The sequence below is a fragment of the Eptesicus fuscus genome, chromosome 6 (genome assembly GCF_027574615.1).
Source record: "Eptesicus fuscus isolate TK198812 chromosome 6, DD_ASM_mEF_20220401, whole genome shotgun sequence".
NCBI lineage: Eukaryota > Metazoa > Chordata > Mammalia > Chiroptera > Vespertilionidae > Eptesicus > Eptesicus fuscus.
Window position 1 is genome coordinate 35,560,707 of NC_072478.1, and position 144,179 is coordinate 35,704,885.

Here is a 144,179-nt window from a genome sequence, read left to right on the forward strand (position 1 = left end):
ATCAAAGTATGATGGCTAAAAATCATTTTAAATAATTATTTGCCATGATGAAAAGAATTTAAATGTTTGATATTTTTCCCCCCTAAAAAGTACATACAATTTTCTGGATGCATCATTATACCCGTAAGACCCTAATAATAAGAGCAGTATATTGACTCATGCAAATGAGAAGTCCGTAGGTAATCCTGGCTTTGGAAGAAGCTTCTACTGGCATTTCAAACACTGTCTTGCCTCTTGAGATATTGACTTCTTCTTTGAGTTCCATGTGGCAGCTTTGCACTCAGGCACAAATAACTATATCACCCACAGATTCCCATCCTCACACTACACTGCACAGAGTAAGAGAGGTCTCTTCTGGTGAGCTAGTGTGGACGAGGAAAGAAGTTTCTCTTTCTCAGGAGACCAAGCTCAGTACAGTTGCCTGGTCATCTCTCAATCAGTGTCTGGGAATAGGTAGAATGAGTGGGTCCACACCTGAATTCACTTCATTTAAAACTACATGGCTCAGAACAGGAAGGCACTGTTGCCCTTTAAGAAACTTGGGTAAATTTCACAAACAAAGGGAAGTGCAAGAGTGAACAGCAAATTAAGTGTCTACTATATCAATCACAGCTATATAGATTATTTCATATTAACAATTGTTATGCTTCCTCACTTTTCAGAGAAAACAACCAAGATGAAAAGACAATTCTGTAGTCTTCAATTCAATGAACAAAAGGAACAATGTAACGTGCTTTTGACTTGAATAATGTAAGTCCCGGGTTCCAGGTTGATGAATCCACACCCCCTGCCTTTTAATATCATTGGGAGAACAGAGAAGGCAGGGATGGTCCCATGACATATCAGAGACCAGCTTAGGTAGTATTAAGAACAAAGGATGTATTTGAGCCCTTTAGGAGAACTTTGTGAAAATCCTGCTAGAAAATTAAACTGTGCAGAAACTAAATCGTTGTTTGGGGTAGGACATTGTACTAAATTCATATCAATCACATATAAACAGCCTATCCAACAAATCAATATATTTATTTAATTATTTGTTGGAGATTACTTATTTTATTGGACCCATTGACTTTCCACAGGATCACTGTCAATATTCTTTGGTGACTATCATCCATTCAAGACAGAAACATCCTTACTTTTCCTTTCCTTAGTCAGTCAACAATTGATTCTGTCTGTAGATTGCTCTTTTCTGTCTCCCCTTTATCTCTAATGCTATTTCTTTACCCTGAACCCCATTTCTCTTATGGACACTGTAAGGGTTTCCTGACCAGTCCTCCTGGCCCTATCTTTGACCTCTTCTAATTTCCCTTCTAAAACACCACCAGAGTCATCTTTGTAAAATGATATTCTTGTCCCCAAGACTTTCTATTGTTTTGCAAGGTGAAGCTCTTTCGGATGATATACAATCTCTCCAGGCTCATTTCTCACCAATGCTTACTGTCACTTTTTTGGCGATTTCATGCAATGCTATTGTACATACCATGAATATTCTAATATATTATTTTAGTATTCATTAATTTAAGGTATATGTCACAGTGTGTATTCCTAGTTATTAGGATATGCACATCTTCACCTTTATGAGATTTTTCCAAGTTGTATACAAAGTGGTTGTACTGACTGTACTCCTACCAGAAGTATTATTTAAGACCTCCTGTTGACTACAACCTTAACAGAATTTACCATTGTTTGACTTTTTACATTTTATAAATCTAGTGGCTATCTCTGTTTAGATGAAAGCAATTCAAAAGAATCCAAATTTGAAGGCTTAGACTATTGTTGATTGTGATAATAAAGCAAGAGGTATGTACATTTAAACTAGTGCTTCTCTACTTTAAGGTACCTACAAATTACTTTGGCTTCTTGGTGCAATGCAGAATCTGACTCACTAGGTCAGGAGAAGGGCTCCAGATCTTGTATTTCTAATACAATTCCAGACCGAGACCAATTAGGCAAGGTATTAGACCAAAGATAGGGTGGTATGTCTCCTAACTCAATAGAGATACCATATCAATGATAATCTTTAATTTTATCTCATTTAAGATAGTCTTAAATTGGAAGAAATATTCTTTCAAAATCCATTTCCCTTCATCTCCACTCTTAATCTGAGTCACTCTTACTATCTTTTTGAGATTGTTGTAATAATAGCCTCCAAAATGTTTTTGTTTTGCCTCTTGCCTTGTTACTTCTTATTCATCCTCCACACTTAAGCACTAAAATAAATCCTTCAAAAACTATTATCAGCTGCTTAAATTTTCAGTAAATAAAATACAAATTGTCTCTGGGGCCTGTATAAACTGACCTAGCCTCTGTGACCTCCTCCCACACCCACACACACTCAGTAGCTAGACCTAGCGAATTCATTTCAAATGGCCTTCCTTTCAAGCCTTTGTTCATGCTAGTCCTTTTGCTTAAACCCTCTCCCCCCCCCCCCCTCACCCCCCGGGCTCTCCCCATTCATCCTTTAGGATTTAGATTTACATTACTTCCTCTTAGACTTCCCTCAACCCTGGATTAGTCAGATGCATCATATTTCCTTTTAGTATTTACTACTCGTTGTTACTTAACTGTCTTTCCAGCTCAGCTGTTAGCTTGGTGAGAACAGGAGCCGTTTATCTTTCTCTTTGCCTGTGGCCAGTGCCTGGCACATTGGCTGGCACCTAGTAGACACTTCAATCAACTTTCGTTCTAAATTCATCATTAACATACGAAGTATGATGTCACTTTTCTAGAACACATTATATCTTTCTTTTGTCAATAGATTCCTTCCATTAAAAGTATATGGGGGAGAGATCAACCAAAGGACTTGTATGCATGCATATAAGCCTAACCAATGGACACAGACAACAGGGGGGTGAGGGCATGAGTGGGGGGAATTCAGGGGGTAATGGGAGAATAAGGACACATATGTAATACCTTAATCAATAAAGAAATTTAAAAAAAGGTATATAGCATGATTGGCCAGACCACAGCTTTCAACTTGGTAATAATTTATCTGGAAACCTTGATATAAGTTATAACTTAATTATAATTTGATATTCATTCAGCCAATAAATAATTAAGTACTAGTTAGTTTGTAATGAATGAATTAATAAATGCTAGGTTCGAGGGGAAATAAATACTGGAAGAAAGATTGAAGACTGAACAAATAATGGAGATTAAAGTCACATAAACAAATAATAGCCATGAAATCGGTATAAAAATAAAAAAGTATAAACAAGGCACTAAAGCAGGAAAGAGATACATATGATCCAGCTTCTGTAGTTGAGTTGAGAAAAGTTTTTCCAAGGAAGCTAGTGTCATAGAGGATAAGTAAAAATTTGCCAGATGGGAAGTCATTTTCAGCAAAAGAAATAGTGAGCAAAAGCATGCTTGAGAGAGAACTATGTACACAGATGTTATATAATCGTAGAAGCTGATGCTGGGAAGGTAGATGAGACTTCAGAGTAAGGGCCTGCTGTCCAGGGTATGCACAGCTCAGTAGAAATAAGAACATGTAAAAGACATTGTGAGCAGCAGAACGGCATAATCAAAGGAACACGCAAGACCGTAAGCAGGGAGATCAGTGAATAGTGCAAGCAAAGAGTAAGAGGGAAAGCAGTGCAATGGGAAAGGAGGAAAATGATAAAATAGTGTCAAGGGTAGGACTTGGGGGGCAATAGTAGTAGTCATCTCTGGCTGAGTGAGATTCTTGATTGGGAAGGTCACTAAAACAAAAACAAGTCATCTAAACTAGGATTGATAGAAAGTAATACTTACCAAAGTGGGGGACAAGAAAAATGGTCAAGCAATGAGTCTTAAAATGATTAGTCCTGGCCGCATTCTAATTCAAATGAATAATTTTATATTTTACATAGTCCATAGCTTACTTTAAAACTTCTTCTCACAAATATCCTAACAGAGATACACGCTTAGAGAAACTCATAAGTTTCAGTGAAAGCAAAAAAAAAAAAAAAAAAAAAAAGTAGAAACACTGTCTACTGAGGCCCAGAAAGAAAAAAAATCTACTCAGGGTAAATTTTATTGGTAAATTACAAAAGTGAAAAGTGGTGGGAATTGATAAGGGAACATGGTTGGATTCACAGGGACAATCAAAAGGCATTTAAGAAACAGATATAGAATCATTCTGGTAGGTATTCCACAAGTATCTTTCAGGTTTTCAACACCAATCACATTGAAGAGCTACACCCAATGATTTAATAAGTTGATTGTACTCCAAGTGCATATCAACTTAAGTGAACTGAAGAATTGGATCTACTAGTTAGGATTTATTCCAAAATATTGTTTTCCCATTGCTTTAATTCCCACTGTTCAACTTTCCTGGGTAATTAATATTGTGAGCTTTCCTTTTTCTTAACTCCCATCCATAATGTAACTTTCAAATAATTTAAATATTTGGGATACTTAATAATAAGCAGTCTGTTCTTTTTATTTTAATCTTTATTGATTTGAGAGAAAGCAACATTTGTTGCCCCACCCACTCATGTATTTATTAGTTGACCCTTGACTCTTGACCCTTGTATGTGCCTGGACCGGGCATTGAACTGGCAACCTCGGGGCATTAAGACAACGCTCCAACCCAGCTACCCAGCCAGGGAAAGCACTCTGTTCTTAATTTGAAAAATGTTGAGTTGAACATTTTGCATGATAATTTTTTTTAATCAAGTTAAATTTTTCTATTAATGAGTTAGTGAATTTCAGAGAGAAAAATAAGATGTATACACTATATAGCCTCTCCATTCTTACAAATATTAGATATAAATAAAAATAATCATAAAATGAACTTGGACTTAAAGTTGCATATTCTTAGTGTTGCAACTGCTGTCAGTACCGGCTTCCCAGCTCTCTTCACACTTTTAGTATAAGAAACCTGCCATTTTCACTAGGAACATTAAAGCTCAAGTAACACAACAATTAAAGTTTTGATTTTGTAGTTCAACTTTAAAGTTTCACACTACCCTCACCTCATCACTTCTCTACATCCTTCACCTTGAAAGAGCACAAACCTGGGGATTGTTAAAAAGTAAAAATTAAATCTATAATGTTGTTTGAACTCAAAAAGTGTTGTAGTTTGTAAAGTTGACAAGGTTCTTTTACTTTTTAATGCTTCCCCAAGTGCTTGTCAATTATATAAAGTTGTGAGTAATGAATGGCATAAAACGCAGTTCCAAAGTCTTTAATTTTTATTTTTTAGGGACTATATTACATGTTAAAACATTACATACTAGAGTAAAACAAACAAAAAATATAGAACTACTTTTTCCCACTTACTAGTCCTTAGCGGGAACATTTGAGATCTTGCTCCCTAGCATGTCGTCAGTTTGGCTCAAATTAACCCTTATAAAAATAAAAAGTCCTTAGCTTTGCCTAGAATTTTGTACAGCCAATGTTAGCTCTTTTCAATGTTCTTACTAGTATCTTACTGTATGCATTTACTAGAGTGTTCCTGTATGATTTCTATCCACATCTACTTAGAGTATAGGAGAGGGAAGCACAAGCTGCCGATGCCTTTGTGGTTAGTAGAAATACCTTTCATCCCACTTATGAGAGAATTAAGGGGATGGATTAGTGAAAATTCCAGTTAACTAAGGGTTTAATTATGTACTTCCAAATAATGTACCCAGAATTCCCCTCCCTCATTTCCTCGAGATCTTCAAGTTAATCAAAAGGGGCTGATTTAGAGTTACAAGCTACTTCCCAAACTGCCTGGAACAAAACAACTTTTTCTATAATTTCTAAAAGTTAGAATAAAAAATAGTTTGGCTATCTCTTCAATAACTTCAACTATGTCAAATTGGCTTTCTTTTTCCCTGGAAGATTATGGTGTCAAAGCAGGAGAGTGAGATTCTTTGTAAGTGTAAATGTAAATGTATGGTGTTAATATAAGCTGATTTTATTAGTTCCTATTTAAATTGTTAGATAAAAGTGTAACAAAATTTGGATTTCAAATTTCCACCTGATAATATAAGACATCTTTTATTATGTTTTCAACTGATACTTATAATTTGCACACTATATATAAGTTGGGAGATTAAACACATTTTAAGACCTGGATGGGTGGCTCAGTTAGAGCACCATACTAGAAACCAAAAGGTTGCGGATTCAGTTCCCTGTCAGAGCACATGCCTAGGTTGTAGGTTTAATCCCAGGCCACGGTGGGGGTATGGGAGGCAACTAATCACTGTTTCTCTCACATCGATGTTTCTCTTTCCCTTCCTCTCTCTCTCTAAAATCAATAAAAACATATCCTAGGGTGAGGATTAGAGAAAAAAGTTTCAAATCATCTGTATGGAAATGTACACTATATAAAGAAAAAAGAATGTCAACTATAATTGAAAAAAATTTTAAATGGTAAAAAAAGAAGGAAGAAAGAAACAAAGACTTTTTTTTCTTCTGTCTTTACACAAGAAAACTTCAAAAATGTTTCTTTTTAAAAGATATTGAGCTGAATTTTGAATTGGGATTTTCAAAAGGAAAAATATGATCCTATGTTTTATGAGAAATCACCCTGGCAGGATAGCTCAGTTGGTTAGAGTATCCTCCCCATACACCAAGGTTGTGCGTTCAATCTTTAGTCAGGGCACATACCAGAATCAACCAATGAATGTATAAACAAGTGGAACAACAAATCAATGTTTCTCTCCCCATTTCTCTCTCTCTCTCTCAAATCAATCAATAAAAAGTATTTTATGCGAAATTACTTGTTTTAAGAAAAGATATTTTATGTGGCATATGAACCACAAGGTGGTGCTATAATTCCATGCCGGTACTAATATTTTAGAAGTTAATTGATAATTTTTCTTTTAAACTCTTGATTTTTTAAAAAAATATATTTTTTTATTGGTTTCAGAGAGGAAGGGAGAGGGAGAGAGAAAAACATCAATGATGAGAGAGAATCATTGATCTGCTGCCTCCTGCACACCCCACACTGGGGATGGAGCCCGGAACGCCCGCATGTGTTCTGACTGGGAACTGAACCATGACCTCCTGGTTCACAGGTTGACGCTCAACCACTGAGCAACACTGGCCAGGCTAAACTTGATTTTTATAATTTTCCTGTAATTGAAAATATAAAGCTAATTGGATTTGCCCTAGAAATATTTATTGAAACTCTTCTAATTGCAAGGTTTTATGCTAACTTCAAAAGCTCCTAATTTTAAAGTCTAATGACTATGCATATATTAGAATATTAAAAATGCTTTCTTAAAAGTTATTTCTACTTAGAATTTTAACTTTATGTTAATGTTAAATATGTGACAAATTTCAAATTACACACATAATATAAACAGATGGATAAATAATATACAATCAGATGAACTAAATAGTAATAAAAAAGTACTCTCTTTTTCCTCTCAAATAGAATCAATTTTCTTGAAGAATACCCAGGATGATTTTTGCATTTTTATTTATAAAGTTAAAAAATAATATTTTAGCCCGAGCTGGTTTGGCTCAGTTGATAGAGCGTCGGCCTGCGGACTGAAGGGTCCCAGGTTCGATTCCCATCAAGGGCATGTACCTTGGTTGCGGGCACATCCCGAGTAGGGGGTGTGCAGGAGGCAGCTGATCGATGTTACTCTCTCATCAATGTTTCTAACTCTCTATCCCTCTCCCTTCCTCTCTGTGAAAATCAATAAAATATATATTTAAAAAAAATAATAATAATATTTTATTTGGTAACCTAGAGTAAATTTATTTTTTCTCTTAACTTTATCTAAAACTTTTTCTCTCTCCAGAAAAATATATTACTTCCCATCACTTAAAAAAAACAAAAATACCTCACTGTGTATCTTGTAATACTGGATGGCCACCATCTGTGTCTGTGCTGCTGGTCTTAAAATGTGTTACAGAATAGAGCACTAAAATCCTCAACACATTTTTCACAGTTAATTTTCCGACCTGCTTCTAAATCCGAAAGAGAATCATGCCCTTACTTTCTCAATGGTAACTGAAAATGTGTTGCTGTTTTTTCACTGAGCATGAAATTGTTGTAGTTTTGTTTTATTTCATTTTCAATGAGCATTTTTAACTTTTCATTACAACATATTCATCAGTACAGATGGCAAAATGGTATGTACGACAGCCTCTTGGGTACAATATGCAAGTTCCAGTTGGAGTGTTTCCAACAGGATGTAAGCTATGGTCCTGAAGCCTGTACTTTTAAAAACATATTACTTAGCACACTGCCAACAAATGTCAACACAAAAATACAGTGCTGTAATGAGTTCACTCTGTAAAAGAAGTGTACTGGCACCTAAGTTTTCCTAGGAAAAGTAAAACAGAGTAAAAGCATATAATCATAGCACAAAAATATTTAAGTATTTATTCAATATTGCATGAAAAAGTTCATATACCAAATGGAATTAAAATTCTTAACAAAAATACTGCAGTATATTAAAATTTATAGGGAATTCTTAAAATATACAACATATACAGTAGCCAAAGTCCTGGAAAAGTTCATGTGGAAAAATTCATAGTGAATGATTTGAACCTTTCAGTAACTCTGCAGTTTCTTCAAACCTGAAAAACAATAAGTAATACATTAAGTAAATAAATAACATAATGAGGCATAGGTTTTAAGTTGCTAAAATTATGTGTTTAAGCTAAAATAAATTTCAACATTTCTCTTTTTTACAAATATAGTCACTGTTAATAAGTTAAGTATACTATGGCCAGAAGGGAGGAATAACAATTGAAGTCAATTATTTCTGGGAGCATAAGTTATTTCAGTACTTCTCAAATTTCAAGAAATATTATAGTTTTTAAAATAGTAGGCTACCTAATAACTTAAATACAATTTCATATTTCCTTTCAACTGCACTTTAGATACCAGTATCATTTTTAATATTACCTTAACAATAACTTTCTGAAAAACACTAGCAATACTTAATGCTTAAAATATCTCCAAACCACCCATCTACACATATCATTTAATATTTTGATAAATCAGTTATTAAAAATAGATAATCCTCTTGATTAACTATCAACCAAAAATATTCCCGAACTCTTTAATCTACAATTAATTCCATTAACAATGTTTTATATCACTTGTTGGAAACCAAAACAGTGACTCATCTCACAAACACATAACTGTAGGAGGATTTATTATCCACTTGAGTCCTGAAGGAAATTCCACACCTGATCGAGAGACCTTTAAGGTTTGAAACACATATGCACATTCTACATATACTGTAATCCAATACAATTCCCTATAGAGAAATGAATTTCTGTTGCCCCTTTCTGTTACTTACATTTTTTTCATCCTTTCCATTTTCTGGATTGTTGTTTCCTTTAATTTAAAAAGCAACAAATTTAGGCAATTTCTCAAAATAAACCATCATCAAAGATGGACCATGAACATATAAAACATAGACTAAAACATTGCATTAAGTACTGTTTACTTATCACAGAGAATTTTTATGAGAGATTAAGATTTGCACGGTCTCACTATTTTTCTTGCCAATGGCATCTACAACTAAATCTAATGCTTGCTTGTTCTCCTGACCCTCGAAAGGAAATCATCTAAGCAGTTGCCAGTTTTTCTTACCTCTGAAATATCTTTCAGACCACAGTAATTAAGAGTTGAGGTTCTGGGAGTTGAGTCTCTAGATAATGTTCTATAACAGGAAGACAGAGGAATACCTACTTTCTTCTCTTTGCTTTTGCTATCTGTGGAGAAATCAAATTTTCAGGTTATCTTTTCCTTTAAAAGTGGAGTCAAATATCTAAAAATTTTATTTATACGTGAAAGAAAAATAAATATCTATCCTATATAATAAAGAGGCAATATGCAAATTGACCATCACTCCAAGACACAAGATGGCCACTCCCATGTGGACACAAGATGGCCACCATAATATGGCCGGCAGGGGAGGGCAGTTGGGGGGGGGGGACCAGGCCTGCAGGGGAGGGCAGTTGAGGGCAACCAGGCCTGCAGGGGAGGGCAGTTGGGGGCAACCAGGCCTGCAGAGGAGGACAGTGGGGGGGACCCAGGCCTGCAGGGGAGGGAAGTTGGGGGGGACCATGCCTACATAGGAGTGCAGTTGAGTGGGGGGGGGCAGGCCTGCAGGGGAGGGTAGTTGGCGGCAACCAGGCCTGCATGGGAGGGCAGTTGGGGGTGACCAGGCCTGCAGGGGAGGACAGTTGGGGGGGACCAGGCCGGCAAGGGAGGGCAGTTAGGGGTGACCAAGCTGACAGGGGAGAGCAGTTAGGCGTCAATCAGGCTGGCAGGGGAGTGGTTAAGGGTGATCAGGCTGGCAGCCAGAAGCGGTTAAGGGCAACCAGGTGGCGAGTGGTTGGGAGCCAGCAGTCCTGGATTTTGAGAGGGAAGTCTGACTGCCCGTTTATTTGGGCTCGGGTCTAAATGGGCAGTCGGACATATCTCGAGCAGTCCTAGATTGGAGAGGGTGCAGGCTGGGCTGAGGGATACCCCTCCCCCGCCCTGTGCACGAATTTCGTGCACTGGGCCTCTAGTATATACATAAAAGGCTGATATGCAAAGTGTCCCCTTAGGAGTTCAATTGTTTGCTAAAACGTGCACTGACCACCATGGGGAAGCTCAGAACATGGAGGGCAACCCGCAGCAGAGGGGCACTGAGGGAGCAAGGGAAGTAGAAGGCAGGGAGGCGGGCAGAACCGCGTGGTGGCAGTGTGCAGGTGGTGAGGAAGGAGGAGTGGAGGTAGGGAGGCGGGGAACCTGATCGGCCTTGATCACCAGCCAGGCCTAGAGACCCTACCCGTGCATGCATTTCATGCACCAGACCTCTAGTTTTAATATAAAATGGTTACTGGTATGAAGATGAGCTTTTAATATTCGTCTAAGATAATGACCTACATATAAAGACCTAGATGTTAAAAATTGGCCAATAATAATTACAAAAGGCAATATTACCTTTGTCATGATAACAATCAATTGAATAATAGGCAAGTTAATTTATTTTTAAATATAAGCTACTAACTCATGGCAACTGAAAATCCTCCCTACAACTGAATAAATTACAGATCACCACAGATAAGACATGTTCCTGTCAAATCGATCAACAGGCTTAAGGACCATTTTGCTGCAAAAACAAGGCCAGAAAAAAAAAATTAAATAGTTTTATTATAAGCCTACACAGAGGACTGAAACAACTAAAAAGACGTTTAATTTCGTCTCTCACAGAGCCAGTGTCTTCTGACTACTTCTCTTGCCAATTTGCTCCATTCCTCTGCTTACTCATCAGCATGAATTTGGACAAAATGCCCAGCACAGGATCAACATTATTTGATACTAGAGGCCCAGCGCATGAAATCACGCGAGACCTAGACCTGCCCTGTGCGAGCCGCGGGCCCCACCTCGTCATGCGAGCTGTGAGTACCAGCCTGTGAGAGGTGTTCCATGCACCTCCTGGTGACCGGTTGTGGTCGTGACGCTGTTACGACCACAGGCCTTTTATGATATAGATATTACCCCTCGTGTTCTAATTCCAAATTTCCAAGGGAGACAAAATGATTTGGCTCAACACCTTTTGTATTGATATTCCTTTTGATCAGGTATCTATTCTTGATCCAGTTATTTGAACTCAAAGGTCAAGGTCACATGGCACAACTTTGAAGATTAGCTACATCCCACTTTTAGCAGGCTGTATGCTGTTTACAGGTTACTGACAAATGTATGCGCTCGGGTGGGGGGGTCCCTCAGCCCAGCCTGTGCCCTCTCACAGTCCAGGAGCCCCACCATTGATTGCCCCAAAGAGGTAGGCCCTGCCCACCCGGCCTGGGCTCTGTAATAGCTTGCCCCCTCAGAGAGAGGCCCCGCCACCTGCTGCAGCACTGTCACATGGTAGTCTGGGCCTCCTTCTTTGGGGCAATCATGGAGACTCCCAACTGATTGAACACCCTGCCAGCCGATGGCTTGGGCCTCCCTCTGCAGGGCGATCATGGGTCGATGGCCAGGCCCCTGACCAATCGCACCCACCTTGGGTGGCCTGGCACCAGTGGTTGTCATAGTGTTGTTGTCTGGAAGGTCATCCGGACGGTCGTTCTGCTGTTCAGTCGTTCAGTCAATATGCCTATTATGCTTTTATTATTATAGATAGCACTTAGCAATTAAAGGGGTAAAAAATCTCTAAAAGTTTGCAATTCTGTACACTAGAATTTATTCAACCACTATGTCACAAAAGATATGTTAAGCTTGCTTCTTTATCAATCCTTGGCTTCAGAAGTTTGTAAGTTATATTTTCTTTGTTCCTAAGAGCTTTGCAGTTTTTAAAATATAAGGCTTGGGAATATTAAAATTACCAGATACCTATGAAGATTATTTTTCTAAACTGTTAATCAAGAGACCTTTAAGTTTTGAAACACATATGCACATTCTATATATATACTATAATCCAATACAATGCTATACTACCAATACTACTACCATAAGAACTTACCAAGTTTCAGAATATTCCTGCTACTACCAGAAGCATAGTCTTCATTCATTTCATCATAGTAGACATAGTCATCATTCTGGAATAATATAGTTTAATATTTAGAATGAAATGAAAAGAAAAACATTCTTATTTTACATTATTACTGCTAAGTTTAAAATATAAAGATGACATGATAAATTTTTAAATATTTAAGTATTTTATTTATAAAGCAATATATAAATATTCCTAAGAATAAGAAATATTTTAAATGTTGGAATCAGATAGTAACCTTCTTGAATCTACTAACTTTACTTTTTAGGAAGGATAGACTAGGACCAAAAATTAAGATCCTGAGTAAACTAAGAAACAATTTCTCAGATTAGATGAGGCAATGGCAAATTTGGTGACTGTCTATAAAATTTACAATTTGATTGAAGTAAATGAGTAAGAAAAGGGAGTTCTAATTTTAATTGTTCCTCTCCTGCCAATTTTCTCCACCATGTAAAATAGGCCATTTGTACTATGATAGAATATGAAATAATTTCAAGCTTTTTAAAAACAAAAGCAAACATTATTTTACCTTATTTTAAATACTTCAAGTATTAATAGCTCTAAAAGCTCAAATGTTAGGTTTGTCAGATTATCTTATTTGATGTAGAGAAAAACAATAGCCATGACAATAGCAATAAAACAGGCATGTCTAAATAGGACTTCATTCCCACCAAACATTTTCCCATTACCCAAATATCCTCTTATTTAGCATTTCCAAAGGAATAAACACAATAATAAATAAAAACTTCACTGTATCTGAGATATCCTATAAATACTAAGGAAAGAAAATACCTTTTTGGACAAAAGCAATTCTGTTTCAAGAAGAGTGACACGACTTATTAGATTGGTCCAGGTTTTTTCATCTACCATCACTTTTCCTTTCATTTTTTCTTCCAAAGAATCTAATTTGCTCTCTATCTGAGTCAGTTTCTTAAGCTTTTCTTGGCATTCAGCAAGCAGAGTCTTTAGTGCAGTAAGCTCAGGATTAACTTTTATATCCTAAAATATTAAAAATAATATTACACAAATTGAAATTCCTTGAAAAGTGAACATCATATTCCCATTTCCATTGTGATACGTGTGTGTGTGTATGCATATAGATAGATAGATAGATATATAGATAGATATATAGATAGATAGATAGATTTCAGAAAGGGAGGAGAGGGAGAGAGAAACATCAATGATGAGAGAGAATCAATGACTGGCTGCCTCCTACTGGAGATCGAGCCCATAACCCAGGCATATGCCCTGACTGAGACTCAAACCTTGACCTCCTGGTTCATAGGCTGATGCTCAACCACTGAGTCATGCTGGCTGGACCCACTGTGTTATTTCTTTTTTTTTTTTTTTTTGGAGTCACACTTTATTCACTGGAGGGCTTAGAGAAAATGAATTCAAATTCTAAGCAAGGCTACAAGCAGAACTTCCCTTTTTTTTTTTTTTTTTAATTTCTTTATTGATTAAGGTGTCACATATTTGTCCTCATCCCCCCATTCCCATCCCACCCCTCTTCCCACGCATGCCCCAATCCCCTGTTGAACTTAACCGTTGGATAGGCTTATATGCATGCATACAGGTCCTTTGGTTGAACTCTCCCCCTCCCCCCACCCTCCCCCTACCCTCCCCTATCCTCCCTCTGAGGCCCGATAGTCCGATCGATGCCTCCTTGCTTCTGGTTCTGTTCTTGTTCATCAGTCTATGTTGTTCATCATTTCCTCTAGATGAACGAGATCAAATGTCACTAGATATATACTAATAAGAACTGAATGTGAGATGAGCAATAATATTTATGCTGACAGGCAAATGAATCAATCTGTAGCGAGCTTCCCCCTGGACCAACAGTTCTTTTGAGACCCAATTTCGATGTCCAGTACTTCCTTATGTGTACATGTCAACACTGACCCCTCAGCTCTGGATGGTGGACAAATGGTGGTAATGGAGGTCCGACTCCCTCTGGTTTGGTCTCGGCCAAACCCAGGGGCACGGCGTCACCTGGACTAAGGGGCACGTGGCCTCACCCATACCCAAGGGGCGCGTGGTCTCACCCGGGCCTGGGACCCAGCCTCACCCGGATGGATCCAGGGGCGCACGGCCTCACCCGGACCCAGGATCTGGCTTCACCCGTACACAGGGACGCTTGGCCTCTCGCAGACCCAGGGGCACGTGGCCTCACCCGGGCTTAGTTGCACAAGGCCTCATCTGGATCCAGGGACACATGGTCTCTCCCGGACCCAGGGACGCTTGGCCTCTCCCAGACCCAGGGCCACTTGGGCTCACCCGGGCCTAAGTGCACGAGGCCTCATCCGGATCCAGGGACGCATGGTCTCACCCGGACCCAGGGACGCTTGGCCTCTCCCAGACCCAGGGGCACGTGGCCTCACCCGGGCCTAGGTTCACGAGGCCTCACCCGGATCCAGGGACACATGGTCTCACCCAGACCCAGGAACGTTTGGCCACTCCCAGACCCAGGGCCACTTGGGCTCACCCGGGCCTAGGTAGACGAGGCCTCATCCGGATCCAGGGACACATGGTCTCACCCGGACCCAGGGACGCTTGGCCTCTCCCAGACCCAGGGCCACTTGGGCTCACCCGGGCCTAGGTGCACGAGGCCTCATCCGGATCCAGGGACGCATGGTCTTACCCGGACCCAGGGACGTTTGGCCTCTCCCAGACCCAGGGCCACTTGGGCTCACCAGGGCCTAGGTGCACGAGGCCTCACCCGGATCCAGGGACACATGGTCTCACCCGGACCCAGGGACGCTTGGCCTCTCCCCGACCCAGGGCCACTTGGGCTCACCCGGGCCTAGGTGCACGAGGCCTCACCCGGATCCAGGGACACATGGTCTCACCCAGACCCAGGAACGTTTGGCCACTCCCAGACCCAGGGCCACTTGGGCTCACCCGGGCCTAGGTGCACGAGGCCTCACCCAGATCCAGGGATGCATGGTCTCACCCGGACCCAGGGACGCTTGGCCTCTCCCAGACCCAGGGCCACTTGGGCTCACCCGGGCCTAGGTGCACGAGGCCTCACCCGGATCCTGGGACACATGGTTTCACCCGGACCCAGGGATGCTTGGCCTCTCCCAGACCCAGGGCCACTTGGGCTCACCCGGGCCTAGGTGCACGAGGCCTCACCCGGATCCTGGGACACATGGTCTCACCCGGACCCAGGGACGCTTGGCCTCTCCCCGACCCAGGGCCACTTGGGCTCACCCGGGCCTAGGTGCACGAGGCCTCACCCGGATCCTGGGACACATGGTCTCACCCGGACCCAGGGATGCTTGACCTCTCCCAGACCCAGGGCCACTTGGGCTCACCCGGGCCTAGGTGCACGAGGCCTCACCCGGATCCTGGGACACATGGTCTCACCTGGACCCAGGGATGCTTGGCCTCTCCCAGACCCAGGGCCACTTGGGCTCACCCGGGCCTAGGTGCACGAGGCCTCACCCGGATCCAGGGATACATGGTCTCACCCGGACCCAGGGACGCTTGGCCTCTCCCCGACCCAGGGCCACTTGGGCTCACCCGGGCCTAGGTGCACGAGGCCTCACCCAGATCCAGGGATGCATGGTCTCACCCGGACCCAGGGACGCTTGGCCTCTCCCAGACCCAGGGCCACTTGGGCTCACCCGGACCTAGGTGCACAAGGCCTCATCCGGATCCAGGGACACATGGTCTCACCCGGACCCAGGGACGCTTGGCCTCTCCCAGACCCAGGGCCACTTGGGCTCACCCAGGCCTAGGTGCATGAGGCCTCATCCGGATCCAGGGACGCATGGTCTCACCCGGACCCAGGGACGCTTGGCCTCTCCCCGACCCAGGGCCACTTGGGCTCACCCGGGCCTAGGTGCACGAGGCCTCACCCGGATCCAGGGACACATGGTCTCACCCGGACCCAGGGACGCTTGGCCTCTCCCAGACCCAGGGCCACTTGGGCTCACCCGGGCCTAGGTGCACGAGGCCTCACCCGGATCCAGGGACACATGGTCTCACCCAGACCCAGGAACGTTTGGCCACTCCCAGACCCAGGGCCACTTGGGCTCACCCGGGCCTAGGTGCACGAGGCCTCACCCAGATCCAGGGACGCATGGTCTCACCCGGACCCAGGGACGCTTGGCCTCTCCCAGACCCAGGGCCACTTGGGCTCACCCGGGCCTAGGTGCACGAGGCCTCACCCGGATCCTGGGACACATGGTCTCACCCGGACCCAGGGATGCTTGGCCTCTCCCAGACCCAGGGCCACTTGGGCTCACCCGGGCCTAGGTGCACGAGGCCTCACCCGGATCCTGGGACACATGGTCTCACCCGGACCCAGGGATGCTTGGCCTCTCCCCGACCCAGGGCCACTTGGGCTCACCCGGGCCTAGGTGCACGAGGCCTCACCCGGATCCAGGGACACATGGTCTCACCCGGACCCAGGGATGCTTGGCCTCTCCCAGACCCAGGGCCACTTGGGCTCACCCGGGCCTAGGTGCACGAGGCCTCACCCGGATCCTGGGACACATGGTCTCACCCAGACCCAGGGATGCTTGGCCTCTCCCCGACCCAGGGCCACTTGGGCTCACCCGGGCCTAGGTGCACGAGGCCTCACCCGGATCCAGGGACACATGGTCTCACCCGGACCCAGGGATGCTTGGCCTCTCCCAGACCCAGGGCCACTTGGGCTCACCCGGGCCTAGGTGCACGAGGCCTCACCCGGATCCAGGGACACATGGTCTCACCCGGACCCAGGGACGCTTGGCCTCTCCCCGACCCAGGGCCACTTGGGCTCACCCGGGCCTAGGTGCACGAGGCCTCACCCAGATCCTGGGACACATGGTCTCACCTGGACCTAGGGACGCTTGGCCTCTCCCAGACCCAGGGCCACTTGGGCTCACCCGGGCCTAGGTGCACGAGGCCTCATCCGGATCCAGGGACACATGGTCTCACCCGGACCCAGGGACGCTTGGCCTCTCCCAGACCCAGGGCCACTTGGGCTCACCCGGGCCTAGGTGCACGAGGCCTCATCCGGATCCAGGGACGCATGGTCTCGCCCGGACCCAGGGACGCTTGGCCTCTCCCAGACCCAGGGGCACGTGGCCTCACCCGGGCCTAGGTGCCCGAGGCCTCACCCGGATCCAGGGACACATGGTCTCACCCGGACCCAGGGACGCTTGGCCTCTCCCAGACCCAGGGCCACTTGGGCTCACCCGGGCCTAGATGCACGCGGCCTCACCCGGATCCAGGGACACATGGTCTCGCCTGGACCCAGGGGTGTGTGGGCTCTCCTAGACCCAGGGGCGCTTGGCCTCGCCCGGGCACGGGATCCAGCGTCATCCGGGTCCAGGGGCACTTGGCCTCACCCGGACCCGGAGTCCGGCCTCACCTGGACCCAGGGGCATGTGGCCTCAGCTAGACCCAGGGACGTGAGGCCTCACTTATATCCAGAGGCGTGTGACCACACCCGAGCCCAGAGGCGCGCAACCCCGCCCGCACCCGGGTCTCAGCGGGGCCCCGTCTTCCCGATCCCAATTCCTGCCGGTCAATCCCCCCTCAGCAATTCCCCTGGCCATCCTTCCGGAGCTCCAGTATGGCTGCTGCAGAACTCGTCGGGCGGCGGCTCGGCGAAGCTCCGGTGCACCCGGTGCATGGCGGTGGGCCAGTCTGGCGTCGCTGCGTCGGCCCTTGGGTCTGCATCGGTGGCCGGTCGCCGAGCATGCGCACCTGGCCGCTTCCGGGGCGTTGAGATTCTTGACGGACTCAGAGGTCAGCAAGCGCGGAGTCTCCCACCCCATGTCTCATAGGGGCTCGTCTGTCCGTGCTTGGCTGCCAGTGGAGCCATCCCCTCAGCCGGAGACCGCCGGGGGAACTGCGCCGAGCACGTTCCAGGCCTCTGTTGTATCGCCTGAGCCATAGTTCTTTTGTGTCGCCTGAGCTGTAGTTCTTAAAGTGTGGTCTTTGGGTCACCGGCATCAGCATCATCCCACATACCCCTCTTTTATTCTAGTTGTAGAGCATCTACTCAGCCAGCCCTATGGTGGTCTTGGATGGTGTCTGCTCTGCTCTCTTGTCGTAGTCTCAAAGTTGTTGTGGTAGGCAACAATCAGGCTTCCGCCCTATGCCTCCATCTTGGTCCTCCTTTGTATAGTTAAGTCTTGATTGTTGTTGGTGTCACTGGGGGGGCTCTCTTTGTCTATAAAGGAAGAGTTGCTGTGCAGGAGACACGTTTATGGGCCGGGTCTTGGTGCAGCAAAGCTTTGGCGCTCACTGAATATTCCCGTTGAATGTGTCCCTTATGCACGTGGTTGAATTCTGGTGTCATCTCCCACAGACCACTAGATGCCCTCGTTTCTGGGTCTCCAATGGGGTGTAGATCAGCTACTGCCTTAGGCACTCAGCAAGGATTACAGCAAAAACTGTAGTTTCTTCCTCCTGTCTGAGTGGCCCTGGAGCAGTCCGACTAGAACAGCAGATCATCTGGTCCGCTGCCAGAGGGCAGGCCACCCACATGCATAAGCCGTTGCTTGGGGCGCAGGTGTGCCTGCAAGACTTGCAGGGCAGGTCTTCAAAACGTGCGGGGCAGGTCCCAGGGCGGGGCGGGGTCTCAGGGCGCCAACAGGCCATGGTGCGGCGAGCCTCGATGGCTGTGAGTCTGGTCCTTCTGCCTTCCATGTATCTAAGTCCCCTCGTTCCGCACTCCAGCGCAGCAAACACTGATTGCTGGGCGCACCTCTGCAAGAGTCCCGCCTCTCCCCGCAGGCATCTGGGTCTCCCGGGGTTCGCCAGAAGATGGGTTTCAGGGTGATGGAGAGCTAATCTCCCTTAGGTTTGGAACAAAAGCCCCTTTCCCCCGCCACCAGCCAGACCCACGCACCTCCACACCTCATCCCCTCCGATTTCGCTGGGTGCGAGGCAACAGAACAGCCTTTAACCTCCGCCGCCATCTTTTTCAAACTTCTCAATTTGTACTTCTTAATCCCTTCATTTCAGTCAACTCTACTGAAGTCTAGCGCCGCCGGGAGGTGCACGGAAAGGGCGCCCGGGCCTCCGTCCGGTGCGCGGTGCGCGCGTCCCGCGGAACCAGGCGCGCGAGGGCCGCGCGGCTGGGACGGGCGCTGGGCAGCCGCCGAGCTCCAGGCACCGCCATCGCCGTGTTCCGGACGTCGCCGCCGCGGCGTCCCCCCAATTTATACTTCTTAATCCCTTGAATTCAGTCAACTCTACTGAAGTCTAGCGCCCCCGGGAGGTGCACGGAGAGGGCGCCCGGGCCTCCGTCCGGTGCGCGGTGCGCGCGTCCCGCGGAACCAGGCGCGCGAGGGCCGCGCGGCTGGGACGGGCGCTGGGCAGCCGCCGAGCTCCAGGCACCGCCATCGCCGTGTTCCGGACGTCGCCGCCGCGGCGTCCCCCCAATTTATACTTCTTAATCCCTTGAATTCAGTCAACTCTACTGAAGTCTAGCGCCGCCGGGAGGTGCACGGAGAGGGCGCCCAGGCCTCCGTCCGGTGTGCGGGGCGCGCGGCCCGCGGCACCAGGCGCGCGGGGGCTGCGCGGCGGGGACGGGTGCTGGGAGGCCGCCGGGCTCCGGGCGCCGCCGCTGCGGCGGCGTCCCCAGCGTCCCGGGCCGGGCAGCCTGCGGGGGCGGCGGAGTTGCGAAAGTGAGTGAGTTTCCCAGGGTTTCGCCCGGAATGGGGTTCAGTGCAATCGGAGCCGGTGCTCAGCGCACTCCGGAGCCTTTATCTCCTTCCTGCCAGTGAACTCCGGCCAGGTCATCAGCCGCCCCCTCCTCTCCGGTTCCATCCTCCCCGCAGGCGCGTGTGCTGGTGTCTCCGCCTGTTTCTCCATACCTCAGGCTTTTACGGCTTCCCCGACTGTCCCCGTGGCCTTCTCCTTCCCCCCAGCTGTGGGCATTTCAGTCCGCCAGCTCTCCTGTGGTTCTGGACGATGTCCGTTCTGACCTCTAGTTGTATTTTTGAAATTGTTGTGCCCGGCTGCAGGTTAGGTGTTTAACCTATGCCGCCATCTTGGTTTCTCCCCATTGTGTTATTTCAATAGTTACAATAGGCAATAGAGCTTGAGAGTTAAGACTGCTACCTGTGGAGGCAGACTACTTGGACAGTCTAACATGTATGACTTTGATGCTTCAATTTACTTATTTTTAAAAAATTCCCACTTCATATGGTTCTTGTGAGGATTAAATAAGTTACTTTTCATAAGACTCTTTTGAACAACAGTGGGTAGTACATTATAACTGTCACTAACAAGCTTCTTGTAACAACACTTAGCACCCAGCACAAAGCTAAGAGGAAATGACCAAGAAATGGCAGTGCATTGAAACTATTCAGTTTGCTATAAATGGGAAATAAGCCTAATGGCCATCTGGTAGTTTTATAAATGCCAACTGTATACAGATGTAGAGACATCACAAGACACAGAAGACAGAAAAAAGAGTTTTAGCAGAAGCAGTAGAGATTAGACACTATACTAGGATCTGTGGCAATACTGTAATAGAAAAGGTACTCTTAGAGAAAAGAGAAAAAGACACGACGGGCACAAAACGGAAAATGAAAAGGCAGTAGTGCACCAGTTTTTTCCATTCATCAATATAGGGGATAGGCGATAGAGAATCTTCATTGTACAAAGCAGTATATCTCTATATCTCATTAAACTAAATTCCTTGAAGAGACATACCATGTCTTTATCATCTCTGCATTACCCATAACACCTAAAAATAAGCAGTAAATAATATGCCAAGTTATATTCAGTAAGGCTTACTGATTCTTAAGTAATGGTAACAAGGATAATGTGCCGTAATTAATAATTCAAAAGGCCAGAGATATTCCAAAGTTTAGATGCTGAAGTAATCATGTACATCGGAATAAGAAATACTGGCATCTGCTAAAAACATCCCAAATTCTTACTTGTTGCTCAGACTCGATTTCAGGGACCTTTTCTTCAGGAGTCTTTATTTCCGTATCCTTTAAGTCACTCACAGCAAATGCTTCATTCACATCAGTCATTGCACTTAACGTACTGTCAGAATTGCTCACACCATCTTCATTGTAGAGGTGACGGATCACCACAGCTTTCTTCTGCCCAGAGAAAGCTATGTCAGAGCTGCTTCAATGTTTCCCTCACACAATTATTTTACACACACACACAGTCACTTTGCAAAAGAACATCTTATCTTCCCTTTAAGATTTATAAAAGTTTAAATTACCGCATATAATGTGGACATAAAACATTAATTAAGCTATTAATATTTTATGAGTGGTGATGAAATTGTGGTTATGATACTTTAAAGCATTCTTATATATTAGAATACTGAAGTATTTCTTCAACGATGTCAACATTTGTTTCAAACTGTTTCAGGTTTTGGGGAAAGATGGGAAAACTGGTTATAATAAAGATGAAACAAGATGAGCAAAGAGTTGGTAAATTGCTGAAACTGAGAATGAGTATGTTTGTAAGTATTTGAAAGTTACTTTAAAAACAATTTCATCATAAAATAGTTTACCACATAATTCACGTAAATAAGAACGGACTCTGTGAATAAGACTTGTCACATTTTTTTTTAATTAAACAAACCACAAAATATCAGACGTTTAGCTAATGATTCAAACTAAATAATGACAAAGGGAAAGTCCTAAGAGTAAGACTTATTCAGCCACAGGTGCTGAGCAGATAAGAACAGGGAAGATATCTATCAACAAAAAGAAGATATTCAGAACACTAACCCAAAACCAGAGTATAGGTTTAGGAACTATCAATCATTGGATACTTCACATTCCTGATAGAGAAATATGAGCACAGTTAAATGAAAGCACGTAACTTGTAACTAATGGCATGCTCTACTTAGGTTCCCATGTTGTTGTAGGAAGACTAAATACATAATTAGGAGTAACTATTCATGAGCACATAATATAACCTTCTTAAATCATTGCTATTCTATCTAGGAAACAAGTCAGAAATAGGAATTAGAAATATAAAGAGAAAGTTTGTTCCATTCTACACTTCTACCCTCTTAACTTTTGGAATATTCTCCAGATCACATGATATGCATTGCTAAAAAATTGTTATGGTATAATACCTAACTAGAATGTTTTAACCAGCTGCTAGCTAGAAAAAAAAAGTGAGCCTTGTACATTGGATTAGGTAGGTAGGTAGCTGTATTTTCTGACCTTTCCTGAAGTCATGAACCTGCCAGTGATATCAATGCCAACAGGTTCTGCAGATGACTTCTCGCTGCTTGAACCAGGTTCTGACTTAACAGAATTGACTTTCTTTCTTTGTAGTGATGGAGTCTAAAAAAAAAGTATTAAGATGTAAAAAGTTCTGTGTAATAACATGATGTACTAGTATATTTAAATTCTATTATCATTTAAATTTTATATATAAAATATGACTGTCAAATAAGTCTAAATTCCATATATTTTGAAAACTAAGAAGTGATGAAAATGTACTGTTTAAACTGTTAGTTTAGGACCAGTACCTCCAAGTTGCAAATGTGCAAATACAAGTGACTAGTATTTAAAGCAAACACCAGGTATTATAAGGTTACACAAATCTGTGAATAATGCAGTAATTATGCTAGGTACTAATTTGCTATCTAGAGTATTGATATTATACATTAAAATACTGGCCACTCAGCATAAGTTAAAATCTGTAAGAAAATTACCTTATCAAGACCACTCAACTCCTTGTGCTTTTTCATCACACAATTCAAAATATCACAGATAATTTGAATTTTCCATTCTGCAAATCCACATTGGAGAAACTGCTTTTTCGTCAGGATTGGTTTATAATTAAATTGATCACGAAGAAGCTATGAAGAGGGAATAGATCAACAAAATATTGGGAACAATCTCTTTAAAAAATCTAAAATAATAAATGTGGCCTTTTATTTAAAAGGTAGAAAGAGATTTATGACCAGGCAGCAGAGGTATCTAGGTAGAAACAGGAAGCTAGGGATGTACCAAAAATAGATGGCTGTCCAGAGAGATGGAAAAATATACCCAACTAATGGCCTGCATGATGCATGAAATTCGTGGACATTAAAAGGGAATTAATTAGAGGAAACATTTTAATATTGCTATTTACCCTTTCTCTAAAATAGAAGTATCAGAGATGAAAAGTTTAGTAAAATGTATATGAAAATCTTCCTCCTGTCAGAGTATGGGGCGCACCATGGGACCCAGAGTCAAGTCCCCGCCCACCCATGCACGCCTTGAAATCACGCAAGACCTAGACCCGGCCGGCCCCACCCCCAATGGGCAAGATCCAGACCCGGCTGGCCCCAGCCCTGTCAAGCCCCAGTGCCGGGCGGAGGGTGTAGCCTCAGGTCGCCTGTCAAGCCCCACTGGGTCGGGGGGTGCTCAGCCACATGTCCCCGGTCAAGCCCCGCAGGGTGAGGGGCACAGCCTCAGTTTCCCCGGTGCAACCTCAGGTCCCCAGGTCCAGCGCTGGGGTGGGGGGGCATGGCCTGAGGTTCCCCGGCCTGGCGCCAGGTGGGGGGCGGCTAAGCCTCAGGTTCCCCATCCCAGTGCCGGGAGGGGGGTGCAGCCTCAGGTCCCCCGTCAAGCCCCACCAGGTGGGGGAGCGCAGCCACAGGTCCCAGGTCAAGCCCCGCCAGGCGAGGGGCGCAGCCTCAGGTTCCCCGGCACAACCTTAGGTCCCCTGGCCAGGCACATGGGGCGGGGGGTGTGGCCTGAGGTCCCCCAGCCCAGCACCAGGGTGGGGGGGTGCGCCTTGAGGTCCCTCTTCAAGCCCGGCTGGGTCAGGGGCGTGGCCTGAGGTCCCCTGGCCTGGCACCGGGGCAAGGGGTGCGCTTTGAGGTCCCCCGTCAAGCACTGCCAGGCAGAGGGCACGGCCTGAGGCCCCCATCAAGCCCCGCCAGGCAGGGGGCACGGCCTGAGGTCCCCGCCCCGGCACCATGCAGCCTCAGGTCCCTGCTGATTGCTCGTTACGGCTCATTACAGGAACCCTGCCTCCACTGTGGGCGCAGCCATTTTGTGTTACAGGAACCCTGCCTCTGCTGTGGGCGCAGCCATCTTGTGTTACGGAACTCTGTCTCAGCTGTGGGCACAGCCATCTTGTGATGATGTGAGGGTCAATTTGCATATTACCTCTTTATTGTTTAGGATCATCCTAATAGGTACTAGAAATACTCCTTAGCTCACTCCATACCAGATAAGTCAGGAAACCATAGTTTTATGTGTTTATACTTCTTCCAGTATATGATTTTTTAGACAAGTCAGTAGGCCTCTGAGTTTCAATTTCTCATTTGTAAAATGAGAGCAATAGGCCAGACCAGTAATTTCCAAAACCTACTCTTGAACCCTAAGATTTCTTGGAAGTGCCTCTTAGGCTTCCACAGAAGTTTTCTGGGTGAAAGACAAATAAAGGAAAGATTAAACAGAGACTCTACACATGAAAGCTCCTATTTCATCAAGTGCAACTTACTACTTAAAAAAGAAAAATTTGATTTGATAAATGGGTTTTACCTATTCTAAAAAAGTTTAAAAAACTAGAGTACTTGAGCAAAAACTAATGATTATAAGTAGGGTTTTTAAAGAACCAAGTATGAGATTAAGTGCATAATACAAGTGTAAATACTAGGGTAGATATAAGACATGGTCCTAGACCACAAGGAACATAAAAACTCAGTCAAAGCTCTATAAATAACTAGATTAACTTATAATTCTATACACCACAAACTTTACTCAATAAAACCACATTTCTCTCTAACTTCTGCCAGCATACCAAATTTTACTAAAATTTGTTGTAAAAAATGACAAATGATACCAATGACAAATGTTTACCAGTTGTCATATTTAATAGAGTATGAAACATAAAGCAAACTTCAATTACATCTTCATTGCAATAGGGATTTCATTTAAATGTGGTAAATGCATATGAAAATACTGTCAACTATACATGCTGCATATATATTAAGAAATTATAAAAACATTAATCTGATAAAAACCACCGATGATTTCTAAAACAATCCTATATAATAAAAGCCTAGGTGGCATCACACCCTCGTGCAACATTGTCACAAGATGGCTGCGCGCACAGTGGAGGCGGGGCCCCATGGCTGCTTGGCGCTGTGAGGCCTGGGGGTCCCGTGGCTCTGCGCAGCATGGAGGAGGCTGGTCCCGGTGTCTCTGCCACCTCGCGCAGAGGAGGCGGGTCATGGCAGGGGAGGACAGTTGTGGGTGATCAGGCCAGCAGGAGAGGGCAGTTGGGGGAGATCAGACTGGCAAGGGGGGCAGTTGTGGGCGATGAGGCCGGCAGGGGGGGCAGTTGTGGGCAATCAGGCCAGCAGGGGAGGGCAGTTGTGGACGATCAGGCCGGCGGGGGCGGGGGGCAGTTGTGGGCAATCAGGCCGGCAGGGGAGCAGTTAGGCATTAATCAGGCTGGCAGGGGAACAGTTAGAGGGCGATCAGGCTGGCAGGCAGAAGCGGTTAGGGGCAATCAGGCAGGGAGGCAGGCAGGCAGGCGAGCAGTTAGGAGCCAGTGGTCCCGGATTGTGAGAGGGATGTCCTGTGGGATTGGGCCTAAACCAGCAGTTGGACATCCCCAAGGGGTCCCAGATTGGAGAGGGTGCAGGCCAGGTTGAGGGACACCCCGTTCCCCCCCCCCCCCCCATGCATGAATTTCGTGCACTGGGCCTCTAGTTATTTCATAAACTCAAACATACCTTATAGACGGTATCTATAAAGCGCAAGTCATTCTTTGCTATGAGTTCTACATTGGATTCCATCAGAAGTTCTGCTACATAAGGGGAATATGAGGTAAGAGAATAGCTGATGATGGGCAAAGATGCTGCTAAATCTCCCTTAACCAAACTGTTGGGGGAAAAAAGAAAAAGGTTTTTAATGAGCATAAATCCACAAAATTGGAAAATTGGGGCAATATAAGAATTATTGTCAATAATTTATAACAACACTATAGCCATAATAAAGTGATGCACAAGACCCTTCATATTCTATCTCCAACACTAAATTAGTCTAGCCAAATTATATTACTCATTTGCTCAAACAATTACAATAGCTCTTTAATACCAATAGAAAATCTAGTACATTTGGTCTTAATAAAACAAATGTACCATCTTACAGAGCTCAAGTACACTATATGCTCTTGCAAGCACTTGTTACCTTATCTCTTATGCTTTTTATCACAAACTGCAAAGGTAAAATATTATGATTTCTAAGTTATAGATGAGGAAAACAGGGTTGGGAAACTGTAACTAGTCTGATCAGTATCTTCCCTTGTATTAGGCCCCTTTGAAATCTGTACCTTATTAGTTTATGCTAATTCCTCCAGAAAGGTATCTCACTTTTCTCTGCCTCTTATTCATTCTCCATAAATCATTTGTCAGATACCAAGCTTTCCATGAAGTCATCCTCAACGCTCTGATCCATATTTCTCTTTCCCAGAATGATTCCCTGGCTATTCAGAATCTGATGCCTCATGCCTGTCTTGTACTCTTTTCTAATTGTCTACACATATGAATCTCATTTTCTACATGAGAAGTAGTTTCACAGATTTTCCCACAACAAAGCACAGGAGAGGCCAGTTCAATTACCCAGTTATATATGTTCAATTGAAGTAATAATGCACTTATGTAAAACATTTGTTTTCCACAAAATTCAAGATGTACATAAATCTCCCTATTCCCAACCCAATATTTTTAATAAGGCAGAGAGCAAGTATATGATGATAGCATTACAATTTGTTTTTCAAGATAAATATAAATTGTTTCTCTTTTATGTTTATGGATATAATATTTTACCCATGAGAAAACTGCTCTGGCAACCTTTTTTACCTATACGACAGTTTAAAAAAGACATACACAAAAAATGCTTTTGAACAGCAAAATCTGTCCCATTTTATGCATGTTATGAATAGAAGACAGCCAGATCTTCAGTTAACATCTCATATAAAACAACCTCAAAAATCTTGGTTATCTATGGTCTAAGAACTTTGATTAGAAACAGTAAGAAGAACAGGTATTATAAACTGGCACACCAAAACAAAAAACACCAAATCACAAGAAAAAATTTTAAAATGGGAAAAAAGTGGAAAGAACCAAAATATGTATATCTGTGGCTGTGTGTGTATGTGAGGGTGGTAATCTGAAACAGCAGCGAGTAGCATTACCTATCTCAATTGACCCTGCAGATACTACTATATTATGAAATAATCTAAAAATGATTGTTTTTAATGACATTCTTGGGTCAATAAGAAAATCAAATGTTTAAGCAGTGTATGCAGAAGAAAGGAACATAATCGGTATCTTTTTAAATTATTCCTATACAAAATGTCTTTTAAAATGTTGATGGTAGCCCTAGCTGGTTTGGCTCAATGGATGGAGTGTTGGCCTGTGGACTGAAGGGTCCCAGGTTCAATTCCTGTCAAGGGCACATGCCTGGGTTGGGAGCTTGATCCCCAGTAGGGGGTGTGCAGGAGGCAGCCAATCAATGATTCTCTCTCATCATTGATGTTTCTTTCCCTTCCTCTCTGAAATCAATAAAAATATATTAAAATAAAATTTAAAAAATGTTTATGGTTAAGGTAGTAAAAAGAAAACAGCTATTCAAACTGATTAAGCCCTGGCAAGACTAGACAGTAGAGATTTCCCTCTTTTGAATAACTAACCTATTGGTATATGCCAGTGATGGCGAACCTATGACACGCGTGTCAGCACTAAATATTTAGTTTTTGGTTTATTAAATATAATTATATATAACAATTATATATTTATGTTATTTAAACTATAAATATCGCAAAATAATGTTTTTTCCTCAAAGTGACACACTACCTGAGTTATGCTCAGTTTTTTGGCGAAGTTTGACACACCAAGCTCAAAAGGTTGCCCATCACTGGTATATGCTATGGAAGCATACTATGGAATACTTTCCGTTTCTCATACATAATACCTGTGACAAAAGTCAACTTTATCCTTGCTCTCCTTACTATCCTTTCATTTGCAGCCATCTCTTAGTGTTAACTCTCCCTAGTATACATTCAGAACTTCTATTTTTATATGTAAAGCCCATTACTCCAGAATTCTACTTAGTAGTTGGTTTAGCCAAGACTCACTCTACTACTTGACAATGTACCTAATCTGGATTTGTCCCTTGACACTCATTGAATAAATGTTTAAATAGCTTCTAATATGTGCCAGGCATCATTCTAGATAAGGGGATACTACACTGAACAAAACTAAGTATTAGCCCTGCCTGGTATAGCTCAGTGGGTAGGGCATTGTCCCATGCACCCAAAGGTTGCCTGTTCAATTAATAGACAGGGCACATGGCCACAATGCAAGTTCAATTCCCAGTAGGGAGTGTGCAGGAAGCACATTCTCAATGTTTCACTCTCACCTTGATGTTTCTCTCTAAATTTCAACAAAAAATCTTTTCCAAAAAAACAACAAAAACTAAGTACTTGATATCAACTTACATCCCAGAGGGGTAAATATCAATGACTATCCCAGGTAAGAATAGATGTATTAGGGGCTAGAAGGTGACAGGAATACCATATTAGATTGGCATGAATATCTACATTAATAAAAAAAATAAGATGCAAATTGACCTTGCCTTCGCGATGCCCACCAGCCAATCAGGAGTGAGTATGCAAGTTAACCCAACAGAGATGGTGGGTTAATTTGCATACGCAGGCGCCAAGTGGCCGGGGACCGAGTGGGATGCTTGAGTCATCGCCATGGCGACGACGCAGGCGTACTGCACTGTTCCAGCCACTCTGGGCCTCTGGGCAGCGTGGGAAGGTGGAAAGGCAGCTCCAGCCAGAGCGAAGGGGTGCCTGCAGCCAGGGGAAGGAAGGCCCATTCTTGCATGAATCTTTGTGCATCGTGCCTCTAGGAGAAGAAATGTATGTTGCTTTGCTACAACCTACAAAAGCAAGTCAGTCATATTGGGAAAGTGGAAACTAACACAAAATGTCCAATGTGGGGTCTGTTATATGAGTTAGCTTAATAATTCTCAGGCAAGGTATAAGTGGTCATAAGAAATCTATTAAGTAGAATCTTCCAAATCATAAAGAAATACTATCCAATTGGATGTGAGGGTGGTAAGTCATATAATAATGAATTCATTACATTTCTACGAGTTTAAAAGTTGTACAGAGACCATACCATATATGGACGTATATTTTGCTACTTCTTTTTTTATTTTCAAAAAAGAAATATATATATATATATATATATATATATATATATTTTAATATCTTTTTATTGATTTCAGAGAGGAACCAAATATGGATGTATATTTTGCTTTTTTACCAAAAAAAAAAATATATACACACACACACACACACACACACATACACATATACATACATATATATATATATGTTAAATATCTTTTTATTGATTTCAGAGAGGAAGGAAGAGGGAGAGAGAGATAGAAACATCAATGATGAGAGAGAACCATTGACTGGCTGCCTTCCGCACGCCCCCGACTGGGGATCGAGCCCACCGAGCCAAACCAGCTGGGGCTCAAAATATATTTTTATTGATTTCAGAGAGGAAAGGAGAGGGAGAGATAGAACATCAATGATGAGAGAGAATCATTGATCAGCTGCCTCCTGCACACCCCCCACTGGGGATTGAGCCCGCAACCCAGGCATATGCCCTTGACCAGAATCAAACCCACGACCCTTCAGTCCACAGGCCAACGCTCTATCCACTGAGCCAAGCCAGCTAGAGCTTTGTACTACTTCTAAAAGCTGATTTAAATCTCGAGTTGGACTTCTTAAAATTCATACTTAGAAATAAACTCCTGTAATTCCCTGCTTTCTAAAATATTTTAATCATTTCTAGGAAAATTTTTAAAGTGCCCAGATAAAATCGGTATCTTTATTTAGATACTCCCCCAAGTCAAATATTATATCAAATCATTACCAAAAAGACTACAAATATGCTTTATATCCTAGCTTACCCTACACAATCCACTTCTTGAGGATAATTTACCGAGCGAAGCACTTGTTCTAGGTTCCGTAAGCTTCTCTTCAAGTCGCCTGTTGCCATTATTTAACATTACATTCAGTTCCAGCTTTTGAAATAATCTAATATTTCACCTAAAAGTAAAAATTTATAAAACAATTAAGACTGCGTGTTTTTGAAGCTTCTCTAATTTATTTTGTTCACATATCCTATTTTGTTCACATCTCCATACTTACCTTTGCTTAGCTATTTCTCCCCTAACTTAACTTCCCTACTGGTCTACTATTGCCTAGTATTTACCTCATATTCCTGAATATAAGGTGTATTTTTTCCCCCCAATATTTTTCCTTATAAAAAAAGTTTGCTTTATATTCACGTTCTTGAAACGTGTCTCATATATGATACTCTCCCAGATTCTTTATTTTGAACAACAAAGTACCATTTGAGAAGACACATCAATCTGAAATAGTCTCCATCAAGGACTATTTTGGATAATTATGAAGGATACATTTTTAAAGAATCAGTCAAAAAAGGAGACAGAATTAGCACAGATTTAGTCATAATTCCTAGAGCTCTGACCTCACCCAGTTGCTAATAAGATGCTTTGGTTAAAAAATAAGTGATTAAAAACCATATATCCTCAACAGGGCAAATAGAACTACAGGGATTCCATGACAGAAGAGGTATCAACAAAATTTTGGAAGATGGAAATCAGACGGATGAGTAACAGCCAACCTAGCAGCACAGACCGGCCAATCACATCTGTCTATTTAGGAGAAAACCAACAGCAGCAACATAGGTTCAGAAATGAGGGGCCCCTTACAGTTCCGCAAGGGGTAGGGCCAAGGGGTGTTGAAATAAGGATGATTATACGAAAGTTTATATAAGGAGCTGCTAAATCCTAGCTTTTTACTTCCCCTCCTGTCTCTGACACATAACTTGTTCAACTGGGCAACTAGCTGTCTGTTCCCCTGGCTTTAACTGTCCTCTAGTTTGTTTCATATATATATGTTAATTCTGATACTTGAATTGAACAATTAAGTAAGTGGATGACAGAATAGTAGCAGCTATGTTCTCTCAATGCTGGAGTGAGAATTTACAGATAAGCAAGGGGAAGAGACAAGAATAAGCCATGCCTAATGGATTAATTAGAGACATCCGTATGAATTTATGTTTAGCTTAATATAGATACAGATAGTTGCATATTGAAATATTTATAGATATGTAGATATAGACAGCTTAGTATATACACATTGATTTCCGCTCTCTGCCAGCTGAAAGTGACTAAAAGCAACGACACCCCAGTAGCAAAGAGCACACATGGCATCCAGAGCTCGGTGTGTAATGCTCTTCTCCAATAAAAGGAACCAGGGCTCCCCGGAGAAAAGACCAATTGTAGAACTGGGGCAGGAAATATGCAAAATGAACCTGCAGCATTATGTAGTTCCAGAAAGTAAAAACTACACACAAAACAAACAAACCAATCCAACATTGATAGGGGTACCTCAAAAGGGCACAGGAGCCAAATGAAATAGCTCCCAATGGTCAAAGTTAACACAATTAGAACAATAAAATTAATAAATTAGTATGAAATTATTATCCAAGGTATAAAACAAAACAAAAAAATCAATCAGTATAATTCAATACATTAACAAATAAAGGAAAAATCTTATAATAATTTTAAGACATGCAAAACAGGCATTTGCTAAAATTCAACACCCATTTATTATATAATTCTTATGACATTAGAAATAGAACTGACTGCATTTGATAAAGATCATCTACAGAAATCTCTTGTAAACATCATACATCATAATAGTGAAATACTGAAAACTTTCTTCCTGAGATTGGGAATGAGGCAAGCTTATCTAGTCTCCTCATTTCTATTCAACATTGTACTAGAGGTGGTAGACAGTACAAACATGCAAGAGAAGTAAGTAAAATGTCACTATTCACAGACAACATAACTGTATATGAAAAAAAATAAAAATAAGTGAATTTAACAAGGTTGCTGGATAGGCCAATTGTATTTCCCAAATAATTAAGAGGTGTTTAAAAATTATATATCTATAAATAACTCATTATAGCCTCAATAAATAATCATAAACATGTGAATAAATCTGGAGAATATATGTAAGAAAGACATCAAAACCAATGAAAAACTCATAAAACTCTAGTGAGATATATTAAAGTAGCCCTAAATAGAAGAGATATACACCTTGATCAAGGATTGAAAGACTCAATATACTGTATATTGATCCATAGATTCAATGCATTCCCTCCCCCTCCCCCAAAAAAATCCCTGCAGTTTTTCATAGGTAGAAATTCACATGCTGAGTCTAAAATATATATAGAAATGCAAAAGATAAAGGACAACTATCAAGATAAAAATTGGAGGACTTAACGACTAGATATCAAGATTCAGTCTAAAGTTAAATTTGGAATAAGTGAAAAGATGTACAAATAGAAAAATGGAACAGAATACAGTCCAGAAACAGACCACTGACACTAAATTTATGACAAACTTGATGCTGAGTAGCCCTGGAGAAAGGATGGTCTTTATCCATAAATGATACTTTGTCAATTGAATATCCAGATGGAATAAATAAAACTTGAACCCCTGATGTAAAGGGTACCTCACATCCTTCACAAATTAATTTCAGGTTTGTTGAAGATCTAAATATAAAATATAAGACAACCAGATTTTCTGGAGATCACATAAGAGAATAATCTTTATGAACTTCGGGTACAGAAGAATTTCTTATCTTATGATTGATAAAATGAAACACATTAAAATTAGTAACTTCTGTTCATCAAAAGACACCTTTAAGAGAGTAGAAAGATAAGCCTTTGAGTGGGAGATGATGATGTCATATATGTAACCAACAAAAAGATTCATGTCTAGAGTATGTAAAGAAATTCCTACAAAATAATAAAAGAAAGATAACTCAATAGAAAAACGGGAAAGAGACCTGAACAGGAATTTGACAGAAGGGTAAACATGTGAAAAGACACTCAATCGAATTATTAGGAAATTACAAAGTAAATTTAAAAATCTGAAATCTACAGAATTCTGTGAAAGAGTGTATTAGTGTTAACTTGGCAATATTGGCTACTAGTAAAGGTGCTATACTTCAAAAAATATAGATAACAGAATATGTATTTATATATGTGTGTGCAGCAAAACACATGAAAAATATTTGACATTTTAAATAAAATGGTTCACTTTTTTAAAATCCCAAAGAAAATAATACCATGGGATTATATTTTTAAATGACTCACGTGGTAGGGCTTTTGTTAGATTCTCCAAAGAAAAGGTTATTCCCTAAGGAGGTCATAAAATAAATAAATATATTTTTATAAATAGTTAAGAACCTTTGCTAAAAAGAGATGAAAGAGATATAGTTTACCTAAACTATAAGTCTAGTCAACCACTAAGGCAAAGCACAATAACACACTTAAAAATATCTACTTGTAACTGTCCATGGACACTTCATAGAAGGAAAATAATAGATAACAACACCTTGAGCAATGAATCCTCTGGGAATGAAGCTTCTTTAAAGTGAAGCCATTGATATTAAAAACAAAACAGAACAATTCACAAATCAGGTGAAGTAGAGTTAGCATGATCTTTCCCCCAGTCAACCTCCCAGCAGTTGCCCAGGATACAAATCATCTCTCTACATACCTTCTCTCTAACTAGAGGCAATAAGGCTAACAATGTGCAAAATCCTAAATTTAGTAAACTTTCTAGTTTAAGCTCCTAGGCATCACATTCTGAACCTTTCCTCTATTTTAGGAGCACACTATCTTCCTGATCCAAATCTCCTCTCCTTTATCAATATGGTAAAGAACAGGTTATTGACTATATTTTTATACACTCATGCATTTTATCACTATTTTTCAGCCAATCAATTACTTCAACTAAGCATTTACATTTTTAGGCAGGAGGAATTTCAGGTCCTTTCAAATGGGAGATAACTAGAAAAGGAAGTAATCCTCAAATCACATTATACAAAATACTGGCCGAAAAGGCAAATCTTTTTTAACACCGTTTAGGATGATTGGGGGTCAACAGATATATGGAAGAAGAGAGATGACTTCTCAGAACATGACCAGCCTTTACTTTCCAGGAAAAGATGATGTGGGAACTAAGCTGGTAATTGTCATTGGCCATTATAGAAGGTCTGAGGTTAAGTTCCAGACATATCTATTTTTAACACAATTCTTCTTGCAGTACCTTTTCTCCTCAGACATTCTACAACTTTAATATAAATTGCATTTCTCCCCACAGACTTCCTTTAATCCTGTATATTCCATCTTTCTAGTACATGTAATTTCATTTAACACTTTATAGTATCTATTCCATCTTTCTTTTCTCTGTAGTTCTGGAACATACATCAATGTCTCATTATTATCAATGTCTCATTATTTCTACCTCTGGTAATGGAATTTCTGACCATAAAGTATGTCCCTGGAACACATCCTCTTCAGTACCAGCAGAATATATATTCTGAAGAAGAATAAGATACAAGTACAGCTTGGATCTGTAGGTGAAGAAGATAAGTGATAAAAACGAAATAAAAAAATAAAGGAATACAAAATGTGAAATTATAGAAAAAATTATAGTTACTGCTCTATATTTTCATGAAAGTCTTTACTACAAAATTAAAAATTAAGATATTAAAAGAAGTCGATCTCTAACTTATGCACATTTTAACATAATACTTTCAGAGATGAAAAATAACGTAACTTAAAAAAATAACATTTACACTTTATAACCCGTATCAAAGAAAAGTAAAAGAAGAAGATATTACTCAGCTTGTAGCATAGATTCAACCATTAAGATGGTCTCAATATTGCTTCCTTAGCTTCCTCCAGAGCTCTCTCCCCAAGTTAGATCTGCCCAACTGAACCCAATTTTCAATCTAGCTAGAGATCATGGCTGTTGGAGGTCATGCAAGGATGCCTGCCAATGGAATGCCATTAAACTCAGTGATTTTTTTTTAATCAAAATGAAGTAACTACACTGACTATAGCAATTATGCTTGATGACTTAAGTTTATGACATTGCTCATAATGCTAGATATTATCTAAAAACCGTGTATCAAAAATAGAGGAGTAGAATGAGGAAAAGTTACGTTTATAAAACTTTGCACAAAAGATATTGGGGAAATGCTGTTCTAAGAGATAGGGAAGAAAGGGCTGGGAAAGAAAACACTGAGGAAATGGGGGTGGGGGTGGAACAAAGGAAGTAAGGGACAAGTATAGACAGAGTTCAGTAGGACTGTCGTGCTCCTATATAAAACTGTTGAAAGGTTTGGACAACTTTAGAAAAACAGGTTCATACAGACCTAATTCCGGAATCAAAACGTCAAGATTGGTTTTGTTTTTTTCATAGTGAGGGAAAAATCAAGAGTCCCCTAGGAAAATGGAAAAATATTGAAACACCAGGGAGATGCAAGCAAGGAACTCACCCACTCCTTTCATCTCTCCCTTCTAGTCAATATTTCCGAGGAGCTGGGACGCCCCTCAGCTCTGAGGCTCCAATAGGAGGAATCAGTCTATCACTTCCCTACCGTAAATCACAGCCACGTCTCAGAGGGTGGGCTGCCACGGTTCTGCGTTGTCACGAAGGGACCTAAGCAGTTGGGTATATATAGGCAAGACACGTCTAGGGGCTCTCCCCACTCCACTAGATTTAAAAGTATGAAAACACGAAAGGACAGACCTGGTCATTCGCTCCCACCCGGGGCTTCGGTAAAGGCATCAAGAGAGGAGACCTCAGCCCAATCTAAGGTGCAGCCTCGCCAGCTCCTCGGTGCTCACCCAGCAGCCACGGAGCAAAGAAGCGGACTCCGTAAGGGAGGGGGGTTGGAGGTGGGGGGGGGGGGGGTCCTATGCAACCAGAGATAGCCCTGGAGCCCAGCCTCCAGCAACAAATGCCGGCGGCCGCACACCCGCGCCGGGGCGCGCTTCTCGCGCCGACCGTTTGTATCGGCAACAGCGGGTCAAAGCCCGCCACGCAGCGCGGCCGGACCTTCAGAGCTGCAGGCTTCCCACGCTCCACGATTCCTCGCTGCAGATTCCACACCACGTTCGTCCAGACCCCCGAGGACGCTGACTCTGCTGAGAGCCTTCTCCACAGCCAGTCCGATCCCAAACTGCAGAGGAGAAATTGGCCCCCAGTTTTGATGCCCAGAGTGGCTCGGGGGGGCGACGTGAGAAACGGGGAAACTGTAACGAATCGTAAACGACGGAGATAAAAATGCTTTTGCTTTCAGCCTCAGACCTCACACGTCACTTCCGGCAACAATAGGAAACGTCAAACCTCAGGCTGTCGGCAGCCCTCGCTGCTGCAGCTTGAGGTGCGCTCCCTTTGGAGGAAGCCGGTGCTTCTTTCTGGGATTCTCGCCGCCCTCACCCCCACCGGCGTGAGCCAGGAACGTCTGAGCCGGCTTCTCCATGGCCTGGGCACCAGTTCCCGGCTGAGCTCTTTTCTTTTTTGGCTGAAAGCCCCCGTCCAGAGGCCGATTCGTCGCGGCGGCGGTGGGGATCGCAGGTCGCTCAGGTACAAGCGTCAGCCTAGTATTTCAGAGCTCTTGCTTCTTTCCCCCCCACACCCCCACTTCTCTCCTCGGAAATGAAGATAACTGGTGCTCGCTAGTTAGTAGAAACTTGCCAACCAGCAAGACTTTGGGACCAATGACAGTGCAAAGCTTCTTGAGTGACAGCGGTGACGGCTTATTACAGTGAGGAATAAGGCGGTGTCAGCAGGCGGGAGTAGGTGTGTTCCTTGGGTTTTCTAGGCCATTAAGGTCAGCTCGGGACCCTACGTAGTGACCCAACTTCATTCTGAAATAAAGCCGAGAAGGGGCAATGATTATCTTCTAACCCAAGTGTTGCTTTTCAAGCAAAGTAGGTTTGGTGTCCGTTGTTACTTTTGTGGCTTTTTTTTTTTTTTTTTTTTTTGGTGCACAGTTTTAGGTTCTTTACATACTTTTCAGTAATAAGAATGCAAACACAGTTAAAGTCACGATAGATTGCCAGTTGCTTCAGTTATCAAACTTTGGTTATCAAGTTGAAAGAGTCTTCGTTTGTCCTCTATTGTTTGTTTCTCTGTAACTGGGCTTTAGTTTCTTATATGGTGGATGCTCAATTAAATATTGTTAATTGGATGACATAACATAAATGATTCCTAATCCTCAGCCATTTAAGGTTTTCGTTGTTTTATTTTTAGGTTCTGTTTATGTTTTGTTGAGGTTTGGTAATTTAGTAATTGAGTGTGCTTGTTTTAACAAGTGGAATTTAGATTTTAAAGGATCCCAGGTGTTTCTGTCTAAATCAGTATATCATGATGTTGACTACTGCAAGGTGGAGCTAATTTATGTTTTCCATTTCAGTTTTTCTTCTCCCTCTTTTAATGTTTGGCGTTTGGTGACCTTATTTCTGAGGTAGGAGCCCTCCCCTCCCCCCCACCTAAGAAAATGGTTTGCAAAATTGAGCAGAATGAAGAATACATTTTTTTCTACTTTTTCAGGTTGAGTAAGAAACTTCCCATTTTTATCCAGTTAACTTGACAGTTTGTCTGATTAGATACTTCATTAGTTATCCATTGCTGAGTAACAAATTGCCCCCAAATTTAGCTGCTTAAAATAACAAGGATTTATTATATCAAAGTTTCTGTGGGTCAGAAATTCATGAAAAGCTCAGCAGAGCACCTCTGACTCATGGTCTTTCATGCAGTTGTGGTCAAGCTGTAAATGGGGGCTGAGATGTCACCTGAAGATCCCTCTGAGGGGTAGAAGGATCCACTTCCTAGTGCATTCACCTTGTTATTGGCAGGCCTGCTTTTCCACCACATGGGTTTCCCCATAGGGCTGCCTCACAGTATAGCACCTGGCTTCCATCTAACCGAGAGTCCCAAAGACTCTCTCTATAGTCTTTTATAACCTAATCTCAGAAGTTTTTTCCCATCATCACTGCCATGTTGTTTGTTGGAAGTGAGTAAATAATCCAACCCAAAATCTATCTGGAGAGGATTACACAAGGGCTTAAGTCCCAGGATGCCAGGATCTTTGGGGGCCATCTTAGAGGCTGCCTAACAGATACCCTGCCTGATAAATTTTAGGAGTTAATAGATAGGAATAACTGAGTAGAAATGCGGTCAGACTGTAAAGAAATAAACAAACTTATACAAGCCTTATCTCTCTTGGAAAAATTTTTTTTCTCTCCCCCCCCCCCCCCACTAATTATTTGAAGAGAGGCTTATTATTTTGCTTGGGAAACTGCCTGAGGGATGATGTGTATCTGAGGAATGCTTGTTTTTTAAGGTCTCTGTGAGCAGAGCATATCACAGCTGGAGATTGTGTATTCCTTACTCATTGCCTTTTTATATGGTTGAAATTGTATCAAAGCAAACATGAGCAACGTTAGCTTTTAAGGAGGAAAGAAGTTAGGAAAGGGTAGAGGAAAGCCTTCTGGTGTGGAAAGAAGGCAGATCAGTGGCAGTCTTTATGGTGGTATGAGAACAAAAAGGGATGGGGGAGAGGCATGTCCTAGAGTGGAACTAACTGTATCTTGTATGTCTGTTTTTATGCACTATTCGGTGGCAGGTACCACCTTTTCCAGCATTACCTGGATGTACATGACCAGCACAGCTTTTGTCAATGAACCATATAAGTTTATCAGAAATTAAAGGTATAGACTTCAGGTTTTCTTGTGACACTGTTTTGGCTGTGACCCACTGTAAAAATGTCTATGCTTCTTCCAAGTTTGAAAGATGTTGTAAATCCTTATCTGTAAGTAAAGTATTACTCAAGTTTATCTCTTATCCCTCAGGGGCTTAATACCAGCCTGATTGTGTCAATTCTCAGATTGTAAATTTGGCTTTTAAATTGGGGCTCCCTATCAGGTTAACATACTTCATTTATAGTAGTTTGGGGCCCTTAGATGGCTGCAAAATTTTAAACAGATGCTTACAAAAGTAACACAGTTGATGTACTTTCTCCCATAAAATATCTTAAGGTAATAACTTCTAGATAAGCTAAAACATGAATTGTAATTTATTATGTATGATCAGTTTAATAGGGAATGTTTTGTGTGTTTGTTGTGTTTTGTATAAACTAAAACATTGAATTACCAAGAGATGACCTTTTTTAATCGTAGTACATTGAAATTAGTCATTCAGATTTATGATTTTATAGTTCATTGATTAGCCAACTTCTGTGTACACTATTTTTTTCTATATCTTGATTCAAATTTGGAAACAGACTAATGGTTGGCCTGTGATAATGCATCAAAATAATTAATATTGAAAGTCTGTGAAACATACATCTAACCCATGATACTTTTTCATTGAAGTATTTTACTTAAAATTTTAAAACAACTTTAATATCATACATCTACTTCTAAAAACTTATGTTCCCCATTTCTTTATTTTTTCTCATCATTTTGTTATTCTGACAAATTTATTGACATAGATTCTACACTAAAACTAAAATGTCCTGACTTAGTAAGATTACATCATATTTGGGGCAAATACTTTTGTGATATAGAGATGAGAAAAGATATTTGTGGTTTCAAATTTATGCAGCAGATTTAGGGAGTTTAGCTCTGTAATCAGCAATTTGCATATTCTTCAAGAATAGGTTGTACAGGATTTCATAAACTGATTGAAAGAAGGAGCGAGATTTTAGCAAGTGAATCATGCTTGGAGAACGAACCCCTATTGGCTCATGCTGAATAGTGATTTGTAGAAGTCATGAACATGGAAAAGAGAGATGGGAAGGGCAGATGCTAAATACACTCAAACACACATACATACATCTGTCTCCATCACCTCTTCATTTTACCTTCTAAAAGAATGTTTTCTCATTTCACTTTTATAGAATCATAGAATTTTATAGCTAAAAGAGACCTTAGGGATCATCAAGTTCAAAACCCTTGTATTACAGGTGAGGAAACTGAGACTGAAATTTAAGTGACTTGCTCAGTACCCACAACTAGGTAAAGAAGGAGCCTGAATCAGAACCATGTTTTATGTCGGAATCTTTATTATTAGATGTTTCTCAGCTCATTTCTGATTTTCCCCCTATTTGGGGCTTCCTTTGATATTTATTTTATTTTAATACATTGTTTGGTTTGTGTAAAAGTAATTCAGTAAGAGTTACAGTCTTTGTTTTGTTTTTAATTCCACAACTCTCATAGGAATGGCCATGGTGGTTGGTGGGCATGGAGTGTGGTATGTCCTGAGGAGGTGAGTTGGGATATGCAGCTGCTGATTATAATTGGGTTGAGTAAATAGTGCAGTTAAGTAAGAACCCGTGTAATTAAAAATAATGCTGGTGAGAAATATGATAAATTTATTTAAAAGTTAAAACAGACAGTGGAACATTTTTTGAAAAAGAAGCTGAAGAAATTAAATAGGCACACAGTTCTCAGCTTTTGGGTTACATTTAAATGACGCATCTTAATTTTTACATTTGTTTAGATGCCATTTGGTAACACTCATTATAGAATCAAATTAAAGAACAGGAAAAACCCTCCAGAAAACAAAGTAATATTGTAAATCTTTGTGAATTAAAACAAGTACAACTGGTATGCCTTTTAGGAACAAAAACTGCTCTTGCAGGACCAGATCTTTAAATTTAATGAGTGGGTTTTTTTTATGTGTTTAATGTACCCTGTGACCTCTTAGTCCTTAGCTATTTCCCTTTTCTCCTTAGAAAGACCTCCTTGTGGACGGACCCTTCCTTCATTTCTTTACAGTTGTTGCCTTTCAGTTTTAGAGGTGTGATTGGTTATCAGGTTTTTTTCTTTCCTTTCCTTTTTTTTTTTTTTTTTTTTAATTCTCTACTCAGACTTTTCTAAACTACCTTGGTGGTCTGTTCTTTTGGAAGTAGAGAAGTAAATGCTGGGCTGCCAAATTGATTCTAAATGTCTCATAGAAAATATTTTCTCACAGAATCTCCTGTGTTCCTATGCCATTGAGTAATACGAAAATATCACAGATTTTTAAAAACAAAAATATAGTTGTTACTTCTTTCTGCTAGAAAAAAAAGAAAATTGTCAAAAGGGTACAAATAAGTGAACGTTCCTGATCTTTAAATCTTAATATACATTGCATTTGAGAGATAACTCTTTTGGTACATACTTTAGATCTCTATCTCTGAGGCAGGCAATTTCTTATTTATAAATTCCACCATGTAGACACTTAAGAAATATCAAAGAAAACTAACCATTTATAATGAGTATTTAAATGAGATTTTTCATGTCAATTGCAAACCAGTAATTTAACATTGTTTGCTCAGGAAGAGAAGTAGGGAATGGTTTTGCTTCAAACAAAATTATTTAAAGCAGAATGCTTTTTTTAAGACCTTCAGCCTCCTTTATATTTTTCCCATCTGCCATTGTGTATTCTCTACCTGCATAGGGTATAAACTATTCTTTTATTACTTATAGTTGTCTCCACAGCATGTGCCATTTGAATGCTTAGTGTCATGGAATTACTAAAAGCCTTAGTTCTGTTAGCCTTTTCTTATAGAAGAGTGCTTTATTTGATGTCTAACTGTCACAAGGACATGTTTTGACTAAAGCTGCTTAATATTTTAAATATAGGCTTTCTATTAGATATTCCAACCACTATTAATAAATAATTTCTGTCTTATTCTTTTGTAGAAATACTCTGCCTTTTTGAAAAAAGGCAAGACATTACAAATGCAGTCAGTCCAAAACACCATCCCTTTTAGAAATACAGCCATCTTCTGAAAGTCAATAGAAAAGTATTATTGTTCTTAAAAACTAACTGATATGGTTGTTGGTAATTAATCTAATGTATACTGCCTTCTAGGTGGAAGTTCCTTTATGCTGTTTGCAACAAATTCATTTAGACTAAAACTTTTTTTAAAAAGAGAAAACTACATCCAAAATTGTGTAAAAAAAAATATAGGTATAGCTGTTTCTCAGATGTTTACATTAGAAAAAAAGAAAGTGAGGTAGGACCTACATACAGCTTTACCAATTAAAAGAGGCTTTTATATATGTTATGTTAGTTAAGGCTCATTAGCAACCCTATAAAATAGATAGGAGTGAATTCCCCTCTTTTATGAGAAATAGAAGCTCAGAAAGCTTGTTTAAAGTATTTACAGTCACACACTATATGGCATAATTGGAGCTCCAATTTTAAATTCACACTTCAGAGTAACAGTATCAAGAAAATTTCTACCCATTTCTCTGTCAGACATTAACATATCAATAGCGATTAAATATTATGTTAGTACTTAACACCAAAAACGGTATCTTTGTTATCACTGACCTTATTTGCTAAACTTTGTGTTTATATATCAATCTAAGCAAAGTTAGCTTCTACTTTATATATTCACTAGTTGTTATTTTCTTCTCCTATCAAAGGTAAATGGAATCTCTCCAAATTTCACAAATCCTAAATTAATGAAATTTAGAACCAGGATATGACTACTCGGGTAATTAAGTACAAAATAATCAAGTGTACTCTGAAATGGAAAAAACACAAAATAAGTGTTATCATTTAAAAGGGCGTGAGGGGTGGCTACAAAACTATCTCTTATTGTAAACTATCTACTGTGGGTAGGTTCTCTAAGTATCCATTGGGTAAGAATTATCCATTATTTTACTGATGAGGCAAATGAGGACCACAGACTACAGGCTCATCAGATTCTATGTTGGCGTTTGAACCAGACTTGTTTTCACATCAAAGCCTATGTGCTTTCCACAAGAACAGTAGTCTGAAAGAGAAGCACTGCTGGGAAAGAGAATGGAGCTAACAAGCAGTGACAGAGGTAAAAGATGCGAGCCAGTGATGAAGAAACAGATGGTAGATTGCCTTTGCCATCTGTGGGCTCTAACAACTCTGGGCATGTGGTTTGGTGGTTAAGAATAAAAGCTTTGGACATTCATAATCCATATTTAAGAAAGAGTTTCTTGGTAGCCCTAAGAGGGTGAAGGGGTGGGGGATCCCAAGTGGATTGGAATCATATTCCTATATAGCAGAGTTTCAGTGGATTCATATCATATTCCTATATAGCAGAGTTTCAGTGGATTCCTACTCTACTCAAACTCTCAAAATATGTCACATGTAAAGTAGATGATTTTATAACTATGTCTATTAGATTAAGATTAAATTTAACTTATTGAAGAGTCACTGGGTGAAATCAGGAAAAATAAACCAGGTGATTGTTGTGTAAGTATCTCTGCTGCACTTTAATAAGACAATAAAAAGTTGATCTATGGGTGTATGCATCTGCATAGGGTTGCCCTTGCTCTGGTCTGATAGCCATTATGTTGGGCCACTTGTAAATGCGAGTAGGAGAGGAGGGGAGTCTTTTCTCTAAGGTCATTCAATTTCTTTAGTGAAACCGCCTGCCTCTTCATTTTACCTAGGTAAGGAAAGGGGTTGAAATAGATGCATAAGCATTCTAGACACATGATGTATGTGTGTTGGTGGCTAAATTGTGGTCTATTGTTCCATGTGCACACATTTAATTCTCACAAAAAATTGTAAAGGGGGATTTTTTTTTTTCATTATTGTGTAAGTAAAGAAACAGTGGCCGAAACCGGTTTGGCTCAGTGGATAGAGCATCGGCCTGGGGACTCAAGGGTCCCAGGTTCGATTCCGGTCAAGGGCATGTACCTTGGTTGCAGGCACATCCCCAGTAGGGGGTGTGCAAGAGGCAGCTGATCGATGTTTCTAACTCTCTATCCCTTTCTCTTCCTCTCTGTAAAAAATCAATAAAAATATATTAAAAAAAAAAGAGAAAGAAACAGTGACCCAGAGATGTTAATCCTTTTTTTTTGTTCCCCATTTTGCTCTGAATTACTTCCATCTTTATTCTGTATTTTGGACCCCTAAAAGCCTCTTGAGGGTTCTGTAATGTACTTCTCTCCCTGCTCTTCCACACTTTTCTCCTCCTTCCTCTTCATGGGTTCATTAGTAAGCAATCCCCTTCCACTCTCATGTTACAGAAATCTGTTGAAATTTCATTTCCAATTAACATCCTGTTTTCCTTTCATAGGTTTAGTTTTTACAATTTTTATTCATTTTCTCTTATTTTAATAGAAGGGAAAGGTGATAATTATAAGTGCTCAATCTTTTTAAAAATATATATTTTATTGATTTTTTTACAGAGAGAAAGGGAGAGGGAGAGAGAGTTAGAAACGTCAATGAGAAACATTGATCACCTGCCTCCTGCACACCCCTACTGGGGATGTGTCTGCAACCAAGGTACATGCCCTTGAACGGAATCAAACCTGGGACCCTTCAGTCTGCAGGCCGACGCTCTATCCACTGAACCAAACCGGTTAGGGCTGTGCTCAATCTTATATCTTTTTAAATACATGTATTTTTATTGATTTTTTTTACAGAGATAAAGGGAGAGGCAGAGAGAGATAGAAACATCAATGATGAGAGAGAATCATTATCAGCTGCCTCCTGCACGTCCCCTACTGGGGATTGAGCCCACAACTCGGGCATGTGTCCTTGACCAGAATCAAACCCAGGAACCTTTAGTCCACAGACTGATGCTGTATCCACTGAGCCAAACCAGCTGGGGAATCAATCTTATATTTCTATCAAGACAAAAGTTGACCATAAAAGATTTTTTCAAAAGTGAGAACATTCTTTCTTCTATCTGCTGTCCAATTGATATTTTATGTCAGCCACTTTCAACTGTTTTCATCTCATGGCACACATAAACTACTAAAATTCTGCAGCATACCAAAAAATATATTTTTGCCGATCTGATAAAAAAAGAAAAAGGTATGATTTTCATTCATTCACACCAGACAACTACTGTTGTATTGGCTGTTGTCATTTTTTAAATTTGACAATCTAAGGGAAAAGAGGTCAGCACCCCTGACTGAATAGTCAGGTGTTGCATGTTTTAAAAATTCTTGTGGCACACCAGTTGAAAATCACTGCCTTATGTCATAAATCATGATCATGAGATGGTACCCTACCATTTATATTTATCTTAATTCTCGTTTAAAACCTATTTCTAAAACTGTGAATGAATTGAAATAATTTTAGAGCTCAGAATATTAAAATTAAGTTATGTAATACCAAAAGAGCTGTTTTAGAAGGAGAATTATCAATGATGTATAATAACCCTACATGTAACATGCCTAAAATATTGACAGGCACCACAGATCCTTTAGAGGTGATAGTGGCTATTCGCTCCATAATGGATCTTTAAGTAAGAAGCTGTATGCACTCTCCTTGGTAAATATTTTCCAAAGAAAAATGCTGGAATCAGTCCTAAAATCATGTTAATATCCATTTATGTTATCCTAGCTACTGGGCCATGGCACATAGGATTTTAGGAATTGAAAGTTAAATTTGAAGTGTAAGATATGATAGTACCAAATTATAAAATTTAAATAAATGAAAATAAAATACCCCTCTGTCATTTAGCTGATATGACACATTTATCCATAGCACCACTGAGTATTCAAGGTCACTTAATTATGGTTACCAATCCCTGTTCAATAGCCTTTAGTGCCAGGTTTTTGAATCTCCTGTCCACTCATAGAGTGCATTTGTGAGTAGTACAGAATTGAGCACGAATATTTGACCTTTAAACCAAGCAATATAAAATAGCTCTGAGACAGAGGGAGCATTGTTTGACCACTGTATTAAAGCAATCAAGATTAGTTAAATTGATAGCCATGTTTGCATAATTCCAGGAAAATATAAATTCCTGAATAATATTTATTTGCCTCTTTGGCCATTGCTTCATTTGATACTTTATCCAATTTAAAAGGGAGTTCCAGGTTTATTATATTTGGGTTAACCATGCTCAATGAAGAATTTAAACTTATTAAGAATATCTAAATCTTAGTTTATTAGTATCGATTTTATTGTCAGTTTGAAAAATAAGAAAATATATAAGTGTCCTAATTACCTTGATTTTTTTTTTCCTCGCCACATAGCTTAATTTGTCCTCTGAAAAGAAAATTTTCAAAATTTGATATCTTCTAGAGGATTTTTGTTAACATAATTTCTCCTCTGTAACCTAAGTAATTATGAAATTTTTTTGCTTATTTCTATCAGATAATAAATAATGAAATACTATTTCCACATTTAGAAATATCTTTGATTTCATTTTGAAGATCCTTATAATTGCATAGATCTGAAGATGATAAACTTTAACAAAATATATTCACATCTGGAAGAAAAATGCATGGGCCATCTAGAATAGTATTAATTTACAGTTCTCATTATTTGTAGATTTTGTATTAGTGAATTCGTCTACTCATTAAATATTTTTATCCCCAAATCAATTTTCTTGACACTTTTCCAGTCATTCTTGGACATTTGCAGAGCTGCAAAAATTTGCATCCATGGAGACACACATTTCCAGCTAAGTTTGAATAAGGCAACGAATGCTCTGCCTTCTTTAGTTCTCATGTTGTAAACAAATCATTTTTGTGGTTAATATAGTGCCACAGTTTTCCCATTTGTGCCGTTTGTTGATGATTTTGTGATTTAAAATGGCCCCCAAGTATAACGCTGAAGAGCTGTCTAGTGTTCCTAAGTTTAAGAAGGCTGTGATTGTGCTTTACAGAGAAAATACCAGTTAAATTAGCTTCTTTCAGAATTGGTGAATTCTGTGGTAGTAAATCAGTAGAAAGACACAAAACAAAATTATGTATTGATCAGCTGGTAAAAACGTCATGTCCAAAGGCTCGCAGGAACCTAACCCTGTATTTCTTCTAGGAGCAGTGGTTTATTATTTGCTAATTCCATGTTTGCAGTGATTTTACAGAACTATAAGAATTGACTGGGTTTTTTTTATCTTAACATGGAATAGACCAGTGGTCGGCAAACCGCGGCTCTCGAGCCACATGCGGCTCTTTGGCCCCTTGAGTGTGGCTCTTCCACAAAATACCATGGCCTGGGCGAGTCTATTTTGAAGAAGTGGCATTAGGAGAAGTTTAAGTTTAAAAACTTTGGCTCTCAAAAGAAATTTCAATCGTTGTACTGTTGATATTTGGCTCTGTTGACTAATGAGTTTGCCGACCACTGGAATAAACTAATTATCCTATATAATAAAACCCTAATATGCAAATCGACCAAACAGCTGAACCACTGGTAGCTGTGACGCACACTGACCCCAGGGGGCAGACGCTCAAAGCAGGAGCTGTCCCCTGGTGGTCAGTGTGCTCCCACAGGCCGGACTCACAGCTGGCGAGCACAGCCGCAGTGGCAGGAGTGAGGGGGCCTGGGAGCGGGCCTAAGCCAGCAGTCAGACATTCCCTGAGGGGTCCCAGACTGTGAGAGAGCGCAAGCCGGGCTGAGGGACCCCCATCCCCCAGTGCATGAAATTTCATGCATTGGGCCTCTAGTGTTCTTAGAAGAGTAAGTATTGTTTTCAAAAAATAAATATCTCTGTTTTGAATGAACAAATAATCAGCAGTGATTTCATCACAAAATCCATATTTATACCAAAGTATTTATTTCAAATACAAAAACTTCTTTTTGTGTTTAATTTTTATTTAGTTTGAAACTCTTAGCCTACTCAGTGATTCCACTATGCAGCTTAATTTTTTGATCAAGTAATTGACACAAATGACAAATTTTAAGAGTTTGAAATCATGCAAGAACTCAGGATGAAACTATCATATTTTCTCTCTCTTTTAGAGCCAAATGTTGAAGCTTACTCATGATAACATAGGACCTGTTTCATGCCATTTCTATTGACACCACCATAAGGCATGCTGAAGTTTAAAAACATTTTGTGAAACATAAGGCAGGATTTTATTTTTTTAGGTTTTGGTTGTTGTTTTTTAAAATGTAGTCATTGATGTAAAAGAATTGCTTTTATGAAGGGAACAAATAACCATGTCTAAAATATCAGATAGGGGATGAAGAATTATGTAAATAAACCTTACCATGCTATGCAAGTGTCAACATGAACAAATGAGCTTATTTGGTGTACAGAACATGAGGGCAATTAAGCATCATTAAATATATTTTACCAAAGTACTAATCATTTTTACTTTGTGAAAATATTATTTTGTCAAAACAAAGTGATAACATCTTAGTGGTTATTAGCTGTGGAATGAAACTTTACATGCATTATCTCATCTAATACAACAGCCTTTTAGGCTATAAGTGTTATTTTCCACATTATATATGAAGAAACTAAAGTTTAGAATAATCAAGTAAATTTCCCAAAGTCCTGTAAGTAATAACCAGTGGAGTGAGGATTTAAACTCCTCTGTTGGACTTCAGAGTCCACAACACCGCTCCCTCCATGACTTGCTTCACAACGTCTGCAAAGGATATCATGTCTTTTTGAGAGTTTTATGACTTTTCTGACAGTTCCATTCACATTGCACATCCCTGTCACCCTGAGGAAGATTGGGAGTGGGGTGGAACACTATAAACACCCTTTCCTTTCTCTATCGGATAAACTTATATTAATCTTCCTCAAATGGTTTATTGTACTGTGTTCTTGCCCAGTATCAACAACTGCTTTAAAAGAAAAAATGGAGTCCCAAAAGGGCAATTTGCAGTATTATTTAACAGTAGGAGAATAGAAAATGCCGTTTTCTTTGTCTGAATTATGTGTACATGAGCCTAAAACTTCCCCTCTCCCCATCAAGTTGTTTTTTTTGTGTGTTTTTTTTTTTACTTTTTATTTAAGAACCAGCTGCTGGCTTTACCTCTTTCTACCTGCCGGATGCTTTCTGAATCACATTCAGCGCTCAATTTTAGTGATTCCCATTAAAGTCCAGAGCCTAGGGAAATCACCCTGAGTCTGTGTTTCCTAGCAACATCCCTGAGAGTAACAACAGCTGCTTAACCATATGCCACTGGAAAGATGCTGTAGGGGAAATACACAGAAATTGATACTAAATGCCTTAAACCTTGAGACTCCAAATAACCATAGTTACCGTGTTTGATTTTTTACCTTTAGTTGTGCTAACGTAAAGAGACAAATAAGTTTAAGTATCTAAAATTTACATTTTATTACAGGCTACTTGAGCTTTAGCAATCAATGTGATTTCTATATATTTTCTTGCTAAGGTTAACGCAGAAATAGCCGTGACGAAAAGAATACCTTTCTTTATAATGTTCTCAAAATGTTAAATATGTATCAAAATTAAATTATCCATTGGGCAAACTTAAAATTCCTTACAAATTTATGTTGATATTCTGTATTTTTCTGTGTTACTTTATTTTTGTTTTGTCTTTTCCAGGATGTCATAATTAAAGTCATATTACATATGACTCTTCAGATCAGTTTCTTTCACTTAGTTATATGCATTTAAGTTTCATGCATGTCATTTTATGGCTTGCTAGCTCATTTCTTTTTTTGTACTAAATATTCCATTGGATGTACCATAGTTTATCCATTCACCTACTGAAGGACATCTTGGTTCCTTACAAGTTTTGGTAATTATGACTAGAGCTGCTATAAACATTCATGTGCAGGTTTTTGTGTGGATATAAGCTTTCAGCTTATTTGGTTAAATACCAAGGAGCATGAATGCTGGATTATATGGTAAAAGCATGTTTAGTTTTCTAAGAAACAACCATATTATTTTCTACAGTGACTGTGCCATTTTGCATTCCCACATACTTGCAAGCATTTGGTGTTGTCAGTATTTTGGATTTCATTCTAGTAGATGTGTAGTAGTAGTTATCTCATTGTTGTTTTGATTTGTGATTGCCTAATAACATGTGATGTTGAGCCTCTTTTCATATGTGTATTTGCTATCTGTATATCTTTTTTTGATAAGGTGTCTCTTGAGATATTTTGCGCATTTTAAGTGGGTTGTTTTTTTTTTATTGTTGACTTTTAAGAGTTCTTTGTATATTTTGGATACCAGTCCTTTATCAGATAAGTGTTTTTGCAAAGATTTTCTCCAAGTCTGTGGCTTGTCTTTTTTATCTTAAGATTCTACAATAAAAATAAGAATGTAATTACTAGAGCTTAATCATGAATAGAGGAACTACTACAATTCCTGTGCTTTGTGTTGTAGGAGGAAAGATTATTTTTTGTGGTTTCTTTGCAAAAACAAATTTCCCCACATTTTAAAATCATTAATATGTTTCTTCTCTGTCTACCCCCATCTCTTAATAACTTAAGCTCCTGTAAGTCTAAGCAGTTCACTGTAAGGAGGAAGAGTGAAAAATTATGCTGGACTCTTTTTTTGTTTTCATCATTAAGTGATCTGTTATAATGGCTGTTATCCAAATAATAGCCAGTAATTCAGTAAATGTACATCTGGATCATGTCTTTATAGATATTGAAAAAAATAATATATTTGACATATTTTGAAATCCTCTCATTTTTCAAATTGTTCCTGATAATTTTCAGAAGTTCTGGCCACCCATGGATTTTGTTTCTTGGTTTTGTTTTTGTTACCTTTGTTAGTCCTTATTGTAAACAGCTAATTAAAACAAACCCATATTTTAAGGTCTGGTTATGCTATGAAATTTAGTTTAATGATTTTATACAAAAATCAGTTTTTGCCCTAATAGGTTTGGCTCAGTGGATGGAGTGTCCGCCTGTGGACTGAAGGATCCCAGGGTCGATTCCGGTCAAGGGCATGTACCTTGATTGTGGCACATCCCCAGTAGGGGGTGTGCAGGAAGCAGCTGATCGATGTTTCTCTCTCATCGATGTTTCTAGCTCTCTATCCCTCTCTCTTCCTCTCTGTAAAAAATCAATAAAATGTTTGTTTGTTTGTTTAAATCAATTTTCAAACTTTGAAATATGCACACATATTAGTAATCAACTTATTTTAAAGCTAAGATCAAATGTAAAGTCCGGGTCATTAATTTTCTAAATGTTTATATATGATGAAGTCCAGTATTTGCAACAGATAAATGTGGAACTGCTCTGGTTGGAGGTCAGTGGGTGGAGTGGAGGAGACGAGCACACGCTTGTCTGCCTTTTCCCAGTTATCTCTGAGGAATCCATAGGCCTATATGGAGAAGAACTGGAAAATTAGTCTACATTATTATTTTTCTTAAAGCAACAACAAAACCAAATAGTCATTATTGAGCTATTTATCATGGAGTTCTAGGTGTCTAATTTATAAGGTTTCTGAATTAGACTTCAGGGCCTATGTTACATTTTATTACAGTCTACAACATAAATGTAGACTGGCAAGAATTAAACTAAAAGCCTGTTTCACAGCTGTTATGCATCTGGGAGTTTGGTTAAAAGGGGCTAGCTTAGCTTAGCCTGAGTTGTGATAAAAAGCAGGGTCTAGAGGCCTTTTAACTCAAGTCCTGTGCTCTGATCAGAGCTCTATTTAATACTGGCCCATAAGTCCACATAATTATAATTTGTAAGAGTCTTTAGGATACCAGTAACTTTTAAATCTCACCATGTGAAAAATTATTATGTCACCTGTGGACTTTAAAAGTAGTTAGCAAACTGGGATAAAGGTGATAATCAAACCAAATATTTCTGAAACTTTCTCTGTCCAAGTTTTCTACGTATGATGTACCAGCTATTCTTTGTAATATATTACTTCTTAATATGCTTTCATGAGGAATGTTAATTCTGATAAATGAATGCTTCATGTCAGAGTTGTTGTACCATTGGGAAACGCAGGTTCCCTTTTTAATGTAACCTTTTTACATTTTGGCTTTCTCCCAGGCTTGCAGATGGGTCAGGGGCTGTGGAGAGTGGCCAGAAACCAGCAGCTACAGCAGGAAGGCTACAGTGAACAAGGCTACCTCAGCAGAGAGCAGACCAGGAGGATGGCTGCCAGCAGCATTTCTAACAGCAGTCATCGTAAACAAGTCCAAGGAGGCATTGATATATATCATCTCTTGAAGGCAAGGAAATCTAAAGAACAGGAAGGATTCATTAATTTGGAAATGTTGCCTCCTGAGCTAAGCTTTACCATCTTGTCCTACCTGAATGCAACCGACCTCTGCTTAGCTTCATGTGTTTGGCAGGACCTCGCTAATGATGAACTTCTGTGGCAAGGGTAAGTTCAACTCAGATATCTCCAAACATAATCACCTTAACTGTTCTTTTTATGCTAGTTATATTTGTATTATGAAATGTTTCTTTCAACCGGAGTTGTTCTTTATTAAAACCTGGAAAATCAAGATAGAGTTATCATCACAGTCAAATTTGATATTAGGAAAAGAAGGGCAGTATAAAAGAAAATGAGTTACAGATATAGAAGAGAGGTTACCAATCAAGATGCATCAGTTTATTTTAAGTCAAAAATTGTCAGTTTATTCTAAAAATACAGGTTGTTAAGTGAGAATTTATAATCCAAAATTAAGTGTTCACACCCCTGGTGTAGTTTGTGCTTCCCTTATAAAGAACAAGTATACTTAAAAATCAATAAATATTCTTCAAATCTTATTGTTTCCATTAGTATGGCTGTGTTTGTTTACTCATATATTTCTTTTTGTCAGAGGTGCTTGTTAGCATAAACTTTAACTGATGAATATTTCATCTACTTTTAATTTTTTTCTAACCACCATGTAATCAATGAAGTAGGAAAATATTAGAAAGCAAAGAGATCATCTACCTGTTGAACTGAATGTAGATTATAGAAATTTTAACAGCTATTATACCAGTTTAAATTTAAGCTATAAATCTAAGAATGTTTGGTGGAATAGAATCTACTCTATGGAAGCTACATTAATCCTTAAAAAGTGCATATACTAGAGTTGTGAAAATATTATCAAACATAGGAGAATCATTGGTTTTTCTAGCATTCTTTACCAAAATTTGTTTCATTATTTTTAAAAGGGACTTCATAATGATATAAAACATATCTAAAAACAAGTCTTTATGAGACTTGAATTTCTAAATGAAAATCTAATTGAGAGAATTAATAAATTATCTAAATAGCTCATCTTTAGTTAGAATGTATTACCAACAATGACATTCCTCACACAGGCTTCCAGATGCAACAGAATTACAGTACTAATTATATAGATAATTTCTTAACCTCTAAATAGATATAAATCATCAGTATCATCTTGTCGTTCTCTCATTGTCTTATCATAGTGAAGGTACTATGGAAGTGAGTAAAAATTATATTGATTAGTAATGTTTAAAATAAATTATGTTTATTAATTTTAATGATTTGTTATAAGAGGAAATAAAAGTACTTTAAAACTTGATCATTTTATTTATAATCTCTTTTCTACATTTTAGTACTCCCAGCAAACTTATGTTCTTATCTTTGAAAAAAAGTTTATAACTAAGCTCATCTGAATGAACTCAACCAGAAAGTAGTTTTCATTTGTGATTTAAATCTGGATTGTTCATTTTTTAAAGAAATGCTTCCTTTTTTTTTTTTTACCACATAATTATGCCTATTTTTATGATGCATGAATTTTTTTTCTTAGTGATAAATTGCTTCTATTTTAAATTAAAGGCTGGCTTAGTTTTTATTTTAACTTTGGATGTGCTGAATACTTACTAATATTGGGAGGTTCTGTAGTTTAGTAATAAATGTCAAAATCTATGGGAATAGATTAAAGAGGCTACTAAAATATTGATAATTTCCTAAGCAAGTTACTAAACTTATTTAAACTGTTTTAAAATCATTTATTTTATAAAAATAATGCAAGGATATAATTAACTATTAAGAAGATAGTCTCATATTAAATTAGGTATTTTACCCACTATCTTCACAATTTTTGGTGTTATAGGCTGAGATAGTAGCTTTTTCTTGTTTTTCTGTACATTGTGTATGTGTGTGAAAAGAAGGACGTTTGAGCCCAAAATCGATAATGAATATTAGAAAGTGAAACTACTTTAATGTTTATCTCTACAAGTAGATTTTGTTGTTGATGATGATGATTTTTTAATTGAATTTATTGGGGCAACATTGGTTAATAAAACTATATAGGTTACAGTTATATAATTCTATAATGCATCATCTGTATGTTGTATACAAGTAGGTGTTTTTGAACACACAAAAATCAGATCATTTTGAGATATTTATTAAAAAATATATCAAAATGTAATTTCAATATTCTCCATGTCTCTGGAATAATGTGTTTATATTGTATGATCTGTGGTATATAGTCAGAATTTCTGGCAATGTAATAAGATAAAACCTTAGCTTTCAAATAACCAGTAGTTAATGGCTCTGTACAGAGTTGGACACAACTATCCCAATCTGCATAAATAGTGTGTTGAAATATGAGCTGTTAGCATTTTGGGTTTTAATGAATTTTTAAACAATCATTTATCACTGTGATAGTAAAGAGCCAGTGTTTTGAAGCAGTATCTTAAAAATAGTGATGCTTAATGTCACAGCTTTTGATGTATGTATTGAAATTACAAACAATTTCAGTGTATAGTTTGCCTGTGAATATATATAGTTAAAAAATGTTGTCCCTCTGCCCAGCAATCTTCCCCCTCCCCCCGCCCCATTCAGTTTTATGTCCCAATACAGCACATATTTTACTTAATCCTGTTTAGCTCTTGGTTAAGATTGCAAGCTCTGGAATAAGACTCCTTGGGTTCAAATCCTGTCTCTACACAAATTTGCTGTGCAACCTTGGACAACTTTTTTATTGTGTCTGTTTCTTACCTGTAGCACCAACATCATAGGAATCCTGTAAAGATTAATAAGCAAGTTAATACTGTTACAATGCTTTAAATAGTGCTTGGTATTTAGTAAGCACTTGAGTGTTAGCTATCATTATTATTAGTTTATATTTAGCTTCAGATAGTGCTTAGGAATATTATTGATCTTTGTAACCCACATTTATTATGTGCTGTCAGAATTGCTAAATTGAAGACATTTGTCTATTATACTCTAGGAAACAAATTTTAAAAGCATAAAATTAAAAATTTTAAACTTTAGAGCTATAAAATCTATTTTTATATCATTTCATGTTACTATTTTATCATGTTTATACACATTTAACTTGGGAAATTAAATATGGTAATGTTTTCTTTTTTATTTTATCTTTTATAGGTTGTGTAAATCCACTTGGGGTCACTGTTCCATATACAATAAGAACCCACCTATAGGATTTTCTTTTAGAAAATTATATATGCAGCTGGATGAAGGCAGCCTCACCTTTAATGCCAATCCAGATGAGGTAAGTGAAGAACTTGAATATTTGTAATAGTTGAACTTTATTACTTTCTTGTTGCAATTTTCCAATGAACTTACAAGTAAATCACAAGTCACTGCACGTGCCTTTTCAATCACTGCAAAGCCCAGTATTTGACTTATTGCTATTTTTACCTTACCATGTCACATTCTAATCTCTGCCTGCTCTCTTTATATGGCAACTTCCATGACACATGCAGTCCCCTACTGGACCTGATTGAGATATTGGAGCACATAAAATATGTTCATCGAAGTTTATTTGCAACATTTTCTTCTTGCTTTGTTTATATTTAATAACAATGCTACTACTTTTACCAAAGATAATCATAAAATACATTGTTCTAGTTTTCAACACATCAAAATGTTTTCTTTAAATAATGCCTTTAACAGTCTAATTTCATTTGACATAGAAACTGCTTTTAGATTCTGTTATAAAATTGAATAATTTTGTATTCATAACTTAATTTTTTTAAAAGACAATTAATTATACACATACAGGAAAAATGGAGAGTGGGAGAAGCAAGAATAACTGCTTAATAATTTAATTGATTTTTTCTTAACATAATACATAGGAATGATCAAAAGATAGTTCTTTCACTGGTTCCCCTCCCCCACCCCCACCCCGTTCTCATTTTAATATATCCTGGAAAGGTTCACATTTTTAGATAGATGTTTAAATATATACTAGATTTATTTTAGAAATCTAATAGCAATTATAGAGCACTCAGAACTACTAGTTCTAGGTGTATTATTTTTTGTGGAAAAACTTAACTGGCAGTTATTTTAATTTACCTAATTTTTAAAACCCAACTTTTTCTTTTATTTGTTGTAAAGGTATTAAAGGCTATTTAAATCACGCAAATATTTTTTAAATATCTTAACTTTTCCTCTGTTATAATTAGAGAAATGCTTCTCCCATGCAAAATATTTAAATATTAAACAGAAATCCTAATTTTATAAATATGCATATAATGCAAATGACACCATATTTTTAAAGTTAAATTAATTTTTGCTTGTTACATATGATTTCTTTCTTTGTTAATTTTTTTGTACATGAATGAAAAATAAAACATAACACCACTACAAAGGTTTGCCGATACTTACACATTATAAGTTGTCTTATCTCCACAAATATAACAAAGCCTGGTATAAATATTTAAATTACAATACTTATTCTCTCTTTTCACCACTGTGTAAAGAGTTTTTATTTTTAATGAATGACAAACTGATACTTTGTATGAAAGTAGGATGATTTATAATAAGTTATAATACAAGTTTGAAACCAGTATTGGTTTTTATAAATTAATCATTTTTAGAAGGCAAATGAGTAGATAAACTATTATAAATTTAGATTTTGTAACTTGTCATTTTATTGCAATTATTTTATGATGCTATTATCATAAAATACACTTATTTTACTTTGTTTTTTATCAAATTCAAGTTCTGTCTAAATATATAGCAACAGTAACCATGTCGCCTTTTTGATCTTGCACTATGAATACCTACTCTGTACAAGAGATTTAACTAACCACATTATGTTTTTGAAGAATGGCATGGTTTCAGGACTTCATTATTTTTGTTTATTAGAATTAGGCATTACTTGATGCTAACTAAAACAGTTCAAATGATGAACTTTATAGTAAGATATATTTCACATCAGTCTCTTGAGTTAATTGAATGATGATTACTGGAGAAGAACTGAAGCAGAATAATGTAGTGTTTCACTCTATATACATAAGAATCAGGAAAGGAGGCTATTACAAGCCCCAGTCTTAATATGCCCAGTTTCTTAAGGCGTACTGGCTCCTGTCATGACTTATGCTGATGTTGGGTAAAACTGACATCTTCAATTAATATCACTTGCAAATGTTACCTTATAAGAAAATGTAACTTGGTAAGTACTGAGTTGTAGATTTACAAAAGTCAAAAAAGTTGGATGTAGCTATTGATACTGATTGTGGTAAATAGTTATTTCTTGCTGAAGGAGTACCAATTTTTTAAACAAATTATAAAGCCATTCTTTTTATGCAAAGATGAAAATATAGGTAGGCCCTTATGTACTAGAATGTGATGGATATTTTTAAATATCTAACTTGGAAAAGCTAGATGTCAAAATATAATCCTATCTTTGCAGCTACATGTTAGATTATAGAGTTTTAGTTATACCTCCCCAAAGTGTTTGGAAGTGGGAAGGGGCAGAGAAAAGAGGCAAAATTAAGTCTTATTTTTTTATCTGACAAAAAATTTTAAAGTTTTAAGTCAAATGTTTGCTAAGAGAGGGATTGAAGTTATTAATTAAAATAAGATTCTTAGGTCTTCCGAATTACTTATCCATCCTACCTCCCTTTGTTATTGAGAGTTGGCTGTATTTTCTTTTCTTTTTATTTTTTCCCCACTCCCTGGCCTGATTTAAGATATCCTGGAGCATTCCAGAAGTATTGAACTCCCTGTTCCGAAAGGGGCGCGTAGTGCTGCCAAGAGGCATAGAGCTGAACCATTCACAGTGACCTGTGGTCCCAGAATTCTGATTCTGTGCTTTTATGAACATTAGTAACTTAGCAGGTGTTGCCTAATAGCAAAATAGAATTCTGCCTTTACCTGAATGTACTTAGGATATTAATAGGCAAAGAAGGATATTGAAATGCACTTCTAGGTGCAGAGAATGAGGGCAAGTATTTTAATCACCATATTCCATATTTTCTTTCATTGATCAATATAAATAATCAATGTCAATTTGCTTGTTTTTCCAAGTCAGGCCTTCAGAATTGAAATCACATAACTGAAAGGGATATCTGAATGGATGTTTTTATGCAGAATTTCTCTGTATGAGTCATACATTAGTCATACTTAGAAGACTTCTGCCACGTGTTTTGAGAGCTAAAAATTAGCGCTTTTTGGAGGGTGATATTTTTTCACCTCCTCACTGGAGCACTGTCATCAGATGTGTTATTTTGGCTTAATTTAAGCCTAAGAAGTAAATTAGTTTTGATGATATGTTTAAATGTAAGTGGTGTTTATTGTAAGTACTTGAGATAAGATGTATATAATTGTTCAGTATTGTAAAAAAAATAGTCTACTTTTCCATAATTTCTAGTTCTCTACTTAACATTTGATAGCAAGCATCATTAAAATATTATCAAAATAAGAATACTTACAGCCACAGGGAACAAGATTCTCCAAAGGACATCGTTCATGTCACGGATATGGGTAACCAAACTCCACAGCAACTGGGGTGGGGGAGAAGATCTGCACAGTCTGTGGTACGATTTATCTAGCACGCTATTGTTGTATGCATGCCATTGTGATCTCAGCTGTATGTAAAGTCTTGATCTTGTGCATGAGCTTGTGTACTTTGTGGCAGGTGACCACATTCTAATAAAGGAATGTGCTAAAAACCATCTGTTACATTAGGCTGTATTTCCCCTGCATGTACCAGTTCTGTGTGTTGATTTTATCCCACTAGAAATATTGTAATTTTACTTATCATCCAGTCAGCTATATTCTTTGTGCTCCATTTAGTATTGAACATTTTCTTGACCTAGTTATTTTTAAATTTAGTCTGAAAAATTGATAGTGAACATAGTTTTTTAAACTTTATTATAGGTTTATTTTTGTCTAAATATGTTCTTTAAAAGTTTTTAAACATAATATCCTCATTGTGGTCAACTAAGAGAAGTCTTTATTTTTAACTATATAAGCACTTTTTTTTTTCTGTGTTCATTCAAAAAGACCCACATGCATACAGTTTTATGCATTTTGCTAAATTGATCTGGGGTAGAACCTGTTATGAGAAATATTTTAAATTTGACCTGTGCATGTGTTTTAGATGGAAATGCATAAGATAATTATTTTTAAGATAACATATTCTTTTTGTTGTTGGAACAGCTAAAATATAATTAGGAAATTGTAGGAGTTCTCCACTAAAGGAAGGAAAACAAGCGTTTATACTCAATTCTTATGAATAATATCTCAGAAATTAAATCTTACTGATTTTTTTTATTATCGCTACTGCATAGGATAGCAACAGTGATGAAAAAGACTTATTTTTATTGCTAGAGATAGAAAATCTTGATTTGGTATCAGAATTTACAGATAAGCATGTATTCTTTGGCAGTAAGTTAAGGTATACTTTGCACAATGTCTGGTAGCATAAAGAAAGAAATGTAAACTAAACTTCCTAAATTCTTAGCTTATACAATAAGAATTATAAACGGAAATATATTTAGGAATAAATTATCCCCAGTGCTCTTCACTTTGTTGCTCTACTCAGCCTATGTCACATTTTATGATCTGCTACCTGCAGTACCCACTTTTCACTGTATGTACCAGCTAGGGCAGTGGTTCTCAACCTTTTTAATGCCGTGACCCTTTAATACAGTTCCTCATGTTGTGGTGACCTCCAACCATAAAATTATTTTTGTTGCTACTTCATAACTGTAATTTTGCTACTGTTAATGAATCATGAGAACCACTAGCAGGGTCGCCTAAGACCATCAGAAAACACAGATATTTACATAACGATTCATTAACAGTAGCAAAATTACAGTTATGAAGTAGCAACGAAAATAATTTTATGGTTGGGGGTCACCACAACATGAGGAACTGTATTAAAGGGTCGCGGCATTAAAAAGGTTGAGAACCACTGAGCTAGGGTGTTTGGGGCTTGAAGGACCAGAGAACCTAACTAATAATGGCTTAAGCCATATACATTTATTTACTTCATTGACACCCAGAGATGGGTATCCCAGTTATTTCGGAACTCTCAGTGTGTTGACTTTGGCCCTTTCTTGGTAACAAGATGGCTACTGCTGCTCAAAATATCTCATTCTCATGTGAAAATACCCTCAGCACAAAGAAGGCAGTCAAAGAACTTCTCAAATTCCTTCTGCTTATTGGCGAAAGGGGGTCTTTTTCAGGAGCCTCCACTGTACTTGTGCTCATTTCTTATGAACACAACTGAATCAAATGTACACCCCTAGAACAACAGAGAACAGAATAGAAAGGATTACATGACTGACTAAACTTAACATGATTTAGTAACTGCGACTGAGATGCTAGAAGCAATGAAAAGAGTGAAATGGCCTTTGGGCAGGCATCCAGGCATCTGCAGCACTATTTTTTACTAGTGAGCCACTTGGAAAATTCGTAATTCTGCTTCCCTTATTTCTGGACTCTGCTGGTTTAGAGGCCTTAATACCCAAAGGGGGAAATATTGCAACAGAGGTACAATTCCAATTGGTTGCTGAAACTACCTTCTGGCCATATTAGGTCCTTCTGCCACTGAGCAAACAAGCCAAAACAAAACCAAACAAACAAAAAGGCTGTGAGGGTAGGTAATGCTGTGGTTAACCTAATTACCTAGAGGTGATTAGGCCTAATTACCACAGGAATAGTTACTGGCACACTGGGGGGAAAACAAGAGGCAGAAGTCAGGAGATATCTTAGAGTTCCTTCTAATACCACTATATCCTATGGTAAAAGTAATTTATTCTAAAAAATCACAGTAGCCTTATATAGGCAGCAGTGAAATCCCATTATTTAGACCTCTCACTATAAACCAGCCCCAGCCTTAAGCGTCAAATATAGATTATTCCAAGCTAATTATGTTCATTCTATTCCCCTTAGCTTCCATGACATCCATTTAATCCATTCTGACCTGTGAGATTGAAGAAGATGGTGTGGAGAAAGATTTTTTATGTTTTAAAAAGAGACAAAGAGAAGTGTGTGTGTGTGTACACGTATGTACATGCACACTCTGGACATTAGTATATGAGGATGTAATGATAGGAACACCAGCAGCCATGAAGGTGTTAACAACATACTGAGAATGGCACATTAGAAAGAATGGAGGTCCATGATACTATGTGTGAGCCTCACAACCCTGGAAACATATTAGTTTGCAATTTCTTGTTATGCAAGGCAATAAATTCCTTTACTTTTTTTGAATTTAGATTCCTGTTGTTTGTAGTCAAGCACATCCGAGTACTGCCTAATCATCATCCTCATCACTATTACTGCTATTACCTAAACTTACAGGAGTCTGATATGTAATCCCAAACACATTTTTATAAAAATAAGCATTGCTGTTTCTCAATAGCAAATTAATTTTATCCCCAGATTTGCTGATGAGAATTTAACCAGAGCAAAAGGAGCTAGTTGACAGTGAAAAGAGTCTTTCACCAAATATAGCTTCTGCTCTCTAAGAATTGCTTACCCAGAAGAGCCAAAATGCTCAAGATCATTGGCATTGTCCCTTCCCTTGGATTGGCATGAGAGTCAAAGTGAAAAACTGTGCCTCTCAGGCACTAAATATTATCCTCTATCTAGATAAGTTAATACTTTCAATCTGGTTACAACTAGTCAAGTCATACTAAACTGCAGGCCATTTACTCTTTCAAGGGCAATGTGATGTGTGTATGGGTATATATCTGTCTACTTCTTTTTAATCTAACTTGTATGTGTTGATTTTATGGTTAAGAAGGCAACTTTATCCTATGTCTATTTAGTATAAAGATTTATTTCATTCTTTATTTAACTTTATTTTATGCTCTGCCCTGACCATGATATATCATGGCCACCCTCTCTCGCCCTCTCTCGTCTCTAAGAGTCATTCTAGCATGTGGTTTAGGATCAGTTCACTGAAGGATGTTTGTAGACTCATCTTTTTAGAAGCTTAAATGAGAATCAGATTTTCCAGGCTGTTTTATAGCCGTATTCTAATTGAAAAAGAGATTTAAGCCTTTAGTTCTCCATAGTTTATTCTTCAGTTGAACCACTTGATGAATTTTTCTTTTGTTTTTCTCAGTATGCTTTGGGAGATACTAACTTCTTACCTCATTTAGTGTGGACTGTGTGGGGTAAAAGTAAACTGACATTAGGAGACAATATATTAATCCACGACTTTGAACTACAGGAGAGAATCAAATTAGAATATTTTAACACCACAGGACCTATATTACAAATTTTAAAGTGTGAAGTGCTAAAATGAGCAATATTTTTTACTTTGTTTGAATTTTGTTACCAATTTAGATAGATATACCTAGACATTTGCAATATTGTATTAATATTTTAAGTACATCTTATATAAATAAAAATGTAAATGTTCGTTTGTTCAATATCATAAATCTCCGAAAGTTCTTCACCGATTGCTTTGAAATTTTGACACAATGTTGCATTCGAATACGCACGTGTTTTTATATACCTTATACCTACTATTATATAGATGTCACACCTGTGACAGGTAAAAACATGCTTTTTTGAAAAACATCGCCATCTGTTGGATGTAAAAGCAACACACGCTATACTAAATATTTTATGATTCCATTTCAATGTTGATGATGATTGAAGATTTGTGCTTAGAAATCGTGAACAAAGTTCTCAATCAATTGGGAATGCCATCACCAAATCGATCTGCTGCTGCTTCATTGGATGTAGAATTGCGTCGTGAACAAAATTACAACATGGGTGATCTTTTGTCGTTTGTGCAATCAAATATTCCTAAGCTAACGCTTGAGCAAAAAGGCATTTACGATCAAATAATGCAAACTGTCAATAATGGGGTTGGAGAAATCTTCTTCTTAGATGTGCCAGGAGGAACTGGTAAAACGTTCCTAATTAGGTTGATTCTGGCAGCAATTCGATCCCAAAATGACATAGCCTTAGCTCTTGCATCATCCGGAATAGCTGCGACATTGCTACCAGGTGGAAGAACTGCTCATTCCACTTTGAAATTGCCATTGAACATGCAATTCATTGAAACTCCCACGTACAACATTTCCAAAGCATCCGTCATGGCAAAAGTATTGCAGAAATGCAAACTTATTGTTTGGGATGAATGCACAATGGTGCACAAAAAATCGCTCAAGGCTCTTGATCGATTATTGCAAGATTTGCGTGGAAACATCAGACCATTTGGGAACGCATTAATATTGCTTGCAGGAGATTCAGGCAAACATTACCTGTAATTCCTCAATCGACACCAGTGGACGAAATAAATGCTTGCCTGAAATACTCTACTTTGTGGCAACATGTAAAGATGTTAAAATTAACTACAAATATGCGTGTCCAGCTGCAAAACAATCGATCAGCTGAGATATTCTCACATCATTTGCTGGAAATTGGGAACGGAAAGGTGCCGGTTGATCTGACCTCAGGACGAATTTCATTGCCTCATAACTTCTGCAGTTTAGTGACGTCAAAAGAAGAATTGGTTGAAAAAGTATTTCCCAATATTCAAACCAATTATAAGAATCACGATTGGCTGAGTGAACGAGCTATTCTTGCGGCCAAGAACAAAGACACCTACAAACTTAACAATATTATTCAGTCTAACATTCAAAGCGAGGCAGTAACATACAAGTCCGTCGACACTGTTGTGGAAGCAGATGAAGTGGTTAATTATCCAACAGAATTTTTGAATTCACTCGATCTGCCAGGGATGCCACCGCACGTACTGCAATTGAAAATTGGCATGCCAATTATCATGTTGCGAAATATCAACCAGCCAAAGCTTTGCAACGGCACGCGGCTTGCAGTAAAAAAATTAATGAGCAACGTCGTAGAAGCAACAATCTTGACAGGACCTTTCAAAGGTGAAGATGTCCTCATTCCTGGCATTCCTATGATTCCAACGGATATGCCATTTCAATTTAAGAGATTGCAATTCCCAATTCGATTGGTGTTTGCAATCACCATCAACAAAGCTCAGGGCCAATGTTTAGAATTGTGCGGTTTAGATCTAGACACGGATTGCTTCTCACATGGACAATTATATGTTGCGTGTTCTAGAGTCGGCAAACCAGACAATCTCTATATCTGCACAGACAATGGAACAACAAAAAATATTGTATACCCACAAGCATTGTGAAATTAAACATATTAGAAACGTGCGCTTTCTCTTTTCTTTCTTTTCCATTTAACCAGACTGAGCCACAGCAATGCATGGCTGGGTACAGCTAGTTTCAAATAAAAATTTATTTGTCTTTTATTTCCTTTCATACCCTATCTGACCACCGTGAGACCTCTGAGATGTTCTTTATTATCTCATGTGACCACTGTTTTAATGAAACTTGACATCAAAATATCTCATTGACATCAGTTTCTAGATTTTTGTTCTCAGCTTTAGTGTCCAAGGTAGTTGTCTCTCCTATGACTTTTCCTGAATCTGGCAATTGCCACTACCAATATCACAGTAGATGTCACAAAAATATAAGTGTTTTAAAAAAAAGAAAATTATTTTCTCAATTCTTGGATGTCACCAATTATACAGCATCTTCAATTTAATTGTAGCTTTTGAAATATGGGGGTTTGAAGGAAACACTACATTAAATGTGACTTTTTAGTTCGCTAATTGTAGTGTACACCTATACATAAGATTATATGATTTTCCTATATGTTATTATAATGTTTAGAGATTCCTTCCGAGTAATCAAAGTTTTAGATCCTCGTGAACCAATTTTGGCCATTAGCAGTTAACTGTATTGTCAAAATGACATATTGGTTTTTATTATTTGGACTGGTGATTCAGAACTTTGAGAGTTTATAATTTCATAGCATACTGGAGTTTTGGTATAATTTATAGGTTTTTGTTGTTGTTAATTGTTTTTCTTTTTTCCCCTTAGTTGAATGAGATAGTCCTTAAATTTACAGCTTTTCTTAAAAGTCACCTGGAATCTTTTACAGATATACTCATGTTCATTCAACAAATATTTATTAAGTATCTCTCCACTTACTAGTTATATGACTTGCACCTGGGGCAAATTATTTAAACTCTGTGCTTCAGTTTCACCATCTGTAAAATGGGGAAACGATAGTTTCTATATCATTATGGTGTTCTGAAGATTAAATGAAGTAATGTATGTTTAGTGCTACTAAGAGCTTAGTACTTCTGAGTGCTCACCAGAATGTAGCTTTAAATTTATACTACAGGTCCAACTACAACTTACACTACCAAGAGGCAGGCACAGCTCAAGGCTGTGGGTTTTTTCCTCTTTTGGAGCTTTTTTATCTAGTAGATAAATATTGACACCTGATGCTGGTCCTTGAAGTATGCATTGGTCACACCAACATCTCCTAGCTTTCGATGGTGATACTCTTTGCCTTTCTTTTCATTTCCTGACATCTGATAAGCAGTTTTTTGCAAATATTACATAGTAACTGTTTGTTTCAGTGGTGCTACTTAGTTTAGTCTCTTTGAGGACATTTTAAGCAGTAATTGGGGGTCCAAAATTATGTTCAAAGTAAACATGTGTCTTGGATGGACAGATACTTTAATTACATGAATAAGTACATACATGTGCTGGCAGTGAACTACCACTTAAATCCCAACTTGCTTCCATTCTTTTCTACTATTAATATTTGTTGTTTTTTTAATGCTATTTTGAAATTGTTTAAGAGCTGTTAAAATATTTCTATGAATGTACATCTTAGAATGTGGGTAATATGATAAAATTGTAGAGTTAGTCATTTAAATCAATACACATGCACATTGCAAATGCAATTTTTAAATTAGTTAACATTGGTGTTCAATTGTGTCATTTTCTCATTAGTTTGAATTGTTATTAATCATGCCTTCACCTAATAGAGTTTTATCTCGAGTTTTATAAAAATGTTCTTTTGCTAATTTTCAGACATATTAGAGATAAAAGGGACATTTTCAAGAAGTTTATCTCAACTACCAACAACTTTGTCAATATAATGATTGCTATATTTGTTAGTAGTAATTTATCAATTAGGAAGTAATTTCATATTTATCATCTTATTGCTCTATCCCAGTCATGGGTGTGACTCTTTTGAAGACTATTAGAACTCACACATGTGGCTCTTTTTCTGTTTGAGGCTACTAGGACTAATTAATATGGACTTTTTTGTTGTTATCTAAAACCTTAGATACTGAGGTTCATGTTATTATGTCTAATGCCATTGCTTTCTCTCTGTGAAACAGAATTAGAAAGATCGATCCACCTTTCTTCCATCTTCCCTGGACTCCCTTAGAGGGGATTTCCCATTTTTCTTTTAATTTTCTTTGAACTATTCCTCCTTAATATGAGATTTCCTATTAACTTCTTCTGGCTACAAATAATTTAGGGTGTATGTGTGACTATTCTAGGCAATTCCTGAGCATTGTGCATTTTAATGCACTGAAAAGTCATTCATAAGTTGTTCTTGGAAGATGAAATCCTTGTCATTTCAATCAAGTACATAAATAAACTGATTTCATTCCATATTCCGTACTGAAAACTGAACAGTATGACCTTCCTTATCCTCCAGATAAAATGTGAAGTTCTGACCAATTTCAGGAATTGGCTACAGGATATTGGCACTCTCTTTTCTCTCCACACTGTCACTTCTCTATTAAGATTGGGGGAGTATGGACAGTGTGTGCTCTCTCTTCTTCCTAGGGAAGAGACAAAACTTAATCTGCAGCTCAGATTTCAAACTAACATCAAAATTATCTTTACATTTATTTTCCAATTTCCAGTGCCTCCTTTCCTTTGAGTTATAAGTCACACAGAGCCTTGTGGTGAGTAGCCTAATTATGGGTACCTCAGTAAGAGGAAAACATTACTCTTATAAAGCAATCTTTCTACATAAGACCACTTTAAAAACTTGGGCATAGTTTTCTCTGTTACCTTTAAATCTAGTGACTGGATTGAGAATAGCAATCATTATATGTAGGAGAAGGTTGGATTACCATGAGTAAAAGCATTGTGTGACATTTCTGAAGTATATGCTAAGGTCAGTGTTACACATAGGAGATGGCATGGAAACTTACAGAAGGGAGAAAACAAGGCAAAAGTTAGTGGGTAGAATGAACTGGAATGACAGGACAAAAAACAGATAGCTAGTCTTAAACTTGCCCATATTGTAATCTTCTGCATTTATTTTACTTCAACTCTAAAGCAAGATGTTGATATTTATTTGCAGACTACATATCCCTAGGTTTGTGGTCAGCAAACTGCGGCTCGCGAGCCACATGCGGCTCTTTGGCCCCTTGAGTGTGGCTCTTCCACAAAATACCACGGCCTGGGCAAGTCTGTTTTGAAGAAGTGGTGCTAGAAGAAGTTTAAGTTTAAAAAATTTGCTCTCAAAAGAAATTTTAATCGCTGTACTGTTGATATTTGGCTCTGTTGACTAATGAGTTTGTCGACCACTGCCCTAGGTGAATTTTACCTATGCAAATTCTATGTGGGTTTTTTTCCCCCCCCTTAACGATAGAATGTGTTATATGATTAAATAGGGAAAATGAGAACTGCTGGACTGAATAAAAATTAATAGATTTAACATTTTTCTTAGTAATTCTGAAAGCACTATGAAAAAGAAGAAATGGTATTAGAAGTCCTCTTAATTATTGATGCTGTTATTTTCAAACAAGACAATGGGAATACTATTTGACCAATAGAGGGCTGTCCTCTGATGTGCTAATTATTTTTTAGAAGTAATTAAGAAAATAAAAGTTTTCATAACATATATTGTATCTCCTAATTTTCATATCATTGCGTTTGATATGAAAATATTGCATTTCAATATTTTTATTTCACCATGGTTAAAATGTATACTGAATATTAATAATTAGTGTCATATTGAAAAGAAAACAGAAATCTAGATTGAACTGTTTTTATTTTATAAATATTGTTAAAATTTTAGGATTGTTATTTTTAAAGTCTTCAGGGTTTTTTTAAAGAAAATTAAATACACTGTCCAGTTTGCTTTTTTTTTATTATGTAATGCTCTAAGTACAGGTTTATTGCCTAAAATGTAGTAGCCAAGGTATTGGTTTTTCACATTGTATACAATGGCAGATTTGAACAAAACTAGCTAAATCTAATTGTATATCCTAAGCTGTCTTTTAGGAAAATAAATTAAGGGTACTCCCTGGTATGGAGAGATGCATTATGTAGGTGACTAGCTCCAACACATCTTTTCTTCATTCTAAATTACTTCTTAATATTGGTTTTAGTGACTTGTTTATGTTTTCTTGAATTATTTGGTTTTTGCCACCTAACAAATGACTTCAAAACAGCTCACCACCCTAATTTTATTGTGTAAGTCTTGGTGCTACATTTGCATAACAAATTTTAGTGGAATACTATACTCTCTCTGCATCTAAGCTTTCTACTTGGACTTGAGAGTCCACATTACTTTTTAGAAAGAGATCTTGAAAGTCACTACTTTATTTTCTCTCAGTCACCAAATCCATGCCCTCTTTCCAATTTTTGTCTCCTTGGGCTATCTAAAAGACAAAAGAAACTAGCCATGTTCTATGCTAGGCACTTTCATATTCTCACAATAGCCTTTTAATTTTTATTGATTAGGAAACCAAGGCTCCTGGGTAAACTGTTTATCCACACTAATGAGTAAGATGCAAATTGACCATACCTTCACTATGCCCACCAGCCAATCAGGAGTGAGTATGCAAATTAACCCAACGAAGATGGCAGGTTAGTTTGCATACACAGGTGCCGAGTGACCGGGGGTGGGGCGGGACCCTTGTGTCGTCACCATGGTGACAACGGAGACATTCCACCTCGCCCCTGGCCGCTCCGGGCCTCTGGGCAGCATGGGAAGGCAGAAAGGCGGCTCTAGCTGGAGCAAAGGGGGAAGGAAGGCCCATTCTTGCATGAATCTTCGTGCATCAGGCCTCTAGTGTTAACATAATCATTAAGTGGAAGAGCCAAAATTTGGTCCCTCTTCTGAATACTATGGTCCTTTAACTATACTATGTCATTGCATTATATACTTTTCATTTCCAAGACCCTTACCCTCTGTGGCATTATTCTATCCCTGCTCTCTTCATTACCTATTCTCTTACTGAGTTTTCTTATTGATTATCCTTAGTCTGTACCTTCAACTCTCATTTATTTTCTTTATATCTTATTAAATTGCCAACGGCCTACTGTGCCTTTCTAGTTGTATCTGTCAATATTTTTAAGACCAAACATCACTGTTTCCATCAATTCAATGCCCTCTAAAAACCTATGGGATTTTTGCTATCACTTATTTTTTTTTCTGTCAGTCATTTCTCTCTGCATCTAAGCCAGAAACATCAGTTATCTTTGTCTTTAACGTTCGCTTATCCTCTGGATTGGTGCATATGAGTTTCTTTTTCATGTTTTTTAAAAGATTTCCTTTGCATTTCTATTGCTTTTGCACATGTTCAAGCCTGGACAAGTTAGGTTAGATATTAAAGTCTCAAAACATGTAATCCATAAAAAAGGAAATGACCAACAGTATACTTTTATAATACATACTTGAGGTAGATACCAATGTTAATTTATAACTAAGGAGCATCAAATGATATTAAAATGGTATTTATTATGTAATTAGAGATTTATGTACTATTTAATGAATCATATTAGTGTTTTTTATATTTTATGTAAATTTTTAAAGAAGATTAGAATTAGTTTTATATGTCTTAAATATTGATTTATAAGTAGGTATGAATAAATAACCTATTATATAATATTTAATTGACACTTCATCTTTGAATCACTTGGGTTAAAATTAAGCATTTCTGATATATTGTTATTCTTTTAAATGTAGGAATTTTATTTAAAATGCTCACAATTTTTGCTGGGTGGATCAATTAAATATACAGTCAACTCTCTATTATTCAAACTAATGGAGGAAAGGATGGAACAAGCATTACTGTTTCTCTAGTCCTGCCCCCTCAGACAATTTCTGAAAGCCTCATTTCAAACAAATTATTCAAATTATTTGGCTTTCCATCTTGATCATGTGACATTCTCTAGCCTTGTATCTAGGATGCAGTCTGAAATACAGCTTACAATCGAGTTGACAAAGTTTCATGATATCACATTGTTTTTTATATACATTTTTTAAATCAGTGCTTTAAGATTGTTTTTATACTATTAAAATACTCATTAAGGTGTTATCTGATGCCTCATACAATTAGTTTTATATAAAAACCTTATCTTTGAATTATAATTTATAGATAATTATAACCTTTCAAAAGCATTACCTCATGGTACCAAGTTATAAAAATTTTTATGAGAGGGTTTTAAGAGTCTTTTATAAAAATCTTACAACTTTCGATTTCTTAATGTGTCTAATATTTCTGAGTAATATGTGTTTATAAAGGAAAGAAATTCTGAAGGAATTTATGTGTGAAAACAATATGTTGGGTGTATATACTATGTCATTTTCTCTGTCAATTAACAACACATAATGTGCTATTATCCAGACATAAGCATTCGTGGTAATGCAAGTATCTGAATAACTGTGAGTTGAAATAAACACACCTGCCTTTTATTTCAATAATTGCACATTCAAATCCACATAAGGCAATTATTTGAATGTGACTTCCATATACATGAGAGAACATTGATTGGTTTTACCATTTGATTTTATGTTGATGTTTTGTCATTGTTTTAAACCTAAAGTAGGTACAAAATTATGGGTAATGCTTCTCTGGAAAACTTTGCATGCAGAGAAAAGGAAATTCAAAGATAAATCCTATGAAAACATAAATTGCTTTGTTTTATGTTTTGCATCAGTGTGTATTGGAGCTAAATTCTTGAAGAATATAGCAATGCTTAAAGCCAAAGTGAACAACCCATAAACTGCCCGGGAATTGTGCCCACTTTGCTTTAAGTTAAATAATTTAATTATTTTTCTTTCCAGAATCAAGTTGTTAGTCTTTCATTTGGAGAATCTTCTCAAGAACCTATTTCCTTGAAAAGTGTATTAGAACGTGTATCTAAGTTTTAAGAAATCATTGTGTGTTTTTTTTTACTAGACAGCAAAAGTGTTTGTGATAAGGCTTATTTTGAAGTCTATATAGTAGTTTTTCCCTCCCCTCTTCAACACCCTCCTCTAATTTAGGCTGCATTTCTATATAGTTAGTTTTAACTGACATGAGCCAGAAAATTTAATTAGGATTTCTTTAGGAGTCTTAACTTTGAATTTCCTACTTTTCATTGCATGTAAACTGTCAGCCACAAGTAATAGTTTCAGTTCTAGCTTGTATTTTGCATGTTAAAGCTATACAAAGTCTATTAATGCTAGAAAGAATTTATAGCTATTGTTCTGCTATTGCCTAATTGTTAAATTTATAAATAAAGACTGATTTTATTTATGAGATTTGTATTTCTGCCTTAGGGAGTGAACTACTTTATGTCCAAGGGTATCCTAGATGATTCACCAAAGGAAATAGCAAAGTTTATCTTCTGTACAAGAACACTAAATTGGAAAAAGCTGAGAATCTATCTTGATGAAAGGTAAAAAAAATAATAATAAGTTTTCATCAGAAATGAGTTCAGTAATATTTTTTATGAGTTGTTTTACTTTAAAAACTATACGACAAACCTGGCCAACATGGCTTAGTGATTTAAGCATTGACCTATGAACCAGAAGGTCACGATTCAATTCCCGGATCAAGGTACATGCCAAAGTTGTAGGCTCGATCCCCAGTGTGGGGTGTGCAGGAGGCAGCCCATCAATGATTTTCTCTCATCATTCATGTTTCTTATCTTTCTCCCTCTTTCTTCCTCTCTGAAATCAATAAAAATATTTAAAAATAATAGAGTAAAGATAGGGAAAAGATTTTTATAATTTACAAGTCATTTGTGAGCTTTAACTTGCCTGTAAAGAAAGCAAAAAAAAAAAAAAAATCCCACTCATACATGCAAAATGGTAGCCCATCATCTTTGTAATAGTAAACCAAAACCAAGTATTTTTGAATTGCTGTAGTTCTTTTTTATTTTTTTAATAACTAGCCATAAAACCTAAGTGTTAAGGTAACTAAAAGTTCTGAATTCTAAAATTGCCAATATAAAATAGACATTGTAATCATAAACTCACAAATCCTAGTGATGGAAATATATGTATGTTTTCAGATCAATACTGCACAGAAGTGTCATGGACAACTTGAAAATCCTGAAAATGTGTCATTTAACAGTATGTTACACACAGATAGAAATGATGCTGAATAGCTGGTCGACTTGATAGTCATTAATTTGTGCTCTAAATCAGCGGTCGCCAACCGGTGGTCCATGGACCACTTGTGGTCCGTGAGGTCTGAAAGGTTGTCGACCGCAGGTTTAAGGAAACCTTTGGAGCAGTGGTCGTCAACCACTGGTGGTCCGGGAGGTCTGAAAGGTTGGCGACCACTGCTCTAAATTATGGTTATCAGTGGACGTAAAAAATACTGAGATGAGCCCTGACCAATTTGGCTCAGTGGATAGAGGGTCAGCCTGCAGACTGAAGGGTCCCAGGTTCGATTCCAGTCAAGGGCATGTACCTTGGTTGTGGGCACATCCGCAGTAGGGGGTGTGCAGGAGGCAGCTGATTGATGATTCTCTCATCGATGTTTCTAACTATCCCTCTCCCTTCCTCTCTGTAAAAAATCAATAAAAATAAAATAAGAAAAAGAACTTATGCTATTTGAAAAAAAAATACTGGGTTGACATTTAATGTAATATCACTGCACTACCATTTTTTAAATTAAAGGTCTCATACTAATCTAATGAATGGTTCAAAATGTATTTACCTTTTTATTGTAATTTTCAGAGTTTTTTATTTCTCAGGATTTTTTAACAGCAATTTGCATTCATCATATTCTAGAAACTTTGCTAGAAAGTAGGGTTATGCAGTTGATTAAAATATAATCTCTGTCTTTGAAGAGTTTATAGTCCAGCATAAAAGTACTGGTCATTGAAAGAAATCTCTTACATAAAGCAGGTGTCATTAACTCTTTTCAACTTTAAATGCTAGGAACCTATAGATCAGCAGCTTTTCTCTAAAGAACCTGATCTTTTTGTAAATATTTTAGGTTTGACAAACCATATGATCTCTGTCACAGCTACTTATAACTCCACCATTGTGTCATGAAAGTAGATATGCAAAGTACACAAACAAATGAGTGTAGCTGTGTTCTAATAAAACTTTATTTATAAAACCAGGCAGTGGCCATATTTGCCTATCCCTGCCATAAGCAACTGGTAGATATTAAAGATTATCTATACTAATAAAAGATAGTAGACCTTCCGGACGTCCTTCCAGACAAAGCCATGATGGCGGGGCTGAGGCAGAGGCGGTTAGGGGCGATCAGGCCAGGCGGGGAGGGCAGTTAAGGGTGAGCAGGCCGGCAGTTGGGAGCGATCAGGCTGGCAGGGGGGGCTAGGTGGGGGCAAGCAGGCTGGCAGGGGGGGCAGTTGGGGGCGAGAAGGCCGGCGGACGGGGGGGAGCAGTTGGGGGTAAGAAGGCCAGCGGGGGGCAGTTGGGGGCAAACAGGCCAGCAGGCAGGTGAGCGGTTAGGAGCCAGTGGTCCTGGATTGCGAGAGGGATGTCCGACTGCTCTCTGATTGGGCCTGAACCAGTAGTCAGACATCCCCTGAGGGGTCCCAGATTGGAGAGGGTGCAGGCCGGGCTGAGGGACACCCCCCCCATGCATGAATTTCATGCACCAGGCCACTAGTGATCATATAATCATGGTTTAGTTGAGTAAGGATTGAAGCATTTTTTATTTGTCTATTTATTAGAATAATATTGATAAAAAATCTATATATATGTATATATATAAAAGCCTAAGCGACCATTACAACTGAACAACCGGAACGACTGGTCGACCAGTCACTATGATGCACACTGACCACCAGGGGGCAGACACTCAACGCAGGAGCTGCCCCCTGGTGGTCAGTGCGCTCCCACAGCCAACCTTCCACGGCCCCTCCCCCCCCAGCCAGCCAACCTCCCGCGGCTCCTCCCCCTGGCCGACCAACCTCCCATGGTCCCTCCCCCTGGCCAGCTGGCCCCCCTGATAGGCCCTGATTGAGGGGCCAGTCGGCCAACCTCCCAGGGTCCCTCCCCCCTGCTGGCTGGCCCCCCAGTAGGCCTCGATCACCGGCCAGGCCGAGGGACCCCATCCATGCATGAATTCGTGCACCGGGCCTCTAGTAATTATATATATACACACATACACTGAGTGGCCAGATTATTATGATCTCTGAACGCATAATAATCTGGCCACTCAGTGTGTGTGTGTGTGTGTGTGTGTGTGTGTGTGTGTGTGTGTGTATATATATTAGGGGCCTGGTGCAAGAATTCGTGCATGGGTGGGGTCCCGCCAGCCTGGCCAGGGGGAGGGGACATGGGCTGTTGACCAGCCTGCCTGCTGGTCGAGCTCCTGGTCGAGGGGACAATTTGCATATTAGCTTTTTATTATATAGGATATACACTGAGAGTGGCCAGATTATTATGCATTCAGAGATCATAATAATCTGGCCACTCAGTGTATATATATTTATATACTTGTAAGTGCCCTAAATGTATATCATTAGAATTGTTACATTCATAAGATGGGATACTGTGAAGCCATTAAAAAGGAGAGTTAGATTTATGTATAAAGACAGAGCCCTGGCTAGGTAGATCAGTTGGTTAGAACATTGTCCCAATACACCAAGGTTGTGAGTTTGATCCTGGTCAGGGTACATACAAGAATCAACCAGTGAATGCATAAATAAGTGGAGCAACAACTCAATGCCTCTCTCTCTCTCTCTCTCTCTCTCTCTCTCTCTCACTCTCTCTCTCTCTCTTTCTCTCCTTTCTCTCTAAAACCAACAAATAAAATTTTAAGACAGAAAGCTGTTCACAATATACTATGTAAAATAAGCAAAATAAAATTCTAGAACAATGGATAGTATATGTAGACATTTAAAAAAGTGTGCATAAACAGTTGTTAGCTCCGGTGATGTAGATTGATATGGAAGGTGAATACTCCTTATTTTCATAATTAAAAATTAAAGAATTATGTTGCTCATTTGGACTTAGCCAAGAAGACACTTGAAAAGTAACTGTCCTTTATAATATTGAAAATTTTAGTTTTTCATTTTATAATTAGAAATACTAGTTTTACCTTGTTTTGTTATTCTATTTACATGTAAATATAAATAAATAAATATATTTTTAAATCATTTAATTCCTTAAATAATCACAGTTTTTTTAATTTTAAGAATTATATATACTTTATAGGATTAGCTGATCTGGTACTCAATAATAAAGTATTTTTATTAAAAAATTATGATTAATAGAGAAAAGTTAACTAAAGCTGTGTCTTTTTCTTTTAGGAGAGATGTCTTGGATGACCTTGTAACACTGCATAATTTTAGAAATCAATTCTTGCCCAATGCACTGAGAGAATTTTTTCGTCACATCCATGCCCCTGAAGAGCGTGGGGAATATCTTGAAACTCTTATAACAAAGTTCTCACATAGATTCTGTGCTTGTAACCCTGATTTAATGAGAGAACTTGGCCTTAGTCCTGGTAAGAATATATATAGTGAATTCCTTCTCCCACTCCCTCCTTCAGGTAAAAACTGTAGTTTATGCGACATTTTTCTCACTATAGGGAAAAATTACAAATACTTATTTTACTGCTTATAGCAGTGACTACTTTAGTTTGCCATAGCTATCATTTACATATAGTTAATATGCTGTCTTAAGAGGAAAGTTACACTTAGCTATTATTCTTGTTTAAGCATTGGTATATTTACTAGTCTAATTAAAACCTTGAGAAATTATTTGTAACACTTCTAATAATTTACATATTACATAGGTAAAACCTAGGATTTTTCTAATAAAATGTTTTTCATACAACTAGTGTTCATTATTTTTGTGTGTGCATAATATAGCCTGAATCACTTACATATTTTTTCATGCAATATAGCTTTACTTATCTCTTCATATCAAAAGTTTTATTGTGCTTACCTTACTAAGAAGAGATCACAAAATACCTGTCATATGAAATTTGTTGAACATTCTCTTATAAGACATAATGTTTAATTAGCTTTGTTAAGACTGCAGGATTCTGAAATATAAACACCACAGTAGTAGCAAGTAGTAGTAGCAAGTATCATAAACTTTGTTACTATTTTAATAGTAAACATCAACTATTGCCCTAAGGATATATATATATATAAAGAAGAAAAGTTTTTTGTTGCATGGTGCTCAGATTTAGCAAATCTTCCATAAATATTTACTTTTGAGATTAATATGTAAATTCTATAGACCCTTAAAATGCCTATCTCAAATAATATTATTTTACTAGTCTTATGAGTTGTTTAAATTTTATTTTCTAGTACTAAGTTAATACATTTTTTGTCATTAAAGATGCTTTCAAATTACAGTTTTATAAAAGTATATGTAAATAAATATGTGACTTCTTTTTAATGGGAAGATAAATATACTGACAGTACAAATATTTTATGGTGAGTTGAATGGTAATATCACATTTGAAAGCAAGATGAAAATAAAGCCAATCATGAAATTTTAAAATGTAGAGTTTTCACGATTAAATCTTAAACTATTCTGAAGTTCTTTTGAATTGAAGAAAGTGCTGAATTGGTATTCAGTTAGGATAAGCAATCATCCCTGTTTGTCCAGGACTGGGGAGTTTCCCAGAACACAGAATTTTCAATACTAAAATTGGAAAAGGCCCAGGCAAACTGGGATGACTTGGTAATCCTATAGTTAGAATCTAATCTTGATCTCTTGAAATTATGAACATTTTTGCATGATATAATGCCTTTGGAACCACATTTTGAAATGCTTCTTTTTCCTTCCAGATGCTGTCTATGTACTGTGCTACTCTTTGATTCTACTTTCCATTGACCTCACTAGCCCTCACGTGAAGAATAAAATGTCAAAACGAGAATTTATTCGAAATACTCGCCGGGCTGCTCAAAATATTAGTGAAGATTTTGTAGGGCACCTTTATGACAACATCTACCTTATTGGCCATGTGGCTGCATAAAAGCACAGTTGCTAGGACTTTAACTTTTAACTTCAAACTAAAGCTACCCAAGGACTATTTAGCAGATACGGGGGTTACATTAGTGCCAGTCTTTCTAGCCTCTGTATACAATCAAGCTTGAGTGTACAATCTTGTTTTCTTTTCTGTTTTCTTTTTTAGTCATTTTCTTGAGGAACTAAAGAATTTTGCAGAATTTTTCTTAATTTTGCTTATCATGTTTTGCACAAAGCAGAGCCATTGTCTGACACAGCTGTTTAAGAATGTTAAACTGACATTATACTCTAAAAGATGGTATATTTGTGTATTAGATTTGCCTGAAAAACTTTATTCACTTCCATTCTTTTTTAAAATACCATGTAATGTGTACATATTTAACTAGAGATTTATAATCATAATTATTTTATTGTAAAGATTTTAACTAAAACCTTTTCTTTTTCTCTCAAACTGAGTTCTGAAATTTATTTGATTCTGATATGAGATTATTAGTCTTTATAAAAATTGAATCTTACTTTGATACAAATCAGTACCAGCTTCTCTTCCCTTTGAACTTTGAAAAGAGTATTGATTTGTTAGTATGCAAAATAGGCACTTATTTTTATAATATAAATTTATCACTTGACTTTTAATTTTTGAAACTTCTGGGTTAGTCAAGTCACAATAACCTTTAAGCCATTTAGGATAGCAAAATATGTTTTTTTAAAAAGAAGATTTACATATATAAGAACAAAATATTATTATAACTTATATTTGAAGTAATTAGTCAAACTTTACTATTGTCCTAATGTTCATGATTTCTATTCAGTATCTGTTGAGAAAGGGATATTGTGAATGATAGTAAATATTCTTTATTCTTTCATTCAGTAAATATGTACTAAGGGTCTTCCACATGCTAAGCACTGTGGTAGGTACTCGTGAAACCTAGACATGGGCTCTGCCTTCACAAATGTTACCTGGTTGGGTAATGAGAAGAAAAATACTGCTTAATGGAGAGCAAATGTATGAAGTACATCTTAATTAACAATTATTTAGTAATTAAAACACTTAACATTGGAATGATAAAGAACAGTATATTTATATAGTAAGTCAAAAGTTCCGTGGAAATACCTCTAAGTAAAAAGCATCAGCTTTGGAATGATACACTATGTGATGGATAGAGCCGCTAGTTTATGGGGAGAGAACTGGAGGAGTAGAAACTCATAACTAGAGGTGTGGAATCTGAGTTTTCTTCCAGATCTGGCCCTAAATCAATATTACAACTGAATGATGTACTAAGAATTTTCAAGGACAAATCATAAGGTAATCAACTTTTGAAAGTCAAAGGGAGTTTTCGACTGGTAATAAGTAAGCACTTTCTAAGATTGTGAAGCAAATACCTTAATAAGTTTCACAGGTACATAATTTTGAATTCCATGACAAAATAATACTAATCTTTAACTTCAGAACTAATTAGTTAACTTCAAAACTATCGTATGAAATTTTCAAACAATGAGTAGTGCTAACATTTATTATCGTTTCTATTTTCCAGTGCATGGCACTTTGCCCTCTCTATTTATCTCCTTCTGTCTTTCTGTGTACTCCTATCTAGATTCTGCAATTTAGATTTTACTGCATTCACTTCACCACATAGTTATCCATCTCTGTCCATCAACCAGCCTGTCTTAATGTTTTGGATACAGGTCATAATAAGTTTCAGACATCAGTACACTTCATTCCTGAAGATTTCGACTTGAATATCATATGCTAAAGATCAATTTTTTAGGCTTTTTTTTTCTTTTTAGGTAAAATTGACATTTAATAAAATGCATAAATCTTAAATATACTAATTAATGAGTCTTCACAAATGCACACACCTATGTAAAACAAACCCATGGTAAGATGTAACTCTACAAAGCCTATTTACAATTACTATTGTACCACTACACATAAAACCTTTGTAACCACATAGGTGTGTTTACCTCATTACCCTGTTATTTTATAGTTGTCATGTCTTACAAATAGCATGTTATATCATTTTATTGTGGAGTTTATAGTTTGCTTTGTACAGTCATATATATTTTAAATAAATTAAGAAAAAATACTCTTATTTTTACCCACACCATCATTTCTAATGCTCGTATTCCTTTCTCTTCAGTAGTATCAGTCATTTCAACCTGAAAAACTTTAATGTCTGTTATATTTCAGGTCTTCTGGCAGTTAAGTGTCATCATTTTCTCTTATATATAAAAATGTCTTTATTTTGTTTTTCTTTTTGAAGAATACTTTTGCTGAATATATTTCTGTGTCAACACTTCCCCTCCCCCACACTCTTTGGCACTTTAAAGACTGGTTCATTGTCCTGCCCACCCCGCTTTGTTTCTAATAAGAAGTCAGTAGTACTTAAATTGTTCTCCCCCTGTGCATAATAATGTCATTTTCCTCTAATCGCTTTATTTTGTAAAATAGTTTTTCAGCCTAATTTCTCTTTCCTTCTTTATACATATGCTAGACCTTTTGATGTCTCACATATTTGTGGTGTTCTGTAGACTTTTCCCCCTTTTTCCCCCCCAATTGGATTGTTTCTCTTGATCTATATTCCAGTTCACTTACTCTCTGGTAATCATTATTTTAAGCCCATTCAATGAGCTTTTATTCTTTCAATTACTATATTATTTAGTTCTAGAAATTTCATTTGGTTTTTATAATTTATACTTCTGTGCTAATTCCTACCTTTTCATTCATTACAAGCACATTTTCTCTTACAATCTTGAACATAGTTATAATAGCTGCTTTAACATCTTTTTCTGTTTATTTCAATATGAGATCATCTCAGTGACAGTCTTCCTTGATTGTCTTTTCTTTTATTAATAGATTATATTTTCCTGTTTCTTCATAGGTTAGTAATTTAGATTTTGTCCTGAACATGGTGAATAAAATGCAGAAACCCTGGATTCTGATATGTTTCTCCAAAGACTTCTTTTTAACTATGTTGGCAGTTAATTTAGCTGAATTTCTGTTGTAAGTTCTTGCTCCCTTGCAGTTGGTGGCAGCTCAAATCTCAGTTTAGTTCTTTAACCTAGCTGCTGTACTTGGAATCTCTCCTGTGCATGCATGCTTCAGAGACCAGCCAAGAGTTTGGGGCAGAGTTTATACATGGACTTTAGGCTTTTTCTCTGGTTCTTTCCTTGCCATTATTTCTTCCTTCCTTTTTCAGCAGCAGCCATTGCCCCAACTCTGTCCTATGGTTCTTCAAGTCAGAAAAGCTATAGGCTCCTGTGGTACAGAGTGGGGACTGCCCTCAGGCTGAGAGCTGTAAGTATTGGGAGTCACTCACACTCACTGCTATCACTGCTATTTTCGTCCAAGTGTTCTCTGTTGCATCAGCCTATTTTAATTAATTTATTTTTGTTGTTAATCCTCACCTGAATATTCCATTGCCTTTTTTTTTTTTTTTTAGAGAGAGAGAGAGAGTGGACAGGAGGAGGAGAGACAGCAGAGAGAGAGAAATATCGATGTAATCTATGTGAGAGAGATACATTGATGGGTTGCCTCCCACAGGCAGGGGATCAAGCCTGCACAAGGTATGTGCCCTTTACCATAATTGAACCCAGGACCCTTCAGTCCACTGGCCCAAGCTCTGTCCACTAAGCCAAACTGGCTAGTGCCATCAGCCTATTTTAGCTTGCTTTCCATTACTTTGAGGTAGTTGACATTTTTTGTACTGAGTTTGTGATCAGAAAGACCAACTTTATCTGGCCATTACTTGAAATGGAACCCTTTCCAATTGGACAGTATTCTTTTTACTACTTCCTATACTAATAAGGATTTGCTCTTAGTTATTTTTAAAATTAGGTGAGATTATTTTTTAAAATGTCCTGTCTATGAAAAACCTTAATAAGTTTTTACTAAACATTTGCTAAATTAGCAATTCATTGTTTCACAGTGGAGGTCCCACTGCACTGGCTTTTGGGGAAGGCTGTTCATTATAGGAGACTGCTTCATGCAGTGTAGGCCATGACATGCTTGGATTTTTCCTACTAGATGCCAGTGGCATCCCTGTCATTGTGACATACAGATAATGTCCCAGTTTCCAGATGCCTGCTGGGGAGGCATATCCCCTAAAGTTGGGGACTACTGGAACTTCCTTCAGATACAACAAACTTGTCTTTCTAAAGTACAAACTTCTGATACCATTATTTAAAGGCTTTTAATGCCTCCCTTCTCTCTACAAAATTAAGTAAAGCCCCCTTAGCATGGCATATAAGACCCTTCATAATCTAGCCTCAGCTTTTCGTTAAAGCCTCATCTCCTTCACTGTAGTGTCTGGTCTATCTTTGCCTTTTATAAGCTGTTCTTTCTGTGATTTCCTTCTCTCCCTTTTGTATCTAAAGTTCTCATAATCGAAGATGCACTTCAAGTACATTTTCTTCCTCAGAGCTATCAAAGACTGTCTTTATCATACTACCACTGTGTTAATTGCTTCTTTCTTTGTGAACCATAGCACTTTGTAAATATATTATTATAATTATACTCTAACCTTCTACATCGCCAACTCCATTATCAGAATATGGTATTCTTAAGAGGTCAAGGATTGCTCCCAACCTGTCAGATTTCATTATAAGAACTAAACTAGGCAAGTGCAGAGGAATTGGAGAGGATAAATGAAAAACAAAATTTTAATAACACTGAAAATCTATAAGATTTAGTGATTTTAGACAAAGTTTTCTAACATGAGGATCCGATTGTCTTACTATCAAAGACTAGAGCAGTGATGGGCAACCTTTTGAGCTTGGTGTGTCAAACTTCGCCAAAATACTGAGCATAACTCGGGTAGTGTGTCACTTTGAGGAAAAACATTATTTCGCAAATGTTTCATCCTCAGGAGCAGCAAATGTTTCATCCTCGGCATGCAGCCACCTCAGCGGCCGCGTGTCAGTGCTGACACGCGTGTCATAGGTTCGCCATCACTGGACTAGAGGCTGGTACATGAAATTCCCGCACGGGTGTGGTGCCTAGACCTGGGTGGCAATCGAAACACCAATGTCTGGCATGGAAGGGCAGGTCCCAGCTGACCTCTGGGCCCTGGGCAGCATCTGGAACCCCAGGCCCCCACCCCCCCCTCCACCTGAGTCATCGGCCTCTGCCCTGCTCCCTCAGCACCTGGGAGCCAGGCGGCAGCCCCGCCCCCTGCTGCTGCTGGTCGCTGTCTGCAGGGTGATCAGCGGGGCGATCAGGTCCCGCTGGCACCCGCCTTGGCCTGGCACCACCCGCTCACCTGCTCCACCATCCCATCGCAGTCCGCTCTCATTGGAGCCCATTGGGGCAGCAGCGCCTCCACTGCCACCCACTGCCAGCGCCACGTAGCTGACACCCACCATGTTCCACGCCACCCCCTGGTGGTCAGCGCACAAAATAGCGAGCAGTCGAACTCCCAGGCAAACTCCCTGTTGAGGGGACAATTTGCATATTAGGCTTTTATTATATAGGATAATCTGTCTTATCAAAAGTAAGTACTAGGAAGCAACCAATGGAGAAATGGAAAAGGTAATGATCCCAATTTTTAAATTTGAAAGTATCAATAGAACATTGCTTGACTGCAGTTGGAGAATAAGACTAGAGTTCAAAAACAATTGGGGCTGACCATGTAAGATTAGGGTATCCTATAAAGTTATATGAAGTGAAACATGGGCAAAAACAACTCTTCTAGGGCAGCAGTCACCAACTGGTGGTCCGTGGACCACTGATGGTCCGTGAGGTCCGAAAGGTTGGCGACCGCTGTTCTAGAGAACAAGTTGAGTTAAAAGAGATACTTGGGAAACACGGCATTTTAAGTTTTGATAGAGAAAAAGAAGTCAGAAAAGGAGGATTTATTAAAACTGGAGACAGACAATTGAGTCAAGACAGTCTCTTCAATAAATGGTGTTGGAAAAATTGGACAGATGCATGCAAAAAAATGAAACTAGACCACCAACTTACACCATACACAAAAATAAACTCAAAGTGGATAAAGGACTTAAACATAAGACAGGAAACCATAAAAATACTAGAGTAATCCACAGGCAGCAAAATCTCAGACATATGCCAAAGCAATATCTTCACCGATACCGCTCCTGGGCAATGGAAACTAAAGAGAAAATAAACAAATGGGACTACATGAAAATAAAAAGCTTCTGTGTTGCAAAAGAAACCATCAACAAAACCACAAGAGAGCCCACTGCATGGGAGAACATATTTGCAAATGTTATCACTGATAAAGGTTTAATCTCCAACATTTACAGGAAACTCATACAACTTAACAAAAGGAAGATAAACTACCCAATCAAAAAAATGGGCAACAAACCTAAATAGATACTTTTCGAAAGAAGACAGAAGGAAGGCCAAGAGACATATGGAAACATGCTCAAAGTCACTAATTATCTGAGAGATGCAAATCAAAATGACAATGTGGTACCATCTCACACCTGTCAGAATGGCTATCATCAACAAGACAACAATGACAAGTGCTGGAGAGGATGCGGAGAAAAAGGAACCCTCTTGCACTGCTGGTGGGAATGCAGACTTGTGCAGCCACTGTGGAGAACAGTATGGAGTTTCCTCAAAAAACTGAAAATGGAACTCCCATTTGACCCAGTGATCCCACTTCTAGGAATATATCCCAAGAAACTAGAAGCACCAATCAGAAAAGATATATCCACCCCTATGTTCATAGCAGCACAATTCACCATAGCTAAGATTTGGAAACAGCCTAAGTGCCCATCAGCATATGAGTGGATTAAAAAAAACTGTGGTACATCTACACAATGAAATACTATGCTGCTGTAAAAAAGAAGGAACTTTTACCATTTGCAACAGCATGGATGGAACTGGAGAGCATTATGCTAAGCGAAATAAGCCAGTCAGAGAAAGATAAATATCACAAGATCTCACTCATTTATGGAATATAATGAACAACATAAACTGATGAACAAAAACAGATCCAGAGACAGAGAAGCTTCGATCAGACTGTCAAACCTCAGAGGGAAGGTAGGGGAGGGTGGGGGTGAGGGGGAGAGATCAACCAAAGGAACTGTATGCATGCATATAAACCTAACCAATGGACACAGAGACCAGGAGGGTGAGGGTATGAGTGGGGAGGAGGCAAAGGGGGGATAAGGACACAAATGTAATACCTTAATCAATAAAGAAAATAAATAAATAAATAAAAATCCTATATAATAAGAGAGGAATATGCTAATTATTCGTTAGGCCTCAGGGCATAACGACCAGATCACGGATCAGCAGGAGGGTGGGCAGCATACTACAGGCAGGCAGCTGAGAGCTATAGGAGGCAGCAGGGCAGCAAGCTATGAGGGGGAAGGGAAGGGGGCAGCTACAGGATAGTGGCAGCGACCTACTGGCGCATGGATTCATGCGCAGGGCTACTAGTAAATACATTAAATAAAACTGGAGACAGACCAGAGAAGAATAGTATCCCAAGAACTAGGGAAGGAGGGTTTCAGGAAGGATGTTGAGCTTTGCATATAATGCAGCCCAAGAAACTAGTTTTTTTCTATCTACACTCGGGCTTTTTTGAAATCGGCCTTTTCCACTTGAGTTCTTTGAGGCTAGAAAGTCACGGTAGTGCTAGTGGCTTTTATATTGTCTCTGACCAACTATTCCCTTACTCAGTGTGTAATCTGAGCTCTGCTGAAACCCATAGGAGTATTTACGGTGCATTGCAATTCAGTCCTGTCTACACCTTCCTCCCCTACCAAAGACTGTGCTGTTCCAAGCTCAGAACACACCATACAACTGGGTACGGCTAGTGCATCCATCCTATACACAACCAACACCTATATTTTCTAAGATACAGATTTTTTTTTTTTTTAAGAAAAGCAAAGGTAAATGGAAAAATGCTTTAAAAGTTTCAGTCCTCCAAATTTATCAACAGGATATTTCATACTACATTCTGTTAAAACTAACACTCTCTAATCCCATTTGTTCTGCTTTCCAATCTGGACAACTTGTATCCCCTCCCCCAGAGTTACCTATTTGTCCTTCCAAGTCTTCTCAGATGCTTTTCCCTCCAGTGCAACTTTCCTGATTCTTGCAGGTGAAAATCTTGTCATTCTATCTCCCCCAGTACCTAACACACACCTTGGCCACGAGCAGTTTCTCAATAAATGCAACTGAGTTATTTTAGCCTTGGTTCAGCTTCTACATAAGCATATAGAAAAGTGCTTTAATATTTGCATTTTTTTAAAAATACACCCAGATCTTTCAGGTGTACAAAGTTACAAATCAAAATACATTTATTTTTCTATTTTTTTAAATATATTTTATTGATTTTTTACAGAGAGGAAGGGAGAGGGATAGAGAGTTAGAAACATTGATGAGAGAGAAACATAGATCAGCTGCCTTCTACACACCTCCTACTGGGGATGTGCCCGCAACCAAGGTACATGCCCGTTGACTGGAATCGAACCTGGGACCCTTCAGTCCACAGGCTGACGCTCTATCCACTGAGCCAAACCAGTTAGGGCAAAATACATTTTTTAAATATTAATACAGATTTAATCTATGTATTATTCTAGATGTAAATTCATCTCTAGGATTCTAACTTTAATATTTGGATAAATGACTGCTTTAATATTGTTTTATTTTTTAAATATGTTTTTATTGGTTTTATGGAGAGAGGAAAGGAGAGGGAGAGAGAAACATTGATTGGTTGCACCTTAACCAGGGATCGAATCTGCAACCTGGACATTGCCCTAACTGGGAACTGAGCCAGCGACCTTTCGGTGCATGGGACAACACTCAACCAACGGAGCCACACCAGCCAGGGCTGTTTTGTTTTTGTTTTTTTAATTTGAAGAATTTAAATCATTGATCTTGTTACTTCTCTAAATTAATATTTTTACACTTTTTACATTATCAATATGGTGTTCAATAAGAGTAAACTTGTTCAGAAGCCTTAATATTTAAAATAATAACCTGTTCTAACTGGAGTCTGTTTTCCTGTGCTTAAAGTGAACTTTGTCTTAGAGATCACTATTAATAACATGCTGCCTACAGCTTCTTTTCAAGCATCTGTAAGTGAATATGTCCTCTTTGGGGAGCTATCCTATGGAAATAGTCCAAAATAGAGGAAAGGTAGGATATACACCTTAATTACATCATTGTTTTTAATTAAAGAAAAAAAGGTGGAAACACCTGGAAAGTCCAGACCTTGGGTCTTTTGTAACAACCAACACATATTTGAGAACATACTATATACCAGACACTATGCTAAGCACTGGTGAAGTACAGCAAAATACATCCTCATGATGTATTACTATGAAGCCTTGATGTTTATAAAGAATATGGAAAAACAGTATAAAAACTGGTAAATATTTAAAAGGATAGTAAATTATACACATAGACACATATTATAATTACTAGGTAAAATAGCAAAAACCTATGACTGGAAAGAAGAGATTGGAATAAAATGTGCCAAAATATTGTGGATAATTAATTTTTTTTCTTATTTCTTCTTTCAGCTATTATTAAGGATCATATATTTTAGGTAGAATAAAATAAATTCATTGAAAGGTAAATGGTGTCCTTAATTTAACTAATATAGTTTCCCCTCAAAACGTTTCCATGTATTTTTATTCAAAATTTGTTTTCTTTTTAAAAGACACTTGGTTGATCTGTTAAATCATATCTGGACAAATGTTTTGTTTGCAGGCTCAGAAGAGTGGATTGCTTTATTTTATTTTTGTCTGATCGAATTAAAGGCCCACAGGAGAAAGATACCAAATCTTTGCTGAGGAAATTTTCATTTGTTAAAAAGAAAAGAATGGCTTTCTTCTTGGCACGGTTGGACAGGAAGGTTGGATTTAATTTAGAATGATTAATGAGATTTTGTCAGGCTCCTTGACTTGACTACCACTGCAGTTTGTCAGTGCAGCAACCTGGGGAACCCGGACGCCACTCTGTCGCCCCAAACCACTCTCCAGGGAAAAAATTAACTGGCAGGACTAGTGCCAGGTACATGTCAATGGCATTGTCTTTGGGATATTGACAGCTTAAAAGTCTGAATCAGAAATATGTAGTTTGGGAGGACACACATACCTAGCATATTGTGTTCGGTCTCTTTACAAGTGGTTAACCACTTTTGGATTATTTAAGTTGTTGATGTTTTTCCAAAGGGAACGAAAGACAAAATCTTTACAAAGTCCCTCCTCCCTAATTTATTTTAAAAATTAAACAAAGTAACGTTAGGATCTCAAATTGCTTTCTGGTTTTTTGTTTTTTTTTTCTTACTTAAAGCATTAAGATGAAGCTTTTCTTAAAAAATGAAATCATTTTTCACTTTTGAAAAGGCTTTTTGGACCATTAGCATGACCTACTTTTATAATCAATTTTCAGATTAAGCTATAAGTTTCTGAACTGATTTAATATACCCCCTTTTTACTTACTCATGTACTTACGTTTAAAAATAATCAATGAGATGATTAGCAGCCTGAGAGAGCACAGAGAAGTGAAGGGGCCTAGAAAAGTTGACCAAAGCTGCTGCTCTTACTGAAAGGAGAAAAAAAGGAGGGAAATAAAGCAGCTGTGTAGATACCAGCACGACTGTCCCCCATGACATAGCCCTGTTGTGAGTTTCTTCCAAAGCGAATGTCATTTTCAATCCTGAAGCCTTCAAATAGCATATTGTATTCCTAAAATTCTGAGAAATTATGTAGACTGTTTTCAATGTGCATGAATTTTAACATGATTACAATTTAGGTGCTGCAATACATATTTCCCCCCACTAAAAATGTAATGAAGGAAATTGTGTTCATGAAGGAATTCACCATTAATTTTATTTCACTTTGGAGATTTCTGTCCCTTAACCTGGGAACAAAGAAAATAACACATAGTATTTTCCAAAATGCCATCTAACAAAGATTATGGCCATTGTCATTAATAAGCAAGAGAAAAAAAATTCTTGAACGAGGCTCAGCTCCTGTTGGATTAGGTCAACTCCCAGGCCCTGTAACAGCTCTCCTAGGGGAGCATTTATTGAATGCTGAAGTGTTGAAGTTGTGTTGGTTCTGGGTCTTACTGGTCTCAGAAACCTGGTTTTGTCAACACACTTCAAGCAAATGTATTTTTCATAGCATTGATTTTTTTTAAAATCCAGAACTAAAGGAAATGTTACAGCAATAATTTATGAATGTGATCATTCTCTCTCTTCAGCAGCCTACAGAAAGTTGACTAATGATTTTGAAATCAAAGCAAGGGAAGTTGCCTGAATCAAACGCTATGTTTTGTCTCAGACTGAAAGAACCAAATGCATCTCTGTCTCAACAGAGATGACTTTGCATATTTAAAATGTGATAGCTAACGTCACTTTTTAGTAAGTTTTGCCAGTATTTGCTTCCGTGTTTCTCTTTATTTTATACTGTTAAGTTGAACAATGTTTGCTCTGCCCCTCACCAGTTGCCTCCCATTTTCATTGACTCAGAATGTTTCTAATATTTTCAATTATTATTACATTGATGAATTTAAAACCTTTATGTAGCCTATCACATTACAAGCATGGCCTGCTCTCCTAAAATCATTCTGATGAATTTTGTGCTTTTCTCACCGTTTAAGGAAAATCTCACTTCTTACATAATCAAGTTCATGATAGCCACCAAATAACATGACCTGAATTTAGAGCAGCATTTTACATTATGGTGAAGTTTTAATTTAAATATTCAGCCTGGCTATTCAGGTTTGACTCAGTGTTTGAGCATCAACCTATGCACCCAAGAGGTCACAGATTCAGTTCTCGGTCAGGACACTTGCCCATGTTGGGGGATCGATCCCCAGTAAGAAGCATGCAGGAGGCAGCCAATTGATGTTTCTCTCTCACAGGTGTTCCTATCTCTCTCCCTCTCCCTCTCCCTCTCTCTCTCTAAAAAAATAAAATTTTAAAAAGTCAATAAAAACATATTTTTTTAAAATATGCAAACAAACATTTAAAGATGGCTCATTTTGTACTTGCTTGGGCAGCACATATACTAAAATTGGAACGATACAGATATTAGCATGGCCCCTGCACAAGATGACACCCAAATTTGTGAAGTGTCCCATATTAAAAAAAAAAACACAAAAAACATGTCTCATTTTATGCAAGGAGAGAATTAACTAGGCGCTGTGAAAGAGACAAAAATAAAGCAAACTGCTCCCTGTCGTCAAGGGCTTCAGTGGGAGGAAGGCAACCATAATCACATACAGTTCTATCAGGCTCTCTATATATCACCACAACATCGCGAAGGTCTGGAGAAGGGATGTGTCTTGGTCACATGACCACTTACAGAGATGAAGAGAGGCAGAGCCCCAAGCACATTTTGTATATCGCTAACCTTAATGAACAGCAGAAAAAAAAAAAAAATGTGTTAAAAAGATCTTTTTAAAAAGTGTTTTAGAAATAAGAGAATGAGCAATTAATACTGGCTAGCTGAGTGTGAAAGGATGAGTGTTATTTTAATAGGGGTATTACTTGGTGGGAGAATAGCCTGATCAAAGGCATGGAAACAGAAAAGTGGATGAGGGTCACAGAATAGTGACTGATCTTCTGGAGTTCAAGGGTAAGGTCTGAGCAATCATTTAGTGGGGAAAAAAAGACTGAAAAATATAGGTGGGAGCAAGAATCTGCTAACATGGAGAGTTGGTACTTTATTTTTGTAGGCAATTGGAGACTGTCATGGAGAAAGGCATTGTTTCTGATCTGTGATTTAGGAAGATCTTTCTAAAGCCAATCTAAGATATGAAGTAGAAATGCAACAGAATGTAGTGTAAGGAAATCACTGAAGAGGCTACTGTGATTATGCAAGTGAAAAATGATCGAAATCTTGAACGTTAGCGTTGTTATTGGGAGTGGAAATGATAGAAGGAAGATGTGAGAGACATTTTGGAGGTAAACCGTCTTGGCAAAGTACTGGCTGTTGGACATAAAAGATTAAAGAGTTAAAAATTACTCTAAATAGTCTGAAGAGGGTGCCATTACAGAGAGAGGGAACACAGTGAAGGACAAGTTTGCTTGGGTTGGGAATAACGTGACAAGAAAGAGGATCTGAGTGGGAGAGAATGAATTCCCCTCTGGTCAGTTAAATTTAAAGTACAAATAGGACAATCACGTGATATTCAGCAGTTAGTTAGTTAGTTGGTCAGTTAGAAAATGTAGTAGAGAGCAGAGATTGGTGATAAAAGCTAACATTTTGGTAGAGTCCTCAGTATAAAAATGATAGACTAAGCCACAGGAATAGCTATGTATATTGACAATGTCATGATCACTTCAAATAGCACAGTGCACTTCAAATAGTGAAGTCTAAATTAAGTATTTGTTGAATTAACAGATTAACAAGGGTTCTCAAACCAAATATTCAAAAAAATTTTAAAGTCCTTTAGTAACATGCCTTAGATATAAAAATATACCGTGTTTCAATTTAAAGAATCTTTCATAATAACTCTGTTTAGAAAAGAATCCTCTTGCCAGGACATGAGGCATCCTACTTATCCAATATTTTTTAAATGGGTAGACTGTAATTGACTCTATAATCGAAGTACCCAAAACTAAAATTATACCAAACCAAATTAAACCTTGCACTGATTACGATACATGTGAATCAGCCCTCGCCCCCACCTGAATATGTCTCAGTCCTTAGCCACTCCGGTTTAGTTGTCTTCACGCCTCACTGAGGTTTAGGGTTGCAAAGCATCTTCAGGGTTAGATCCCATTGCCTTGACTAGGATGCTATCCCCTAATATACTTATGACAACTACAAGCTCTCCATGAGCCAAAGTGGTGCTGTTCTCTGTAAGTCTCCCTGTGCAGGCATATGTTTTCTCAACAGAAGTGGGAAGAGGAACCCTCTCTTTCGGGGCCTCGCCATCGTCTTTGAGGCCCTCCTGACTTTCCTCCACTGATTCTGCCTTTAGCTTTCAGGGCCTAGGTTTCCCCTCAAAGCCCTTCTCTGCATGCAAATCAGCCAGACAGCTCGGAGTAACCAGACTCACCAATTCCTCACAAAGGCCCACACCGGACTTAGGACCACCCCAGGGCTCCTCAGCCTCTCCAGCCAGGCACCTGCCCCATAACTTGGGGGACTACAGAGTTTATTGTCTACACCAGGACACTTCTGAAAGTGCTAAAATGCAAAACCAGATGGTACTTCAAGACAACAGGCATAAACTAGGAAGTATGGTCGCCCTACCCATGACTATAATACAATGTGATAAATGCAATAATAAAAGTTTAAACACTTTGCAGTGGGAATGTAAATGCAGCCAAGGGTCAAAATTTGGTTCCAATCAAAAGCATCTCTAAATTATTTTCCAATTGGCATCCATGATAAAAACCATACTGTTAAGCCAGGGACATTTGTGTCACACTGCACAGCAGAGCTCTGGCCCTGGCAGGAAATAATCTTTCAGCATCTTGGAAATAGATTCTGTAAGTTAGAATTCTCATTTTGTAGTTTGGTCAATATGACAAGGAACTGAGTCTCAGAAATCTCTGGAAAGATCGTGGAACTATTTCATTGGCAATAAATAATAACATCAAAATAATAGATAACATTTATCTTACTCTGCTATTAAGCTTACTCTGCTAAAGGCTTTGTATTCCTTAACTCATTTAGTCTTCACAAGTACACTCTGAGGAGACAAAAGTGACTTTGTTTAGGGGTCACAGGCTAGTGAGTCCTGATATATGCATGTATCTAAATATATCCATCACTGAGAAGATATGGGTCAGAGTGTTTCAAAGCAAGGGAAGCAGCAAATGCAAAGGCCGTGAGACAAAAACAAAGTTGGTCCATGTACAATAGAATGTAAGCTTCATGAAGGAATACACTGTCTGATTTACTTCTCTATTCCAAGTACCTTAAAAGAGCCACTGCAACAAGAAAAAGTCAGTCAATATTTGAGGAATGCATGAATGAATGAATGAGGAAACCCATGGAAGGTGAGTTTTAGAGAAGAAGGCAAAGGTCATATCTTGTAGGGCCTGGTGGTGGTAGTAAGAAATTAGGAAAAATCTCAAACTCTACATTTAAACCACTCTAAAAGTATTTCTACATCCTATATAAACCATTTTCTAAGAATGGAAGATTTTTTTTTTTTTACCTCTTTGGGAGTCTGAAGGTGAAGAAAGGTCTAATTTTATTTTAGAATATATTCTATTCCAAAGAGATCTGAATAAATAATTTTATTCCTTCAATGTAAATGAGAGGTCGCACTTAAGGAGAGTCTGGAAACAAAATATAGATACGCTCGTATGTATGTATACATTGTCATATATGTTTGGCTACTTTTCAGCATGGATGTTATTCTAAGATGTTAATGTTTGGGACAAAACAAGCAAATCACAGTGTGATACCTAAGTGTCTCTACATGAATTTGAATACAGTAGACTCAAGGCTTCATGGAGGCCCATGCAAAGCCAGATGTTCAGTCCTTTAGGCAGATTTCTATAATCCCCACATCTGGGGACAGAGAAAAATGGGAGGGTAAAAGCAAAATGTCTTAAGATAAGCTTGGGATCTTTCAGAGAGGCCTCTGTCAAATGCAGCTGACTCTTCTCTCCTTGAAGGGGTGAGTCCCTCGCAAGGAATGCTTTAGGAAACTGAACACAAGATGCATTATAACCATGAGCTATTAACTGTAGTGTTACAAAAGAGACATTTTAAACAAAATATGGTGGAAATTTTCATAGAAATACTCTATTCTTTGCACCAAATTTTGATCCATATTAAGCTATCAGTTGTGCACATTTCGCCACCTGGTGGAAAACTGGAAAACTACAGGATTTTATTTTATTCCCCGCCCCCTCCCCCCCCCCCCCCCCCGCCGGCCCACTCCACCCCTGTAGTGATTAATTTCCATACTTTCAGAAAGAATTGCTCTAACCCAGGGCAAGGATATTGTTTCCTTTTTTCATCGGTGCTCCTAGAATAGTGCCTGACACTTAGTAGATAAAAATAGTTGTTAAATGAATGATGGGTTCATACTCCATTTAAAGACTGTTCTATGGAGAATGTAATTGGAAATATGGTGTTGAGGAAATGTGTTTCCTAACTGAAATGAATGTTACAAATTATTTCAAAAGTAAGTGGTGAAAATAAAAAGTAAGTGGTGGTGGGGTCTATATTATGGGGTTAGAAATATGTCTACATAGCTCATTAGGAACAGGAGATGTTATTGCTCAGTGTAAACAGATAATGCAGGTAGTTTAGTGAGAACCTAACGCTCCTCACTCCAACTGCTCCAAATAAAATTAAAGATACCCTGGGAAATGTCCTTTCTCCTTTGCCTGAAAACCATGACTAGCTTTCTTCTTACTTCAGGCTTTGATGCTTGCTATTCCCTTTTTCTGCTGCCAAAAATTATGAAGCCCCCCTTTTTTTAAAAAAAAAAAAAAAAAAGGAGTGTGTGTGCATATGTATGAATATGTATTATTCTTTTTCAAAATAGCATTCCATGATTCTACTCAGAGAACCAACAGTGTTAATGACTTCTAAACATATTTCTCCTATAGATTGGTGATTTCATAAAGCAAAATAATGATCATAATTTTTAGATAAAGCATTTCTCTAATGTCTTTTTGATTTCTGAGACTTTCTTTTGGAAATATTTTAAAAAACAAAACATATGCTTATGTTTTAGCACGTTAAAATTTGGGCTGGAAAAAAATAATTAGGTAATCCACCTCAAATTTCTTGGGAGGATTATTTTCTATTCTAAAATCAGCAAAATATGTATACAGACAACATATAACAGTATACCTATGGTTAATTGAAAGAACTTAATTGTTATGTTTGCAAATCAAGCTGATATTAGATTGGCAATATCCTTATAGGTTTTGATAATACATTGTTAATATACAATCTTGGTTCTTTTAAGCTGAAACTATATATATATATATATATATTTGTTAATAAAACTCATTTATGTTGCATAGAATTAAAACTCTCTTCAGAGTTCATAGTTTTAAACAAATATACATACACATCTAAATAAATATTAAATCCCAAACAGTGACTTTATTTTGACAGAATCTATAGGAAATCCAACCTTACATACATAACTTACTAAACAACAGAAAAATTTTAAATGCCAGTTTTTAAGAAGCCTAAAATTTTTTAGGATGAGAAAGTTGCATTATGAATTAAAATATACACATTCCAATGACTTCAAAAGTAGAAGTTGCTTCTAAGGTGATTTTTGCTGCTCTGAAAAAAATAGAGGTTTAAATAACATTTTAAAAGTCATTTCTTATATATCTATTGATTGAACATAGAATTCATAGGTACATACAAAATAACATACACAAGAAAAACAAATTACAGAATAACCTTTCAATTATTTTTTAGTGTTTGTGAAATCATTTGTTTTTCTCTACAATATCCCTGGGTGAAGGTCTAGAGCATTTATTTGAACCAGCTATCTATTTCATTTTCCTAAGGGTCCCAGGAGGCAATAGTCATACATTGTTACTTCAGCCTTCACAAAGGCAAAACAGCACAGAGCCCTGTACTGTAATGGACAACACAGAACAGTCCCAATTTCAGTTCCTGCTACACTGACAAGACTCCTTCAGGTAAGAGATTAAAACATTCTTTTATCTTTATAAGGTTAGTGACCATTTTAATGGAATAAAAGGATTATTTCTGCTGCCCTGAGGATAGGAAGTTTAGAGTGTGAATATGTGGGGAAACTGTCTTTTCACTTCAATGCTTGTGTTTCTCAAAAGTTCTCCTTAAATGGAATAAAGCTAGTTCTATAATCTGAATATTAATATTTATAATAAAAGCTACCGAGGACACTGGTTTTATAGAGCCTGACCAAAGAATTCAACATACTTTTTTTTTTTTTTAAATCAAAAGAAAGTAGGTGGGTGATTTTCACAGGCTAAAATGTTTTGCCTTTTAATATCAACAATATAGTACTAATATTTGTTCTATCATTGTGATAAAAAATCTAAATTTAGTTTACTCATCTCAAACTATGTGTAACATTTTTAAAATAAATGCGTTTCAAAATTAATTTTTCCTGCCTAATATGCATGAGATATGTGGCCACACAAATATATATTCAAATATGTAAATTATGTAAGTTAGAAAGAGAAAAAACAACAACAAACATAACCTCTAAAGTTGTCAAAAGATTTTCAAATAGCTAATTCCTCCAGATTTTATACTTTTATATAATTTGCTATTTAAAGAAAAAGATCTTTCATTTGGAAGAAGGGTTTTTAAAAGATACAAATTAAATCAAAGTGACATTACAATATGTGCTTAAACACTAAGACTTCCATTTTCCTACAAAATATATATGACATAAGTGAATTATGTTTCCTAAAAGTGTAAAATTTATAAATGAGTTTCACATGTTATGAAATGTAAGTTATGTTTTACTAGGAAAATTATACAGCATTTTAATCTTGACACTTAATGATTTCTTGCAAATATTCATTTTATTACTTTCCAATCCACATCTAGGAATTAAGAAAAAAATATTTATCCCAAAGAGTTAGTTGTTCTTTCTTGGTTCAAGTGGGGGTAAATTCCTATTTCTTAGAAGGGGATGTATTATGATAATTTCCAAAATAAAACCATGTCTAGTGTTTTGTATATGTTCCAGGTAGTTAAAAACATTTTGTTTAAAAATAACTGCGTGTGTTTAAAAGCCAAACATACTATTTGTTGCCCTGGCGTTATAATTTGATTAGGGGAGCAATCTTTTTTTCTGGAAAGTTAAGTTTTACAACCAAACGTCATCAACTGAGGAAAGCTGTGCAAACGACGAAAAGAACTACATTTTATTAAATTGGAAAAGCAGTTTCTTCATTGTAACTGTTCCCATAAAAGTCTGTGAGCGTTTTGTTGTGTTCTTTTAAAAAAGCTCCTCGTTCCTTTTTTTTTTCCTTTCACTTTAACAGGGTTCTGGCACGTGACTAGCACCAACCACCCCGATCCCCTTCAGCACCGTAAGTGTACCCCGGGAGATTCCGAAAAGGAAGAAAAGTCACTTAACGCCCTTAACATATTCGGAGTAATATTTATGAATAAGGGAGGGTTACGTCCTTCTGAGCTTTGATGCGCAATATTAATGACTGTCTCATTCGCATCTTCCACCACCAAAACTTAGCAAATCGAGTGACTTGAAGCGATTCTGATCGCCTGGGAGTTGGGGGGGTGGAGAGTCTGCCCCGACTGTCTCCCGCGGGCGCTTCCTCGGCCTCCAGGTGTGTGTGGGGAGGGGGTGTGGGGGCGGGACGGTGTGGTATAAACAGAGGCAAAGCCGGGGAGCGGGCTGAGTTCCTGCTCGATTCCCGGACCTTATCTCCGCGGAGCCCTTCAGGCCCCGCTATCGCATCCTTTATCTCTGTCTCTCTTCTGCAGGGCCTGGCGCCCCGAGCTCCCGGGCTCGGGGTCCGCGGCGGGGCTGGTGGTGGAGATGGCGTTGGGGGACCTAACTCTGGGGGGCGGGAGAGGAGCAGCACGTTCCGCCCCATTCCGTTTCCAGACCGTGTCCGCCTCGCTCTCTGGAACCCAGTGGACCATAAAGTTGGAAGAAGTAGAGTGAATTGTACAGGGGGGGATAAGCCCCTTCCCTCTCTCAGTCTCCGGGGACAAGTCCTCCAAAACATTGCTGCCTGACTCCAGTTCAGTTCTTTGCAGTCTTTCTCAGTCGTCTGCTTTTGTTCGGAAATACTTATAAAGTGTATTCATCTGCTGCGTGGAGAAAGGAACTGGGGAAGGACCTGGAAGGTCCCACCCGAGACCTGCCGGGAGGAGGCGTGCGCTTGGCGACGTCTGGGGAGGGTGCGCAAGCTTCGGCGCTGAGAATTGTGAATGGCGAGAGGCGCGCTTCATCGGCTGGCTAGGGAAAAAAAAAAAATAAGTGTGTTTGTAACCGGATGGAACCAGTCTCGATCTTTCATAGAGAGCACAGTTTGGCCGCTTGCCTGGAGTGGGGGCTTACGGCCACAGCAGCTGCTGGGTTCTGGAGGAGTTCACGTCTTAAAATAAATGATCAAGGATAATTCATTCCCGAGGCAAACGGCCTGTCCCTCCTCCCTCCACCGATTCCTAGGCGACTCGCGTTGAACTCTAGGGCGGCTCGTTCCCACCGTCCGCTCGCCGGGCCTCGGCGCACGGTGGCCTCGCAGCAGCTTGCACCCGGAGCAGCCCGCGGCCGCCAGGACCCACACCAGACTCGGCCAGACGGATCCAAGAGTGGTCATGGGTTCCGTTCATCAAGGGGTTTGAATTCAAGTAGAATCCACCGAAGCAGGGAAAGCTGGGAACTCCGCGCCCTGGAGCGCCGGGTGGGGAGGCTGGGGCTTGGCGTGCAGGACTGCAAGCGTCCTCTGGGCTGAGCAGTCCTGCGTTCCCTCCGCCGCAGCTCCCCAAGACTGGCTAGCCGTCCGGGTTGACCGCCGACTTGTGTCACCAGCGCATAAATCACTGCCAGCCGAGCCAGCAGGGGCAGAGCGATCCCGCGCGCCCTGGGCGCAGCGGCCCCAGGCGGGATACCTGCCCCGGCTCGGCGCGAAATTTCCCGACCTGGACGGAGGGATTCGCTCGGCATCTTTGCAGGAGAGTCTCCTTTTGGCTCCAAAGACGCATTTGCACGTGGAACAGTCACGCCAAGGGGGCTGGGGGAGAAGGTTCGGCTCGCCATGGCTAGATCAGTGTCCATCAGTCAGAGCATGTAAGAGCGCGCATCACCGGATTTCATTTAGTGATAGGGACCCCTGAGCCCGTCCCGATCAAAGCGGCATTCTCACGGTCACAGAAAAGCCCAAGGAAAACTGCCGCTGGACCCCGTGCCTCTGCATCCCCGCTCTCCCTGCCTGCCCGCTCCACCATCCCGCCTCTCCGATCCGTTCTGTGTTCCTGAGGTCGGATCTAAGGTTGCCTGTAAAGAAGGGTTAACTCTTTGCTGTCACAGCAGTTTTTCGGTCTAGGTTTCAAGGTGGCATTTCCAGTTACTGGCCCCAGGAATGCACTCCAGGTCTTCTTTCCCATTCTACACCAGACATCCGGAGAGGAGGCATCGCAGACCGACGTCAGGGTGCTGGACACCCAGCTCACCTCCCAGGCGCTTAGGCCGCTGGGCGCTGGGTTCCAGACGCCCGTCCCAGGGCAGGGAAAGGAATTCCGCGCGCGCAGAGCTGGCGACTGGGGGACCTGGGGGAGGAGGGGGTGGGGTGCGCGCGGGCTTAGCGAACCGTCAGCAGTGAGGCGAGTGGTCAGGCAATCAACTTTCACCTTCTCAGAGGCTGCTATTAGAGAAGGGACTGGTTTTCGTCCAGCGGACTCTCCCCTCGGGCGTTCAGGGCTTGACGTTATCGCGAGGATTTCTCACTATTCACCTTCGTTGCTTTAGGAAAAGACACTCACACACCTCCACGCTTGGGCGAACTCGAGCCTCCTCAGAGTCTCTTTGTCCCTGTAGTTTCCTTTATTTGTTTTTGCTTTTTTGTTAGAGAGTTGGTAGTGCTCCCGCCTCCCCCCCCCAAGCCTTTATTTCAGAAGAGGCCACAAAGTATTGCTCTCTACCTTTTTATTCTCATTCAAATGATCTCTCTCTCTCTCTCTCTCTCTCTCTCTCTCTCTCCCTCTCTCTCTTCTCTCTCTCTCTCCCTCTCCCCCCCCACCTCCCTCCCTCCCTCCCTCTCTCAATCCCTCCAAGAATAGAAAAGAAACCCCAACCTTCAACTGTCAACTGTTGTCCAAACACCAGATTAATGTTTCCCAGGACTCGGTAGTAACGTGACCTTTCTGTTTTCAGATGTGTTTTTCAACATGTAATCGTTTGTTTGTTATGTCTCTGCAAACGGAGGAGGGAAAGCTGGGGGGAGGGTGCGTGTTACCAGAGGGAGGGGAAAAAAGACCCCGAGCCCGTTCTGTCCCCCCTCAACACAGGAGAGCTCAAAGCATTTCATTTTTATTTTCTTGAAGATAATCCTCAGGGGCGAAAAGCCCTCCATACTGGCATTGAAAAGAAATCTGAGCGCTTGATGAGCAACTTATTTTTTAAGAAAACAAAACACTCCCAAACAAAAATCTAATAAATGTATATAGTGTATTTTTTTAAATGAGGGGCTAGTCGGGGTGTTGTAATGCTCTTTTCTTTAGGTAGTTAAATGATAAGTATTATTTTAAATTCTTTATCAAGCATTCACTTACGATTTCTGTCTCTTTTTGGATTGTTATACTTCAATAAAAAAGTTTTTAAAATCTAAGTAACAGAAAATCTCTGATGTGTGTGTCTGTAATGAGATTCTAAAGTTTATTCATCATACGTTTCCAAACCAATACATTTGTTAAACTGTATTTAAGCATTTTACCCAAAACTTGATTTCTAAATAATTAGGTTCTGAATCAAATTGACAATGTTCTTGAATTAGTAATTAGGAAATCAGCATCAGTATTTGACCACTGTTTCTAGTACATTAAAATATCAAATAAGCAATGAGAGTTTAAAGCTTGTCTTAAGTAATACTTAACGAAGCAAAATAGCTTTTTTAGTGAAAAAACAAACCATCAGACTTTATACTTTTAAACAGCACTTAATTGTTTGATACTAGCTCCTATTAGGAAATGTTGTATCCCAAATGAGAATTTTAAAAAGAATTTCAGCCATGCTCAAAAGTGAATTTCTAATCCTAGAGAGAGGCCGTTTTTAAACTTGTTTTCCCTCCATAAAATATTATTAGGCTGCATTCAGGGGTTAGTGACTAGGTATTTCATCAAGAACCGAAGACTAAATTGCTCTTCCGTTTAATCAATAGCTTTTATTGCTGGTACCAACCTCCCTAATGACCCACCCCTCATTTCTTCCTTTCTCTCTTCATCCTTTGCCAACTCACCTCAATTCCCCCCCCTCCCCCTCCCCGTTCAACTTAGAGAAATCGAAGTTATTTTCCGACAAGTCGCTTTCCTGTGGCCTCCCACCCCTTCCCCTTTCTCGCTCTGATGGACCCTTTCTCGCCGAGGACAATTGCTAAGCCCGCACTGCCCACACGGCGGCTTCGCTGCTGCTTTCTTTTATAGGCCCTTCCGCGGTTTTATGATTGGTCGCTGTGGTCGGAAGGTTTATGGATAATAAACAACTAATCCATTTCTTGCCTAATGAATTGCCCCACCCGCGTACCAGTTTAACACCCGCAACTAGCTCCGGGATCAATCTGAGCCACTGAATAGGGGGGACCGAAACCGCCCAATCTCGCTGCCTTTGAAAATCGAAGCCAAGTCACCCCAGGTCAGCAGACGGCGCGTTTCCCCTTTTCCAGGTCCTCTGCCCCGCAGCCCTCCACCCTGGACTCCGGCCCTCCCCACACGCTCCTCTGCCCACCGGCGGAAGGGTGAATTCCAAAGGTGCTTTTTTTCTTGGCATCAAAAAAAAAAAACAACAACAAAACAAAAAAAAAAAAAAACGAGGTTGGCGACCCCGGCGCCTGGGCGCCCTGCGCTTGGAGATGGGCACACCCACAGGGACCCTGCCTCCGGGGGCAGGCCGAAGCTGGTGTCGGCAACAGCTCCTAATCCGGCCCGACCAGCCCCTTCAGCCCTCAGGGGCAGGACGGAACCCCGGGGGAGTGTGAATGGTCCTGGTTCTGAAAGAGGCCCGGCCTGCGGAAGAGCCAAAAGCTTCCCTTTGGCCAGGCCGCACGCTGGGAACCCCAGCCCGGGGAACCCAGGTCGGGGAGAGGTTCTTTTCTGCCCGCGATGGCAGCAGAGGCAAAGGGCTCCGGGCAGGGAGTGAGACGAAGGCCACCCGGGACCAGCGGGGGCCCCAGAACCGAACACGGCGGCCACTCCTAGGTGTTGCTTTGAGGGTGTCCACCGTCTAGGCGAGTCTCTGAGCGCCCCGAGAACCACAGTCTCTTTCCATAGGAGCCAGAGCAGGGCAGCCTCCTGAGTCTCAGCCCTAAGGACCCAGATCAACATTCTCTTGCCAGGTAGAGCCTTTCACCCCAAAATCCATTTAACAGTTTGTATTTTGCACGAATGCACTTCCTTTACTTAGACAATAGTTTGAAGGTTGTGCAGTTTGCGCTTATAATGCTAATGTTTGTGTTGCTTCTATCTGTGCCCACAGTTCCCGGATCTCTGGATCTCTTCTGTCCAAGAAACCAAGGAAGAGTCCTTAGGAGCACTCCCTCCCCTCCCCCACCCAGGCCTCCCCCCCCCACCCCACCCCCATCCACGTGTGACTTGGCTTCCCTTTATTGTAAAGAGGAGATGAAGATGTTGTTGAGTCAAAATTAATTTTCCTGGGTGGCCAGATCTTACCAGAACTGTGAGTAGAGACCCTCTCTCTCTGTCTTCTGTCACTGGTCTTGGTTTGTAAATCCCATTGTTTCATGGTAGTGTGTGTGTGTATGGGGGGGGGGGGGTGACTTTTAATGCTCTACCATTCAATTAAATATTTAATGCCTACTGGTCTAGGGGTTGGGGACACAGCATTAAAACAACAACAACAACAACAACAAAACCCACACCAAATCTTTCCTAGAGCTTCCACTCCAGAGGGGAGGATCAGGTTGATATTGTTCAGACTCACCTCGGGCGGGGCACTGAGCGGATGTGGTTTTAATAGAAGCACCTGGTTGAAACCTCTTGGTTTGTCACCTAAGGGGTTTCTTTATTATGTGTAGTTTAAATCACCTGCCTTCCTTCTGAGGCTTCCCACAGTGTACCCGCTGCACTGTACGCTGCCCTGTATAGCAGGTAACCACACCCTCCTCCTCTCTCCCCTTAGAAGCCCATTTTCATCTGGATGGCCTTGGGGAGAAGGGCACTTCATGCCACTCCAACTCGTGTTGGTCATTATTCAACTCCTGGAGTGATCAATTCAGTCCTTTTAGTAGCCTCTAAGGAATCTTGGCTCCATAGATCTTCCGTGACACCAGGCCAACTTCAAAACAAAAAGCAGGTCAAGGTCACGTTCCTCAGTGAGAGAGGGTTTTCTGTCTCCACCAGGGCTGTGCTTGGATCTTCTACCCACCTGGGATGCACGCTGCGCCTGCGCCCAGGGGACACAGGTGTGTTGCTTGGGGAAGAATTAGCAGCTCTTCAATAGCCATCAGGACTGGCCGGGTTTCTCCAAGCATTGACTTACTTTGCTGGAAGCTGTCTCAGTCAATCTCTCTCTCTCTCTCTCTCTCTCTCTCTCTCTCTCTCTCTCTCTCTCAACAGAAAGCCTTCTCAGTGGGAAGGGAAGTTGCCCATTTCACAGCCGGGCAAGGAAGTCTCAGGGCCTGAGAGACTTCGCCCAGCCTCCTTGCAACCGCCTGCACTCGCTGCTCACAAGGATTTCATTGGCCCTCGATGAAGAAGAGAATGAAAAAGATCCGCAAAGGAAAACTGGAATGAAAACAAAAGCAAGGAGCCCACCGCGAGCTGTTTGATTATTTTCTCAGCCTTTGCCATTTGATTTGAACCTACCTCAGTCAGAAATAAAAATAAATAAGAACACAAAACGTTGACTGGTTCTACAGCAGTGGATGTGTGCATGGTTGATACAGAGAGCAAAGAAAATAAATCCTGGTTACTTAATGAAAGGAAGAAGTAATTTGTGTAAATGGAGCCTTAACAAAAGAAACGTGGAACGCGCAGGAAAAGGCTGCCGCGACCATAGGTGCCTTGGGGGACGCGCGGGGACTGGGACGCAGGCAGTAAGTCATCGGGATGCCTCAGGCCGGCAGCCCTAAGAACCTGGACGGAGCCGCACATCAAAGAGCGGGGAGCGGGCTTGATTTTATTTGATCATCAAAGGAATGGCTGAATCAGCAAGGCATTCGTGTCTGCACCCTGGGTAGTGCGCACAACTTTAGAAAGGTGTTTGCGCTTCGGGCTAGCTTCTACAGAACAAGGCGCCCAAGGTTAATGCAGGAGAGAAAGCTCTTACCTGCGGGAGGATCCAACTCTGGTGTCTTGACCAGGCTACGCCAACTGTGAACCAGACACAAAGTGCGCGCCAACACAGGCACAGTTGTGAGACCTCGCAGCGTCCCTTCCCAGAGGAGCCTAAAAAGCTTTGGGGTCCAGCCGGCTTTTCTTCAGCCTTAAGTAGCATCCTGGCTGACTCTCTGTTGGGTCCCAGAGTGTTCAGGGGTCACAGCCCGCAGGACAGGGAAAATGCATGTGAACTCTACTCTGTATAGAATGATAGCAAGTCTACTGTGTGTATTTGAAAATTTCATAGACAAATGTGGGGACGACTGGTAAGAACACTCTTGGGAGAGTTCTGGTGGCATTTTATTAACCCTCTCTGCCACCTCTCCTTTAGCTGTCACTCTCATCTGAAGTTAACATCTGTTGGAACTTTATACAGTATTGCTAAAATCCGGTCTTTGCTGCCTCCTTCCTTTGTAAGTCCTGCAGACTTGGCTTTAGAATGAGCCAGGGCTCACCCTCAGTTAGTGATTTTGTGTGTGTACAGAGGTATGCTTAAAGGAAACTTCCTCCAGTGCAGGGCTGGGGATGTGGAATAATAATTTACACATACTGAGTCATTGCTATAACTCAATTTTACTGATCACCTTGATGTAATGTAAAAACTAGACCCAGAAGGCCATTTGCCCGTTCATTTTACCAATTGTGGGAGTTAAATACCCTGTGCATACCTTGGGGAATTTATGGTATTACATTTTACCTTTGTATCCTAGAGGAATAACTTCCTACATACAACACAGGGGCACTGCATATCAACGTGTATAACGAATTGTGTGCGTAGATTTGAGAACGTTCTTGCCTGAATTGGGGGAAGAATGGACCTGTTTTATGAAAGAGACAGAACTCAGGATGGATCTATGTTAGGCACTGTTATTGGTATTGGCGACAGCGGAATCCTTTTAGAGTAAAATTCAATTAAGACAAAAGTATTTATAGTTGACACAATCAGAAGAATAAAGTAGTCATGTCAGAAAAGAAAATCTCTGGATTTGGAGGTAGGAGCTCTACTGCCCAAGGGGAGGGTCAGATGAGAACTGCCCCCACCCTTTTCTGGGCATCAACCCTTGGCTGTCATGGCTCAGCTTTCAGAGCCTAGGTTTCTCATCACTGCCCTCTACTGCTCAGGGTTCCATATTTCTTCTTTTTGTCCCCTCCACTTCCCAATGACAGAGTAACTTATAGTTCCCTGAAGTGGTGACCTAGAAAACATTTCTCTATCCCCAACCCCACCTGCAAAAAAAACTTGACCAGTTTTTTTCCTCCAGGCCCAAGAGTTAGTAAATAAATTAATGCAAATGAAGTGCTGATGGATGGCTTAATGTGTTCTCCTGTCCAACCTATTATAGTTCCCCTGAAATTAATGTTTTCAGTGCTTAAAAAGAGGTGGGAGTGGGAATGGAAATTTGAGGTGGCTTTGCCACAAGGGCAGATATTTCGGGGGAAGTTGCTAACAAAGGCCTTGTCAACTACAATAATATCTTATCTATTGTCTGAAGTAACCTGCCCCCTTCCACAATAGTGAGTGAATTCAGTTATCCTCAAAATTTATAGTGAACCCTAACTGGTTTGGCTAAGTGGTTAGAGCATCAGCCTGCAGACTGAAGGGTCCCAGGGTTTGATTCTGGTCAAGGGCACTTGCTAGGGCTGCGGGCTCGACTCCAAGTGGAGGGCGTGCAGGAGGCAGCAGATCAATGATTCTCTCTCATTATTGGTGTTTCTATCTCTCTCTCTCCCTCTCTCTCTCTCTCCCTTCCTCTCTGAAATCAATAAAAATATATTTTAAAAAATTTACAGTGAAACTTGTATTTCAAATGCAATTTCACCTGGAAGCCCAATCATGAAATGAACTAAGAAAGAATTGCCCTGGTTGAAAGAAGGTGATGGGTCTATAACGGAGAACTGGCCAGTAGCAGCTCACCACCCTCAACATCTTTACTTCTTCCCCCTGGGCTCTTGGGAGTACAATTTGAAAATTATGATTTTGCAGGAGGTCAATATGAAGATATAGACATCATTGTGGACATAGGAAACAACTAGTTGGAACAAGAGAGAAATTGTATAATTAGAAGCATTATCATGACCATGAATGAAAACAATCATACATATACTAGTATGTAATGTGAATAGAATTATTAGATGTCATATTCATAGATTAATGAATACGCTTATAAATAATGATTACTGGAAAGGGTTCACTTTTATATCTTCCTTGAACCAAGGGTGTAGTAATGTCAGCATCTGTGTTGAGGAATGTACACTAGATAATCACAATCGGGGCCTGGGAAGAGAGCCACAGGAATAAAATGTTGTGTAAGTTGTGGAGATTTTTTTTCTTCTGTTTCCTCCATTTGCAACAGGGCAGACTGCACTGATAACAGCTGCAGAAACAATTGGGGACCTTATTCACAAAATCAAAGGCACAAGGCCAGATGGCAGCAAACCAAAGGAGCTGAAGATGGAGAGGATTACAAAATGCTGGTGAAATAGGGAACGAGTCTCTTGGGGAAAAACATCCCCGTGTTTTCATTAAAATGTAGAAATCAAACATTTTTGTGTGCAAAATCACAATCAATACAGTATAACATAAAAGCAGCAAGTGTTTGTTAACTGGAAAGTTTATCCATGGAGGAAAACAATTTTCTTAGTAGAAAGTTTGATGGGCTGTTCAGGCTTGCTCTGTCATTTTTCTTGTCTCTCTTCATAATCTCTATGGAATCCAGAAACAACCAGTAAAAGAAGAGAATCTCTGCTCCTTTAATTACTTCCTGTAAATTTGACAACTACTACTTCAATCTCATTGGCTATTCACTTATAAATAGGCCACTCTTTCAAAGACAGAGTAATTATTTGGGTACACTCACTTCCCTAGCTATATATCATGCCTTTCAAAACTAAGTGCTTCCAACCTGCCTTAACAGTGTCTTAGCATCTCACTTGAGTGTAATATGTTTAACTGTTAACTGTTACTTAATTTCTTAGCTGGTAAATATTTAAATATATTAGCTGATAATATAGACCCAAAGTTTGAAATAAAACCCCAAACAAAGTTTATCAAAGTGGAGGACAAAAAAGAAACCCAATCTTTGTGATGGATCAGAATTATTGAAGCCTACTTGATCTCACTCACACCTGCATATTTTATAATTTACCATGAATTTTGTATTTATGAGACTATTCTAGGTGAAGTGCCCTTAGGAATAAAAGTAAACTTTTGAAAATATTGTTTGTGTGTGTGTTTGTGTTTAGTTGGAAAGGAAATATGCCATTAAGGAAAATAGCATAAACCAGGTGATTTAATGAGTTACTATAATTCTTAAGCCTACAATGCTAGTACTTTCTATTGTGTTCTAAGAAAAAAAATCTAATTTTTTAAAAGTATTAGTGCTGGTATAGATAAAAATAATCTAGACTAACTTTTTGAACATGGAATTTTATTTATTGGTTCAAGATACTTTTTTTCCTAATAAAAATTGGGACTTTATAATTAATATTTAAACCCTGGATATTGACTTAAATATAAGATTAATCAGAAAGAATTCAAGGGTCATGCATGGAGTATACATTAAGTTGCTGTTTTGTATAGTATGAAGTTAAGAGAATATCTGGCACCTATGTAATAATTTTGATCTATTGAAAATAGCCAATCTGATAGTTGAAGACACTTTAATGAATTTTGAGGGGTTCTAGCTTATCAGCTTTGACTCTCTATTGACCAAATAAACCATTTTATTACAAACATATAATTCATTATGCATTGAGTAACAATTTAAGTTAGTATGGCTAGGTCCAATGTTTAACTATGAATGAAACTTATTTTGATTCCAGTGCTTGACCTTTAAGTATTATTTTATAACTTTAAATAAATAAAAAACACCATTTTGGAGCTTTATCATTTCAGAGTTTGGTATATATGTTTAACATAATTATAGGAAACTATAGGGCTTTTAGGAAGTAGTCACAAGGTGGGTGGGCTCTCCTGTCATTTCTAATATGTGCAAGGTGAAATGGAGATGGACAGAATCATGAAACAAAAATTTCAGTGCAAACATACATTCAGCGAACTTTGGAAAGCAGAAATGAGAGATTCTAAAATGAAACAGAATCATCCATTACAAATCAGTGATTCTGTTCATCTTTGTATCAGCAGATGTATCAGGACCAAAGGAAATAGGGTAATATGTGCCTTATCTGGAACACATTAAACTATGGCAGTAAAACAATGCACATCTGCATAAGTGATTAGTCGTGCTTTAATTTTCCTTTCAAGGCTGTGTATGGGGAGGAAGTGTTTGGAAAAAAACCTACTGCTTACTTTTTTATCCTTCTTCATTAAGGAGGAAGGTAGTGGAGATTCAGTCTTACCATTGAATAGTCTCTTTCAAACTTGGAAGAAAAAAATGGCACAATCGAGGAATATTTGTGACAGACATTTCTATAAAAAAGCCAAGACTCTGCCTGGGCAGCTCAACTGGTCACTGTCATCCTGATACGCCAAGGTTGCAGGTTTGACACGTGTCTGAATCAACCAATGAATCCTAAACAATTGGAGCAAAATTGATATTTCTCTCTCTCTCTAAAAAAAAAATCTATAAATAATTTTTAAAAATCTATAAAGAAGCCAAGGCACACAGTGTCTATAAATGGGAAAAATATGTTAGTACATAGAGCATGACATATCTATGGAGATCAATATTTGTTTGATACAAAATACTAACCATATTCAAAAGCAATACATTTTAGTTACTTTTAACAAAATATCTTTAGGAGGATACACAAAAAGCGGATAACATTGGTTGCTTTAAGAGGGGACCTAGCTGGTTGAAGGATGGGGTTAGGAGAAAGACTTTTTTTGTATGTACTAATATACCCATTGAATTTTGAACACCTAGGATGTATTACAAAGCTATTCCCAACCTAACAAAATAAAAGAAAAGAAGTAATTAAGTCCATGGGGGTTTCCCAAAAGAATGGTTCAAATGGACACCATTATTCTTCGGATTTTGTTGTTGTTGTTGTTGGGCCTTAATGAAGATACAGTAATCTGGAGTGAATATTAAAAGATGAATAATAACCATTCTTTTCTTGGGGTTGCACTACTATCCAATAAGTGTGTAGTGAGGACGGTACTGCTAACACCTAAGCAACACCAGAGCTCTCTGCTTTACTTTGGTGTGATTTTTGGAAAAAAATAAAAATAATATTTGGATATACTGAAAGGAGGGGGAAGCATTCTAGGCAGGGCAACTGACATTAAGCAAAGTCCCAGGGAAGAAAATATAAGACATTCATGGCCTTAGTAAGTAGATTGGGCTGACTGTAAGTAATTTGGGAGGTATGGTTGGAGAGAGATTAATGTATAGATTATGAAGGGCCTTGAGGGCCAGGATAAGATGTTAAGATTTAGCAATACAAGCTGTGGAAGCTTTGGAAATTTTTGAACAAGGGAAACTGGCCTCCGTATAATGTTCAGTGTGGATTGAGATGGGAGAGATTGGAGTTTGTACAACATCCCAGGCAAGGAGGTTGGGGTGGATTTATAAAAGTTGGAGGAATGAGACTGAGAAAAAGTCTCAGGAACTGGACTGTGAGGAGAACCCGTTTGCTGGAGGGTTCCCAAAGAAAGTGGCCTCAAGTGCATCAGGTTCTTAAAGGTCAAAAAAGTGAAGGCTGAGAAAAATGTTATTTTATGTATCTTATTTGTAAGTAATTGTTGAGATAATATAAACTATATATTTTTATTAGATTTCTTCATGTGTTTTGAAATTTTAGTTTTCTGGCTAAATATTGGTAGTTTTATGTCTCTCTCTCTCTCTCTCTCTTTCTCTCCCCCCCACCCTTTCTTCTCCTTTACTCCTCTATCCAATGTTTTTGTCATTTATTCCTCCTTGCTTCTGGCACCCCCCAAACCATAACACTTTTGATAGTGTACAATTTCATGAGAGTAGAAGTCAAAACCAGATTTTCAGGAATTGTGGCGAAAGAGGTAAAAAAAAAAAAAAAAAAGCACTTATTAAAATGAAAAAAATCCAATATCATCAATATTTTTGAATGCTTACTATGTGCCACACTGTATTAGGCATTGAGCTTATAGCCTGGAACAAGACAACTTAATCTCTGCCTTTATGGAGTTTATAGCTCTCTTGAGAAGACAGACACGAAATGAGTAATTGATGATGTGTGGCTTATGTGTGCTAGAAGGAGAAGACTGAGTGCTTGGGAAGTTAATAGCAAAGACAAGACGGACAGAAATGGAAGAATGGCTGAAGGAATGTGGTGGGACACATGAAGTAGTTTTTTTTTTTTTCCCAACTGGGTGCATGTGTCTTTGAAGACATTGTTAGGAGTCCCTGGCGAGGATGAGAGCTGATAATTGATGATGCAAAGGACCTGGGGAGGCAAAAGGAGATGGGAGTAAGCACAGGTGGGAGGTTTACTTGTGAAAGGCAAGAAGGAAGAAGAGAACCCTATCGTGTAGAAGGAACGCTGTTTAGAGTTTGGGAGAGGGAAAGCAGGCAGTATTCAGGACTTAGGGTAAAGTTGGGGCTTCAGGGTTATGGGTTTGGAAAGCTCCTGGGAGAGTATATTGAGACTAATTGGCTTCATTCTGTGTCAAGCTTGTAGATTGCACCATTAACCCCATGACAACTCAAGGGTGTGGCAAAGGCATGGGATGGTGAAACAGTTTGATACACACAAATCTATCACCAGAATCGGAAAACCCTCACAAATCATGCCCTAAGTGGAAACCTTTAAAATCAATAGGCTTGCATGAAAGGCATCTTACTTCTTTTTCATATTATATGAAAATAGGGTATGTAATTTACTTACATGAATGTAAAGCTCTCAGATAGTAAAGAGTCCTTATGTGGTTAAAAAAAAAAAGCACAATGATTTTAATAGGATGGATTGAGTCAATAAAGAGATTTCATCTGGTTTGGGAATCTCCCTTAATGTGTGATGGAATGAATCAGCAGATTACAGAGGCCTTCTGGTGAAAGGGTATAAGTAAGAGTTCACTTAGTGACTTCTGAGATATTTTGGAAAATGAAGAAGAAAGCTCAAAAGATGGAGTCCTTTGGGGGTGTGAGTCAGGGGACTGAGTCCACAGGTTTCCATTCATATTCCCAGTTTCAGATAAAAGCAACTGGAGAATGGGAAGAAGTCTCTGCCACTAATGTTCCCCATGATAGACAAGACTGATGTACCTGGAAGGGCCGCATAGTGTCTGCTCTGGGGCAGTTGGGAAGGAAAAGATTAGCCCGCCGCCTCTGCCCACTGGGGCATCCCTCCCAGCTGCTCTTTCCCAACTGGAAAAAATCCTTCCTCTTTATTTCAGCCAAGGAAGAGAGCCCCCCTCTCAACAAGCCTGGGAAGATGAAGGAGATGAGTCCAAAGCGGCGCTAATCAGGATTTATACTAGTACATTTAACACATTTAATAATTTTGGGAGTGTAATCCAGGCTTGGGTATCCAGAAAAAGGCTAACTTCTGGCTAGAGTCTGGCAGGTATAAATCAAGCAGTCCACTACAAATATCGTGTTGATAGAGCCACTGATTCACGAATAGATATTTTAATGAGGAAAAAAGACACATTATGTTGTCATACACTCCCTACAAAAATATCTCTTTGCCATTTAGCTGTGAATGCATTTCCACTTTATGAAACCGCACTGCCTATCATTTTATAGCATTTGATAAATTGCAGCTAAGTATAGAGAATTATTGCAATTAAAAATTGGTATAATTCCGTTATTGCCATATTTCACAGGGCATCAGAAGTCAGACTGTCCTCGTTATTTTTTTAAATTAAATCTGTCTATCAGATAACCTAAGCCTTTAAAGCCATATATCCTATTTTAATTAAAAAAAATTCTGGTTGTGATCATTGTATAGAATTAAAATCCCATGTAAAATATGGGAAGAAGGAAGGTAAGGGGAGGTCATATAGTGTTACCTGATAAAAGGAGACAGTAATATTTAAAATGAGGTAAGTGTTGCACCGATTTATGACGTATTTTATCTTCAGGAGAAACCATAGTTTATCGTTGTGTCATTCAGCTTGAATCATCAGCTGTATATCTTGGACTTTTTGAATGTAACGGTTGAGGGGGAAAGACTTTCAGAGATGGGAGTTAGGAGACAGATCAAAAGCTTCAAGCAATTTTGTTTCGCTAGTTCAAACATATTTCTAGTGAAACGTATTTTGTTGTCATGCATGCATACATATATATAGTGATAGTTAAAGAGGGCGAGCGCCCCAGAGTTGCTGGGTGTTGTTAATAGAAAGTCAAGTAAAAATTAAAATATTTTTATGGCTTCTATAATCTCAAATTCTTTGCTCTTTCTACTTTTCTTTTTTTGACATCTAATCTTACAGTAGCCATTCTTATTTGTAGGTAATACCTATTGTAGAAAATAGAAATAGATTCATGATGCTAGATTCACAGACTAAATTTAACAGTAAATTTAAAGAACATAAATCTTCATGAAGTAATAGTAAATACTAATTAGAGTGTCTTAGGAAGTTGATTAGAGTTCCACATCCTACATAAGCCAGCATACTTAATCTGTAGTGTTAGTTTTTATTTTATTTATTTTTGTCATATTTATATTTCTTTGTTGCTTTTAATTAGTAATACTGTAAATAGTCACGAAACAAAACTTGTTATCAATACTTTGATAATAACTTGCTAATTTTACTTTTAACAATTAAAAGTCAATTTCTTTGAACAGTTTCAGATTTTCTCTTCATTTAACATTTCTTGCACTTTAAGTACTTTTAGAAATGAAGAAGAATATTCTTTTCTTTAACTAGTGGAAAACATTTTTATAATTTTTTAACATTTCCTTTTTCAGGACTTGATATTAGATTAGAATTAAATGATAAACATAGTTCTTAAAAAGAGTCATTAGTGTTAGGAGAAATAGATTTGAACTAGCAATACTATAGTCTGAGAACAGGAAAGAATATAAGTTCTTTAAACAGTTTTTGTGGAAATTGATCCCAAACGAATGAAATTATTTGATTCAAAAATATTTAGTAGGAAAGATGGGGGAGAAGAAGAGATGATAGTCTACTGTATGTTCTACACTTTTAAAATCTATTGTCTTTTCATTTTTGTTTTTAAAGACTACAGTTAATAAAGTAATCAGAGGCTAATTGGCCTTTCTTTCTCTAAAAAGCATAGGAATCTTATAAAATGTAGATTTTGCACTGCACTGTTCTCACCTCTGTGAAGTAGAAGAATAAAGCAGGTTTTCTTAAAAGAATTTTTAAAATGATGAAGAAAAAAACAAGAATAAAAGAAAAAGGAACAGTCTAATGTTTTGAGTTGGTGTAACTATTTAGACGTGGAAGTTGGAGACTTCCATATAATTCTTAGTATTATTTAGAGAACAGCAGCTTGAAGGGTTCTGATGCCTTGTGTGTCTTATCCAGACTTTATTAGAATGTTTACAAAAGGACTCACTTCATAACTCACATCCTTTCTTAAAGCAGTAACTATAAAGCCGCAAACATATGACAGATGTGTGTCTGTGTGTCTTTTCTGCCTTGTTTAGGCTTTATAGGAAGTTTTTTTCTCTTTTTTAAAAGAAAATCATTAGTGGAGGATCATTTCACATTAACATGCTTTCTTTTGTTTGATTCTTTTTTAAAGCTTGCTTAAAAACTGTATTTTCATTAGACCCATCAGAGAAAATAGTGTATAAGTTTCTGTATTTAATTTAGGTCACTCGAGGCTAAATTCACATTTACTACAGCTTACGGTAATAAAATACCTTTCAACGTTTTCACCATATTTTATACTTTGCTCTTTCAAAGACTTTTTTTTTTTCAAAGTCTCTTTGCCCCACCCACCCCCCTTTTTTTTGGTACTTCAGCAAGGTGAACATCTGATTGAATAGAGTTTTTATTTTTAAAAACAAAAAATATATATATGAAAACTTTAAAAAAATGGGTTCCAGAATTTCTTACATTTAAACATAGGATTATTATAACATGTATATATCTAACATATATAACTAGTAAAAACAAAGCATGAGGGTGGAATAAGTGGGAAAATAAATACTAAATACTAGATTTTGTACACACAAAAATACAAATGTATTTATTTATGATATTTTGTAAATATCTGTTATGTTGCAGATGTTGCATTAAATATTTAAATTTTACAACCTAAATTACACTACCAGCTATTTTGATTGCCTGCTTTTCAGAAAGGGATTGATGCACCACATGTAATAAAATAGCACTAATTCATATTCCACTCATTTATCCAAAGACTAGTTTAAGTGGAATTAATTAGTTTTACTAATTGACACTATCCTTGAAATTAGTAAAATCAGAGCAAAATAAGTTTGTTCAAATAGTTAAAATAGTATAAAAACACTCCTTTATTTTGTGAAAATGTTTGTACCCTTAGAGCAAAGAAAGGGATGGAAATTTTAAAATGAGTGTTTTCTATAGTTGGGACATAACATATGTTCTTTCCCTGTACAAGCTTTTCTATTAATTATATAAGTTATGTGTTAAATTCTAATATAATTAAAATATAGTATCATTATAATACTTTATCATATATTTTAATCTAGTTAGATTTATTAACAATTCTTTTCCTTGTAAATGTTAACCTATACTGTATTTTGGAATCATAAACAATCATTTCTTAAAACATAATACAATTTTGACTTAAGAGAATTCAACTGGTTTTTAGTTCTGCCTCCTTCTTCACCAACCCCAATTTTTCCTTTCTATTTCTGCATTTTCCATTTTCTAGGAAAGAATTTTTCATCATTTTTTATCACTGTGGTTTCATTAATAAGGCTTTTACTTTTCAGATATATTTTAAGGTTTTCTCTTAGTAAACTCTTCTTGGATATTAATAAAGTGTCAGTTTATATTCTGCTTTTGGAGCTGCTTGATGGTTTAGAGGGGAGTTTTTCTAAATTTTCCTAACAAGTTTATTAAGTACCTTCCAATTAACTGAGCCCTCCAGACTTTTGATAATTCTTCAGTACAAGGGAATAACATTTCCTGGATGAGCTCATTTACAACAAACAAACAAATAAACATTTTAAATAGGGAACTTTAATACAAATAATAAGATGGTTATAATGATTTTAATGGTCACATTAATGTATTTCATTACTATTTTATAATCATGAAGTATTTTTCTTAGAAATACTTGAGACATATAATTTACTTATAGCATATGCATTGTTACTATAATTACTCTGATGGACTTATTTCTGAGGGTCTTTATAATTAAAAGGGGAAAAAATCCATCAACAAAAGTGATTTCTCATTTTCCTCAATATTATGAAACTGAATCAAAATGACGAATCTTCAATGTGTGTGTCTGTGTGTGTGTGTGTGTCTTCCAATGCATATTTTTAAGCCCATCTAATTCTGGGGAATATCCTACAATACTTCTTCTATTTAATAGTTTTAAAGTTTCTAGTCATTATATTTTAAAAATAAACAAAACTAATGAAACACTCCCATGTTAATCTATAATAATCATCTATGTCGATCCCTCCATTCATTCATCCATCTATTACCTACCTTGCTATCTATCAAAATCAATCATTCGCTAATATGAAAAAAGTATTCAAGTCTTCAAAATGTCCTGAAACCTGACTTTATTTGCATTTCACTTCAGTAGAAGTACATTTAAGAGAAATGCCACTATGCTCCTATAATTCAAAAACTTCACAAGAAGTAAAAGTACTTTTATTTTAAATCATATTACATATAAAAATATTTGCAATGAGTAGGTATTATTCCAACTAAATTATTGTTAGTTTTATAGTTAGTACCTGATGTCAAAGTAAAACTTCAAATTGAAGTGGTTCAAAAGGAAAAGTTACCTGAAACTAACCAACAGATTATTATGAGACCTGCTTATTGTCTTTCCCCAGAAGCCAAAAGCCATCTTGTTGACTGTATTATTTTATCATTATGTACAGTTTTCTTATCCTTAAACATAGATGCTTTGTAAAGAATGGCATCTTGGTAAAAGATAAAAGACATTGTCAACTTTGTCTAACAGTTGAAAACAATTGTAAAAATGTATTCTCATTTTGAATTTTGATCACGTGCCTTTTTATTGCTGTAAAAAGACTAAGCCTTTCTGCCTCTTACATTGCTACAATTCTTCCGTCCGAAGACAGGACTGTGAAAATCTGCAATAGCCTTCAATGTGACTTGATGAATAGCAAGAGAGCTTGGTGGAAATGTTGAACTCCTTCATGATTAAAAAGCAAACCTTTAATGTAGTTTTTGTTTACCATGTCATAAGTGCAGCGTTGGAAGTTACTGCCAAAGAGTCATTGGAACAGGCATCAGTAAGGCAATGTCAGCCAGCCAATGCTTTGAAAATGATTCAGTTCCTCTAGCCTTATGACTAAAATAATATCCAGTGGCTCCAGCCCCAAGCCTGGTTAATGCATCTGTCCAGAACACATAATTACTCGGTCATAACATTCCCCCGGCCACCAGCCAACAAACCAATCAGCATTTCTTCCTAACTCACTAGAATTTTTGCTGTGTCAAACTGTTTGATCTTTAGGTAGTAAAAATGCAAAAAATGGAAGGACACTGCACTGGAAGGTTTTAATTTGGAATAGTTTCTCATGGAAATTAAATTTGAAGAGAAACATGTTTTTGTTGTCATGACTAAAGTTTGAGATTTTAATTTGGTATCCCTTTGCATATTGTGTAGTTTATTTTTTTTTAATTATAAGCTAACATTTTTAGTCGTTTCAGTGAGGAAATATTTTAGGAACAAAATAATGGCAAATATATCTCCAGTTACTATTAAAAAATGATTTTGTTTCCCAAACATAAACAAATATAGTGGCGCAAATATTTTGTTAACATAAATATTGTATGTGCATATATTTGTATACATGTGTGTATGTAGAATTCCTCAGATCGTCTTCAGAGGGCAATTACAAAAGCATATATGTATTTATATACATGTATGTATATGTGTAGTTGAGATTTTCACACAAGCTCATTACATTAGAGTTATTACTAATGAATTCCTTGAAATTATTATAGATTAATTTACATTATTTCTCATATTTCCACAGACTCATCTACAAGGTTTTAAAATGGATTACAAGAATCATTTTTATGAGGTAAAGATTCAGGGTATGTGAAATTCGAACTTAGTTACAAAGAAAAAATTGATTTAAGCAATCAGAGGAAGCAAGGGAAAACACTCCAGTTAGAAAGGGACGTGTGGGAAGAAATATCAGTGTGAGAGAAAACAGCATGGCCAGGAGAGTGTGAGAAAGTTGATCTTTTTGGAGTGCAAAGGGTATGTGAGAGAGTAATGTGAAGTAAGGTTGTAAGGGCTCTTATGAGTCAGGTTATGTGTGTTTTTAATATGCAAAATAGATGCATAGATATTAGAGCTGATAAGTTGAAGAAATGGGAATACTTCAAATTCATAAACGCATGAACCTATTTTCTCAATGACTTATCTCCTCTCACCTACCTTCTGCACCAGAATTCGATGGCAATGTGCTCATTAGATCAAATTCCTGGCTCCGTGTTTGGTATAAATAGAAATAAGTGTGGAACTACTTAGTTCCCACAAACAGTTGGTAAAATTACTATAGCATCACTTCTTTATCTCAGGCACATACTGATCTCTGAGGGACCAGAGCCTGGAAGATAAAAGATAGTATCATGGAATACATTTTGCCTTCCAAATAGTTGGTTATGGAGCACTCTGGAGGAAGAGCACAGTAGGTGTCCTTTTGACCTCAGGAGGAAAGAATTATGCATGTACAGAATATACAAACACCTGCATATAAGTGCGTAATGCTTTCTGCCTAGCTTCCCTCTTACTCTACTTTCTCATCATGCACATTTGTGTGGGGGCATTCACGTTTACAGCTGATGGCCCAATCTTCATGTCTCACTTTATTTCTCATGTGCTGTTCACAGTACTGTTTGCAGGTTAAAACCTTGAAGTATTTACCAAGATACTGTAATAAATGACAAACATGAACCATCTCTAAGACATAACTGCTTTCCTTCTTAGTGATTGACATGTTATAATTCCAAAGGAGACTTGAGCTTCCACTAGTGTTGATAAGGTTGGGCCTACAAGGCAGAGTGAGTCAACTAGGATAGTGTGTGGAGTCCCGAGCTTCTGCTACAATTGCAAATCTGTATTTTTATGTCCAACTATATCCTTAGAAGTCAATCTAGTCTGTAAAGAACTCTTGCTTAAAGGATTATTGTACTTAAAATGATAACCAACTTTAAGAAATTACATTAAGAAAAGAAGATAGTGTTCATGAATTACTATTGTCTCTGCTATTAATAAACTCTATATAGTGATTTCAGAGTGAATATAAATATAGAAATTTCTTTTTTGAGGTAATGGAATTCATGCTCTAAGGCAGTGCTGCCCAATAAAAATGGAATAAGAGCCATATATGTCACTTTGAAATTTGTAGTGGTTTAATAGCCACATTAGAACAAGTAAAAAGGAACAGATGAAATTAATTTTAATGTTTTACTTAACACTACTGAAAAATAGCAAAATAATATATCCATAATATTATTTCAACATTTAATCAATTAACAATATTAATAAGATATTTATCTATTTTTTAAAAATTAAATTCTAGCCCTAGCTGGTTTGTCTCAGTGGATAGATCATTGGCCTGCGGACTGAGGGGTCCCAGGTTCGATTCCAGCCAAGGGCACATGCCTGGATTGTGGGCTCCATTCCCGGTGGGGGGCGTTCAGGAGGCAGCCGATAGATGATTCTTTCTCATCATTGATGTTTCTATCTCTCTCTCTCCTCTCCTTTCCTCTCTGAAATCAATAAAGATATATTTGAAAAAACAATTAAATTCTCTCACCCTGTATGGTTGTACTGTTGTCCTATACACCAAAAAGTTGTGGGTTTGATCCCAGTCAGTGTACATGCCTGAATTGCAGGTCCGATCCTGCTTAGAGCACATACAGAAGGCAGCTGATCAGTGTTTCTCTCACATCTATGTTTCTCTCTCTCTCTCTCTCTCTCTCTCTCTCTCTCTCTCTCTCTCTCTCTCTCTCCTCTCTCTCTCTCTCCCTCTCTCCCTCCCTCTCTCTAAAAATCAATAGAAAGCATATCCTCAGGTGAAGATAAAAATTAATTAAATTTCTAAATTGAGTGTGTATTTGATATTTTTAACACATCTCAATTTAGACTGACCATATTTCAAGTGTTCAACAGCCACATGTGGCTAGTGGCTACCATATTAGACACACAGGTCTAAAGTGAGAGAGCTGAACACATAATTATGGTATGCTAGCTTGGAGGAACATTTGAAATTGATGTATACCTCTGTGTTCTAGTTCTCAGAGAGCAACATCGTAATGATATTTCCCACAGAAGACTTTTTTCAGATACTTAATTCATTTAGATTTATCTACATACTTACCATGATTTTTATTCTTTATTTCTTCTTGAATTTCTGAGTTTCCCTCAGGGGTAAATTTTATCCAGCCTGAAAAATATTCTAAATGCAACCTCTGTTGGAGATGAATTCTCTCAGTTTTTGTTTGTCTGAAAAATGTCTTAATTTGATCTTCATTTTTGGACGGTATTTTTTTGCTATGCATATACACAAAATTTAGATTGTTATTTTATCTAAATCATTTAAATCTAGTATTTTTGTTTTTCTTTTGCTTGTGTTGTTTCTGTTGAGGAGTTAGCTGTCAGCCATCAGGCTAATCATTGCTCTTTTAAGGTAATCTGTTATTTTTTCTTTTAATTGCTTTCAAGATTTTTTTTTGTTTTGAATTGGTTTTCTGCATGATTTTCTTTCTTTCTTTTTTAAAAAAAATCCTCACCTGAGGATATGTTTATTGATTTTAGAGGGAGGATGGGAGAGGGAGAAAGAGTGAATGAGAGAGAGAGAGAGAGAGAGAGAGAGAGAGAGAGAGAGAGAGAGAGAAATATTGATGTGAGAGAGAAACATCAATGGGTTACCTCTCCTGACAGGAGATTGAACCTGCAACATAGATATATGCTCTGACTAGGAATCGAATCCTCAGCCTTTTGGTGTATGGGAGGACACTCCAACTAACTGAGTCACAAACCAGGGCAGCATGATTTTCATCAGTTTTACCATAATGTGAGTAGGATATTAAATTTTTAAAGTTTTTTCCTACTTGTGCTTTGTATGGCTCCTTGACTATGTGGCTTGATTTATTCCATTTGTATGGGAACATTCTCAGCCATTTTCTCTTTAAATATAATTGCTATTCCATCTCTTTCTATTCTTCTTCTGGGATTTTTATTATAATTATGTTAGACTTTTAAACTATATCTTTACAGTTCTTTTTTTTTTTTTTTTGGTATTTTTTTATTCCTTAGTCTCTCCATGCTTCATTCTGAAAATTTTCTTCTGACCTACATCTCAGTTTACGAATTCTCTACTTAATCATCTTTAACTTACTATAAAACCTTTTCATTGAGATTTTAACTTAGGTAATTGTTTTATAGTTGATCTGGAATTTCGACTTCAAAAATTGATTTAGTTCTTTGTTAAAATTTGAAGCCTTATCTTTTATGTCTTTGAACAAAATAAGCTTAACTCCAAATTTAGAGATCCTATGGGTCTGTTTCTTTTTGCTAATTTTCAGTAGAGTTACTTTTCTTTGTCTGCTTCTTTCCCTCCACGTCACCCCCTAGCAATGAGTTTAGAGATTTCCCTTAAAGGATTCTGGAAAAGAGGATAATGTTAAAATTTCTACAGAGGATTTACTTTTTCCTCCACCAGGAATCTGGAAATACTGGCAAGTTAGGGATCATCTTAATCCATTTTCACGTATTGAGATGATTTTAGTTGAGCTGTGGATCCTGCAAGTGCTGTACACTACACTTCACACTTATCCTTGTCCTTATTGACCCTTATCATCTGAAGGTGCATTTTCTTCAACGTTCCAACTAAAAGGAAGGGGATTCAACCTCCTTTGGCAGGCTCTGGACTGTTTCTATTCTCTGCCGAAAGCCCCACTGATTCTCTCACCCTTCCTCTCTAAAATTAAGAAAAAAGAAGGATGGGTCCTAGCCGATTTGGCTCATGGACAGAGCATCAGCCTGCGGATTGAAGGGTCCTGGATTTGATTCCAGTCAAGGGCACATACCTCAGTTGCAGGGCCCTGGTCAGGGCTTGTGCAGGAGGCAACCAATCGATGTGTTTCTCTCATATCGATGTTTCTCATGTTTCTCTCTGTCTTTCCCTCTTTCTAAAATCAATGGGAAAATATCCTCAGGTGAGGATAAAGAAAAAAAGAAAAAGAAGAAGAAGGATGGAAAGTGGTCACAGAGCTTTGGCTCACTTTCCTGGTTTTCTTTTGTACCTCAAGATCCTGTTAGCTCTCCCATATCTTAAAGCAGACGTTTTGTCCAGTTTTTCTAGTACATTGCAGAGAACTATTTAAAATTATCTAGTCTACCATTCTCCCTTTAATTCTTTCTAATTCCTAAAACTGACCTAACAGATCAAAGCAGAATACCTGTGGGCTAAACACCATCTTTTAAAAATATTCAGTTTTCTCCCCCAACATTTTTTCCCATTTAACTATAACCAAATACACCTCAAAACTTTGCCCATTATTTTACCTTTTGTTTGAGATAGAGTAGATATTTTTCAGTTATATGAAATGCCTCCAAATAACTCTGGTTTACATCTTGGGATCATGATATATCAGTAAAATATATGTCAAATATTAACTTGTACAGAACCTAAATGATACTTTTTATAAATATTACTCAATATGAGGAATTTTCAGTATAGCTTTTGAAAACAATAATTGACAAGGTTTTTTTTCTTCATGTTTACTTGTTTTCTAACTGCACTGTTAGAGCTTGTTTTAGCTAATTTGTGTGTGTGTGTGTGTGTGTGTGTGTGTGTGTTTGACTTTGGTTATTTTGCTCATTTACATGCCAAGGAATAAAATGGTATTTGAAAAAAAGAAAAAAAGAAAAAGAAATGGCATTTGAAAAGACTGAAAATCAATCACAGAAATAGATTTCTTGGAGACTAAAGATGTTCAGAGTCCATTTGTAAGTGCTTTAGATATTCAGAGAACTTGATATGCACCCTAGTTTCCTCTAATTTAGAAGTGAAAGAGATTTGATTCATCTAGGAATTCATTCCTACTTCCCTTAGCTCTGAGTTCCCTTAGCCAGTGTGGCAGAGGCAGCTTGCACACCACTTCAGATCCATGTAGCTGCCTTGCTCTCTGACAGGAGGTGTCCCTGCTTCTAAAGAGGAACGGGCTCATCATGGCAGCTGCTCCCTATTTCCTCAGGTTGCTCCTGGGCATTCCTTTAAAGCATCAGCTGACCCCTCCTCAGGGAGCACCTCCTGCTTCTGCCCTGTGGCTTCCTGTTACTGAGAAGCAAGATACCAGGGCATCCATTGGGAGCCAATTGTAGGTGCAACCCATAAGTGTTAATGACCTTGGGGCAAAACTTTGAACAATGGGATGACTGATAAATACTTCTCTCTTCTCCCATCATAGAAGAATTGTTTAGAGACTCAATAGCTTTATAACTGCACACTGGAGATATCTCTCTTGCAAAAATGAGCAATCTGCTCACCCTGAAGCTGTGTCCAGCATTACTCACTTCGATCTCCTTCACCTTTTCCCTCCTTGTGCCTGTTTCTGGATCTACTCCTCAACAAAGTGTTGCACATCTGCTTTTGCCTGGGGTTCTGTTTCTAGGGAACTAGGCTAAGATAGGCTGTATCAGCAACATAATGAATATTTATGACTGTGATACTTCTGGCTCTTAGTAGACTAATAGACTCTTAGTAAACACATGTGGAATATTGATTAAAGACTTACATTTACCAGCAAATATTTTGATAAAGATGTTTAGCCAATTAAAGTTTAAAACGGCAATAATAGCAAAGATTTAGTAAGAATTTACTATCTGCCAGACACTGATAAGTGCAGTGTTATCTCTTTTAGCCTTCCCAACAGTCCAATGGATCAATGTTACTATTTACACGATTTTTACATATGGAGAGACTAAAGCTTTTAGTAAATACCTTATTTAGAATCATGAATTAGTGGCAAAATTGGATCCAAATGACACAATTCCAAAACTTATGTTCTTGACCACAAACTGTACTGCGTATCTAAACTTTTCTTTTTGTTCATATACGTCCATTTTATTTAGTTAGGTTTGTCATACTATTATTTATTACTGTAGTAACTTCTAGAAAAGCCATCTTGGGGAGGCATATTTTTCAATATCTTCATCTACCTGCTCTTTCTCTAACAAAGCTTCTTTTGGGAACATTTCTGGTCCGTGTCCCCATTTAGCATTACTTTTCCCAAAGTGTTAACATTGTCATTCTCCTTCTTCTTCTTCTTCTTCTTCTTCTTCTTCTTCTTCTTCTTCTTCTTCTTCTTCTTCTTCTTCTTCTACCTTTTTTTTTTTTTTTACATTTGTGTGTTTTGTTTTTTTTTAATATATTTTTTAGTGATTTCAGAGAGGAAGGAAGAGGGAGAGAGATGAGAGAGAATCATTGATCAGCTGCTTCCTGCAAGCCCCCCACTGGGATCAAGCCCACAATCTGGACATGTACCCTTGACCAGAATCGAACCTGGGACCTTTCAGTTCGCAGGCTGACGCTCTATCCACTGAGCCAAACCGGCTAGGGCGTCATCCTCATTCTTAAAGGCAAAGTAAAAAAGAGTGTATAGTTGTTTCTGTGAGGGATGAAGAAACAAGAGGAATTAGTCAGAATTTAAGTTACACATTCCAAGAAACACGTATTCACTGGCCCGTATATTAAGAAAGTAGGAGAAGTTTCAAAAAGCTATTCCATTTTATATATCAAACATCTTAGAAAATATAAAATCCAATTAATGTTATTGTTACAACTAGTAAATAATACATCTGTTGTCAGGTTAATTACCAAAACCAATAAACTGATATTGTCCTGAGGGAAGAAACATGAGCAAATTATAAAAATTATTTGTCTGAAGCAATGAACGCAGTACAGTCATATTAACTTTATTTTATTTTTTAACTTAAAAGCATTATTCAAAATGACATCATCTTTAACAAAATACCTCTAAATGAGAAAATGGATGATATTTAAATTACAAGTAAGAAACTAGGCACAATTGTAGGTGCTAGGAATATGGCAGTGAAAAAGACAAAATCCCTGTCCTCATGAAGCCTATATCTATTGAGGGAAATAAAAAAAAGTGAAATATATTTTTAAATTGAGATAAATACTGTAAGAAATAATAAATCAATATGAGATGACAGCCCTTGATGAGGTGGTGGTGGTGGTGGAAATCAGCCATTTGAGCCAAAGTGGTCAGTTTAGAGAGTCTACATTCTCAAGTATAGAATGTTATTGATGATGAGCATCTGAAGATTTACTCTTAAGTGCCATGAACTTCTGCAGGTACGGATTAACATGGAATCACAGAGACAGAAAGATTTTCCTAACGCACCTTGTCTAATATCTTCATACTAGACGACATTGAGAATGGGAAATCCAGCCCGGCTAATGTGGCTCAGTGGTTGAGCACTGACCTATGAGCCAGGAGGAGGTCATGGTTTGATTTCCGATCAGGGCACATGCCTGGGTTTCGGGCTTAATCCCCAGTAGGGATTGGGCAGGAGGCAGCTGATCAATGATTGATGTTTCTAGAGAGAGAGATAGAATGGGAATTCCAGTTGATTTTACTAGTTTTACAATATGGTAATGAGCAAGGCTGGTCCTCTAATCTATGCTTGCCAGTTCTCAGTCAAGTATTCTTTAGCAATTTTTCATTTACTCTGTGTCTGTATGAATAAAAGAATATGATTCAACTTCATATAGCCACAAAGCTCCTAATCTTACAGTCTTTGGGTCTTTATTTCAACTTCTCAGTCTTTCCCTGATGCTCTATTGAAAATTGCAACCCTAAAGGTTGGGAGATAATTCTCCACAAGTTGGTTTCATTTTGGAACATTGTGCAAGTCACTTCCTTTTGTTCTAGATTATTCTTTCAAGAATGTCCTTGAAAGATTAAAATTGTGTCACCTCCAGAGAAAAGAGCAGGTTTGCTTAACTAGGGCCTTGGAATATAGTAATAGTGTCATCCTTTTGATCAAAGGGTGTGTGGTCAGGTCCTTAAGCTCAAGATTCCTGTCCTGTAACACAACCCAAGTCTGAAAGTAGAGTAGCGTGCTTGTCTCCTGGGTGGGTCAGGCTTTAACATGACTGCCTCTGCTCTTTGATGTCCAAAGCTCTCACTATCCAAGTGCTGTCCTGTTGGTTGGCAGGGCAGGAGCCTGAGTCTTAATGGCCCAAATTGTGGTGTTATGACACCTTCACTAGCAAGGGTGGCTAATAAATCTCAACAAAATTCAGGGGCCTGCTCACCAAGTAAAGGTTCTTGTTACTCTGTGGGTGGATTCATACAGCTCAGTCCCTCTGTAAGTCAACATTTGTTCCCACAGCTCTGGTCAATACCTTGATGGAGTTGTATTTTTACCAACCTTTGGGTTATTGCCACTGGCCTACGTGTTTGTTCTGCTACCTGGAAAACTAAAGGTTGGCAGGGGTTGGCTGATTAAAATCTTTCTTTGGGGCCACAAACTCTGGAAACAAATCCTGACTGGACTGTCTGGGTCACTGGTATAGATAGCCACAGTAAGAGGCTGTTCTCTGATTATACTAACTTGCTTCTCTCTCTTCAAAATGGTAAGTTAAATCATCAGGGTGATTGTTCAAGGATTTAAAGAAACAGCACGAGTAGATTATATTGCACCTCAGATCTTAGTGAAGATCTGTCCAAATGAGACTACTCTTTATAGGATACTAGAGGCCCAGTGCATGATTGAATCATGCACGTGTAGGGTCCCCTACACGCTTTCGCTTTGCGCGGTGGAGCTGGGTGCCTGTCCGCTGGTGCACCAGGCCTTTCCGAAGCCTCCGGCTCGGCGGAGGCTTCTGAAAGGCCTGGTGCCGGAGCAGACAGGCACCCAGCTCCCCCACTTTTGATGGTCCGCGGCCGCTGAGGGGGGCTACCCTGCTGTTGAGAGGTGCAGGGGGCGGGACTCCTGCCCCCTGCGCCTCTCAACGGCCGCTGAGGGGGGCTGCCACGGACACCTGGCTACCCAGCCGTTGAGAGGCGCAGCTGGGTGTCCACGGCAGGCCCCCTCAGCGGCCACGGATCTGGCTGTTGAGAGGCACAGGGGGCGGGAGTCCCGCCCCCTACACCTCTCAACAGCAGGGTAGCCCCCCTCAGTGGCAGCGGATCCATGCCTCTCAATGGCCTGATAGGCCACCCCGAGTCCTGCCCCCCAGCCTCCCGCCGCCCAATCGTGGGCGTAGCGGAGTGATGGTAATTTACATGTTACTCTATTATTAGATAGGATATATGGCAGAGGGATAACTGACTTACTATGTGCACCCTGTGGGAAGTCGTTCCTACCTAGGGAATTATCCATTTAGAAAAGGTGATATTAAATTGGTGCCTAACTTTAGCTAAAGTGATTAACTACTTTGGTCCTGGAAATCATTCAGGCTAGCCTCAACTCACTGGTCAGAATGGTTATGCATAGTATATTTGCTCTAGACTTTCCCATTGTACCTGGCTTAATGCCTTAGGCAAAGTAGAGAGATTATCAACAACAAAAAACTTCAGCAGAAGGCTACCTGACTTTCTTGGTTAGACCTTTATGGTTTATGGAATTTGTTCATGTGATTGGGTTTTGGGCATGGGGTGGCATGTTCTAGCCATTTTGTTGGAGTAGTCTTAATAAAATGCTGTATGAAATAAATTGAACACATTTTTTATATTATTGGGAGGCAATTCTCCATGTATGTCTCATATTTCTGTACATCCTCTGACTGAAACACTGATAGCCTTTTATTCTGGACTATCTTTTTAAGGATGTTAGTATAGCTAACAGTCCTGGAAGACAAAAATAGTTTCAACCCACACAGCAAAGGGAGGCATGATTACTTCCAATATAAAAAAAGTAATGTTCCCTCTGGAAGAAAGGTTATTATACAGGCCCACTGCCTGTTGTAAATTATTTGGTCTCCCTATGACTGGAGTTCCTGTCCTATACTGAGTAACCCATTGCATGCGTAGGCATCACTTGGCCACCTTCTCATCCCCTGTGGTAATTCAGTCTCGAGGAAATGGTGCAGTCTGATACCCTGGCTACTGCTTGCTGTGAGTAATACAATTCTTTGTCTTTGACCTAGGAGTCTTGTGTCCTGCTGGCATCCATGAAACTATTCCAGCTTAATTTGTTAGCTTGCAAATAGAGTATATTCTCAGACCCTTCACAGTTCTTGACAGTGCCCTCCCTGCCACTTTTATGTTTTCTTCTTAGCACACTCATCATCTAATATACCTTGCTTATATTTGACTTATTTATCCTGTTGATTGTTTCTCTCCCCTAGCAGGGAGTTTTGTCTATTTTGTTCACTGGTAAGGCCCTAGTGCCTAGAACAGAGAGAGTCTAGAGTTGAGAGCTCACAAATACTTTTGAACAAATGAACTTGCTTACTGCATCTTCAGCATCCCATGCAGGCAGAAAGTAGCCAAGTAAAGTATGCTGTGATCCAGCCTCATGATTAATATTGTTGATACTATTTATGGGTGAGCAGAATAGTATGTATGGATGTGAGCTGATTTAGCTTCAATTATGCGCAGAAAACTGCATTATATAGCATGAACTCTTGTATTCTCTTCATTTCTCTAAAACAATTTGTCTGTATAGCACTTGCCTTATCTTTTTTATTATGTTTTAGAGGAAGAAGTTGGCGGACTACCTGGAAAGGTTAAGCTTATTGGTGCTCTTGTTATCATCACTGTCTGTCTCCTCTGGTTCCCCCTCACCCCCGCCAATATTATTTTTTATCTTTTGTCTTTTTCTTTTTAACATTTTTTTCCTTGCATCCTACCAAATGGCCATTTGTCCCTTGTCATTTGCCTTAAAACCATCTACAATTTTTTTATCTCTGTTACCACCTTGAATTTTTTTTTCATTGCTCTTACTATTTGCCACTAATTTATCAAAAGGGTGGTTTATGTTAGATGTCATTTCCTCTCTTAACATTGACTTCATTTTCAACCTTTGCTATCTGATTTCTTCACTCACCACCATAGAAAGTGTTCTGTAATGATCTGAATTTACTAAATCCAGAAATCTCTTCTCATATTCCTTCTTCCTAAAATACTTCATTGTTATCTCAATTCCTACCTACCCACTACTTATTAAAATTCCTTTCTCCTTTTGTTTTTACCATATAGGGTGATCTTATGTTTATCTTCCTATACAATGATTGCTTTATTTGGTATTTCTCTCAAGAGAGAGAGAGAGAGAGAGAGAGAGAGAGAGAGAGAGAGAGAGAGAGAGAGAGAGAGAGAGAGAGAGGGAGAGAGACAAAGAGAAACATCGATGTGAGAGAGACACATCAATTGATTGCCTCCCACATGCTCCCAGACTAGGACTGGGGATCAAACCTGCAACTGAGGTACATAACCTTGACCAGAATTGAACCCAGGACCCCTTCAGTCTGATGCTCTATCCACTGAGCCAAACTGGCTAGGGTAGTATTTCTCTTCTTCCTTATTTAACATCCTAAATATAGATAGTTATCCATTAGTTCAACAGATATTGATTGAGTGCTTACTGCATTCTAAGAATTTAGGCTGCATTAGTGAACAGAATAGTCATAGATCATGAACTTACATTCCAACAAAGAGAGCTGGGCAATAATAAGTATAATAAATAAGTAAAAATTACATATCATCTTAAAAGTCAATAGAAAAAAAGAAAACTCAAGCAGAATAAGGGGCATCCTGAGTGTGGGTGAGGTTGCAAAAGTTGGAAGCAGAAAGCATGTATTATCAGTAAGATTAGGCCTCATTGGGAATACAGTTCACCAAGGACTCAGGGGCTCATCTCATTTTCTTCTTACCATAGCCCTTGGGGAGCTCATACTCTTTAAATTCTATAACTAGCAGCTCTATGCTGGTGACTTCTCAATCTATACCTGTAACACTACCTCTCCTCTGAGGTGTGGTTCTGTTTAAATCTTAGTATTATTCATCAATTCAACAAAGTTTTGAGCACCTACACTGTGCCAGGATTTCAAAAACACGGCAAAGATGAACAGTCAACTCCCTGCAATTCAATGAACTCATATAATAGGAATTACTGTGATTTAGCAGCATCATTTTAGAATCACCAGGAAGGGCATTAATAGAGAAGTAGGAGTACTAAGAATGGCCACGGAACTCAGTCTTAGGAAGGGAGTCATGGAAAAATTCCTGGAGAGGGTGACACTTCATTTGAGACTTAGTAGGAGATATCCTAAAGCCTATCCCAAATGCCACGACTTTATAAATTCCATCCCAGTTGAATAATATCAGTTCTTTCTTTGACCCTCGTCTCCAACCCAATAGCACTTATATTATCTTTTATTTCTTGGAGAGAATCTTACACTACAATGCATTATAGTCATCAATGTGTTTTTCTCTCTACCAGACTTTGACAGCAAGTCTATGACTTACTCATATTTGTATCCATCATGTGCACACGTATACACACATGGTGCTTGTTTGTGGATTCAAATTCTGCAAAGAAGTAAGTTAATGAACCAAATGGAAAATGAAAAATTAGCATGTATTTTTGACTTATTTGTATGGAAGTCCAAATGTGCTAAAAGGTAAGGAGTCTTGTACAATGTAGACAAGGATATAAATTTAATATTAGGAATACAAAGCAAAGATTTCTAAATTTTCTCTTCTTTTGGTTCTTTCTTCTCAGACATTCCATCATCACTTACCCAAGGAAACCACACTTTTTGCTGAATCCTTGACTATTCCAAGGGCTTGCTCTATAACAACCATTTCTATGTGATCTGGCAATTACAAATTGCAGGTTAGGTTTCTCTAGGCCAGACCAATGTCTAGGATAATTTGCATGGAAATTGCTGTGATTATATAGCTCTATTTCAAATCACTATGTCATATAATAGTAGTCATTATTCATAGTAGCTGAACATGAAAGTAACCCCACGCTGGCTTTACAAGTAGTATCAGTGACATAAATGACTCATCTTAGAGAAAAGTACTTAGGCACAAGTAATTATTTTAAAAGGTATATTTTATTTGCATAAGGACCTATGTAGGATGGCAACATTAAAAACAAACAATTGAAACTGTCACCATCCGGCAGCATCTATGTGTCTCCCCACCCCCACCCCCACCCCTCACTAGAGTATGCACAGTGCTGTGGAGAAGTGTCGGTTGTACTGAAGCAGTGGTCGGCAAACTCATTAGTCAACAGAGCCAAATATCAACAGTACAACGATTGAAATTTCTTTTGAGAGCCAAATTTTTTAAACTTAAACCTCTTCTAACGCCACTTCTTCAAAATAGACTCGCCCAGGCCATGGTATTTTGTGGAAGAGCCACACTCAAGGGGCCAAAGAGTCGCAGTTTGCCGACCATGGTACTGAAGTATTAACTCCTGGGACTTCCCCATATCCTGGTCAGCCTATTCCTGGCCTGTCTGGATGTATGTGAGGGTTGGCTGTAGCTCTCTGTACCTTATGAGTACCAATGACCAGAGTTTTTTCTTGCTTTAGAGCCAGAATCTCAGGAGTCCGTACCTAAATCCCAAGTTTGGTGAACTTAAGATAGTAGGGAAAGAGGCATATGATGATTTCTGTGACCAACTTGGTGTTTAGAAATTCATGTCATCTAGTGTCTTGAGTAAAATTCTCAGTTCTTGAAGTGATCAAGAGCATTTTTATTTCCTTAGTGTTGTCTCCATGATGTACCAGTCAGAATTGAGATACTAAAAAAATCAACAAAATTTCTAGAGGGTGAAATTATCTGATATTAGAGAGTCACTGGAATGTTTAGGAGCTTTGACTTGCGATTCAGACAAAGCTTATATCAATCCCCAGTAGGCTATACACTAGCAGGCACTTTGGACGAGGTGTTTCATTTCTCTAAGCTCTAGTGTTCTCACCTGAGAAATGGGGATGTTAATGGGACCAATTTCATAAGGTTGTTTTGAATAGTATCTAAAATGATGCTGCTTTAAAAACATCCTTATCTTCCAGACATTATATATGGAAATATGTATAGGTGAAATCATAAGAAGGTTCAGATTTACTTCAAATAGTACAGATGAGAGGAAATGTGTGGGGATATAGACATAAGTTTATTATTGGCCATGAGTTTGTAATTATAGAGGATGGGTTATGAGGTACATGGGAGTTCATGATACTGTTTTATTTTATTTATCTTATTTTTAAGTAATCCTCACTGAGGATATTTTCCCATTGATTTTTAAAGAGAGTGGAAGGGAGGGGGAGAGACACAGAGAGAGAAACATCAATGTGAGAGAGACACATCGATTGGTTGCCCCCCTCACGTACACCGAACAGGGTTAGGGATAGAGCCTGCCACTGAAATACATGCCCTTGATCGGAATCAAACCCGGGACTCTTCAGTCTGCAGGCCAATACTCTATCCACTGAGTCAAACCAGTTAGGGCTGATACTATTTTATTTAATATATTATTGAACTTTTTCATAATTGAAATGTTTTCAAAGATAAAAGATAACGAAAGTAAAGCTCATAGAATAGTGTTTGGCACATAGTACTGTATTAAATAAATGAATTATTATAATACTCTTCTTCGTAAAGTAATGGTTAGCATTATGGAAATAGTGAAATAGAGATAGATGTTTATCACCTTTAATATGAATGGTTCTAACTTTTCCGAGATGTTTTTTTTTTTTAATAGGATAACAATCAAGTTGTTCCTGCTATTTATGAATTTTTTTCTGTTGATTGATTAAAAATATAGCTATTTTGTTAGTTATCTCAAACCAATAAAGGAACTATAGCTATTTTTTCATCTTCTCATATCCAAGTCTAGTAGAATGGGTGAAAAGAAAAAAACAACAACAACTAGACGATTTCTGAATGTTATCACATGATAGTAACAAAATTAAAAGCAACTGCAAAATTTTAAGTAAATCAAGAACTTTTTTTTTTTAACCCTCACCCGAAGATATTTTTCCATTGATTTTTAGAGAAAGTGGAAGGGAAGGGACAGAGAGAAATATCGATGTTAGAGAAGTACATTGATTAGTTGCCTCCTGCACAAGCCCTGTCCAAGGCCTGGGCCTGGGAGGAGCCTGCAACCGAGGTATTTGTCCTTGACCTGAATTGAACCCGGGACCCTTTGATCCACAGGGCAGCACTCTTATCCACTGAGCCAAACTCGCTAGGGTTCAAGAACTATTTTTATTTGCTTAATTAGGAAAAAGAAATTCAATAATTATGTTCTGGGATAGCACAACTATATTGAGATCTCAACACTGTTAACAGAAATATCTAAACTAATGTTCATTATTAACATCCATCTCTTCTTGTTCCTATGGGGCTATGTGCAGCCCTGTGCCCAGGCCAGAACCCTGTTACCTCCTGAGGCTGTTCAATATTGCAGGACAGGTTTTCCTCTCCCTCTTTGGATACCCATAGAGCTCTTCAAATCCCCGAAATGGCTGCTGGACCGCCTGTTCCCCCTGCCCTCGTGAGATTTCCTGTCGTGTAGTCGATGTCTCCTCTTCTAAGACAAAAACCGAACTGTGAAACACACACTTCCTGTAGGATTTCACAAATCCTTCTTTTCGGAAATTTTCACTTTTTCTCACTGTCTGAAAGTCAAGCAAATCTCTGACACCCATGTTCTCCAATGGTTCTGCCCCTTTCTGTGACTTCTGGAAATAATTATCTTTGCACTTCAGAGATGAAAGCTTGGTTATATATGTGAGAGACCAAGCAGATGTGGCAGAACAGATTACACTGCACATTGTCTCATGTCACAGCTGTACAGCTGATGGAGAGCTTGCCTGTGATGATGTCGTTTAGAGCTGTTAGCAAAGATGGTTGTTTGGAGGGAGAGGATGAACATCCCTTCTATCGCATGATCTAGCAGTGAAAGAAACCTCGGGTGCATGCGTCCAAATGATTTGGGGCTTTTATTTTCCTTTTAAAATGTATATAAGTAAAACCTGGATACAAAGTAAAGCAAAGTAGGAAATAGACAACAAGTGTTTAGAAAACTCCCTTTGCCAATAGTCACGATGACACAGAAAGCAATCTATACATATAAAAGCTTAAGTGACCATTATGACCAGTCAACCTAATGCCAGGTTGCCAGGTCGCCATGACATGCACTGACCACCAGGGGCAGACACTCCACACAGGAGCTGCCCCCCGGTGATCAGTGCACTCCCACAGCCAACCTCCCACAGCTGGCCAACCTCCTGCTGTCCCTCCCCGCTGCCAGCCCCGATCTTCCTGTATTGGGATGGAGCGAGATGGCCCTGATCGGCCCTGATTGCTGGCCAGGCTGAGGGATCCCACCTGTGCACGAATTCATGCATTGGGCCTCTAGTTTTTAAATAAGAAACAATTTTGCCATTAGTTTAATAAGGAGTAGTATGTATCATACTGTGACAAGTACTTCTCATTATCAGGTGTTTTTGTTTTTGTTTTTATCATGGAGCCTATGATTAAAAGCATTTTTAATCTTTCTTTTTAATTCTTTAAAAAAGACTTTTTTGTTTTTTGAAGAATTCCACAATTCAGATAGTAACCTGCAACTAGATAGTGCTTTACATTATTCAAATAATCTCATGTCTACCGGGTGACAAGGTAATTTTAAAACTATTTTTAAAAATGTGATGCAGAGTAAGGAAGCATTCCATGTGTGCCCCTCATGTCACATAGCACGCATCAACGCTGCACTCTCATTCCTAATTCATGATGGTTGAAATAGAATGAAATGAATCCTGTTTTCTCAAAGCTGCAAAGAAGAAGGAAGAAAAACACATGTAGTTCTTGATATCTAGATGAGAAATCTCCTGGGGAAGTTTGGGGACCTGGTGGCCACCCTTCTGGAGGGCATCAAAACTTTGACTCAAATGGCCAATCCAGAACCCTGCAACTTCATGATGGACCTTCAGGTGTTTAATGAAAGGAGGATAAAAATTCATTTTGCTGGAAGATCAAGTTGAAAAAAGTATCAAATACCTCTGTGTGTGTGCACGCAAATGGATGGCAGGATTCATATTAGAACTGTCTATGGATCCTAGTCTGTTTTACTGTGTTTACTTTAAAATAAACATTAATTATTTTTTTGTGCTTGGTATTGAAAGCAGAAATGTAGAAAAGGTTTATGTTTTATTGATTTTTTTATTATTTTATTTTTATTTGTTTATTATTTTTGTATTTTTCAGGTAAAACTATGCTCTCTTTTTAATTCATATTCCATTCTTGGTTGCAAGTAGGTCCCCACCTCTCATGAATAAATATTGCATCTGAACAGGCTGAGCCAGAGCCAGTCTGACCACAAGCCCCAAACCAGGGCTTTTGGAATAACAAGAACAGCAAAACCAGCTTCTTCATTTAGAAAGGGCCTGTGAGCAGGAGGATCCAAAGCTCACTCTCTAAAAAGAAAACCTGGAGCTCAATATAAAAATGTAAACCAAAGCCCACTGCATGGGAGAACATATTTGCCAATGTTATCACCGATAAGGGTTTAATCTCCAACATTTACAGGGAACTCATACAACTTAACAAAAGGAAGATAAACAACCCAATAAAAAAATGGGCAATGGACCTAAATAGATACTTTTCTAAAGAAGACAGAAGGAAGGCCAAGAGACATATGAAAACATGCTCAAAGTCACTAATTATCCGAGAGATGCAAATCAAAACAACAATATGGTACCATCTCACACCTGTCAGAATGGCTATCATCAACAAATCAACAAACAAGTGCTGGCGAGGATGCAGAGAAAAAGGAACCCTCGTGCACTGCTGGTGGGAGTGCAGACTGGTGCAGCCACTGTGGAGAACAGTATGGAGTTTCCTCCAAAAACTAAAAATGGAACTCCCATTTGACCCAGTGATCCCACTTCTAGGAATATATCCCAAGAAACTAGAAACACCAATCAGAAAGGATATATGCACCCCTATGTTCATAGCAGCACAATTCACCATAGCTAAGATTTGGAAACAGCCTGAGTGACCATCAGCAGATGAGTGGATTAAAAATCTGTGGTACATCTATACAATGGAATACTATGCTGCTGTAAAAAAGAAGGAACTTTTACCATTTGCAACAGCATGGATGGAACTGGAGAGCATTATGCTAAGCAAGATAAGCCAGTTAGAGAAAGATAAATATCATATTATCTCACTCATTTATGGAATATAATGAACAACATAAACTGATGAACAAAAACAGATCCAGAGACAGAGAAGCATCGATCAGACTGTCAAACCTCAGAGGGAAGGTAGGGGAGGGCAGGGGTAAGGGGGAGAGATCAACCAAAGGACTTGTATGCATGCATATAAACCTAACCAATGGACACAGACACCAGGGGGGTGAGGGCATGAGTGTGTGGTTGAGGGGCAATGAGGGGATAAGGACACATATCTAATACCTTAATCAATAAAGAAATGTTAAAAAATGGAAACCAAAATGTATCAGATATGAAGCATAGTACCTCATATACTCAAGGTCAAGATGGTTTTTGGAGAAATAAGTATCTGATTATCTGTCCTCTTGTATTAGGAAGGGCCCCATGCCAGCATTTTTAAAGGAAGATGTTTTTGTTTCTATTTCATTTCCCAAACTGGTATAAAATCTACTAAAACGGAGATAATGAATCAGAATAAATCAGCTCACTCACAAGAGACACACCTAGATAATGATTTTTGGTTGCTGAGAGTATTCAGCACATTATTTCAAAGTGGCAAACTTAGAAGTAACCTCAAAGGAGAATTCGAAAGCGGCAGCCACAGTCACTGGTAGAGTTATGTGAGATACACAGACATACAACCCCATGTTTTTTGTTTTTTGTTTTTAAATATGTTTTATTGATTTTTTTACAGAGAGGAAGGGAGAGGGAGAGAGAGTTAGAAACATCATCGATCAGCCGCCTCCTGCATGCCCCCCACTGGGGATGTGCCTGCAACCAAGGTACATGCCCTTGACTGGAATCGAACCTGGGACCCTTGAGTCCGCAGGCCAACTCTGTATCCACTGAGCCAAACTGGTCAGGGCAACCCCATGTTTTTCAGTGTATATGTCAAGGGGCCCAAACCCCTGATTATCAAAGTAAGTTATTCTGTACATTACAGTGCATGGAACAATAGAGGGAAAGATTTCTTGGAGAGTGACCGAAAGGCATCTGCAAGAGGTTCCTATCACTCTGAGTGGAAGGCCTGGAGCCAGCGCTGCAGCATGGCCTTCATTAGCTTGATCCCTTCTCTTCTTTGGTTGCGTGGCCTCAGTAGGAGCGGCCTTTTCTAAACTTTCTGCACACTTCTTCTCTTCCTCTTCCTCCTCCTCTTCCTCATCTTGGGGATAGAGGTCCGGGTACTTCCCCATGCATTCCTGCATGGCCTGGAACTGGTCTACACAGTCAGATCCCTTTAGGCCCTCCGTGCTGTAGTGGAAGCAGGAAAAGGCTGACTCGAATTGTTCCCCACAGGAGCCACTAGCCATTCCCGCAAGGCGTGGGCAGTTCCAGTTAATGTCTCCATTGGGCAGGATCAATCCATGCTCCTCGTATGAATCCCTGGGACCGTCGGTCACCAGCTCTGCATTGCTTGGAGTTTCATGGTCTTCTTTGGTCACAGATATGTTTCGATCCTTCCCTTCCTGCCCGCAGTAGGCCGTGGCTGCAGCCCAGCGCTCAGACCTCACCTTGGTTCAAGCCGAGACCTCTTCTCGGGTAGTTTATCGATTATTTTAGATAATTGATGTCCAGCGCTCACACACTTCACGTGCATTTTACAAAGGACCTCCCTTGCCACAAGATTTGCAGGGTCTGTGAGCACTTGAGGATTATGATTGAGGGCATTTTGCATTTTCTAGATAAGTAATTTCACATTCACTCTCCCTTCCTCTCAGTTCCTGTGCCGGTGGGGCCTGCTTTGCTCTATTCGATCACATTCTGACCAAACTGGAGGCCCCGCTGAACTGGCACTTCATTGTCAAATTACCTTGACGCCTTTCAGGAAAAATTTGTGTGTTCCACTTTTGAGCTCATGTAAAACTTTCTCTCTGCTGTCCTTTATTCAGTTTCTCCAGTACAGTGGTCATTCATGTCTCATTCTCTTTACATCTCCTGATGACTTTACATGATCATCTCCTCCCGAAGAATTGATTGCTCCTTTAGTGGGTGATTGCCATGTATGTGTTGCCTAGATAGAGCAGAGAGAGCATCATTGATGTACTTGGAAGAACAGAAAGATCAACCTGGTCTCTGCTATTACTGTCCAAAAAGTATAAAAGGATCAATAGTCCATAACAAAAATAATAACTACATTATTTGGGGAATTAAGGGACATTTTTGGAAACATTTAATGGTTAGGATTTATCTTTTACAAGTTTAAATGAGAATTCAGCCAGATTTTCCATGGAAGCTCCTTTATTGCATAGTAAGTTATATCTGCTCTGGAATATTTCTGAGCACTGAGACACTTAACATATCCTACAAGTAAACAATTACATTTTTAGTAAACGTTTTAGTGTTCTACTATGATGAATACTATTAGCAACTTTTTTCTTTGGCTTGTGGTTTGTCGGCAGTTTGTACTATCCCTTTCTGGAATCCTAGACACTCTCTGTCACCCCTTCTTTCAAAGATTTAGAAGCAATTCTATAGGGAGGTGTAGAAGAAAAGAAGGACAAACTTTAAAAATAGAAGATATGAAAATAATTAATTGTGATGACCCAATGTATCAGGAACTATATAAAAATCCTTTTTCCAATTTCTTTTCTTCTTTTTTTCCTTTTGTTTTCCTGGCATACCCACCCCATTTTTAAAATGTGAAAGTGTGACTAATGAAAGACCTAAGAAGCAGCATCTAAAAATGAGATTACTGGGTAAGACTTAGAACTTGGCATATTATATAACACATTCCCCAAACCTTACTCTATGCACTGATATCAAGCCAACATACCCTACTGAAAAATAAGTACATGATGCTATATAAAAGCAAAAACACATACATTTTTATGTATTTGACATTTCAACTGAACTAACGCTTACTGAAATGGGAGCTGGTTTTGACTGACATTTGGTTTGACTGGATTTTTTAATGAACTTTTAAAGCAATTTGGTGGATCATTGTGACATTTGTAGGCACGGCACTGGTAATTATAATAAAACTAGAGGCCTGGTGCACAAAATTCGTGCACTTGGGGTAGCGGGGGGTTGTCCCTCAGCCCGGACTGTGCCCTCTCAGTCTGGGAGCCCTTGGGAGATGTCTGACTGATGGCTTAGGCCTGCTTCCCTGGGGGAGCGAGCGTAAGCCTTCAGTCGGACATCCTTAGCACTGCTGTGGAGGCAGGAGAGGCTCCCACCACCGCCACTGCTCTCACCAATGCCTGGCTTCTGGCTGAGTGCCGCTTCCCCCTGTGGGTCAGTGCACATCATAGTGATGGGTCATTCCGCTGTTCAGTCAATTTGCATATTAGCCTTTTATTATATAGGATGGGGAAAACAAAAATCCCCATTATTTATAATAGAAATATATCTGCATGTTCCACTCTGAGATGAGTATATATTATATAATGTAAATTTTGTTTTTTAACTATATTTTAAATATGTTTTTATTTATTTCAGAAAGGAAGGGAGAGGGAGAGAGAGAGAGAAACATCTATGATGAGAGAGAATCATCGATCAGCTGCCTCCTGCATGGGATCGAGCCCAAAACCTAGGCATGTACCCTGACTGGGAATTGAACCATGATCCCCTGGGTCATAGGTTGACGCTCAACCACTGAGCACACTGGCCTGGCTAAATTTTGTGTATGTGTGTTTTTTTTAAAAATATATTTTATTGATTTAATACAGAGAGGAAGGGAGAGGGATAGAGAGCTAGAAACATCGATGAGAGAGAAACATCGACCAGCTGCCTCCTGCACACCCCCTACCAGGGATGTGCCCGCAACCAAGGTACATGCCCTTGACTGGAATCGAACCTGGGACCTTTCAGTCCGCAGGCCGACGCTCTATCCACTGAGCCAAACCGGTTTTGGCTAAATTTTGTTTTTTAAAAGGGGCTTTAAAAGGGGAATAAAATTTGACCTGATAATTTTTAATTACTTTGGCCATTCTGAAATACTTTTATTTCTGAGTAAATCACAAACAAGACATATATATTGGATAAAGATATAAAAGCTTGGTTGCACTAATGTTCATAAGTCACAATTAGAAAAGAAAAAAATCAAAGAACTACTCATAGAAGAAAATTTTCACATCTTTCAAAGCTTTAAATATATTTAAGTGACATGTGAACTCACTCATCTCTCTTAATATTTATTAATTTTTTAATCATGAAAGATAGCTGTAGCAGTATAATAATTTTGAGTTGTTGACAGAGATAATTTTTTTCTTACATTTACTGGATCCATGTGTCTTGGCTCCCATGACTCCCTCCACTCCTCCAAAATGTAAAGAATCTACCTTCACGATCTTTGTGAGTTTTGGAAGAGATTCTTGCAACCCAACACTCCATTTGTATATTTGGAAACTTGGGTTTGGGTATTAAAAATAAAAGCTCTTAGGAATTAAATCCAAGTACATTTTTTTTTTTTAACTTTTAGACAATGTTGGGGTGGAAGGTAAGAGAAGAATTCAAATAGGAATTTAGCAAGTTAGATGCACTGAAAAATAATACTGAAACCAATTGACCACCTTTGACCCTTGGCAGTATGTACAGGGCATAATGTGATGGAACTCCCTTGGAGGCTTATGGACTAAAGAGGAGAGAGGCCTTGCCCCTCACTCTTCAGGTAAAGACAGGGTGACAGAGAGCCTCACTGCCAAGGCCCTGCACCATTTCTTCACTTGGTGACTTGCACATAGGGTAGAGTTGCCTGCTTAGTTTCCCATAGTTCCAAGGTTACCTAGGAAAGCATCTGCCCACCCAGGTCACAGAACGAAGGCATGAAGAATTAAGGAGGGAGGGAAGCACAGAGGGTGAGATTGAGCTTTGGGGATTTTTCTGCAGATGGAAGACAAGCCAGCTGAGGACTAGGAGTGATTATCTTGCTGGAAACTGGACGAGTCACAGTTACATCTTAGCAAGTGCCAATATTTTATTTTTATTTATTTATTTTAAATTACTTTATTGATTAAGGTATCACATATTTGTCATCAACCCCCGCCCCCATTCCCATCCCAACCCCCCCCCCACACACGCATGCCCCCATCCCCCTGTTGTCCGTGATCACTGGTTAGGCTCATATGCAAGCACACAAGTCCTTTGGTTGATCTATCTCCCTTGTCCCCACCCTCCTCTACCTTCCCTCTGAGGTCTGACAGTCTGATCAATGCTGTTCTTGATCTTCAGTCTATGTTGTTCATCTTTCCCCCTAGATGAGTGAGCTCATGTGATACTAGGAATACACTTATAGGAACCGAAAATGAGACAAGCAATAATGGTTATGCTGAGAGGCAAATGAATCAGTCTATAGTGAGTTTCTTTCTGGGCCAACAGTTCTTTTGAGTCCCGATTTCTATGTCCAACAGTTGTTTATGTGTACATAACAGCAATGATATTTCAGTTCTAGATGGTGGACAAATGGTGGTAATGCAGGTCCGACCCTCTCTGGTTTGGTCCTGGGCAATCTGCAGTGACGCACGCAAGTGCCAATATTAAGGGGACCTGTGTGATGGTCAGATGGGGCAAATAGAAGAGAATGTCAACACAGAACAGGGGCCTATGACACCTGAGAGGTAGCAGGTCTCTTCTGTCTACCGTAAAGGTAGCCATGGCTTAAGCCACCTGGGGTTTCACACCCATCGCAGGAAGAAAAAAGTGGAAGGGAGGCTATTCTCAATTAGTTCAAAATCAAACCTGAGGTGATTGAAAAAAATAACAAATTGGATTTCTTAAAAGTGACTGGTAGATGAGGGTAAAACTATTATGATTACTACAATAGTTACATTTTTACACTCTTATTTTTGTGGTTAAAATTTATACCAGCTCCATATCTATACCTCATTTACAGATCAGATCATATTTTATTTTTTGCAAAGGCAGATGGAAGAGAATTATGATGCCAGCTTATACATGAAATATAAAAGAACAGTAGGAAACCACTATTAGCAAGTTTGATGTACTGAAACTGCTTGACCAAAATAACCCCCCCCCTTTTTTTTTTTTACATATTGCACTTTAGCTTGAAGTACAAAGCCATAGAAGTTGTCCCTTCTTTGAATTAATTTTTATCAATTTGGAAATTCCTCTAAACAATGTAATTTTTTTATGAAATAAGGATGATATGATACTCTTTTTCAACACATGTACTAAAACGTTGTGCAAAAGGGTTGAAATGGTTATTATCAGGAGTAAAGAAGTTGTGATAAAATTAATCATGTTTGCTTTATTCCATAAAGATGCATGTTTCTACTTACTGTGGTTAATCTATGAATTGGTATAATTGTCATAATTAATGGCTACAAAGCATAAAAACCATTTTGGTATAAAAGCTGCTACTAAAAATGACAAAACCAGAAATAATTTACTCAAGAGTTAATAAAAAATAAAGAATGACAAAATCAGAAATAAAGTATTCAAGAACTAAAGGAGTCATTTACATGTTTAATATATTATACTAGAGGTCTGGTGCACTAATTCGTGCACTAGTGGGGTCCCTCGGTCTGGCCTGCAGGATCGGGCCAAAATCTGGCTCTTTGACATCCCCTAAGGGGTCCCAGATTGCAAGAGGGTGCAGGCCAGGCCGAGGGACCCCACCGGTGCACAATCGAGGCCGGGGAGGGACACGGGAGGATTCCAGGGTGTGTCCGGCCCATCTTGCTCAGTCCTGATTGGGTGGACCCCAGCAGTAAGCTAACCTACCAGTTGGAGCGTCTGTCCCCTGGTGGTCAGTGCGTATCATAACGGGTGGTTGAGCAGCCTTAGCATATCATTAGCATATTACGCTTTGATTGGTTGAACAGACGATCGGACGACTGGACACTTAGCATATTAGGCTTTTATTATATAGGATTATACTTACTACTATAGGCCTGGTACATGGATTTGTACACATTGAAAGAAAATTAATTAGAAGAAATATTTTAGAGACCAGGGAGGGACTGCAGGAGGTTGTCTCCAGGGCATGTCCAGCCCATCTTGCCCAATCTTATTCAGCCGGATCCCAGCAGCAAGCTAACCTACCGGTTGGAGCGTCTGCCCCCTGGTCGTCAGTGCGCATCATAGCAACTGGTCAAATAGTTGAACCAATGGTCGGACACTTAGCATATTAGGCTTTTATTACATAGGACTTAGAGACCCAGTGCACAAAATTTGTGACTGGGGAATGGAGAGGAGAGGAGAGGAGAGGAGAGGTCCCTCAGCTCGGCCTGTGCCCTCTCGCAGTCCGGGAGCCCTCAGGGGATGTCTGACTGACAGCTTAGGCCCGCTCCCCACAGGGACATCCTTAGCACTGCAGCAGAGGCAGAAGCGGCTCCTGCCACCGCCACTGCACTTGCTAGCCATGAGCCCAGCTTCTGGCTAAGCAGTGTTCCCCCCTGTGGGATCTCGCTGACCACCAGGGGGCCTTGAGGGTCAATGCATGTCATAGTGACTGGTCATTCTGCCATTCAGTCAATTTGCATATTAGCCTTTTATTATATAGGATTATATGTAAGAAATAGTATAATAGATATGTATATGTGTATATGCAAATACATAATATAGATGCCATGTTATATTGATAATGGTAGTTATTTAGTATGTGCAAGATTGATTTTCAATAATGTTAAAACTAAATGTTAAGGTTATGAAATTAATTTACAATTTTAATTGGTACAATAAATATAAATTTATTTATGGCACCAAAGTTTTAATCAACAAAGTAGAAAAACGTAATTTCAGTGGGACTTTGTAGAGAATAGTAAGTACACTAGCAGCCATGCTGTTAAGTGTCCAAAATAATATTCTTTTAATAATTGAAACAATCATCAATAGAGTAATATGATTGGAAATTACTTATATGATATCTCATCTACATAAGTGATGATGAAAAATAAAATTCATACTTTAAATCCTAAAAAATGCAACAAACCTGTAAGAAAGCTATTTTCTCTTTGGTTGCTTAACCTAAGACCATTATGGTTTCAAATTATATTACAAAAGAGGAAAATTAAAATGGGAGAGGCTAAAATTCTAGTTTTTAAACGTATTTCAAACTCATATGCACAATAGCTTTAATGTTAGCATTTAAAACCTGGATGTGAGTGTCTCATTTTTGCTTTTGTGCCAACTGAAAATATTTGTAGCTGCATCTGGAAGATGTAGGGAAGGTTCAGCCACTTGATTTATGAATCCTACAAGTGGAGTGTCTAGAGCAGGGGCTTTTAATCCCCAGTAAAGTCTTTGAATTCATAAACATCTTGCAAAACCCTATTCACATACACAGAAAGTGTATTTAATCAACATTGGTTTACAGGAAGTGGAGCAGAACAAAAGCAGTTAGTGAATAATTAGGGCTCAAATACTCAAAATCAGGCAATGTTGTAAAGTTGTGTTCTACTGTGCGTATTCTCTTGTCTGAACTCTCTTTTGTTTGAATTTGCCTTAAATTTTAGCCATAAAGGCAAGCATCCAAGTTTGCTGAAGAGTTTCTTGGGATATGAAATGTCATGGTCCTAATAACTCTTAAACACATTCCAAAGCTTAACTCACTACAATTTTTTGTGTTTTATGCGGGCACATTTTGCCTGGTAAAAAGTGCCATTCCCATCAGATGCCTCACACATGTCTAGATATCAGCAGGTGTTAGGAGTCAGCAGGTGAACAAACACATTTGTGCAAGTTGAAAGTTTTTCTATGGATGAAGGCAACCATGTGGTCAGCTTGCGGCTTCGTAGTGGGAATATTCCTAGGATGTGTTAAATATATAGTTGGGTGGGGATGGGGCAGCCAGTGTTGCAAGAAAGGGAATCATTTACTAGCTTAGAATCAAATAAGTATGTTCACATGTGTGTGGAATCAGACCTAAGTCCTTTATTTGGATGGAGAACAGAAGAAAGATAGGAAGAATAAGAGTGGTTTGATGGGAGTTAGTTCGACAAATTTCCAGATGGTAGGTTATGTCTAAAGTCATTTCCTCTGCCTTTTTCCTCTTTGCACTTTCTGCTTGCCTTCATTCTCTGGCCTGGATGAGTAACAACACCAGCACAGGGCCTTGGTTTCCCATGTGTATTAGTCAGGAATCTCACTGTTCTTAGTTCATCTGTCTTAGAACCTTGGTGTGATGAGAATGGCCTCAGAACCTAGAGGAAAGGGGATCAGGGTTGATGTATGGTTTGACCATTCCTTTCCTATAAGACCTTGAGCAAGATACTTAACCTCTCTGAACTTAAGTTCTTCATTAGTAAGTTGAGGATCATACTAATACCTATTCCCTAGGGTCACTAAGGCTGGTTACATAGCATAGAACCCACAGAGCATTTAACTCAGTGGTCTAGCACAAAGGATTGCTCACTTAATGCCACTGTTTCTCTTTTTATCACTTCAGAGCTGAAACACTGTTCCATGTCATAAGTACTTTATCCCATCCTCCTCCTCAGGCCCAGAAATGATTCTCTTGAGTCAACTCAATGCCCAGCACCTCCTCCTGTCCTTCTAGCACCCAGATCCTTCCTGACAACGTCATAGTCCTACATCAGGTTCTGCCTCATCTTGGCAACTGGCCTTCATTTGAGTTCAGATATCTCAGATGTAGTCTGTGAGAAGCACTGGTATAGAGAACCTTGGAGTTTTGGGGCAGTAGAGAAGAGAAAGAGAAAGAAGAGGGTAAAACTGAAAAGACTGGAGCAAAAAGAAGA

General features: G+C 38.7%; 2 protein-coding genes, 1 long non-coding RNA gene, 2 other non-coding genes and 1 pseudogene across 8 annotated transcripts; 4 read left to right on the forward strand and 2 right to left on the reverse strand.

Moving 5' to 3' along the window:
• Positions 1-8,273: 8,273 nt before the first annotated feature.
• Positions 8,274-36,305, reverse strand: CEP44 (centrosomal protein 44). 3 transcript variants are annotated; one of them, XM_054716948.1, is made up of 11 exons: positions 34,826-34,934; positions 30,383-30,521; positions 26,119-26,266; positions 23,095-23,241; positions 22,598-22,720; positions 21,338-21,505; positions 13,233-13,439; positions 12,411-12,486; positions 9,542-9,663; positions 9,246-9,283; positions 8,274-8,514 (listed from the first exon to the last, which is right to left on the reverse strand). In XM_054716948.1, the coding sequence occupies exons 2-11, from the start codon at positions 30,469-30,471 to the stop codon at positions 8,466-8,468; spliced, it is 1,167 nt and encodes a 388-aa protein (XP_054572923.1). In that variant the 5' UTR covers positions 30,472-30,521; positions 34,826-34,934; the 3' UTR covers positions 8,274-8,465. The 3 variants fall into 3 exon arrangements, with proteins under 3 accessions (XP_054572923.1, XP_054572922.1, XP_054572921.1); XM_054716947.1 differs by lacking the exon at positions 34,826-34,934 and adding an exon at positions 36,119-36,305 and having other exon boundaries at positions 8,275-8,514; positions 21,338-21,508; XM_054716946.1 differs by having other exon boundaries at positions 8,275-8,514; positions 21,338-21,508.
• Positions 36,306-36,699: 394 nt separating this feature from the next.
• Positions 36,700-77,710, forward strand: FBXO8 (F-box protein 8). Of its 2 annotated transcripts, XM_054717641.1 has the most exons (7): positions 36,700-36,958; positions 40,597-40,645; positions 52,047-52,383; positions 55,357-55,483; positions 71,617-71,735; positions 75,582-75,778; positions 77,079-77,710. In XM_054717641.1, the coding sequence occupies exons 3-7, from the start codon at positions 52,055-52,057 to the stop codon at positions 77,264-77,266; spliced, it is 960 nt and encodes a 319-aa protein (XP_054573616.1). In that variant the 5' UTR covers positions 36,700-36,958; positions 40,597-40,645; positions 52,047-52,054; the 3' UTR covers positions 77,267-77,710. The 2 variants fall into 2 exon arrangements, with proteins under 2 accessions (XP_054573616.1, XP_008153463.1); XM_008155241.3 differs by lacking the exon at positions 40,597-40,645.
• Positions 77,711-89,235: 11,525 nt separating this feature from the next.
• Positions 89,236-89,338, forward strand: LOC114227685 (U6 spliceosomal RNA). The gene has a single exon (XR_003613755.2). It is a non-coding gene; the product is annotated as a U6 spliceosomal RNA (small nuclear RNA).
• Positions 89,339-94,688: 5,350 nt separating this feature from the next.
• On the forward strand, positions 94,689-98,455 carry LOC129149317 (uncharacterized). Its single transcript, XR_008556231.1, has 3 exons — positions 94,689-94,841; positions 96,183-96,230; positions 96,646-98,455. It is a non-coding gene; the product is annotated as an uncharacterized LOC129149317 (long non-coding RNA).
• A 9,830-nt stretch (positions 98,456-108,285) lies between these two features.
• On the forward strand, positions 108,286-108,401 carry LOC114227681 (U4atac minor spliceosomal RNA). Its single transcript, XR_003613752.1, has one exon. It is a non-coding gene; the product is annotated as a U4atac minor spliceosomal RNA (small nuclear RNA).
• A 27,178-nt stretch (positions 108,402-135,579) lies between these two features.
• LOC103298484 (mitochondrial intermembrane space import and assembly protein 40-like) lies at positions 135,580-140,115 on the reverse strand (annotated as a pseudogene).
• Positions 140,116-144,179: the final 4,064 nt, after the last annotated feature.

Coding starts and splice junctions, on each gene's coding strand:
- CEP44 (XM_054716947.1), bottom strand. CDS start 30,471: ATGGCAACAGGCGACTTGAAGAGAAGCTTACGGAACCTAGAACAAGTG. Junction 23,242..26,118: donor TTATAGATACCGTCTATAAG/GTATGTTTGAGT, acceptor CCCTCTTCATAG/CTTCTTCGTGATCAATTTAA. Junction 22,721..23,094: donor AGTTGAGTGGTCTTGATAAG/GTAATTTTCTTA, acceptor CTTTTTTTTTAG/ACTCCATCACTACAAAGAAA.
- FBXO8 (XM_054717641.1), top strand. CDS start 52,055: ATGGGTCAGGGGCTGTGGAGAGTGGCCAGAAACCAGCAGCTACAGCAG. Junction 71,736..75,581: donor AGAATCTATCTTGATGAAAG/GTAAAAAAAATA, acceptor TTTTTCTTTTAG/GAGAGATGTCTTGGATGACC. Junction 75,779..77,078: donor AGAACTTGGCCTTAGTCCTG/GTAAGAATATAT, acceptor TTTTCCTTCCAG/ATGCTGTCTATGTACTGTGC.